The sequence below is a fragment of the Ursus americanus genome, chromosome 15 (genome assembly GCF_024610735.1).
Source record: "Ursus americanus isolate L20-20 chromosome 15, mUrsAme1.1.p, whole genome shotgun sequence".
NCBI classification, from domain to species: domain Eukaryota; kingdom Metazoa; phylum Chordata; class Mammalia; order Carnivora; family Ursidae; genus Ursus; species Ursus americanus.
In genome coordinates, this window is record NC_142141.1 from 16,294,909 (window position 1) to 16,415,427 (window position 120,519).

At 42.3% G+C, this 120,519-nt stretch overlaps 2 protein-coding genes and 1 pseudogene across 9 annotated transcripts; 2 read left to right on the forward strand and 1 right to left on the reverse strand.

Annotated features, from left to right (window-relative positions):
• Positions 1 to 11,871: 11,871 nt before the first annotated feature.
• PWWP2A (PWWP domain containing 2A) lies at positions 11,872 to 62,497 on the forward strand. 8 transcript variants are annotated; one of them, XR_006778539.2, is made up of 4 exons: positions 11,874 to 12,549; positions 31,340 to 32,304; positions 56,553 to 58,294; positions 60,970 to 62,497. XR_006778539.2 is itself a non-coding variant. In XM_045792024.2 (4 exons), exons 1-4 carry the CDS (start codon positions 11,966 to 11,968, stop codon positions 45,860 to 45,862), a joined length of 1,683 nt encoding a protein of 560 aa, XP_045647980.2. In that variant the 5' UTR covers positions 11,874 to 11,965; the 3' UTR covers positions 45,863 to 48,044. The 8 variants fall into 8 exon arrangements, 7 of the variants coding, with proteins under 7 accessions (XP_045647976.2, XP_045647977.2, XP_045647980.2 ...); XM_045792024.2 differs by lacking the exons at positions 56,553 to 58,294; positions 60,970 to 62,497 and adding exons at positions 43,365 to 43,484; positions 45,849 to 48,044; XM_045792026.2 differs by lacking the exons at positions 56,553 to 58,294; positions 60,970 to 62,497 and adding exons at positions 13,392 to 14,564; positions 18,799 to 18,868 and having other exon boundaries at positions 12,427 to 12,549; positions 31,340 to 43,358.
• Positions 55,059 to 101,486, reverse strand: TTC1 (tetratricopeptide repeat domain 1). Its single transcript, XM_045792029.2, has 8 exons — positions 101,388 to 101,486; positions 99,645 to 100,009; positions 79,158 to 79,218; positions 76,955 to 77,067; positions 72,012 to 72,048; positions 67,443 to 67,591; positions 64,972 to 65,026; positions 55,059 to 55,671 (listed from the first exon to the last, which is right to left on the reverse strand). Exons 2-8 carry the CDS (start codon positions 99,975 to 99,977, stop codon positions 55,538 to 55,540), a joined length of 882 nt encoding a protein of 293 aa, XP_045647985.1. The 5' UTR covers positions 99,978 to 100,009; positions 101,388 to 101,486; the 3' UTR covers positions 55,059 to 55,537.
• Positions 81,980 to 82,524, forward strand: LOC123788515 (transcription factor BTF3 pseudogene; annotated as a pseudogene).
• Positions 101,487 to 120,519: the final 19,033 nt, after the last annotated feature.

Consider the following 120,519-nt stretch of genomic DNA (forward strand, 5'->3'; position numbering starts at 1 on the left):
TAAAGTTTTCAAAAAATTACTTCCCTAGAAATGGAACTGAAAAATTAAGGTCCTTGTATAATTATCAAATTGTTTTTTTTTAAGTTTTTTTTTTCTTCAAGATTTTATTTATTTATTTATTAGAGAGAGACAGCATGGGCACACAAGCAGGGAGAGGGGCAGAGGGAGAAGTGGGGCTCCATCCCAGGACCCTGAGATCATGACCTGAGCTGAAGGTAGACACTTAACTGACTGAGTCACCCAGGTACCTCTCAAATTGCTTTTCAAAAGGCAACTATCAAATCGCGGAGGTGTGAGTGCTTGAAGAATGCTCATCTCACCTCACCTTGACTCATTTTTGGTATTACCATTTTTAAATCTCTACAACATTGCTGGGAAGGCATGTTCTCTCATTTTTGTTTTAACTGGAATTTTGGCTTTATCATTTACTAGCTATGATGTGACCTTGAGCAAAGTAGGTCACAGTTCTAAGCTTTGGAGTCTGACAGTCTAGGTTTGGGGTCTTGGCTCAGCCATTAGCAGCTGTGAGCAAATCACTTCACTTCCCTTAGCCTCAGTTTTCTCCTTCGTGTGATGAATGAGACCGACATCATAGGTTGCTACGAGGACTAAGTGATACCATGTTTGCAAAGCTCCTAGCAAGTACTAGTCATTATCCCAACATGACTGGAAGACATGATTATTATGGCCTCCTCCTATCCTGTAGCTTTAAAGTGCCAGCTTCCCTGCTTCCCTAATCCCCCACCCTGCAAATCTGCAACTTCAGGATTTGAATTTGGACTTGGAGAAGGTTAATGCTGAGCAGGTTTCCGCTTGGCTTTAGAAGTCAGGCGTGATCTCCATAAGGGCTGTGCTCTGGAAGCTGAAAGCTGGGAGGTGGCCAAGTCAGACATGAATTGGAACTCAGGCAAGGGAAACCTGGTTCTAAATCCCGTCAGGTGGAAAAGGGTGTGTAGAGTGCTGACCCCCTCGCAGCACCTGGTCTCCCACTGTGTGGATGAGGCCGACCTCGCTGTGGATGCAAGAGACAAGGAGCCCAACTACAGCCTGGTCCTCGCTGGACCTGGGGCACCAGGGCCTTCCCAGTGGGCTCAGTTTGGTCTCCAGAGCTTCCTGGCATTTCCCATTGGAAGGGAAATGGAGAAGGGGCTGGTTAGCTAGAAATCCCTCTTCCATATTCATGCAGATGTGTTGATTTCCTTTTAAATATGTGTGTCACTTTGACTGTAATTATATTTTCTTAAATGCAAGTACAGACTGGAGTGGGGTTGAGAGGGAACGGGTAGGAACCTATAATAGAATTCTAAAAAAACCAAAAACTAAAAACAACACCTCATCAAATTTTTAGCCAAATACAAACTGCAGTCACTTCCTGGGACTATTACAGGGAGACACAATTGATGGAGAACAAGCGTTTAGAGTTTACCAGATGTGGCTTCGAATCCTACAGCCCCCACTTATTAGCCGTGGGTCTCAGAGCCTCAGTCTCCTTATCTTGTAAATGGGGATAATAAGGGTACTGACCTCATGGCTTTCACAGAACTGAGAGAGCTAAAGCATATATTAGCCTAGTGCCTTTAAAATAATAAGGTCTTGAGAAATGCCAGCTGCTTTTATTATGAAACCGTTGTGAGGGACAATGTACTCTTTTACGCCGTTGAAATGTTCAGTAATGTTGGTATTACAAAGTCTTTTATGAAATGATGATAGTACATAATAATAGTGGGTTTTGGTGACCTTACGTGGCAAAATGAAGGGTTGGCATCCTCACGTTTGCCCTTCAGGAGCAAAATGTAGATAACAATATCTTCCAGACAATATTGTCGTGAGAATTAAAGGAGAGAGCCCCACACAGGTGGGCTGAGCCGGAATTCCATGTTTCTGGCTACAGCAGCTCTGTCTTGTGGAAAGGTAATGTGAGCCACATACAGAACTGAAAATTTTCTGGTAGCCATATTAGAAACATCAAAAGAAATGGGTGAAATTAATTCTAAAAGCGTTTTTAAAATTTTTCCCACTAAGTCTTCAAGATCGGTATGTTTTATACTTAACAGCACATCTCAATTTGGAGGAGGTACATTTCACGTGTTCAGTAACCACAAGAGGCTGGAGGCCACCCTGTTGCGAAGCATAGTTCTGGAGAGTATTGGAAGCAAAGTTACAGGGAGACTTCAATTTCAACTCTTCCCTTCCCAAGTCTGAATCTTTTAAAAATGCAAAATCAAGCTATGAAAAACATCTTTCAAATTTACTTTCCTCTCTTTGGAACGTCTTTTTTTCAAGTACTCGTTTCCTTGGCTGACACAAAGGAAGGTGTTGGGCTCTGGGTGAGCCTGGATGCGGGATGTAGATTTTTTTCTGTTCATCTGTGACTACCAGTTCTAGCAGGAGAGTACTTTCTAATTTTGGAATAATAGAAACCACTTACTAAGTGTCCGGTACAGTGCTAAGTGATTTACGTGTATTGCTTTATTTAATCCTCACAATGACCCGGTGAAATAGGTTCTATTATGCTGTTTTTACAGATGGAAAATAGAAGCTCAGAGAAGCTAAGTAACTTGCCTAAAGTCACACAGCAGGGAAATGGCAGGGAAACTTGATCTCTCGTTGAATTTGAAGTCAGTGTCTATACTGATGAGCTTTTATGCCATTCTTCATCACTAGCAAATTGCAGAGTTTCAGATTCAAATTCACTTCTGACTCCCAAGTTGATCCATACAACCACCCTGAAGCCACAGGTTTCTCAATTTAAAAGGAAATAAAGTCATCACTTTGCAGGGTAATTCTGAAGATTAAATGAGCTAATTTACTTGCAAATCTGTCCTGGAAATGGAAGTGCTTTGTCTGTCTATGGGAGTTCTAGTTCTGGGCTTTCACTAGAGGCTCACAATCTGGTTACCATGATTTTTTTTGTTTTGGTTTTTTTTTTGTTTTTTGTGGGTTTTTTTTGTTACCATAAATCTTCGTATCCTTTAGTGACGGTCCCAGGAAGTGTGACCCCAGTGCTTTGGCACAAAAGGCCAAGAAGTTAGAAATCCTGGGATGAGATCATGGCCCTGCACGTCAGTGTGTGATGGAGTGCAGTGAGCACTAGACACAGGAGTCAGGGCACTCGTGTTCCAGTACCGGCGTCTCTCGGAAGGGCTGAGAAACTCTGGGCAAGTCACTTCTCTGTAAGCGACGGGAACAGGACCAGAGGGGATTTGAATTCTTTCCCAGCTCTGACCCGTCCCTCCGCAGAGCAGAGGACCAAGCCATGCGCGCGCGCATGCACACACACACACACACACACACACACACACACACACACACACACTTTTAAGGCCCAGCGCATCAGCCACGTGACTGCAAATGCGCGCGGAGCTCTGTTCCCCAGTGGGCGGAAAACTCAGGGGTGGCCTTATTATGAATGAATATCGAGCAAAAACCATAGGGTTGAGGCTTCAGAGAGAAGTCACTATGGTGACCAAAGCAGAGAAAACGAGTACGGGCTCCAAAAGCCCTCCAAGGTCTCTTGCCTTTCATTCCAGAACTCTGCCGGGCTCCCTGCACCGCGGGCTCTGCTGCGTTAAGTGCTTCAAGGTCAAGGGAACAAAGAGAGGACGACAACTAAATTGGCTTGTCTCTTCCCTTCTTCGTCAGCATCCACCGACCGGGCTGGAGTGGGCTAAACCTGGAAGGAATTCGGATTTGGCTACGGGAGCCAGCTAATTCAGAGGGGGATCACCTCTGAAGGTTCACTGACGGGTGGGGCGGGGTCGGGAACGGCACCACCTCCAATTCCGGGCACCCGACACCCAGGCCTCGGCTTCGGAGGAGAATTCCTTATGAATCATTTAGCTTAGTCCCTTAAAAAATTCTTCTGGGACTTGCTTCTCGCAAGTAAAATATGATGTGTTGTGACCCAAAGGAGAGTGGTAACTGCAGGCTGCTGAAGCCTCTGGGTTCTAGGATGTGCACTCTCTTATCCCTCACCCCGCCATTAGATCTGGGGCAACCCACTCAGGCCTGCGGTTCTGCACACCGTGTCCAGCGATTCCGTGTTTGGAATCCTCCCATTACAAGGCGACCTAAGCCCTATTTTATTCACTAAGTTATGTATTTATTTGTTGCAGTAAGAATTTAAACTTTTCTTAAATACATCATCTTTATAGAAAAATGAGAAAATTGGGGTAACTGGGACATGCAGATAAGTGAAAAGAAAACCCGCATTGGTTCTACCCCCTAGAAATAACTGTTCGTTTATTTAGTCATTTGCTGATGAATTGTACAAATATTTTTTGAAAGTCTGCTACATGCCAGGCATGTGCTCCATGAGAGAGGTGCAGTGATGAACATCACAAGGTTTTTTGCTTTGGTTTTTTTTTTTTTTCTATGTATAGCTCTACACACGTTCCTTCCTAAAAAATCTTGCCTGTTTTTAAAACAAACAAATACAAATAAAACAGAGAATAGGAATTCGGCATAAAAATGAACCAAAGCAATTTAGAACTGTATTTGCATATGTAGTCAGAGGAATGGCCAGGGGTAAACACTGGAATAGCTGCTTGGAAGTGAAGAGCCATGAGATAAACGCTAAGACTAGGGCCTGGCCCCAGCTTCTGGCTCCGAATTTACATCGGAAGCACCAAATGACTTCCATGCTCCCACCTGGGGCCTCTAGAGCTCTGGGAGGGGTAATAAGAACTGTTACCACCTCACGCACATGATCCGATGTAATGTAACCTTTACAGCAACTGTTTGAGGCAGAGATGATGATTATCATGCCAATGTTACAGATGAGCAAACTGAGACCGAGAGAAATTGTCATGACACGGGAGCAATTCTATCGAAATGATCGTGGGGTGGTGGCTTTTCAAGGTTGGCTCCCATATCGTATGTGCCTCTTTAGCTGAGGTTTTCACCTGTTTTTCAGAAAAGCTTCACTCCAGAGAAAACACAGGAGCTCTTTGTAATCAATGCGCAAATAGGTATTGCTCTCTGATACCTATTCTTTTTATTTGCTATTCTTTTTTATTTTTTTAGTAATCTCTACACCCAGTGTGGGACTCGAACTCACAATCCCGAGATCAAGAGTAGCATGGCTCCTCCGACTCAGCCAGCCAGGTGCCCCATCTGATACCTATTCTTACTAGCTGCAAGGCTTTGGGCAATTTACTTAACCTCTCTGTGCCTTAGTTTCCTAATCTGGAAGAGTGATACTTATGGAATGTGCCTCACAAGGATATAGTACAGTGTAGTTGATTTAATGCCTGATAGGAAGTGAGCACATGATAAAGATTAAGTATCATTATGTGGATAAGCACTATTCTAAGGAAGCTATAAAATGGAGTCTTTATAAGAGTATCATAGTCTAAGAGCTGCCATACTTGAAATGATAGAAAAACCCAACTGAGAGAAATGTCAAGTAAATAAATGGTCTAGAATTTTTTTGAGAGGGTGGGTATAATCAAGAGTGTTTAGAATCTAAGGTCAGGTTTAACCTGTGGGCTTGGAATTAGAAAACTGGACAAAAAAAATGCACACTGATATGCCATTTATCCAAGGATCCTGTCCCAGGGGATGGCAAAGGAAATAGAAGAAATAGCCAAGAGATCAAAGTTGCCAAGAGCACATTCTTTGGAGACTGACAGGCCCAGTTCCCATCCTAATCCCAGTTTCTAGTTTTGGAAGCTTTCTTTGACCTCTCTGAGGCTTTCTTTCCTTTTGGGTTGTTGGGAGGATCAGCGCTCATTTCTGCAAGACATGTAGCATGAATTCTGGTCAAACATCACAGCTTGCCCAGGACTGTACCACTTTGAATGCTAAATGCCCTACATTCCAGAAAACCCTTTAGCCCCTGGCAAACCAAGATGGTCAACCTAGAACCACTCCCTCCAATGGAGTGTCCTTTGAGGTCCATTTTTAAGGAACTCTGTTGACATGGCAGCTGTTTAAAGTATACAAAGAAGGGAGGGGGAGCATGTGAAAAAACACCTGACTATGGAGGAAGATGTCTCTGGACAGTGCCCACCTTTGATGTGCTTTGCTATAAGAAAAGTCGGAGAGAAATGGAGCAAACCTTTGATCCTCCCCTGGCTCATCTGGCCACGGTCTCTGCCTCGCACATAGTATGTACTCACTAAAGGGTTAGATCAATGATGGCTCTCCCTATAGGAACTGTTCCCAATATTAGGGTCGGCCTTTGTAATATGAGGGCCTCTTCCACCTGCCTGTCTGAGGTGTGGATCTGTTACTTCGGGGCAGGTGGTACAGGATGTAAAGCGCCTACATAGAACAAGAGGCTTTAACAGAGTCTGTGGATGAGTGTGTGGGAGTGGGGGAAGATTGAGGGAAACATCTCAAATATTTTTCCTTTTCATTTTTTTTAAACCTTTTAATTGTGTGGTAATCAGCTCCCAATGATCCCTCTTGGAACTCATGCCCTTTGTAATATTCTCTCCTTGTGTTTGGGCTGGACCTAGTGACTTACTTCTGAATAGAACATAGCACAGGTGATGAGATGCCTGTTCTGAGATTAGGATATAAAAGACTGTGACTTCTCTCTTGCTCTCTCCATTTCTCTCTGACTTTTCTTATATGCTTGCTCTGATGAAGCAAGCTAGAAATCATGAACTGTCCTATGGAGAGGCTCATGTGGCAAAGAGGTGAGGGCAGCCTCTGGCTAACAGCAACCGAGGAACTGAATCCTGCCAAGAATCATGTGCGTGAGCTTGGAAGTGGGTCCTTCCCTAGTCAAGCTTTCAGATGAGACTGCAGCCCCCGCTGGCATGTTGATTACAGTTTTGAGAGAGACCCTAAACTATGGATCCAGCTAAGCTATGCCTGAATTTCTGCCCATAGACACTGTGATAAATGTATGATGTTTCAGACACTTGCAGGAATAGGTAACTAATAAGTCTATATACAGAAAATCACATATAAGTGCATGGCTTGTTGAAATTTTATAAGCTGAACATACCTGTATAACCAATAGGTAGATGAAGAAACAGAAAATTATCAGAATCTTAGAAAACCCCACTCATATTCCCTTTTAGTCATTAGCTGAAATGTCCCTCTTCCCTAGTCAAGAATAACCTCTATCCTGACTTCTAACAGCATAAATTTGTTTTGCTTATTTTGGTATTTTATGTAAATGGGAACACACAATATGTAAAATACCTTCTAGCAGATTTTCAGAGAGATCCCTTCTTACGTTGAGAACCACTGAGACACATGGAGAGCCAATGATTGACATGTTTCTCAGTAGTTATCCATCACAGTCTTGATCTGAGAGTAGGCAATCTGATTTTAGAAGAGAACTATTGGTTACTGGACAGAAATAGTCCTAGAACAGGAGGAACAATTCATTTAGCCACCATGGCTCTGCAGCCATGTGCTGTGAGTAAGTAAGTTCCTATTGCCCTGAGTCTCTGCTCCCCATGCTGTTTTTTTTATCTATAATTTGATTTCCTGAGAGACTGGGTCCAGAAACACACACACACACACACACATACACAACACAATTAGCCATATTTAAACCTCTCCATGAACCAACACCCCAGTGTCTGGGGTTTTATTTAGTTTTTCACAAGGTTGGTTATTGGGAATCAGAGCCCCTGGAATATGATCAACACCAGATGTAATAAGACTGAATTTCTAGGGGCGCCTGGGTGGCACAGCGGTTGGGCGTCTGCCTTCGGCTCAGGGTGTGATCCCGGCGTTATGGGATCGAGCCCCACATCAGACTCCTCCGCTGGGAGCCTGCTTCTTCCTCTCCCACTCTCCCTGCTTGTGTTCCCTCTCTCGCTGGCTGTCTCTCTCTGTCTAATAAATAAATAAATCTTAAAAAAAAAAAAAAAGACTGAATTTCTAGGGGCGCCTGACTGGCTCAGTCAGAAAAGCACGTGACTCTTGATCTCAAGGTTGTGAGTTCGAACCCCACCTTGGGTGTAGAGATAACTAAAGAAAATAAATAAAACGTAAAAAAAAAAAAAGACTGAAATTCTAGATCGGGTTGCTAACAGTGATGGATATGTACTATGATTTAGGTTCTATGTTAAGCACTTTATATATGTTATATAACTTAAAAACAAACACTCCCTTACATAGTTATTATTAGGATAGTTTGTAAATGAGGAAGCAGAGATTAACCAACTAACCTAAGATCATGCCCAGATCATATATCTAGTCAGAGGTCAGCTGGGGAGTCACATACAGGTTCATTCACTTCCACTCTGAGTTTCTAGCCACGGAACTATCGTACCCACAGAGCTCGAGATCAAAGTCTGCTCATGACAGTGAGGATCCACTTGGGTAGTCAGTTGTATTCCTTAACACTGCCATTTATCTATCCACCCATCTGTCCATCTATTCAATGATCTGTCCAATCAACCAATTATCCATCTGCTACAGTCTGAGTGTTTGTGTACCTCCAAAATTCATACGTTGAAATCCTAAACCCTCAAAGTGATGATATTAAGAGATGGGGGTCTTTGGAGGGTGATTAGGTCATGAGGGTGGGGTTCTCTTGAATGAGACTAATGTCCTTCTACAAGAGGCCAAGGAGAGCTCCCTTGTCCTCTCCTGCCATGTGAGTATTCCAGAAGTCTGCAGCCTGGAAGAGGGCCATCACCCAGACCATGGTGGCACCCTGATCTTGTACTTCCAGCCCCCAGAACTGTAAGAAAAACATTTCAGTTGGTTTTAAGCCACTCTGTTGTTTATAATAGCCAGCCTGTGGTATTTTGTTCTAGCAGACTGACTGTACTAAGACACCACCCAACCTTCCAAACATCTATACAACCCTCCATCCATTCATCTAACCATCCATCTAGTCCCAAATACCAAGGGCTTATTCAATGCTGATTCTATGCCAGGAAGAGGCTGAATGCTGGCGTGACTAAGATACAACAGCACATGTAAAAGCGAGGTTCCCACTAGACTTGAAACTCCCTGAAGGTAGAATCCCTTGTTATTATATCTGCAGTACATAAAATATAATTTGGCTCCTGTCTTCCTTTCCAAACTTATTTCACCTACCTATCTTCTTGCTCATTCTTCTTCAACCACACTGGTCTCTTTCTGTTTCTTTTGCCTCAGGACTTTAGCAATTGCTGTTCCTTTTGACCCAAATGTTCATCTAACATTGTCAATAACTGGCTCCTTCTTATCCTTTGCATTTTATTATTTTATTTTACTTTTTAAAGATTTTATTTATTTATTTGACAGAGAGAGAAAACCAGAAAGCACAAATGGGGGGAGCAGCAGGCAGAGGGAGAGGGAGGAGCAGACTTACCACTGAGCAAGGAGCCCGATTTGGGGTTTGATCCCAGGCTCCTGGGATCATGACCTGAGCAGAAGACAGACACTTAACCGAAGTAGTGTAAGGAGCCACCCAGGTGCCCCTATCCTTTGCATTTTAGCTAAAATGTCCTATCCTCAGAGGGACCTTTTCTGACTACCTTATCTAAAGAAGACACTCTCCGCTCCTCTTCTAGCAATAACTGCTTATCACCTCATCCTGTTTATTTCCTTTATGGCATTTCTCACAATCTGTAATCATCTTATTTATTCATTGCTTGTTTTCTAACTCCCTAGTTAGAAAAATAAGCTCAAGGAGGCCAGCCACTAAGTTTCTCATGTTCTTTCTGCATGCCTTTGGCCTGGTTAGCCAGTAACTGACTGACACAGAGTAGGTCTTCAACATTTATTTGTGGAATAAATGGATGAAAGATGCATGACCAGATCTTCCCGATATTAGCAAACTTGAAGAATAGTAGAAAACAAACCTGAAAGATAGAGGAAGAACAGAAAGGGCCCTGAAAGACAAGTAGAAGGGGTTATCCTTGATGTGAACGTAGTGACCCAGTAGAGACTCTGCAGTTGCAGGATGAAAATGGTGATTTAGAAGCAGGTCTTGGTATGCCACAATCTGCCATAAATCCTTAATTTAAGTGATTCACTGCAGTGTCTTGCAATGAATTACTGCAAGAGTTAATCAGGTCCCAGGACCTGAACTATATATATATTTTTCTTCTGAGAGATTATACAGTGTGGGAACTCAGCATGGCTCTAGGAGTTTCATAGAACTATAGATGATATTTAATTAATTGACTATGGTGAATTATAGAGCAAGTGATCATGGTAAAAGCCCTGTAAAGTGAGATCTGTGTCTGTTTACTGCAGGCATCTGGCCTGCGGGAGATAAATTATTTGTTCAATGAATGAGTGAGTGGAATAGTCATACACTCGGCAGAGTTGGGTTAGATAGGATCTGCTGCTAGCTATGTGACCTCTGAGAAGATCTTTAACCTGCCTAAGGGTCAGTTTTCTCATCTGTAAAAGAAGGAGAAGACTTAACTCACAGGATTTTAAATGAGAGCTTATGGGAAAATCTCTGACAGAGTGGCTGGCCACTCAGTAATTTAATTTCCTTCTGCTACCTTGGAAATGCAAAACCCGCACTGACTAGGATTTCCTCTTGGCTTTTCTCAAAAGCCCCATGGCTTGAAGTAGTCAGGACATATGGTGGTACTTGGTTTTTGCCATATTCAGTCCTTTCAATGTAAACCTGAAATTTCGTCTCTGAAATTTACTAGCTGACTGACTGTGGGCACCCTCTTTGTGCTTCAGTTTCCTTACCTGTAAAATAGGTATAATAATATTACTGTCTCATAGGAGTAGTGTAAGGATTAAGTGAGATGGTATACTAAGGGTTTGTACTAGGCCCTTATACACAGAAGGCACTCAATAAATGTTAGCTACGATTATTAAGAATTTCATTTTTTACTCCCCTTAATGCTGTCAACTTTTCTCCCCTCCCTCCTGTGGGCATTCTCAGTGCTTACAATCTCTTTTGGAGAATAGGGTGATTCTGAAGTGCAATCTGAAATAAATAGGTTCAGTAGATTCTTCTGGGCATAACAAATCAAGAGACTTAAAAGTGGGAAGGGAAGAAGGAGCATTAGGACATTGAAGAGGCTTTTTGAACCTGTGGCATATAAGAGGCCAGAAAAGGAAAAGGCTTAAGCAAGGAGCCAGGTGCGTCCACTTTGCAGTGAATTTGGTGAGAGCAAACAATATTTACGTGCAAGTCCCTCAATGCCCCAGGACTGCTCTCTGGGACGTTCATCAGCTTAATACAGTATGCACGGTGTTCCTCCTCTTCTGATTAGCAGTTTCCTACTTTGAAATAAGTGCATTGTTCCTAGAAAGTGGAGAGAAGTCAAGGAAAACACTCGTTGTGTGGGGGCTGGAGCGTCTGTCACGAGGTTATGGAGAATGTCTTGCACATCATTCTATCCCTAGCTGCTAGCACGGTGCCTAGCCTCGTAGGAACTCAAAACATGTGTCTAGAATTATTTTCAAACTTTAGTTGGCCTCCTCAAAGAAGCTTGTCGTGCCCACACGCGGCCGCAAGCAGGTCCGCGCCTAGAAATAACATTTATTCTAAGGACCTCTGCGCAGGGGTTCTTGGGAAGCTGCTCCCCTCCCGCATTCCCTTGTTACTCCCCCACTCGGTCGCCTTTGAAAGAACGGGCACGGCACGTGATTCTCTCCTTTATCCCACCTCTGAAACCCTGACTGATGATGGGCAAGAACATAGGCCAACCATAAAACTTTATTTCCTCTTCCAGCCAATAGAAAGAGGCGATAAGTATACGGCTCAGCTTTTGTGACTTCCCCCGGCCCTTCACTCCTCCTCTAAGATTCAACATTTGACAATTCATGCGGCCAATGAGAAGTTCCTACTCTGTGTGGGAGGGAGGGACTGACTGGGTGATAGACGTCCCCTTCTGGCCAATGAAGTGTCACAAGTGCGGGAGGGGTGTAGGACGGAACCAATGGCGCGGTGCCAATAACGAGCATCAGGGAAAGGGCGGGACGAAACTGTTCAAGGGAGGGAGGGGAAGGCCCAGGGAACCAAGCAGCGCTGCCGCCGCCGCTGCACCCCGAGCTGGAGGAGGGAGAAGCCAGGAAGAAAATGGCGGCCGTGGCTGCAGAGGCGGCAGCGACTGCAGCGTCCCCCGGGGAGGGGGGCGCCGGCGAGGCCGAGCCGGAGATGGAGCCCATCCCCGGCAGTGAGGCCGGCACTGACCCCCTCCCGGTCACGGCGACGGAAGCATCTGTGCCGGACGGCGAGGCCGACGGGCAGCAGTCTTCTCCTCAGGCCGACGAGCCGCCGCTCCCGCCGCCACCGCCGCCGCCGGGGGAGCTCGCCCGCAGCCCGGAGGCGGCGGGGCCGGAGCTGGAGGCTGAGGAGAAGCTGCCCGCTCGGGTGGTGGAGCCGGCGGCAGCCGCGCCTCAGGAGAGACCCGACCTTCCACTTTCCCCTGCACCGCCGCCCGAACAGCCCCCTGCTCCCGAGGAGCGCCAGGAACAGCCGCTGCCCCAGCCTGCAGCCCCGGCGCTCGTGCCGCCGGCGGGCGGGGACTCCGCGGTGTCGCAGCTGATTCCCGGCTCGGAGGTGCGCGTCACGCTGGACCACATCATTGAGGACGCGCTCGTCGTGTCGTTCCGTCTAGGGGAGAAGCTCTTCTCCGGGGTCCTCATGGATCTGTCCAAAAGGTACCGCGCCCGCCCCCAGCACGCCCCCGGGCCCGCTTGGTCCCCAGGGAGGGAGCGAACCAGGGCGGCCCCTGCACCCCGGGCTCCCGCCGCCTGCACGCCCTCGGGTCCCGTGCGGCGCGGGGCGCGCGCTCCGAGTGGGGCAGGCGCGCGAGGCCGGGAGAGGGCGGTCCCCGCCCCAGGTGGGTGCCTGTGAGGGCAGGTGTGTTACCAGGTGGGGGGCGCGGGTGCCTGACGGGCTTGCGGAGCTCACCTCTCACCCTCGGGCTCTCTCCGGACCTGGCCCTGGCGCACCCACTCTGGGGGCTGGTGGGTTAATGAGAAATGCAGGAGTTTGCGGAGAACCTGGTGCTGGGCGGGGGACATTGCTCGTGAGGCACTTTCTTCAATTCACCTTTAACGAGGTTGGTGAAAGGGGTGTGTGCATTGGGGTTCCCAAAATGTTAACTGTCACACCTTATAGGGGGAAGCGTATTTGTTCGAAATAAACCACTTAACTGTTAACTCTTACTGTTAGAACTAATTACCCTTAGATAATTGTGCAGGAAGGAATATTTGGCTAATTAAAATGATAGTTTTAAGAAAAGCCTAAAGAAGAGATAGAATTTTTCTTACCCTTTAATATCAAGATGATGTGATAAGAAATGTTCAAATACTGACTTCTAATACTGTAGATACAGTTGATGTATTAAGGGCAAGAAGGTGGAATTCACCCACAAGCCTTTGGCTTAGCATATTTTCATCTTCGATTTAAAATGTTTGTGGAAAAATTGCTTTAAGCAGGTAAAGAAGGTATTTTAAGTCTAGAGTTAAGTTAACCTTTTTATTCTCTTCTTTTGCAGATATGAAGTGCAGAGACTCCCATTCACGGCTCTCCATTCTGTTTCCTGCAACAGCACACACTCTGATGGGTATCTCACCTGTTTGGAAATGGCTTACTTTAATATGTTTTATTTTTTTATTTTTAAAATGTATTTATTTATTTGAGAGAGAACTCGAGCATGAGCAGGGAGAGGGGCAGAGGGACAAGCAGACTCCCCACTGAGCAGGGAGCGCGGGAGGTGGGATGGATCCCTGCACCCTGCGATGGTGACCTGAGGTGAAGGCAGAGGCTTAAGAACTGAGCCAGCCAGACGCCCAGTATGTTGTATTTTTAACTCCTTGTCCTCCCATCAAGACACGAGAGTCTTTTTCCCATTTTGGGGGAAATGGAAGGCAGTTACAGGGCGGGAGAAACATGGAAAATAAAAAAAATATGTGTTGAAGTAGCGTTTTTGGGCAAGAGGGAAGATGGGAGCCTTTATAATTCTTTTTTTTTTTTTTTTTTAAGATTTTATTTATTTGAGAGAGAGTGGGAGTGGGTGAAGGGACAGAGGGAGAGAAGAATATCCAAGGAGACTTCTCCCTAATGGGGAGGGTGCCCCCCCGCCCCCTGGCTTGATCTCAGCACCCATGAGATCAGGACCTGAGCCTAAACCAAGAGCGGATGCTTAACCAACTGAGCCACCCAGGCGCCCCACTTCTTCTTCTTCTTTTTCTTTTTTTTTTTTTTTTTTAAGTTTTTATTTTAGAGCAAGCATGAAGGAGTGGGGGAGAGGGTCAGGGAGAGAATCTTAAGCAGACTCCCTGCTAAGCACGGAGCCCCACACTGTCTTCACCTCGTGACCCATGAGATCCTGAGCCAAAACCAAGAGAGTCCTTCCTTTAACTGACAGAGCCCCCCGGGCACCCCTATAATTACTTCTGTACATTGTCTAACCTCAAACAGTTTTTTAGCTTTTCTTTTTTTTCCTTGTTTTTTTTTTTTTTTTTTTTTGAGAATTTTGGATTAGGACCTTTCCACTTAGTTTCATATTTAGAAAGCAGAATAAGACCAGTGTGCTTTCTACTGAGGTATTTAATAGTGAAGGAGAGAGAGACTCAGTAGTGTGTATGCTATTGAATCAAACAGAAGTGAAGGCCAGTGATTGTGTGAGAATCTGGATTTCAAATCTGCAAAAGGAAGGTGCAAAAAGGTAAGTTGTTCCTGGAAATGGAATGGATAGTTCTTACCTCTGATGAGGTGCTCGTTGTGTTGGTGTTTTATTTTTTAAAACTTTGATAAGAAATTGCAGTTTATTTTTTGAGTTTTGTTCTTTGCTAACCATGCTTCTTATAGACAGCAATTTCTTTGGTGGAGGGAGCTATTTTTATTATGAACCTTTTCATTTGAATGTTTTGAAGTGAAGGGTCTCTGTCATTAAAGTCTTTTTTAAATGGTCGTTAAGGAAACCATATCACCTTTTCATTCAACAATATTTATAGAGCACATCTGTGTGTCAGGCACCTTCCTAGTATTTTGAATGCTATGAGTTACAGTCCCTTCTTCCTCTGGAAGCTTGTATTTGGGAGGTAACCATTGTGGAATTGGTGAAGAAATAACACACACAGTATTTTTAAAATTTAGCACTTGAAGGAATTATTATTGGACTAATGATCGACTAGTTGGGTATCTCTTTTTCATACTATATAATTTGGAAAAATGGATCTGCCCATGTATTTTGTAATCTGCCCTTTACCTTGATTGCATACTTGATGTGCAGTTTTGGGGTTAAATGATGATCCAGGAGATCCTCTTTGTAGATTCTACTATGACCATGACTGTAGTAGTCAGCTGCTTCAAAATAATTTTTATCCTATTTGAATTGGCCTTTTAATGAAACCTTTGGGTAAAAATAATAAGAGCTTCCTTTTACTATAATAATATATATAATACATAATAATAATATTAAGTGGTACCAGGCATTGTACCACTTGCTTTAGTCTTTATAACTGTGGTGGTATTTTTCATTTTATATAAAAAAAAATGGAAATTGAAGTTCATTTAATTTGGCCATTTTTTGAGCTTATAAATGGCAAAGTAAGGATTGAAAGGTAGGTTGATCTGATTCTAAAACTTATAGTTTTTCTACTTTCATATTAGAAAGTTGGGCTGGCAGATTTTCTTTTAAACAATAAAGAATTGCATCTTTCTGAAATTAGTGCCTATCCTGATTTCAGTAGCTGTATGGGATGATACAAAGGTGTGAGTGTTGGAGCCCAGTCAGGTAATAGCCGTGAGACCTTCTGCTCTGGAGATACCCCATTTCCTTAGCTGTATATTGCAGAACACATAGAAGCCTCTGGTTCTTGCCTGTTCAATGAGGTACCCAGAACAGAATTAACATTTGGGAGACTACTAAGTGCATGAGCGTATGTGCATGGTTTTCTTTAGTCTTGAAAAGGGCCAGTTACTGCTTTTTTTTTATTATTTTATTCTGACAGAAATGTCTTTTAAAGTTGGAAGAATTGTTTGCTGTGTAGAAAAAAGTGTTCAGTCCTAGTTTACAGCTTGTCATATATATATATGGGGGTATATATATATATATATATATATGGGGGTATATATATATATATATATATATATATATGGATTCATCTATATAAATGTATGCTTTTGTAAGCATTTGGCAATCTTCACCTTCTTGTCATTTTATTTTTTGCCTTATTTTTAGTTATTTGATTGAAGAACACATTTTTGAGGACAGTCTTTTCATGGAGAAAAGGAACAGGACGCATGTAATTAAAAAAAAAAAAGGTGGTAGTACCACTTATTAAATAGTAGATTGATCTGGAAAGAGTGTCAGGGTAGTTGGGATCCAACTTCTGGTGCAGGCTCTCCAGTTAACTGTGACTTTGGGCAAATATCCATACCTCTTTGGGCCCCAGTTTCTCTAGTTCTTATGAGGCTAATTGATTTTGACTTAAGGCGGTTCACAAACTCAAACAAGCAGACAAACTTCATGCCTCAGTTTATGTATATATAAAGTGAATAGGGTGACCAGGTGGTCTGGTTTTCCTGTACCATCCCAGTTTGATTGTTACTCCTCATGTCTTCAAAGTACCTTGCTTTGGCTACTATACAATACAAATGACATGGTCACCCTGAAAATGAAGATACTTGAATATATGATTAAAAACTAATTTTAGAGGATTTATTTGCAACTGAAAACCTTTTAAGGCATTCTTTATTTTTAAAATTCTGTTGTGTTTTTTAAAGATTTTATTTACTTGAGAGGGAGCTAGAGTGAGCACAGAGGGGGAGGGGGAGGGGGAGAGCACAGAGGGAGAGGGACAAGCAGACTCCCTGCTGAGCGGGGAGCCTCATGCTGGGCTGCATCCCAGGACCCTGAGATCATGACCTTAGCCGAAGGCAGACACTTAACTGACTGAGCCACTCAGGCACCCCCCATTTTTAAGTTTATTCTGGGTCCTCCATTGTTATTTTATACCCAGCTCTCTTCGGTGGTTTGAGTTTGAATTACCTGCCTACTTCACAATTCATTAGCAATATGTAATGACAATAATCTAATACTAGCAGATAAAAATAATCAACTAACCCACAAATTCAGTTTGGTTTTCTTACTCCCTTTTCTTCCTTAACCTTAGGCTTTTGAAATTTTGACTTAAGTACATTTGTTTCTTTTAGCATTCTATAATAAGCATTCCTTCAGGTTGCTAAACTGTTATAGTGATTATTTTAGAGAGAATAATAAATCAGTGGTTGTACCATAATTTTTTTTGTTTTATTTTTTATTATGGGAAATGAACCTCCATGTATATAATTGCCTTGCTTTGACATTGATCAACTATTAGTCAAACTTGTTTCATCATATGCCCACCTCCACTGGATTATTTTGAAGCAGATCCTAGACACATTTCTTCAACATAAGAATTTTGGTAAAGATCTCTGAAAAGATAAGGATTTTAAAGCCATAATTACTACTGTTACTGCAACTAAAATAACAGGAGCAGTTCCTTTTCTATCATCCTATGGCTGGCCATTTGGTGTTAAAACTTTGCAGTGTCTCAAAATTAACATCTCATCTAAGTTTTGTTTAAATTAGGATCCAAGTAAAGTTTATACATTGCAATTGGTTGATGAGTTTCATAAGTTTTTCATTTGTAGTTCTGTTGCCATTATATTTATTTCCTTGAAGTTTATTTTTTTAAATCATAGACTTTGTCAGAATTTTCCACATTTTAGATTTTTTTCCAATTGCATCCCATTGGATGAATTTCTATAAGTTTTTTTTTTTTTTAAGATTTTATTTATTTATTTGACAGAGCCAGCCAGAGAGAGAGGGAACACAAGCGGGGGGGGGGGGGGGGCGGGGAGTGGGAGAGGAAGAAGCAGGCTCCCCCCAGAGCAGGGAGCCCGATGCCGGGCTCTATCTCAGGACCCTGGGATCAGGCCCTGGGCCAAAGGCAGATGCTTAAACGACTGAGCCACCCAGGCACCCCAGAATTTCCATAAGTTTTAAAGACTAGTTCTTTTACTTCAGGAGCAAACTGAAGGGCAACAATCACAGCCCTCTGAGGGCTTCTTTTGAAAGCCTCTCATCCCTTATTTTGGGTCAGTAGAAATGATACAGATATCTCTTGCCTACTTGCACACCTTAGACCTATCCCTTAAGCACATCCAACTTTAATAATTCTGAATATAGAAAAATTTAACCAGTCAAGATTATCTGCAAAGGGTAAAAGTCTTCAGCCCTAGTTTCTGAAAAGGTAGTTTCAGCCTTCTCAGTCCATACCTGAAGGAACAGTATTTACTGGGACCTATGATTTCTTTCTTTCTTCTTTTTTTTTTTTAAAGATTTTATTTATTTGACAAAGACAGCGAGAGAGGGAACACAAGCAAGGGGAGTGTGAGAGGGAGAAGCAGGCTTCTCGCCGAGCAGGGAGCCCAATGTGGGGGCTCGATTCCAGGACTCTGGGATAATGGCTGAGCCACCCAGGCACCCCGGGACCTATGGTTTCTAACTACACAGAGGGATCATTTCAACTGTTCATTCCTGTTCTCCAACATCTTGAAAAGTAGTTCTAAAGCCACTTTGAAATCCTGAAAAAAATCTCTCTTGAATTCCATCTTTTTTTTTTTTTTTGGATCTGATATGGATTAAGGAGTCGTGAAGTAAATGTTTATGCATAAAAACCCTTGTGCATTTTAATTTTGTGGTACATGCTTATTAAAGGTTATAGCTAGTTCTGTTTCAGAATTGACCTTTTACAAATACTGTGTGTGTGTATGGGGTATGGTTGCATTAAAATTGAGGTGATTTCTTTAAAAAACATTAGGTTTCACTAAGTTCTTAAAACAATTTGTAGAAAAGTTACTTGTTTTTTTAAGGAAATATAAACCAAGACAATGATTTTTTTTCTTTACAGAGACCATGCAACGTATGGTGCAATAGCTCTACTTTTGGTGGGAAAAATATACAGCCATTCTGGTGAAGCAGTGAGTAGTGGTATTAGTAGCTTATACTAAGCATCCAGGTCAAGAATTTAGGTCCTCAAGTAGTATGCTTGAATGATTGTGTTGAGTTGTGCATATTTAAAACGGGTTTTTTGGTGATTATTCTGCTTATATCCCAAGGTGTTGATTAAGGGTTCCCACAGTAAGATAGCACAGAGGCAAGTGCCAGTCACTTTCTGACCCAGACAGTTTCAGCTCACCCACTACTAAAGCAGTGCATATGCTGTATTGAGAGTGCGCTCTTCCTTAGCATGTTGGACTGTGATTGATTTTTTTTTTTTTTTGAGGTGATGAATTGTTGGGCATTAAAAACCTAGTTTCGAGTGTGAAGAATCCTGTAGCAGACATGGTGTTAAAAACAGATTTTAAAACTTAAAACTAAATTTTATAAACTAGATAACTAGATGTTGTAAACACAAACTATGCCAGGCATATATTAATAGACTTGGGGCTTCTAAGAAGGTTAATTTTCAGCCTTTTATGTGTAAGACAGATCATACTTCACTGTTTACTATTTTAAAGCAAAGTTCTTGATGAAACTAGGTTTAAGCTTCCTGAGATCCGTTTTTCTGTGGGGGCTATTAAAGGGTTTGTGTAGTATGTGCTCATCTTCTCTGTTACGGCTAAGTTAATGTCCCATTGATTAAAAAATGAAGGATGTTCTTAGTACTTATTTGTGCCTATGAAGTGCATCCTTATTTCTTGATATTTATTGGCTCTGTTCTCCCTAAATTCCCAGATTAAGTCAGGCACGCATTACCAGCAGAACAGAGCTTGCTCTAATGGCAGAGCTTGTAGGAAAGTAAGTGGAGGTTAAGGTACACCTTGGGTTGATTTAATACAGAATGTTTTTGCTAAACACTTTGGGCAGTGGTCCTCTAAACAAATGTGCTTAAGATTTCTGAGCTCCACTGCAATTTGCAGTTTTAACCCAAGATGATTCTGATGCAGGGGATTCTTGTACCATATTTGGAGAGAAGTAATTTTTAGGGAGTAGTTTTGCCAAAATAGTAGGACCATAAATTTGTTGAACCTGTTTTAAAAGTTACTGGTTAATTTTGATTGGGATGTAATTACAAAGTAAGCAATACATGTGGGGATGGGCCACTTGGGTGGCAGATCCAGATCCTTATTATAGAACTGGTAATTAGACTTGCAAATAGGTTTCTTAAATCTGGTTGCCTACTAGGAGTTAGTAGTTCATAACTTGAATCCTTTTCCCTTGGACCCATTTTATACAGTCACCTTAAAATAGAATAGTGGTTTTTTAGCCTTTTAAAACTCAGACCTTCAATAATACTTGATTGTCACTCTCTGCATATTCCCCCCATCTAGGAAGGGTGCCAGTCTTTACTTTCTGTAATTAACAATAGCTACTATGTATTTTCCACTCTTAAACTAGGCACTGGGCCAAGCACTTGGTATACATTGTTTTCAGTTTACTCTCTGGAATCCAATAAAGTAAATTCAACTAATCCCTATTTCACAGATAAAGACACTGAGGCTCAGGGAGAGTAAGTAAATTGCCTAAAATTATAATAATTTATATTATATGTTAAAATACATATTAAAATATAAGATATTAGTAGCTAGTTTAAAGATGCCCTTTTTGAACAATATGCAATTGTCTAAGATTTGAAAACAGCTCTGTTCTACATCTGATATACTTCTGTATTTTTACCATTGCCATTAGCTTATGATTTTGGTGGGAAGTCACCTCGGCAAGTAGAACTGATAGGGCTCTTTGTTCCTCTCTCAACCAGGCAATAGCTGCTTGCTTTTAAAATATGAATTGCTCTTCAGTTTAATTAGTGAACACTTTGGGCGTTTTTGGAAATGGGGTTTCTTCCTCTTATATGGTCCTGGGGATATTTTGCCTTGGTTGGCCTGGCCCTGGCAACAGTGGAGGCGACTTGTTGAGAGAGGAATCACAGAATGTCAGATTCAAAGTTCACTGAGCACAGCATCAGTATTTGTTAAGTGCCGGATGGCTAAATTGGAAAATATTTTAAAGATGAAAGCTGTAAGTTGTCGAACAGCCTGTTTTTGGTAAAATAGGAATAGAGAAATAGATTGAATAAAAAAAAATTTTTTTTAAAAGTTAGTCTGTTGAGAAATCATTTAGGCCTCTGTGTGATGGGCCCCATTAGACATAGTACAAAAGAAATATTCTAAGTACTTAGAATTCATAATGGAAACATAGAAAATGTAAAACTGCTTATTGGTATCTTGGAGCCAGGACCAAGGGAATTCTGTTCAAGAATTTGCAAACTGAGGAGTTGTTTACATTAATAATTAAAAAGATCCTTTTATACCAGCGTTCATTTTTGGGGGAAAATGTCAACTGTATTGCTCTAAGTGATGCACAAAAGTGAGGTCAAGATTTGTCTGCTTTTAAGAATATTTTGTCACTTCGTGGCAATTACAATTTTCTGAATGGTTATTTTTAAAAAGAATTTACTATTAAGGAGTAATAATTTGAATACCATACAGGTGTTACTCCTGTTTGTACTTTTCAAAAGACTGAAGCATAAGTGTTTTCTCTGTCTATAATTGTCTCCATTTTTTATTTCCAAACCTAGTTATCCAGGTAAGTTTTTAGAGGATTGTTTGAACGTATGTCATTCAGAGCTTAAACCCTAAATTATTAGTGTTTAACCCCCTGCCCTCTCCAAAAGTTATCCATGATGTTGTAAGAGAGGATTGGGTAGACTTTTAAAAGATTGGTAAATTTTTATGGTTAGAGAGATGTCATTTTAAAACTTCTGTGCAGCCTCCCTCCCCATCAGTTACTTTTTAAAGATATTTTCTGGTATTCTAGTTCATAAATGGTGCGTATTTTGTTTTTATCTTGATAAAGTCATCCTTCGTCCTTGCCCATTTTGGGGACCCATAGTCCCTACAGATTGCTCTTGTAATACTTGGAATTTTTAATTAAAACATTATCTATATTCACTTAAAAACTGAATACATTTTAACTTTAAAAGTTACCATATATTGTGCCTATTTACTGTGTACTAGGCCCTAAGGTGAGCAATTACGCATGTTCTTTTTTTTTTTTTTAATTTTTTTAAGATTTAAAAATTTAGAGCTCTCAAGTGCCTATGAGCTGGGGAGGGGCAAAAGAGAGGGGGAGAGAGGCAGAGATTCTCAAGCAGACACTATCCTGAGTTGTGGTTGATCTTCAGACCCTGAGTGCATGACCTAAACTGAACCCAAGTCTTGGTGCTCAATAGACTGAGCCACCCAGGTGCCCCTGTTTATGCATATTCTTAATTAATCTAGATGACGATTCTCGGACATTACTTAACTGCGATTCCAATGTCCAAAAAGCTCTGAAAACTGAACGTTTTACTACTTTATTGGTGGGAAAACCTAACCTGACTGAATTTATGGAGACTGTAATATCTATATTGCCCATTTAGTGTGAATGTTTTTTCATTTCATTGTTGAAGCATTAATGTGCTTGATGATAGGCCGCTTATTATCTCAGAAACCAGAAAAATTCAAGTTCTGAAGCCTGTCTGTCTCCACAGGAGAAGAGAGCGTGTGGCAGTGTCAGATCCTGTGCTCCCTTTGTGGGGAAGTGGCGGTGGAGGAGAGGGGTTAAGTAACTTGAGGAAATGAAGGGAGGCTGTAGCAGCGGCAGCAGCAAAGAACCTGGCTTCTGGGTTGACTGCTTGGATTCATATCCTGGCTCTGCTGCTTACTGGCTGTGTGGTGTTGGGAAGGTCACTTACCCTCTCTCTAAAATGGGGATAGTACAAATACTTTACTAAAAGGGTTGTGGTAATTAAATGAATGAATGTGAATAAGTATGTACTAAAATAGTTCCTGGCACACAGTAAGTGCTGTATGTATTAACTATTACGACTTTAAAGAAGTAGCTCCTAAGTGGCAGAGTTAATTAACATGATGGGTTTGCTTGACCAGCCCCTCAACCGACATCCTGTTGTATTGCAGTATAATCTGTATCTTTAAAGTACCTTGAAATGATTTGGTAGAAGCTTCAGGTGTTATCTGTGAAGTATAACTTTACATTTTAATAAAGATGAAATTTATATTTTATTAGGGAATGAGATAACTTGGAAATTCTTGCATATTGTATGGTATAGAATGTTTCTTAATCTTTTCTACCCACTGACCCTTTGGGGCAGATGGCTTGTGAGGAAATTATGGGCTTTGTCATGAAGAAAAAGTCTCCGAGAAATTTAGTCCTTCGAGTGTCTCTGCCTCCTATATGCTTTTAAAACATTGAAAAGGGCTTACCTTTGAGAATGACATGTTTCAAATTAGCAAAAGGAAGATAACTTTGTGCTTTTCTTTGCACTTATTAAAAATGATAGGACCAGACTAGCCTAGCTGAGCTTGTTTTTAACAAAGTGCTTGAGACACCTACAATCCCATCACTGTATAATCAGAGGCCTTCGTTGGTCTCGTCTTACGAGAGTAGTGTTTTCCATTCACCACACTCTTCATAAATGCTCATTAGCAGGGCCCTCCCTCATACACTCCAGCTTGCCTTCCCTTTCTGCCAGATGGGTGATCTTTATTTTATTGCTTGTTTAAGCCTCTGAATTCTTACCTGTCTCCTGGAAGGGGGACTCGGGTTGCTGACTGGTGATTCCTTAATGCTGCATCTGGTCATCTGCTGGTTTTTACCACACCTGCTCAGTGTTTCACTTTTTTTTTTTTTTAAAGATTTTATTTATTTATTTGACAGAGAGAGACAGCCAGCGAGAGAGGGAACACAAGCAGGGGGAGTGGGAGAGGAAGAAGCAGGCTCCCAGCGGAGGAGCTCGATGTGGGGCTGGATGCCAGGATTCCGGGATCACGCCCTGAGCCGAAGGCAGACGCTTAAGGACTGAGCCACCCAGGCGCCCCAGTGTTTCACTTTTTTAAACCACTTTTTTAAGCCACGAAATTGATTACTAGCATTCAAAAATGTGGAACCACTCTTTACCACTCCCTGTTTCGCTTTTCAGTAAGTCTACCTGTTCTTCTAGGCCTTTTCTTGCAAAGCTCATTGCCTTATCACTAATCCACAGTGATTGCTGTCCCTCTCAAGTCGTAGTCTCTTGGCAGTGAGTATTACATTCTGGTCTTGCCTACTGAAGTTGGGTTCTAGGGCTGGGACTTAGTTTTATACCCTCTGAATAATTAACATAGTTGTATCTGAATATAAGATTTTGTGCTTAGTGGTACTTGAGATGTGTTTGCTGGCATTTCTGCTTAAGTAGAATTATTTTTTAATTTCTTGGGCTTGAACACATAACCCTGAGATTGAGGCCCATGCTCTACTGACTGAGCCAGCCAGGTGCCCCCAAGTTTTCTTTTTTATAAACTTTCTTTACTTAAATGTTTTGGTGGAGCTGAGGTGAATTAAATTTAGGATTATACTTTTTAAAACTAATACTGAAGACCTCTTTATTTTGAGATTTCATACAGCAGAGAACTCTTAAGCTTTATCTAGATTCACTAATTGTTAGCATTTTGCCATGTTCGCTTTATTGTTCTTTAAAGGTACTTTTTTTCTTAAACTATTTTGAGAGTAGCTTGCATATATCATTCTCCTTTACCCCTTAATATTTGTGCATTTATTTCTTAAGATCAGGATAGTTTTCAAATCCAAGAAACAGTACTTTTATCTAATTTGCAGCCCATATTTCATTGTTTTGTCAATTTTTCCAATAATGTCCTTTTAAAGCTTTTTCCCTCCTCCAGTAAATGATCATATATTGCATTCAGTTGCCATAGAATATGTGTACTAGGTACTGTTCCTCAATTTAGATTTCTCTGATAGTTGCTCAAAGAGGTTCAGGTTACATAGGCGATGCGGTGATCTCAGGGTTCCACGTCTGCCCTCATTGCTGATGTTCACGTAGATTCTCCCTTAGGTCAGGGTGTTGTCCTGTTACTCCTCAATTTCCCTTGTACTAGTCATTGCTTTACTATCATGAACATAAGCTGCTTCTCATCAAACTTTCCCCTCTATGTTAGGTAGATCTACAGTTAAGATTAAAAAAAAAAATATTGGGGGGCACCTGGGTAGCGCAGTCGTTAAAGCGTCTGCCTTCGGCTCAGGGCGTGATCCCGGCGTTGCGGGATCGAGTCCCACATCGGGCTCCTCTGCTGGGAGCCTGCTTCTTCCTCTCTCACTCGCCTGCTGTGTTCCCTCTCTCGCTGGCTGTCTCTCTGTCACATAAATAAATAAAATCTTTAAAAAAAAAAAATGTTGGTAAAAAACACATAATATGTGCCATCTTAACCATTTTTTAAAAAGATATATTTATTTTACAGAGAGAGCAGCGGGGAGGGGCAGAGGGAGGGAGAGAGTCTCAGCCGACTCCCTGCTGAGCCTAAAGCCTTGAGCCACAATCAACAGTTGGTGCTTAACTGACTGAACTACCCAGGAGCCTCCATCTTAACCATTTTTTAAAAGATTGATTTTAGAGAGTGAGAGCCTGTAGGGGGATGGGGCAGAGGGAGAGAAACCTAAGCAGACTCCATGCTGAGCTTGGAGCTTGACCGTGGGGCTCCATCTCGGGACACTGAGATCGTGACCTGAGCTGAAATCAAGAATTGGCTGCTGAACTGCCTGTGCCACCTAGGTGCCCCCCATCTTTTTGTTTGTTTGTTTTAAGATTTTATTTATTTGAGAGAGCATGAGTGGGGAGGAGCAGAGGAAGAAGCAGGCTCCCCGCAGAGTGCAGAGCCCGACAAGGGGCTTGATCCCGGAGCAACAATCGATGGTGACCCAAGCAGAGGCAGATGCTTAACCAACTGACCCACCCAGGTGCCCCAAGGCACCCCCCTACCTTAACCATTTTTAAGTGTATAGTTCAGTAAGTAGTGTTAGGTACATTCGCATTGTTGTGAAACAGATCTCCAGAACTTTTTAATCTTGTAAAACTAAAATTCTAGACCCATTAAACAACTCACTAGTCCCTGACAACTACCAATTCTACTCTGACTAGTTTAGATATCTTACATAAGTGGAATCACACAGTCTCTGTTTCTGGCTTATTGCAACTTAGCATAATGGTCTCAAGGTTCATCCATCTTGTAACATGTGACAGGATTTCCATTTTAAGGCCGAATAGTATTCCATTGTATGTACCTACCACATTTTATCCATTTGTAGATGGGTGCTTGGGTTTCCACTTTTTGGCTATTGTGTATGATATTGCTATAAGCATGGGTATGCAGATATCTATGGGAGACCCTGTTTTTGATTATTTTGGCTGTATACCCAGAATTGTGTGAACTGGCTTGAATTTTTAATTTTGGGAGGCCTAGATACACACTTATTTTTCTAAAATTTTCTTCTGTGTACAGCCTAATTGAATTAATTTCATTTGTTCTGAGATTAAATTTTGACATAATAACCGATCTCCAGAGATGAAATGTGAACCAAAATAAGGTTGCTTTGTAGTTTTCCCTCCTTTATGATTTAACCTGTTGCTAATTTAAGGAAGAAATAATGTCTTAAATACAACTGCTTGAATTGAAATGAATCTGGATTATTTTTTTCATGTGGTTAATTGCATATAAATTTTTCTTACTGTAGATTCTTTAAGAGAACATAATTTTGGGAAGGAAAGGTTTTTGTTTTCTGTTTATTAGAGGGAAGTCTGGTCCAGCCAGAACATTGGGGTGTATCTCAACTAACCCTCCTGAATTTTTTGAGTGTCAAATTATTCAGGACCTCTGTTTTCTTGCCTAAAATATAATACCTTAGTTTTTTGCTTTTTTGTTTTTATTGTACAGTACTTTTAGAAGAATTTCCTCTTAGAGTTGGAGCTTGGCAACCAGAATTTGAAAGAAGAAAATGAGAATCAGTTGTGCACTGTTAAACTATTGTAAACAGGAAGGAAGAGGATATCATCCTAGGTCAGAGATAAGGTGATTGAGGTTGCTGTGAGGTTAATGCTGATAAACAGTATATCAGCATTCATTCATTCATTCATTTAAATACATCAGCATTTGAAAAAACACTTTCAGTGTAATAGATTAAGAGTTGTTGGTAAACATTTTTTGTTTTGTTTGAAGTATTCCTGTGGAAAGGGAATTTTGATGATAGTTTCACTCCAAGAAGTGATACCTATTTTAGTATAGGATTGATTGGTAATGCGAGAAATCTTAAGCAAATACCATAATTTTGTCAGTGGGTGAATAAAAGCTTCATTTAGTCAGATCTAGAATCATCAGTAAAATTCAGGTCTCTGAAGTCTGAACTTAAATACTAGAAAATTCTCTTATCCTTACTATAATTGTAAATCACATTTTGAATTGTAGCTTATATAAATACTTTATATTACATTTGTTTAACCTTTACATTAGGTGAGGATCCTTTTTCTCTTCTCTTGCCTTGACACAAAATAACTGTCAAGCCCCAGTATTCTCCCTCCTCAAAATTTTGGCTATCGTTATTCCTCAATTATTTAGGTAGGTAGTTTTAAAACTTCATTTTATAGATTCACAGGAATCTGCAAAGATTGTTCAGAATGGTCTCTGGTACACTTCACCTGGTTTTCCTCAGAAGCTATTTATTTTTATTTTTTTAAGTTTTTTTTTTTTTAATTCATTGATTTTTTATTTTTTATTTTTTAATTTTTGAGAGAGAGCCCACAAGCGTGCGGATTGGGGGAGTAGGGGCAGAGGAAGAGGGAGAGAGAATCTCAAACAAACTCCCCATTGAGTGGGGAGCCCAACACAGGCTCAGTCCTACAACCATGAGATGACGACCTGAGCTGAAACCGTAGAGTCTGATGCTTAACTGACTGAGCCACCCACTTCCCCCAAAGATTTTTTTATTTTTAAGTAAACTCTACACCCAGCGTGGGTCTCAAACTCACAATGTCACAAGTCCCAGATCGGGTCACATGCTCCACTGACTGAGCCACACAGGTTCCCCAGAAATTATATTTAATTAAGCCATAATACCTGAATATTTTTCCTTTAGAATTTTTGGGTAGTGGTTAAAGAATACTGAAAATAGGTAAGGGTTAGGATGAGTCATTGATAAGGTTAATGAATACCTTCTTGTTGCATGAAGAAGGGGGGGGAAGAGGACAGATGCTTCTGCATCTTATTGCTCAAGTCTTAAAGAATTTGTGAAAAGTTCTAGAAGAAGCTCAAGCAAGGGATACTAGTTAGCCTTCTACCTCTGGAATGATTGAAATCCTCCTCTGCTGAGGTCACCCTTTGGTGAACGTTCACTTGAAACATAAATACCTTCTAAAGCAAAAGTGCTTGCTAAAAATGTAAGTCCTGTGTTCTTCCCTAGGAGAGGGTCTTACGATTCAGTCTTGGGGCAGGGCTTAGGAATCTTCATTTTCAAAGACCACAGAGTGTTGCAGATTTCTAGAGAACACACTTGTAAGTAGGCTCCATGCCCAACCTGGGGCTTGAATTCACCACTCTGAGATTGAGTCACATGCTCTAGTGACTGAATCAGCCATGTGCTGAAGAGGGTGTAGTTTCGTTGCTACTTTATATTCTTATTAAGGTTACAGTTTCGTAAATTGATGGTTTTCAAAATTTTGAGCATAGTTACAAATGTATTTTACATGTGGGTGTGTATATACATACATACATGAAAGTTTCATTGCAGTTACATATATTTAGACTCTGATTTTTAATACTTAAATCATAGTTGTGATCCTGGAAATTGATTTCACAACCAACGTTTCCACCATTAGTTTAAAAACACCGTCATAGGAGTGCCTGGGTGGCTTAGTCGTTAAGTGTCTGCCTTCGGCTCAGGGCGTGATCCTGGCGTTATGGGATCGAGCCCCACATCAGGCTCCTCTGCTGGAAGCCTGCCTCTTCCTCTCCCACTCCCCCTGCTTGTGCTCCCTCTCTCGCTGGCTGTCTCTCTCTCTGTCAGTCAAATAAATAAATAAAATCTTTAAAAAAAAAACCAAAACACTGTCATAATACTAAGTGTTGTCCATGTTAGGGAGGCAACATGATCACTGAGACGAAGTAGTACATTGATATCCCTTTTCTTCTTAAGGTGATTTAATCTTTCTGGGCCTTTGAGAAAGTTTTATTATTACTTAAAAATATTTTTCTACTTTTGCCGAACATCTACCACCTACAATTACCAGCGTGGCTGCTCCCCCCTCCCCTTTTCGTGCTTCATTATTACACAATGAAGTGCCTTCCTGTGTTACTTAAGAACCTTTAATGTTTGTATTTTATATGCTTTAGAGGGAAAGGCAAAGGAAAAACCCCAGAAATGAAATTAATGTTTTTATTAAACTCCCTGAGGGAAAACATAATAGATTCCACAGCTTATTTGGTATAAAGTTCTAAAGTCATTGGCTAGATCATCCTCACTTTGACATTATAAATTAAGATATAGAAATGATCCTAAAGTCTAGTAATTTAGTTGAAAATAAGATCACATGGGGTGTGTGGGTGGCGCAGTTGGTTGAGTGTCTGCCTTCGGCTCAGGTCGTCATGATCCAGCCTCCTGGGATGGAGGGAGGCCCCCCACCCTCCACTCAGCAGGAAGCCTGCTTCTCCCTCTGCCTTTTCCTGCCTCTCTGACTACTTGTGCAAGCTCTCTTTGTGTCAAATAAATAAAATCTTAAAAAAAAATAAAATTACAAAAAAAACCAAATTAATTAAATGAAGTAAGTTTTAGTCAAGAAAATGGCTGGCATTTTCCTGTTAGTCCTTACCTGAATCCTGTAAGGTAGGAAATAGCGTTAGCCCATTTTACACATATAAAAACTGCATCTAGAGACGTTCAGTAACACCGTGGATACAAAGTTCATAAGGACAGGTGTGAAACTTCACCTCAGACCTTAGGATGATTATAGTTACGCCTAATACGAGGATGAGCATTTTTTATTCAGCTGTGAAAACACCATGTGAAGGTGCAGTGGGGCAAAATGATCGCTTCTTAAGAGCTAGAAATTTGACTGCTTGTATCAGTAGTGGTCTCACCTCAGATAAGTTACATTGTTTTTTTTTTATGGAGCTGTATGTGAAAATCCAAAAATCACCTCTCGCGTTCATATCAGAAAAGACTGTTCAGATTGCCTTGGCAAGTAAATAGGAAGCAAACATTTAAGTACCAATGCTATGCTAGGCTGGAAAGCCACTTTGCAAACTCTGATATAGAGAGGAGGGTATCCTTTGTGGACTAGCCCAGATTCAAGTCTGTCCCACCCTAGGTAAAAGCTTTCCCCTTCCTTTGTGGTTTGTGGTCGCCAAACAGAAGACTTCAAGGAGAAAATAATTTAGGGGATCATAAACAGAAGTGGTAGTGGTGGCACTTGCTACATCCCTGTCTGAGGTTCAGTGTGTTTATAGCCCTAAGAACTTAATGTCAAGATTTCTTCCCAACAAAGATACTCTGAACCTTTTGGGGGACATAAGGACATGTTAGAGAACGAGAAATGAGACTCATTCTCAAGAGAAACAGACATGCAAGGCATTTGCATCTTCAGGAGTTCTGACTGTGAAGCCGATCCTTGCCTTGTTTTATTATAAACTGAGAATTGTAGATTTGTGTTCTATACCAGTGCTTTGCAAACTAGGTCTGGACCAGTTTTAAAATCCTTGTAATGTGTCTGACTAGCATTTAAACAAATGAAATAGACGAGATTAGGGGGAAAAATACCACTATGTATCACATAATACAAGGTTAAACATCTAGTGAAACTTTGGCCTAAGTGTGTGTTTATATATGTATATATGCATGCATGTATACATACATAAATGTTATTAGATTACAATGTGAAAATATTTCTTAATGTGTGATGCGTTTTTTAAAAAGTTAGCCACAGCTCTGTACCTGTCTGCTTGTGCGGTAATTTGGGCATCTGAATTTCTCATATTTTTGTGCTTTTGGGGGGCAGAAGGTAGATGAAGGGCTTAAAGAGTTCGGGTGCAAGAGTAGAGGAGCAGCTGGTCTTTGAATCTTCAGTGATTAAGTGAAGTTGACATGGGATTTTACTCAGTGTTTTTGGGTAGTTAACCTGAATTTGTTTTGTGAGGCTTTTGCAAGCTCTTACAACCAGAGGGAGATAACGTATGTTGCATATTCATAGTTGCATGTACTGGAGTTGTCCATAGTCCAGCGAATGTAACATCAAATGACATACAATGTTAAGCTGATAGAACGCCTTTCTGATCTAAGACTAAAAGGTCTGTTTTAAATAATGTCCGCTATTTTGGCGCTGGTTAGACCAGTCATTTGAGTTTATACCTAAATGTGTAATCTGTTTATACCTAAAATGTAGGAACAATAAAAAATGAAGGGCTTTGGGATTTTGGCAGGGAGGTGGTCAGTAGGTTTTTGTTTTTATTCTTTAATATGAAATAGAGTTCAGGAAAGGTCATACGAACAAACACTAGGTGTTGTTTCAGTATAAGAAACTGAATCATAGACATTGAGTTAATGGCTTCTTTTTTCTTTGATTTCTTTCCAAGGTTTGGGCCCCATGGGATCCCTGTGACAGTGTTTCCCAAAAGGGAATATAAGGAGAAACCTGAAGCCATGCAGCTCCAATGTAATACATTCCAAGAAGGGACAGAAGTGAAGCGTGAAGTGAATGGTGCTGTTCCCGATGACCCTTCTCCCATCTCGCCTCCCGAGCCGGGCTTGGCCGAAAGCCTGTGGACTTCCAAACCACCGCCTCTCTTCCATGAAGGAGCACCTTACCCTCCCCCTTTGTTTATCAGGGACACCTATAACCAGTCAATACCTCAGCCACCGCCTCGGAAAATTAAGCGACCCAAACGAAAAATGTACAGGGAAGAACCTACTTCAATAATGAATGCTATTAAACTGCGACCCAGGCAAGTCCTGTGTGACAAATGTAAAAACAGTGTTGTTGCGGAGAAAAAGGAAATTAGAAAAGGTAGTAGTGCAAGTGACTCTTCTAAATATGAAGATAAAAAACGGAAAAACGAAAGTGTAACTACTGTGAACAAAAAACTGAAAAGTGACCATAAAGTGGATGGGAAAAACCAAAACGAAAGCCAGAGAAGAAATGCTGTGGTGAAGGTTTCCAGTATTGCTCACAGCAGAGGCAGAGTAGTCAAAGTTTCTGCTCAGGCAAATACATCAAAAGCTCAGTTAAGTACTAAAAAAGTGCTCCAGAGTAAGAACATGGATCATGCAAAGGCTCGGGAAGTGCTGAAAATGGCCAAAGAGAAGGCGCAAAAGAAGCAAAGTGAAACCTCTACATCCAAAAATGCACATTCAAAAGTCCATTTCACACGTCGCTATCAGAGTCCTAGCTCAGGTTCCCTTCCACCCCGGGTTCGTTTAAAACCACAAAGGTACAGGAATGAAGAAAATGACTCTTCTTTGAAGACAGGACTTGAGAAAATGCGGAGTGGCAAGATGGCACCCAAGCCCCAGTCTCGCTGCACCTCTACCCGCTCAGCAGGTGAGGCCCCTTCAGAAAATCAGAGTCCCTCAAAAGGCCCGGAAGAGGCCAGCAGTGAGGTTCAGGACACAAATGAAGTGCTTGTGCCTGGTGAGCAGGATGAACCACAGACACTGGGCAAAAAGGGCAGCAAAAGCAATATCTCTGTTTACATGACCCTAAATCAAAAGAAATCTGACTCTTCCAGTGCTTCAGTGTGTAGCATTGATAGCACAGATGATTTGAAATCCTCCAACTCTGAGTGTAGTTCTTCTGAAAGCTTTGATTTTCCTCCAGGCAGTATGCATGCACCTTCCACCTCCTCCACTTCCTCCTCTTCAAAGGAAGAGAAAAAGCTCAGTAATTCCTTGAAAATGAAAGTCTTTTCCAAAAACGTCTCTAAATGCGTCACACCAGATGGCAGGACCATATGTGTAGGGGACATTGTTTGGGCCAAGATCTATGGCTTCCCTTGGTGGCCAGCCCGTATTCTTACTATAACTGTGAGCCGCAAAGATAACGGCCTTTTAGTCCGACAGGAGGCCCGTATTTCATGGTTTGGGTCTCCAACAACCTCTTTTCTTGCTCTTTCGCAACTCTCCCCCTTTTTAGAAAACTTCCAGTCACGCTTTAATAAGAAGAGAAAGGGCCTGTACCGCAAGGCTATCGCAGAGGCGGCTAAGGCTGCCAAGCAGCTGACCCCTGAAGTGCGGGCTCTGTTGACACAGTTTGAAACGTGAACATGGACAGTAAGGTAGGCAAGAACCATTGGAAGGCACCACAGATTTTCTAGTCTAGTTAGGAATAACTTCTACGAAATAGCTTGGCCAAATCGGAGAGAGGAATTGTACTCGGTGGCTGCTTTTTTATATTTATCTTATAGCCATTTTTAGACTGAGAAGCTTAAACTGAACAAGCAGTCAAATTTTGTCTTAAGGAAGTGAGATTTTAGCAGTATTTTTCAGTTTTGAAATCAAACCATCCCAAGGCATAGGAGCCATAGCCTCAACTGAAAATGAATTTTTGCAGGGACTGTTAATTGCCATTTGTACCTAGTACTGTGTGTATGTGTGTATATTTATTTATATATGCACATGTACGTATATGTGTGTATATGCATACATACATATATATAACATATAGCCTGTCACTGTGTGACACAGGTTGCGTATTTGGGATTGCAGTAAGGGCTGGTGAGCTGGGTTGGGGGTGGGGGTGGGGAATAGTGTGGATATTTAATGACTACTTGTTTTTTAATTAATGAATACGTAGCCTTTCTATGTGCACAATGGCACAGGAGTTTGATACTTAGGTGTTTGACAAATTGAAATGCTTGCTATTCAGTTGCAGGCTGGGGAAATAGCCCAGTATTTGGGGTTAAGACTTTTAAGGCTGACAAGGTTTGAATCATCACTCTTTCGTTCAGTGGGGATTTAACAAAAACTTTCAAATTTCTGGTTTGGGAGTTTAGGTAGGTTTGTCTTTGGATATGTAAATAGTTGATTGCTAAATTTGGTCAGATTTCTCCTGACTGGCTGTTCCTAAATTCTTAGGATACGTCCTGGTAAATTACACTTTGTGAATTAATTGTCATGTGTGTAATTGTTGCATTTTGGATGTACCTAATTTGATAATTTTTAAAAAAATATTTCCATTTAAGGTATCTGTTTGCAGGTCAGAAAATGAGAAAATGTAATTGTGTAATGCTCTGAAATGTAAAAAAAAAAAAAACAAAAAAAAACTGTAAATAAAATCGACTAAATCCAAATTATTTGTGTGTGTTTCTCAAAAAGCTTTGAAAAATTTCAAGATGGTAGAAAGTTATTCTTTGTAATAGTTTATAGAGGAGATGAAAAAAATCAAACCTTTATTTTCCTGTTTGTCCTATCAGAGAATATATTACCTGACCATAGATAAAATGAAGTAAGTGATTAATCCATATATTCTGAAAATGAGGTTTTACAGTGTAGAGGTCTGATATGCTTCTAGATTTGAAGCCTTCCTCCCGCCAATTTCTCATAAATGTGTAGGTTTAATTTTCCTCATTTTTAGCCTTAATATTTCATCACATGGCTCTTTGTTTTATATTTGGGTAGTAACAACCAGTCTGTCTTCTGCCTGGTCTGCCTCAGGTATCCTTGCTTTTGGGGCTAGTAACTTAGATCACTGTTTTTCTACATGGTCCATCTGTCCCTCAGATTTGACTTACTTTTCATTTTTAGCTTTTTATTGTTAGTGAAAAATAACATCTGATTGCCCATTCAGGCAAATTTATCCCAAGATTTTTCAAGTTGCTTTCACATTTTTTTGTGTCTAACTTTATCTTTTGAATTTGATAGAATATCAATTTGACACTTTTAGAAACTTGAAAATTTTAAAGAGCAACTTTCTGTGTACTTCCAAGTAATCCAGTTTGAAATGTCTTAGTTACCTATGGAATTGATAAAAAGATTAATGGAGATTAAAATCCATAATCTGACAGCTTCCTTAAAGTTACGGACTTTTATGATTTATATACTGATAACTGCAAAAGCAAGTAGAATTTCTTTTGGGGAACTCAGTCAATGCTTTTTGATTATAATAAACACACAATTGAAAATAACAGTGTTTCACTTAAGTACAACATATTCTTTCCTGCAAACAGAAACAACTATACTATTTTTTAAAAATTCTTTGATTATAACAGGTTGAAAGATGTTCACGGTGTGGTTGAGGGGTTTTAAAGAAGTACCTTAAAAGATTTTTGAGTATTCTTTCAGATTAATGAATTTGTTCAGATTATATTTGAAAGTTTGAAATCTAAGGTTCAGAAAGATTTAAGCAAGGCAGAGCAAAAAGTCACTTAATGCAATTCCAAGGCTTCATGTAATCCAAGTGAGTTAACATAGTGTGTTTGACAGTGGACATTGCTAATAAGTCAAGTGCTTTGGCAAATGTGCTCTGGTGGCATAAACCAAATTTGATTGTTTCAGAAGCCCTGGGTGGGGGCGGGGGGGGGCAGGAATAAAGTCATGATTGTTACGTACAAAAATAACATTCAGTTTTATGTAGTCCATACCACTGAGGGAAGGGTTGAAGCAAAATCACAAATGTGCATGATCTCCAATTATCATGCCAAATAATCCCTCCATTTTAAACTGGTGTATTTCATCTGGTGTTTCAGTAAGGAAAAATTGTAAAGAATTTCTTAGTCTTAAAACACGTATATTCTAAACACTAATCCTGTAGCTGCATGTTATTTTACTCAAATGGAAATTTAAAATTTTGAGTATAGTTGACGCACGATGTTAGATTAGTTTCAGGTGTACAACACGGTTCAACTGCTCTACACTATGCCAAATAGAAATTTCTTAAGCAGCTAAATTTATGGAGGAGATAGAGTTGAATTGGATAGTTCTAGCTATTTTGCTTTAAAGTGGTCAAAGGAGGCATTTACTCTTTGTATGGAGATAACCAAATGTGTGTTTTCCCCCTTGCAGAGAGAAAAGCAGGCTTAGGTCAAATAACCAGTGATCTTAAAAAAAAAAAAAAAAAAAAAAAGTTAAAACAAAGGATTAGCAAGGGGAGAAACCAAGTGAAAGCTGTAACAGCCAAAGATGTCTTTATTTCTAGAATGGCTCAGAAATTTAAAGCATCAGAGTATTTTTCTCTAGTTTCCCAGGATCTATTGAACAGAATGCTGACTGTTGATTTGAAAGGGATATCTTTTCAACTCAATTATAGATGTAGAACCAGACGTGAAAGAGATTAGTGAGATGGGGAAAGTACAATTCATTATAGTCTGGAGCCCATCTGCATGACTTGATGTATCCTATGGGGTTTTGATAGGAAAATCTATAAATAGTGACTTTAAATTAGTACTAAGTAAAATAGACAATATAGATGTGAAGACAGACTTAGGCAATATGAAAGTGTTAACTAAAATCAAATGTTACATCTTCATTAGTGGGTCCGAGTTTGTAATTTACAAAATACTGACTTGCACTGCTATTTTGACCAGGTTGTACTTAATATTGGTTATGTTGAAGGAACGATACATATTTGCATTCCTTTACGTACATATAGGATTCCTTTACATAGAATAACTGAATTGGGAATTGGAAATATAGGCGTACCTCAGAGATACTGTGGGTTTGGTTCCGGACCACCACAATAAAGTGAATATCCCAGTAAAGTGAGTCATGCATTTTTTGGTTTCCCAGTGCCTATAAAAGTTACTTATATTGCAGTCTCTGTGCAGTAGCATTGTGTCTAAAAAAACAATGTATATACCTTAATTAAAAAAGAATTTTACTGCTAAAAAATGCTAACCATCTGAGCTTTCAGTGGGTCGTAATCTTTTCCTGGTATGTTGACGGCTGCTGGTGGATCAGGGTGGTGGTTGCTGAAGGTTGGGGTGGCTGTGGCAGTGTCTTAAAATAAGACAGTGGTGAAGTTTGCTGCATCGATTGACTCTGCCTTTTGTGAACAATTTATTTCTTTGGCATGCAATGTTGTTGGATGGCATTTACCCACAGAGGACCTTCTTTCAGAACTGGTGTCAGTCCTCTCAAACTCTGCCCTTGCTTTTTATCAACTAAGTTGATGGAATGTTCTAAATCTTTGGTTGTCGTTTCAACAATCTTCACAGCTTCTTCGTCAGGAGTAGATTCCATCTCAAGAAATACTTTCTTTGCTGATCCATTAAGAAGCAGCTCCTCTTGTGTTAAAGCGTTATTGTGAGATTACGGCAATTCCGTCCCATCTTTGGGCTCCACTTCTAGTTCTCTTGCTATTTCCACCACGTCTGCAGTTACTTCCTCCACTGAAGTCTTGAACCTTTAATTTGTGTAAAAAAAGAAAAAAGGCAGTATCTGCGAAGTGTAGTAAAGTGAAGCACAATAAAACGAGATATTCCTGTACCTTAAGAAATCTAATTTGGATCCAAAATTAGATTTTTCCCTTTTACATTGTGAATTTTTCTATGGTTTGTGCTATATTGGTTCATTTTTGTTTAGTACTCCTAGCAGAGAAGGGACTAACAAAGGTTTAGAAAAGTTGACGGATATTTTGATTTGGGCAGAGTGAAGGCCTCTAATAGGGAATTTGCCAGAGAGAATGGAGACCCTATTTCTCAGTTGGGGCAAATTTAGCATTTGCCTTGAGATTGTATTAGTATGGTGGCTGCTAAGACCCATCTCTAATTGAAATGAGCTGGATACAGGCAGTTCAGAAAAGAAGAGGCTGGTATCATACCGGTTGCCAGGAGAAAATAAAACCGCTAAGCTGAATGAGTTACTTTTACCTGGTTCTGACTGAGTTAATAGGCTCTTCGTGTTCTGTATCTACTGTTTGCGTATACTTAGAGTATGCCTTCATTTAACAGAGTGCGTAGAATTAAAAAAATGAAAGCTTTAGCAGTTAATATGCTCCATTGAGCTATTTTGAATAAAGGAATAGAAAGTTTAAAATCCTAGTGATATAGATGCTCTCTGTATTTTTAGTTTTCCAGGATGTCTTGGTGTATCTACCATGGTAGTCGACACTAAGATCAGAAGAGAAACAGCTCAACTCTTTTTGTTTAATCTTCACTCAAGAGACTTAATATTTAAAGACTTGGATTTTTTTTCCCCTTTCCTTGTGACTTTAGGTGGAAATTAGTTTCTTCCTGTCATATTAATAGAACACTATTTTTTTTTTTTGTATTTTAAAAAGTGTTAAGTGCCTCTAACATAAAATTTAACCGTTTTTTACAAAGTGTACAGTTCTGTGTCACTAAGTACATTCACATGTTGTGTGCCTGTCCCCATCCTTCCATCTGTAATTTGGATTTTGAGAGAAATCTTTTAAATTTGGGCTGATACTGTTCTACAAGGTATTTGGAAATGAAGTCACAGGAGTGTTTTTCTTGATCAAGCAATGTGATGGGAACATGCACCTGGACCGCCTGGCTTCCAGGATTCCTTCGTAATCAACTTGCAGTCCTGTGTAGTGCTAATGGCGCCCCATTTTTAAGAACTGTTAACTGCCTCTTGGTAAAATTTTTAGGTGAGTTAGTGTGATTGTATTTGCCTATTAAAGTCTCTTACAAGTGGGTTTTAAGTTAAAACCAGCCACTCCCAGTGACAAAAACCGTTGTTTTAGACAACTTTATGAGTATGAAAACTACTTAAATTACTTTAGTAATGGAATTAATTAGCTTCCAAAACTTAAATTATTTTTATTATTTTTTTTAAAGATTTTATTTATCTGACAGGATAGAGACAGCCAGCGAGAGAGGGAACACAAGCAGGGGGAGTGGGAGAGGAAGAAGCAGGCTCATAGTGGAGGAGCCTGATGTGGGGCTCGATCCCGTAACACCGGGATCATGCCCTGAGCCGAAGGCAGACGCTTAACCGCTGTGCCACCCAGGCGCCCCCAAAACTTAAATTATTTACACACTATCATACTTTTTGCCATATTTTCAAATTTGTGTATTGTTACTCTTTTACTTTTTATGTCAGTATAGTTAGCGGAAAACAAATAGTCTTTGACATACATACTATTAAAATTCTAAGGTTATCTTGTGTACCACACTGTGGTAGGAAATACTAAATTAATTTTATTTTAAAGATTTTATTCATTTGAGAGCACACACAGTGAGAGGGAGAAGCCAACACCACCACCCCCCCCCACCCCCGCCCCGGGCAGAGAGCCGAATTTGGGGCTCGAGCCCAGGACCCTGAAACCGTGACCTGAGCCCAAGGCAGATGCCCAGCCAACCGAGCCACCCAGGCGTCCCTGAATTAATAAAACCCCAAATAAACAAAAACTTAGAGCACAAGTGGGAAGGGCAGAGAGAGAGGAGAGAGAATCTCAAGCAGACTCCGTGCTGAGTGCAGAGCCCAACTTGGGGCTTGATTTCATGACCCTGAGATCACAACCTGAGCTGAAACCAAGTCAGAACCTTAACCGACTGTGCCACATAGGCGCGCACCTTAAATCATTTTTATATCATGTCTTTAAATCCATCTTGGGGTGGATTGAGTCAAATTTTAATGCATCTAATCTCTGGGAAAAAAGTAATTGCTGAACTTGAATTTTTCTTACAGATTCCTGTTACTCTGGCACAAATTAAGATTGGTTGTGGGAAGGTGTAAAGGAAAAGAAACGTAGACTCAAAAACTTAAAGGATTTATCAAAATGTCGAATTTCTGAGTCAAATTCTGATTTTTCCACTGAATAAATTAGATGGCTTGTGATATATGTTGTCTAACTTATGGGCCTTTTCCTATTGGACACTTTTATTTGTGCAGCAATTTTTTAAAACTTTGATGTTGAAAAAGATGTTAAAAAAAAAAACCTGGTCTTAAAACTTGGTTTATTTATTTATTTTTTAAGATTTATTTATTTTTTTGTCGGAGCACATGTTTGCAAGCACAAGCAGGGGGAGCTGCAGGCAGAGGGAGGAGCAGACTCCCCACTGAGCACGGAGCCTTGATGCGGGGCTCCATCCCGGGACTTTGGGATCGTGACCTGAGCTGAAGGGAGACGCTTAACCGACTGAGCCACACAGGTGTCCCTTAAAACTTGGTTTAAATGTGAATTACAATTTTCTTCAAATTCCTGATAGTTTTATAAGGCCTCATTAAAAGTAAGTTGAAAACATAGCCATAATTTAAATATGGAATCTTCCTTGTATCGTAAGAATATGACAGGTAGCTTCTTTTTATTGACTTAGAAATCTAAGTCTTAACCAGAAATTATGATTTAAAGCAGGTAAGTTTTTCTATCCTAGTGCCTCTATCTAGAAGGAAAACCACATATGCTAAAGCTGTTACTGTCACGCTTTTCCCCTTTTCATTTAAACTAAAAACTTGTAATTATAAGGTACATGAAGTTTTAGCAAAGGCATTTTAAAAAGAAATTTGTAAGATAACTTTATAACTCTCAGTGTCCCTCATTAGTTCTTTCCAGCACAAAGATTCACTTAAAAGTTATTGAAAAAGGGGGCTCCTGGGTGGCTCAGTCAGTTAAGTGTCTGCCTTTAGCTCAGGTCATGATCTCAGGGTCCTGGGATCAAGCCCTGCCTTGGTCTCCCTGCTCAGCAGGGAGCCTGCTTCTCGCTCTCCCTCTGTCGCTCCCCCTGTTTGTACTCTCTGCTTGTCAAATAAATAAAATCTTTAAAAAGTTATCGAAAAAGCCTAGAAGGGATATAATTTTAACCCAGTAAAACAGTTTTTTTGCTTGCCTGGGGAGAATGTTTTTGGAGGAATGTCACGGTTCTCCTGTTGAGTGTAAAATAATAGAAATGGATACTTAAGGGTATATAAGTTGCAAGTGACCAGTAGTGCTCCATACCAGACTTTTGTTGAGCAAAGAATCATGTTTTTTTAAAGATTTTATTTTTAAGTAGTCTCCATACCCAGCATGGGGCTCAAACTCACAACCCTGAGATCAAGAGTTACACACTTCACCAACTGAGCCAGCTAGGCACCCTAAGCAAAGAATTCTTTCTCACTTTTCAGGCACATGGTTGAAAGTACAGGGTCTTGAGCCAGATTTCGTCCTAGATTCAAAGGAAGACTTGGATCTGCCTCTTACAAGCTAGCTGTGTGATCTTGGGTTACCTCAATGTCGTCCTCTGATAAAGGGAGAGTAATAGTACCTCATAAGGTAATTGTGAGAACTTAAATATTTAAAGCAGTACAGTGCCTAGCATAAGACGTAGAGAAATAACTTGCTACCGTTGCCACAACCACCACTTTCTGTGTATGGCATAGGAATTTCATCCTGGTAGCTTTTGAAATTATCTTTGTGCAGCATATACTCATTATGAATGAAAAGTGTTAAAATGTATTCTTATCTGAGATTACAATAATCATAGTATGGTTGTCCATAAATATCTAGAAAAAGGCATGAACTATATCCAGCAGGCATTTGTGGAGGGCACTGGGTTGAAGGTCATGGGGATTATAGTGAAGGGAGAACTGCATTCACCTTCTATTTCAACTCTTGCCTCATTCATTTATGTATTCATAAACTCCAGTCTATTCCTCTCCTGTTTCTACTCTCCCTTATGCCAAGCACAGGGCCTGACAAAGGAGAAATGATGTCTGCCTGTGAATGAATGAGGAAGAGTAACTCTGGTTCAGACAGTTATGTACTAACGACCAGTTGCCATCCCAGAAGCCTGGCACATCCCAGATCCTTTGAAAGAGGCGTGAGAAATAATTGTGCTGGTGGGGCTCGGTGGAGTAGCGTTCCTCTTAGGAGAGCTGTACAAAGGTATTAGACCACAAAGCTATGCCTGTCAGCATTTAAGTTGCATAAATGAGCTGATTTGCAGAAATGCTGCATTCCCTTGGGACGCTGGTGTTATGTAATATTTTTTGCCAAGTGGTGAAAAAAATGGGTATTAATTTGAACATTCCTTTTTATTTTTTATTGCTACTGGTATGATTGAGTAGATTGTTTCCACTTTTTAGGAGGGAAATACACATTCTAAGGCCTTGGTCTTTGTCATGGCCATATTTTCCAGAAGGTAGTCCTCTTTACCCTTTTGGTGCTGTTTACAACCTGTCAACACCTGCAGTTTAGCTTTAATCAAGAATCTGGCTGGGAGGGACATCTTGGGGTAGGCTGGGAAAAACTATTAAAACCTTATTAGAAAAATAGCACCAAGGCTAGAAAACCAGAATGAGAAACGAGGCACTGTGCTTTTCCCTGTTTGTTCATGTTGCATGATACTACAGTGTAATAAGGGAAAACTTAACTCTTTAGTTTTTAATGCTGAACTTTTCTCTTAAAAGCATAACCTCCTTTCTTTTTTATGATATTTATTTATAAAGATTTTTATTCATTTGAGAGCAAGAGCGAGCGAGCAGGCACAAGTGGGGTGAGGGAGGGAGAAGCAGACTCCCTGCTCAGCAGGGAGCCTGATGTGGGGGCTCGATCCCAGGACTCTGGGATCATGACCTGAGCTGAAGGCAGACACTTAACTGACTGAGCCCCCCAGGCGCCCCCCAAGAAGAGATTTAGAATGATTGTTGGAACTTAACAAGTTTTACTTACTGAGGGAGAGGTTCAAAGTTAACTTGGTCCGTGTACTCGGATTACTTTTTTCTTCTGTGATGGCTGTTGGATCACAGTTAATAGTACATTTAAGTACATAAGATATACTTACATAGTACGTGTGTTTTCCCATGAACAAAAGGGTGAATAAATAACCTTATTAAATCTCAGTTAAGAAAATTGTTCTCCTTTGAGTTAAAATTCAGAAGTAATTATTTTTATAGATAATGGGTATGAGATTTCTCCTCCTCAATGTCAGAAAAGCCTTTCTAAAAAGTTTTGACTATACGTTACTGTTTCTGATGTACCATAGTATTCTAAAAATAATTATTTTGTTATAAGGACTGAAAATCCTCTAAATCGATGATCCCAGAGTTTGATGTGATGAATTGTTAAAATAGAGGAATAAGAATACAAGCAAGTATGTTAAAAATAAGGCTTAAAACAGCAGTCCTTCATTTGAAATTATTCTTTGTATTTGAAGTCTCTGTTCTGAAAGCCCAAGTGAGAAAGCTATCTTGTCAGACTTATTTCAAGCAGGTACTAACTCACACAGGAAGGTCAGGTCCTGAGTAGTGTGCAAAGAAGAGAGGGACTCAGGTACCAGTTTTTGTCATTCTGCAAAATAGGGTCTTTGAGCTCCCTGATGAAGTAGCATGGACAAGGATGACAACTTCAGCCCTCGCCGTATACTGAGAGGACCAGGACTACTCCAACCCTAGCTTAGTGGTAGGCTACAAGAAATTTTTTAGCTGGAACCTCACGTGGGAGTTAGCATCTTTAGTGTGGGCGCCCCGAGGCGTGTTGCTGCTGAACTGACTTGTGCCGGAGAGTGCCCTCTCCTGGCCAACGCTGGTGTGTCCACACCTCAAGTCTGTTCTTTCCGTACCCAAACTTCACTTCCTGTGAAGTCAGCGAGTTATCTAGAATACATTCATTATGAAAATTCAACTGAATTTTGGTCTTATTTTAAAATTTTTTTGTAAAATGGATTTAAAAGAACTCAAATGACTGCTCTACTTTTGTTAACTTGGTTTTTTCTACCATAGGTCTCCACAAATGGCAGCTATTACATCAGACAGTGACGAGTCCTGCTGCTCCCTTACAGTGTCTGACAGACCACTGTGGATTCAGACTGGGAGCATTGAAGTTAACAGTGAGACGGGCAGGTCTGTCTGTGTTAAGCCCTGCCACAAAGTGAAGAGGGCATCATGTCATCACTTAATCATTCTGAAGTAGATTAGGCTAGACCTGAAAGAATTCATTAGTTCTTTTTCTGTAGTTTTCATTGACCTTGGTAGCTGGGTGTACCTCACGTAGGTGACAGTTTTAATGAGTGAAAATAACTTTCAATTGTGCTAAAAAAGTAGCGCTAGCCTCCTGTGAGCTTCTGTGAAATGAGAGTTTGTCCTAGGGTGTTAAAAGTTGGGTATCAGATTGTAGAATTATGTCAGATAGCGACTGAGTCTCTGTGGGAAGTCAAATAGTGGATTTATCTTTTCACTGTCTCAGTCTTTGTCACTTTTATATCCACTTCTTAGTCATTCTTAATGTGTATATATGAGTATATTTCCATATATCAGCACACACAGACACACACACACATTAGTGAATTAACCTCAGAACCATTGTCATTTACATAAGGAAAGTCAAAACCTCAGAGGGGCCGTGATCTTTTTCTTTAAGTACATTTATTGAGACCTCTTTGGATAGCACCTTAAAGGCTTATTTTGGGCTCTTACACAGCTGGAAAGGTTTAAGGATTTCTGTTGTGCTGCTTTTGAACTTACGATCTCTTTTTGCTTCCTTGAATTAAGGCTATTTAACCTTGTGGTGTTTGTGGCTAGTGAAGAGCCACGATTAGGCTGTGGCATTGCACAGGAGCTGTCATTTGCAAGCTGGGTCAGAATGGCACAGTTGGGATCAGAGATTGAGGCTGGGAGATCCTGGACTGAGCTGTACTGTAGGGATGGTAGCTACCCTTATGGCGATTTCTTGAGGGAATGGTGTTTGTTTTCTGCACCTCTCAGGAATGAGTACTAAGACCTGCTTCAACCCTGGGCTTTCTTGTCCACTTGAATGGGCCTCACTAAGGTTGAAGGCAAATACTGAGTCATAAATAGAAGGAAATGGAATTGTGCATGGGAGTGGATATTTACCTTTTTATTTCCTCTTTCAGTTTACTTCCAAAGTTGTGTGTGGGTTTAAAGAGTATTACTAGTTTTAAAAAATAAACATTTCTTAGCTCAATGTCAAATTTAAAGGTTTTAATCATTCTATTTCTTTAGAAGCAAAGACTGTTCATCTTCTATTCTGACGTGTGTGGTATTTATGGCTAGAAGCCACTGTTCATTGCTAGAGAAAAACATGATAGAATGCCCTGTTACTGTGTTTCGTAGGCCTCGATCCAGTAAGTCAGGGAGGCAACCCAGGAAGCTAACAGAAGATCAAGAGTTCCAGCAAGAATGGCAAAGGCTCCTACTTTGAAATGTTCGGAAGCTGAATATTGGGAAGGATGGGGGTGGTTTTTCTTTTCCCTTTTTGCATTCTGTGTTTGTTCTGTCAGTTATTATTCTGCTAAACACACCACAGATCTTTGGTTTAAAAATACATTTGACAAATAAAAAAATCATTATTCTCTCCACGATCACTTCCTTTGGAATTTAAGCTCTCACTGGTAGTCTACCGGGTCTGAGAGGCATTGACGAAGGATGATAAAGGATTGCAGTGGGGTTCTTACCACTTGGTATTGAAAGGAAGTCGATAATGTTGGGCAGAAATTCTGGTCATGCTATTTGGAAGTAATTTTTATAAGCCTCGACCTCTCTCAATGTTTTGCTCAGTCTTGCTTCTTCTTGGAGGTATGGTAAAGAGAGCCTCTGCTCATGATCCGGTGTGCTGGTGTAATATGGGACACTGGTCAGTTTAGTGTACAGAAGTTGTCTTCGAGTAGCAGCATGGTGCTCTGGATGCCTTCTGATGTGCTGTCCCCCCACCCCCCTTGTTTGCGTGTGCACATGCGCAGACAGTACGGTCTGCAGCTGACCCGCACTGAGCTTGGTGTCGTCTAGGAATCTGCCTCAGTCCGTAGGCTGCCCGTGCTAGGAAGGCCGCGGGCGCTTCAGAGCCGTCCAGGGCAGTCGTGCCGACTTCCGAAGGCTAACGTGATACCGGTGAAGTGGCAGCATAGAGAACGAAGCTAAACGCCCTCCACCCCCCGCCCCCCCATCAGGCAGATCTTCATCAAGTGTTTTTAAAAATCTGCTCAAGTGCAGACCGACTCTGTGAAGGTGACAACAGTTTTGTGTGGGAAGTTGGCCAGACGTACTTCGGAAATCACACGAACGCTTCTGCTGGTTTAGAGTGGAAGTAAATTGTTTTTTCAAATATCGGTTTTAAGTTTAGCTGATTAAAAAGAGACAAGTGTGATCCCATACTCTATGTAGGGCTGACTTTAAACAACGAGGACATCATTTTTCTCCTGTTTACTTGTGCTTAACTACATTTTCTTCCTTTTCTTTACTGTATTTCAGCACAAAGACATTAGCAGGCTGCTGGTTTCATGGACCCGTCCCACAGTGACACCACACCAGAGCATCAGGACTGAATGACATTGGAGACTCAGATTTTTAAAGCTGCACTAAGAAGTAAATGTTAAGGCAGTGGTTAAAACCGACAGGGCACTTGCAAATTGTGCTATATTAAACTGAAGAAAAGGTATTAGGGGAATGTTTTATAAAAAATAAACTATTGCAATAAGTTATGCATGAGAGGAGGAAAAAAGTGATACGAAACACGCAAAGAACTCACTTGAATTTTATGTATGAAGAATCACTGACCGTAACTTTTTCTGAATGTGAAGTTCTTTTCAGTACAGTTTGGACAGGCCTAAAAGGCATGGGATGATGACAGAGATGCTGAATTATTTTTTAAACTAAAACTTTGTGCTTTCTCCAAGGTTTTGTTCATCAGTTCAGATATGAGCAAAGGCATTTCTAAGATGGCTCTCCTGTGACACAGCAAGAGTCACAGCTGCCCAGGCGAGGCCAAGGTCTCCTTCAGGCTTCCAGTGGAAACAAGAGAAAAGGTTCTCTAACATCCTCTAAAAAGGATGGTAAAGTGCCCCGCCCCACCCCGAAAAGAGAATTTGGATCTTTTCTTTCTTCAATAAAACAGGGCTGTATTATCTTGAATATACATTTGCTTGTTAGAACATATTAAGATGTATTTATTTGCCACCAGTATTTAACATTTTGTGCACATTTTCATAACTGCATTCTTACCTTTTAAATTCTGACTCAAAGTGGATAGGCTAGTGTTGACCTTAGAGTGAAAATGTATACTCTAAGAGCTAGTTCTTAATTCTCCTGAGGTGGAAAGGCTTTTTCCCTGAATTTTGGTGTGGACCTCTCTCACGGAGAGCCCCTCCTTCTAAGTGCAGGATATTCTCCCAGGTGTCAGGTGGGACTTGACCCTGGGAACAAGCAGTAGGAACAGACCCATAAAGAGCTCTCATGCATGGAACATGAATTCTTATTAATGGATACCATTATGTCTTTCTTGTCTTTGGAAAATACATATTATGAAAAACCTTAATTTTTCTTTTTAATGAATGGAGAAAACTTTCATGAGAAAACCAGATGGACCTATTAGTACTACATTTTTAAGGCATTTTATATTTGATGGTGCCGTACTTTTAATAATAAAACTGAAGTTTTTTAGTGGCAATACGGATTTATTTTTTAAACCAGAAAGATAATCCATATTGATTACTTAATACAAAAAAGGGGAAAAAATGCCAAAAAATTAAACACAAAATTCATTTGAAGCAACATAACAGATAACTGAGCATTTGGCTCAGGTGTTCAAACTTTCCATAATCTTACTGTATGGGTTTGGGATTTCTTAATAACCCCACGTTCAGGATTAAGAAAAGGTTCTGAGTGAGAGCTGGAGAACATTTGATGTACCTGACTAGGACTTGTTTTACAACTCAAGAAGAAAAGGAAGACAGTCTTCTAGTGAGCTTAATACAAATTCTAATTACAAGGCAAGTAATGAAAAGTTTGGAGCACATTCTAAAGTCTTTGGAAATCTTCAGGAAGTCATACACATTTGATCAACTCTGAAAAAGTCAGCTCAGGAACTGGAGCAGCAGGGAGCTCTAAAGATTATGTGTACCTCCATGGCCCCCTCGTCTTCACGGCCCTAGGGCTTAGGCTGGGGTCCATCTTGTTCTTTCTGAGATTGAACACCAGCAGTACCTTCAGGCTCACTTCAGGAACCAGATAACTCCATCCCATGGCGGACTTTACAATAATGAAGCTTTAGAATTCTTTGCGCAGAGTGATGGAAATGACCAAGAAATAATACAAAGGCAAAACCTGATCTCTCCCAATTCTTTTAAGTATCTGAATATTTCTCCTCATGACAAAATTCTCAAAGGTGTTTTGTTATAAACCACGTTTTCATTTTTTAATAAATGAAATTTGGTGGTATTTACAATCTAGACATACCATGTTGCTATTTCACTTTTCATTGCTTTAGTTGCTTAATATTTAAGCTTTGCTTCATGCTACCTTTGTCTGTATTTCGAATCTTCACAAGCCTATTTCATTTTGTAGACTTGAATGACAAAAGTTGTTTCTCATCTAAAGTATGCTAAGACTTAAATGTTAAAGAATGTTGTGTAACATTTATCCAATAAAGTCTTGATTTTTTAAAATTTAGTTATTTAAAAACTTCTGTTTACTTTTTAGGAGTTAGGTTTTAAAGGTTATTATTTTTTAACTATTAAGATTCAACCACCAGTTCTTTAGGGAGCTGTTTTAAGTAACACTGCTTCCTTAGGAGAACAGCGTGTTTTTATTTAATCATTGGGAGGTTTTTATGGAACCCTCTACGATCAAGGAACAGAGGATTCTATCCACAAACATGACTGTTCTTTTCCGATGGAAACAGATATGCTACCCTTCAGAGCTGGATGTAATTGAGCAAACATCTGCTTGTAGGTTTTTTGTTTTGTTTTTTAAGATTTTATTTATTATTTATGTGACAGAGAGACAGCCAGCAAGAGAGGGAACAGAGCAGGGAAGTGGGAGAGGAAGAAGCAGGCTCCCAGCAGAGAGGCCCAGTGTGGGGCTCGATCCCAGAACGCTGGGATCACGCCCTGAGCCGAACGCAGACGCTTAACGACTGCGCCACCCAGGCGCCCCTGCTTGTAGGTTTGTTTTAATTTTAAGAAGTCCTGCCCTTATGGATGCATGGTTGCTGCTTTAAAAGCCCAGCATGTCTGATGTGTTTGACCAGAAACACTCCGTTGTCAGGAAAAATACACTCCCGATCATGTTACATACATGTGTCGCTATGTTTATAGGCACACCTAACAGGAGAGGGGCTGACTGATGAGACGCAGGGCTACAACTTAGGATCTTTCTGGTGCTGTATTTGTGTAAGGAAATCTGAGTTTGGATTCATGCCCTGAAATCATGTACGGAATGTACCAGTACCTTCCTGGGCAGGCTGCGTATGTCACTGCAAATATGCACTGTGGTAAAAAGTAAGCTGTTTTCCTGCTTTTACACCTGACAACTCATTTCTCTTCTCTCAAGTAATGATTCTGATTCTTCCCTCAGTGCTTTGAATAGAGCGCACTGTGTATCTTCAAGCGCACCCTTCTCTAGTGATGAACACCACAATGAAATTTCATGGCCAACAACTCCTTTGCTCTGATACCAAGAAGGTAATGAACCTGGAATGAAAGAATACACCTCAGGAGTACTGTGCCAGAGGAAGAAAGAGCTGGCCAAACCCAGTGGCTAGGTCACCACACTTCTACGATTAGCCCTTTCCTGATTTCCCTGTGAGACACATTTATGGAAGCAACCTTCTAACAAAAGGAGGCCAAGTGAGCTGGTGATAGTAAGAGGAGGATGCTTCTATACAAATGACCCCCTTTAATCTACATAGATTATAATCTAAATTCTATCAGTTACCTTCCCGACACAGTCATACAGTCGCCGTGGCCCAAGACAGGGAAGGCACGGAAGTTTTTCCCTTGAGTGAAACAGTCTATAATCTTACGTATCTGAATGCTGTCTAAGCTCGCTCAGTGCCTAATTCCCGTGGATCCTGAGTGGACAGCTCAGACCTGTGATCCAAAGAAGGTGGACTGTATCAGCAGTGTGAAGTACCTCGAGGTAAAGGAGTGCCTGCGGTGTGACTGTTCAGAGAAGCACAGCCAGGGGCTTCAGGAAGACACAGAGCAGCCCTGGAGAAGACAGGGCTGGAGGGGGTCCTTCACACGTTTAAATGCAGCTTCTCTGACACCGGTAGAAAAGAAGGCAGGCTGGAAATGCTTTGGCAGCACAAGCTGAAGCTCTCTTGGTCTCTGATGCCAACCCTGCCAATGGCAGGATCTAATCCGTGTCAGAGCCCCGGGAAATTATCCGACCGTTCCTCCCAGTGAACTTCATGAAGCAAAGTGGCAAACGGCGTGTTCTATTTGGGGTAGTCAAACTATCCCTACAAAACTGTGTACTCGAGACCAACTACCAGAGACCATCCACCAAAGCCAACATTCTTTGAAATGTAAACTGTTCTCCCCATTTCACTCCATTCCCTGGCTTCCCATCCCTGGCCTCTGTCTTGTCTGTTTGAAGACTTGACCATTTGTGGATTTCAGACTTGCCACATTTGGGGAGTCGGAAGGCACTTGGGTGTTCAGGGTTATCAGACGGTGTGAGGCGGCTGCCTGCCAAGTCCAGTGGAGTGCCTGAGGTAGAATTCCTACCTGGGTGAGCTGTATTCTCGGCAAGCTAGAGTTCCAGGAGCTGGGACTGAATCATGGCCCTAAATTATTAGCTGTGGGCTTCCCTGGCAGTGGGAGAGCAGGCCACGCCATGCTTTAGCTAAGTGGGAAATGTGAGCTTCCAAATTTCCCCTTGAGTGAAAGGAAAAAGGTAAAGCATATTTCTAGTTCTGGCTGATAGAACTTAACTCCTGCATGATGGAGCTTATTCCTGGTTTGCAGACCTCAGAAGGTCGGAAAATTAGAAGATGGCAATATTCTTATTACAGAGTATTCCAAACGTGTAAAGGCAGACTGGTCACTAACAAACCCCGTGTGTCCACCCCTAGCTTCACCAATTACCAGCTTGCAGCCAGGAGGACTGAAATGTTTAGTGCTTTGAAATCCGAGGCCATCCTCATAAATTCATGTTACTGGTTTCTCTGATTGCTCCTTGAAGGGTTTGAAGCAACTATTCTGAGGCTCTAGGGTGATTTGAGCCCCACCTCTTGGGCTGGCTGGTAGCAAGTAATCCATTTCTCATTATCAGGAGCATGAATAGGCTTGGTCTAGTATGGACTCAGGGCAGCTCTTCACAGACAGAAGGAAGCAACTGCAAATTATCACCTCATTTTTCTGCGCCGTTCCCTGAAGGCACAGATTTCCTAGCCACTTCTGACACACTGTGCATCTACTTCCTCCTCTAAAGGAATGAAGGTGCTAGAAGGACTAGGCTTGTTACTACCACAGTCAGAGAGGGCAGGCTGAAGAGGGGAGGACGCATCTCACTGAAATTGCTCCAGGATTTTACTAGGGTTTAGGGGTATGTATCAAGCACACAGTGCACACCGATAGAAGTATTAGAGGAAGAGTTCAAGGCCTGAAGAAATAAGGGAGGGATGAGGTGAAAGGCTCCTGTGATCACAGCAACAGGAACAGAACAGCAGGGCTGGCAGTGACCCCTGGGCTGCAGGCCCACAGGCTGCACCCAGAACACTGAGCTCCGGTGGCTCAATGCTGCCTTTTAGGCCAAGAGTGAGCTTAAGGAAAAGCTCAGATAACAGAGGAAGAGGGACAGAGGCTTAAGTCACGGATTTTTCCTGTCCTAGGCAGTTTCTCAGATTGGCACTCTGGTCTTAGACGGTTAGTGGACCCTTCCCTTTAAAGATCTTTCTTAAGGAGATTAAAGCAGCCATGCACTTGCACAGCTGTTCCCTTCCTCCTCGATTTCCTATCAATGCCTTCCCCTTTGACATTCCAACTTCGGCTAAACCAGTTGTAAAAGATAGGATTTGCAGGTCTGGTTAGCTCTTAGGATCAGACAGACAACCCTTGCAAATACATCTTCCAATCAGGTTTGCATTTAATACCTGCTGCCAGTTTCCCATCCCACGAGAGTCTATTCAGACAGTAAAATGCCTCCAAAAGTCCTCTGTCTGGTCTTCCTAAATCAGTCTGAATTCCAGCATGAGAGCCGTGTGAAACGTAATTCAGCAATAGTCTTAGAGGCCAGCTCAGGGACTCACAGAGCAGCAGAAACAATCACCAAGCCCAATAATATTTCCAAAAGCAGTTCCCTACCCTCAACGACACAAAATGTTGCAGGAAATAGGACTTTTGTCACTTATAGACCAAACATGCATGCCTTTGACTATACCTGAGTAACTCTGAAGCTCCAATGTGTGAGATCTTGTCATTTTACTGAAGCTCGAATGTAGGCCCAGTGCCACGAAGTTCAGGTCATTAGCCAGTAGGCTCGGCCACTCCCCAGCCGCCACATCTCAGCATGGTGTGGCGAGCACAATATTCCTACGAGGACAATAACTGGTAGTAAGATATGGCATTCTGGGGGGGCGGGACAAGGAGCAAAAGGATACGGAAGAACCCAGGCGCAGCGCTTATGATGGAAGGCAAACCTATTTGGAAGGTAGATTTCTTAGAAAAAGAAGGGGATCTTCAGAGTAGAATTTAACCAGAATTCAGATCCATGATGTGAGGAAAAGGACCTAATCCGCGGTGTACTCCCCATAAAGAAAAGCACCGGATGAGCAGAACTTTGTTGCAGAAATATTCCCAGTTTCCCGGGCGAACCTTCTGCAGGAGGCTCCAGTGAATGGAAGTCACTCATGTGAAAGTTGGCGGGGTGCTTAAGACACAGTGTGCAGCTACAGAGAACCCAAGATTCAGTGGAAATGCGATCTGGGAGAAGGCAGAGAGGCAGAAACAAGAGGACAAGGTGGGGACTTCTGAAAGTCTAAGACAAATCCTTGCAGGTATCTTAAGATGCAGAAATGAGAGAATTTAAAGACCCGGAGGCATAGGCTTACGAGCCAGGCTGAGCTCTGCGTCTGGGGGCATTCTACATGGCGGCACATGATGGGCTCGACTGGTTTGCAGTGATTCTCTTTACAAAGTGTCCAAGCTTCATGTGTACCAGTCCTGCATTCACTGTTGAGAGATCCTAGCTGAGCCCTCTATATAGTTAGCCAGAACTTCACACGACCCAAATAAAAACTACTGGAGAAACTTAACTGGGACCATAAACTGCAGGGTGTTGAGGCCATTCTGGGCAATACACAGGGAAGCCCAGATCAATCCACTGATCTTGACTAGGTGAAACCAAGCTGTTGTCTTTCACGGTCTCCCACGTTCTTTGGAAGGTGAAAAATAGCACATAAACCTTCTAAGCTGACATTTGAATCACTTGCTGGGTCTTAAATTTTTGAGGAAAATGACTAGTTTCTACTTACCTTGAGATAACAGGTAATGGTTAGCAAAGGAGACATTTTAAAAACCAGGGACTGATCAAAGGGTACCGAATCTGGAGAATTCTGGATAGAGATGGTTATTCACACTGAGAACACGTAGAATGCCTTGGATACCAATTTACTAGGTTTCTGGTAGAGGAGTAGGTGTTGGTGCTATTAAGAAAATAAATACGGCCCTTACCTTCTAGGAGCTCATGGAGGCAGACAGGGGACAGTAGATCATAGTAATTAAATAAAATGTGTCTTATAGTCTTCAAGGAAATTCTAGGAGGAGATCCAAAATTATTCTGATCCATTGCAATATTGTTGGAATAAGAACATATACAACATCAAACATTTCTATTCTATTCCATTCATTCTACTGTCAAACATTTTCAAAAGGTTTGACTATTTTTTCCAGATTTGTAAGTAGAAAAATAACTATGGTTGATTAAAAAAAAAAACAAAACTAAAACAACAGTCTGTGTGTTAAGAAAATTCACATCTAGTTGGATTCCCTTCCTTTCCTTGGCAGATGCATTACTTGGCCCACCATGAGATTTCAGTGTGGTGGAGATGGAGGTCGTGGTGGAGACGGAGGAGGAGGGAGAGGACAAGGGGGAAGGCCTGAGAAGCAACACCCGCAGAGCCCACAGCAAGGGTGGCGTGTTAAGGCGGGCTGTACGGAGGCAAACACGGATTTCCCCACTCCCTGGATGGTCAGAGAGGTGCTCAGGCATCTCAACCCTGGCCTTGGCCGAGTTTCAGTATTAAGCTCAAAAGTCAAAGTGTGACAAAGTGGCTCTCAAAATGTGGTCTGAGGGGCGCCTGGCTGGCTCAGTCGGTAGAGCGTGGCACTCTTGATCTTGAGGTCCAGAGTTCAAGGCCCACGTTGGTGTAGAGCTCACATGAAGAAAACGAACAAGTAGTGAGGCTTCTCAGGAGTTCCTGAGGCCCCTTCGGGTCTCCAGAGGGTCAACAATACTACGGAGCGGCGGCACAAGGAGCAAAAGATGTCCTGCTGTCACATATATGCACGGTGCAGGATTTTCCAGACTCCAGGACGTGATACTGTGACGACCTGAATGCAGGAGCAGATCTGAGAATCTTGCTCTATTCTATGAAGACACATGAAAGGGATTTGCAAAAATGTAGGATGATGTCTTGAGATGTTTTTGTTTCGGGAGATATTTTTCTAAAGATATTATTTATACTAACAGGAAATGTATTTGTTATTTTTAAAGGAATTACCTAAATATTTAAGAGAATTTTCTCAGTTTTAATTTCTCATGTGGTCGACATCAGTGGATATAATCCACGTAAACCAAAACACTCTCTAGACTTCCCTGAGCACGAGGGTCCCAAGGTGAGAAGAGCTGGGAGCCGCCGCCCCAGCACCGCCCGCTGCGCGGACACACTCACCACCGAGGCTCCGGTACAACTTCTGTGATGTCACACACACACTTTTTCGGGAATATCAGATGCCAGATTTACCATAAAGATAGCAAAGCAAAAGTAACCACACTCCTTCTCCCTCTCCTTTTCTCCTTGTTAATTCCATGAAGAATTTCATTTCACAATCTGGAAGACAGGCTCAGCGTATCAGTTTGGACTGCGCATCGTTCTGCTACCTACCGACACTCTTGAAGCGTCTTCGAGGAGCGGATCAAAGCAGCGGCGCATCCTTCCTACTGGGAGGGGGCCTACTGCAACGTTACTCACACAACGAGACGTGCGCCTCCTTTCTAAGATGAAACCTGCGTGTCACTGCCTTTGACACTCAAACCAGAGCAACCAGAAGCTTTTCACCAGCAATGGTCGATGACTAGGAAACAAATCCCTAAGCCTACCTTTGAAACTTCTGGGTTCATGTAGCCTAAAAGATGATGGTTTGTTCTGGGATTTACATCCCACCATATCTGAAGGAGGCTATTTTAAGTTGAAACTGTTAAGACTGATGCCTGGGCAAAAACACTCATTCCATAACGATCCGCACAAACCTGAAGAGGCCCCAGACAGTTTGTGAGGTGGAGCTCCTGGCTCCCAGCACGTGGCACAACGGTCGCTTCTGCAGGACCATCTTCCAGGCGGCGACTAAGACTTTGGGCAGATTCGTGGGCTCCAGTAACATTTGGCAACACTGCTCCCGAAGCCAGAGCCTTCTGCTTTAGCTGTCATTATGGGGACAAAATTCACAAGCCAGCTCAGACTGTTACAGAAGCGTTTATTTACCACAGAGGAAACCAGGAGACCCGCAGCCTGGGCAGTGTGAGTAATCAGGGAGAGGGGACAGCAGGCGGGAACCCCAGGAATCATGTTTGGGTAGTCTCTGACCGGCAGGTCCGCTCAGGCCGGGAGACACTGGCTGGGCTCGTGGGTATAGCTCAGGGAGGTCAGCTTTGACAAGCAGGCTTCGTCCCCGACAAAGCAAACGACAGCCAGAACCAAGGGCAACAGCTGCACGGACACCACCTTAAAATGGGAACCAAATTAGGCTTATGACATCAGAAGTGCATTTCACCCTGATCATAAAACAAGAGGGGAAGGGGAGCACTGGGCCCTAGTGGATAGCCTGTCTCTGAGATAAAATGCTTTTAAAAGTTAAATATTGGCAGGGCCTTCCCCCTTGCTAATAGCAAGCAGCACACAATCTCCAAGCCAGCTTTACAAGCTACTGTTAACTTTGTTATCTGTTATTATTTGGATTTTGAACAAAATTGATGGAGTAGGAACCAGTAGAGGAATCCTGTTTGATCTGGAAATTTTCAGTGGAGAGCCCAAAAGGTCGAAGAACCAAGTTCCCAAGATCTTTCAGTTTACCTGCAATGTAAAAGGGAAAATTCAGATAAATACGGGGAGTAAACAGAAGCAGGAAGACCCCCACTGATCCTGCCTTACTATCGGATTACAAAATATAAAGAGCATCTCTCTGCAGTTAAAGAAATTCCTGCTTTAAAAACTATGAAACCGTTAGTGCCCTCGGCAATGTGGTCACTTCAGGGCCACCCACCCCCACGCCTGTGCTTTTGGAGATGATTGTGAGGGAGCCCTGCTGGCACCCACTGGGAGAGCAAAGCTTCCTGGCCAGACTGGCCAGAGCTAACCAAGGACACAGGCCCTGGGATGAGTGATGGCCAAACTGCTGCTCCCGGGGGGGTGAAAGTATCCTGCCAAGCCCCAGGGCCTGGTGCGGAGGGCAGCGGACCCTCCGAGTCTGTTGTCGGCGGGAAGCAGCTGCCACCTACTGAGTCTGGTCCTACTCGGCAGCTTTCTACCGAGCCTGCGTTCAGACTCAAGGGCCTCCTGCTTCACTAAAGAAAGCCTTAGCTTCTACACCAAAATCATCATTTCTCGGGAAATGGGGGGCTCTTGTTCATTTGACAGCATCGCTCACCAAAACAGTCTAGTCTCTTCTCCCCAGGATCTAGGTTTTACGCATTAATTACAGATGAGTTCATGTCCAGTAGCCAAAACTGAGACACATGGTGTAACCAAGGATTTTTATGCTGATTCTACGTATATGAGTGCCACGGAGTTTGTATGTCTCAAGTTGGAGTTTTCAGGACTTTTGAGAGATTGACAGGGACTTATGGGGCAATGGGATGGAATATTTGGAACTAAGAGTGTTTTGGAAAATGTTGGCTGGGATAGGCGAACACACAGTTTTGACCTTTTCTAAACTGTTCTAATTTTCCTTGCAGGTCTGTTTCCAGTGGAGAGGAGAATGCGGGTCAAAGGGAAAGAAATCCCCGATCATCGATCATCGGAGCTCCAGGCTCCTTCCTGCCGTCCCACGTGCAGCAGCTTTATCCTTCTGAGGCCTCCCACCGTGGAGTAAAGCCCAGGCAAAGAGCTTAGAGACACATGGCGTTTAAATATCAAGGCCTTTGCTAATAATTCACGGAGAGAACTTTTGGTCCCAGCCTAAGATTGAGCCCCCAGAAGCTCACCATATTCTGAGGAAGCTCCCAGAACCTAGGCCCCCCAACCCTAACCTGAACACACGTGCTGCGCGCGCGTGTGCGGGGAGACGCGCCGGCACAGCCCATCCCTGCCCGCCGCTGCCAGCCGAGCGCGGTCTCGAGTGGACGCACGCGCAGGCAGGGGCCGCCACCAGCACAGCCAGGAGGGGGCGTCCTGGGCAAGCGGGAGCTCCCCAGAGCCTTGGCAGCGTGTCGTGGGGTTGAGGAAGGGGGGGGGGGGGACATTTAAAGAAGCCGACTAGAACGTCACTGCTGGCACGGTCCTTGGCTCTCCGGAGTGAGTGGAGTGAGACTGAATCTCGAGAGGTCTTCGCATCGCGCTGCCCACGAGCAGCAGCGCCACCTCGCACGCACGAGCCTCTGTTCCGGGGCCGCTGAGACTGGCGGCCGAGGCTGAGGTTGGGCGCCCCCCACCGCCGGGATGGAGGGCCTGCCGCAAGGCCCCCTCGCCGCAGGCGACCACGGAGAGCGCCGACTGTGAAGTATCTACTCTGTGACGCTCGCGGAGCTACAGACCAAAGCTGCCCCCCGCTTCTGGGACGCTCGCGGTCTAGCGGGGAGACACACGCAGGAGCCCCGCGGCCTGTGCAGGGCCGGCAAGGAAGGCGTCTCGGGGGACCACACGCCGCAGCGCTCGCAGGAACTGCGAGTTACAGGACGCTGCCATGCCACTGCGATCCACAGATGGCAAGGGGACAGACATTCAAGCTGCCGATGGAGAGAGACAGTGAGGGCCTTTTGCGGGTGTTCACTCTGCCTGACTAGCTGCAGACCGTGCCCCGCACCCTGAGCCTTGCACTTTCAGCTGAACTGATTGGGGGGAGTGGCACTCGTGAAAACGTGCTTCTTCCGCTGCAGGAGGCATCCCTGCCACGACCGAGCACAGCAGGGGTGGACCAGGGGCTCTGACAGGCAACTGTAGCTCCTCGGTGGCTTTGCTGGAACTTTCTTAGCACCGCACTGCTGTATGAGACTTTTCGTACCCAGCTTCTGTCTCTCCTCCACTGGCCCCTGGCGGGTCCCCGCCCCACACCCCCCTGCAGCTGCTTCCCCAGTCCGTCTCTTGGACTTCTAATCCAATCCTGGCTTCCGGTTCTCCCAGGACCGCACCACACGGAAGGCTGTCTTTTCTTCTGTTCTCAGCCTTTCTAACATTCCCCAATAGTTTTACTCTGTCATCTCCAGAACAGAACAGAACCGAACACAGAAGTTCTACTTGCTCAATGAGCCAATGGACACCACACGCCCGAGACACCTACTGAAGACACACGGCGAAAAAAAGGCTCCGTGTCGGGGAAGGCTCTGTGTCACCAGACTTGAATTCGACCAACAGTCCTAAGTTCGCGTGCGTGGCACCTTGCTGTGCGTGGTGGGGATGCGGGGAGCGGGGCCGGCCACTGCACCAGAAGCAGCTGAGCCGCGATGGGAGACAGGCCATCCGCACAGAGGCGGGTGCAGAGGTAAGCAGGCGCAGAGTGCGGGCAGAGCTGCTCCTGGGAGGGTGTGCGTCTGAATCCCCACCAGTGACGGCCAGGGCTGGAGCGGGCGGTGTAGGCGCGCAGGGTCTGACCGAACGCGCGGAGACCGGTGGGCAAGGGCGAGCCGGGGCGGCGGGCTCACAGGCAGGTGGAAGGGCACGTCCCGGCAGGTTCTTATGAGCCAGGCCACGGGTCCCTGGTTCTTGGGCCACAAGGGAAGGCCACTGATGATTTGAGAATGGAGCTTTAAGGGTTAATAACACTGTGGCAAAGGGAAGAATGAATCAGAAGAAAGCCTGGAGGTGGTTCTGACAGATTAGTGCAACGTCATGGGAAAGAAGCCATTTATTCACTGAACAAACATCGAATGTCTATAATGTTGGGTAAAGCAGCTCTGGGGGGTGCCTGGCTGGCTCAGCAGAGCATGTGACTCAATCTCAGGGTTCTCAGTTCAAGCCCTACAGTGGGTGTAGAGATCACTTAAAAATAAAATCTTAAGGGGCGCCTGGGTGACTCAGTCAGTTAAACATCTGACTCTTAATTTCGGATCAGGTCATGATCTCAGGGTTGTGAGATGGAGCCGCATATCTGGCTCGCACTAGGTGTGGAGCCTGCTTAAGATTCTCTCTGTCCCCCTCCCTCGGCCCCTCCCACCTCCCAAGTAATAATAATAATAATAATAATAATAATATCTTAAAAAAAAAGGCAACTCTGAAATCAGACTGAGGCCAGTGAGAACATAAGGGAAAAGAGCAAAATATTATGGTCGAACCAACAAATTTTTGGTTTCTGAAAAACTCATCTTTTGCTGTTTATGGTAACAGCAGAGAAGCGCTTCAGTCGAGGGTCATGCTCATAAATACACAATCACACCGCGTTGTCCCGCTGCTGTTTAGAGTCAGGATGGACGCTCAGGGACTAACACAGCCTCCTGGTCCCTAAGACAGGATCATTGGCCAAACCAGCCTGTCTGCCACCCTTTCCACTGGCTGCCAAATTTGACACCTTCCCTAACGGGGCAGTACTCAGGTTTCCTGATTTCCCCTTACGGCAGATCTGACACCATCACCCAGCCGGAACGTGTCAGCATGTCCCTAACGTAGGATCTCCTCTGCCAGACTAGACTGCAGGCAAAGAGAAGAGTCCAAAACTGCTTGTGCTCAGACAACGTTTAGGACGAGAGATCAACCCTGGTCACTGGATCCAGATCTGATGAATATTCGTTTCTAGGCCTCCAAGCAACACTGTACCTCAATAACCCAATGGACTCATTATGTGTAACTTCTCTTTGGAGATACTAGCTACGCAGTAGTCCATCTACCCCGAGGGGAGCCAGCAATGCCATTCGTTTTCACGTCCTTAAGACCCCTCGGGTTTGGGCCCAACGGGCTACAACTGAATCCTAACACTGCATTTCCTCTTATGAGGCAGGTCCTAAGCCACAAAAGCTGCCTCTTGCTTTCCTCTGAGTAAAAGCCTTATCAAAAGACAACACAATATGGAAGCTAAAATTCACAGCCAAACCAAATGCCTATGTGAGCTCTTGGGTGAACGTGGAGGCTGAAATAAGCCTTACCAAGAACCGTCAGAGAAGCGGGAGCAGTTCTCTTGAGAGGAGCTGAAGGAGTGACAACCAGGAAATAAGGCAGAAAGTAGGGCAGTGAGAACCTACAGGCTGATACTCCCTGATGGAATAACTGCAGCAAGGAAGTGATTCAGAGACGCTCCTGTGGCCAGAGTCCAAAACACTGCATGTCTCGTCTCTAATGAGTATTAGGCAGGGTGGCATGAAGAGAAATATGAAAACAAGACCCTGGATTTCCAGGGTATCCACATGTATGCCTTCAGCAGTTTTAAGAGTCAGTGACAATGTCAAGATTTCCTTGTGACCTTGGGTAAGGGAGCTGGTTCTAGAACGCTGTACCATGCAGAGCAGAAAAGTATGTAATGCACAGGAAGAGCCAAAAGAATGTGTCAAATCCTTGCCAAGCTAATGAACAAGTTACTCCTAAGTTCCCATATGTAGTTCTTGATCATGGCATCAGGCAAGATGGTGTTCTTAGATCAGTCCAGAAATGTGCGCTCATGAGGCTGCTAGTAGCCAGGAACGAATACCAGAGAAACGTCAGGAATCAGGAGAGCAGAAATATGTTCCAAGAGGGTGTAAGGAGGTGAGGGTACGGGAGGAAGGCCCAGGCTGGATGGTGAGCAAGGCCCAGGTGTGCGTTGGAGCGGCCAGGCAGGCAGCAGCGCGGGCGCCTGTGAGAGGAACGGCTTACTGGGCTATGCCCGGCCCCTGGTCTCTGGTTCCTTTGGGGGACTCAGTGAGCTTCAAGGGGTGGCTCTAGGTTTTCCGGGTCAGGACAGGAGCCCGGCAGCTCTTGGTTAAGGTAAGAAGAGCAGCATCTCATGGAGCGTTAGAACACAAGCTCTACCTGCTACTGGGACAACCCCAGCCCGGGACCTGGGTGGCAGCCGCTACCACTGGGTAAACGGTGACAACCTACAGTGAGCTGACTCGATTTCTCCAGTGACGGCTTGTCCAAATAAACACCAGCAACGGAACATGGCAAGAATGGCTGGCCACAGAGAGCCGTCTGAGATCTCAGGTCTAGTGCGTTCTGAAATGTCTGCTTTTTCTTTTTTCTCTGCTGCAGCTACCGCACAAGGAGGGAACGGCAAAACTCAGAGACACGCTGCTTCTGCTCGGGAGGGTCTCTCAGAGCAGAGCGGCTGACCACTCCTGGCCGCACCCCTGCAATGCGCCTCCACCCCCCCCTTCGGTCCTCTCCTCAGCTGCCTCACGCTGCCCCCACGTAGCAGTCACATGCCCACACGGTGCTGGGTAAACTCGAGTGTGCCCCAGAAGCAGCAGAGGGCTGTCAGAACTCAGAGTGCTGCGCTCCTGCCCGATCTCGGATCCACCAGGATGGGGGTGGAGCCCGAACACGTGCACTTTGAACTTGCTTCTGTAGCTGGCCAGTGGAATCTTGATCAGAAGCCTGGTACTGAAAACTGATGGTGGACACCTGTCTCTAGTGACTGGCGGGACTGACTGGCGGGACCGGCTGCCGGGCGGAGCGTCCCTCTTGCATGATGTGAAAATAGCCCACGCTACTTTTTGGAGAAAGCAAACAACTTTATCTTCTACCTCATAGTTCAATACGAGATGACAGGAGATCAAGGAAGAACCACAAACATACATGTACAGATCCTGAACAATTCTACTTGTTTGAGGTTTCATGGCTGGGCCAGGATACAGGACAAAACAATTTACAAACGATGATGACGAAAGGCTTCAGCCCATTCTTTTCTATTTGCAGCCCCGGCTTATTCAGAGATGTAGGTTAGCATCATCAGCCGGCCTCCCCTCGTCGCCCCCTGAAGACAGAACCCAACGCCAGGAAGGCCCCCGCCCGTCCCCCGCAAGGGTGAGCAGCCTTGCGGCTCGAGGTGCTCCTGAAGGCGGCAGTGCGCTAAGCACCGCCCGCAGTGTCTGCCCGCCAAGCCGGGGCCGCAGGGATTCTGAAAATGTCTCATCAGTTCTACCTTGGAAATGGTTTCTACTATTTACCTATGTGCACAAAAAATTTAATGCTGTGAAATCAAAACCAGAAATAAATTAGATATAGATACTCATAATAGGCTGTGCCTACTATCCAAATCTGATTTCAAATTTTTATGTTCCTCAAACTTGCCTGGTTATTCTGATTATAATAAATGCTATACATTTGGACTGATACAAATAAAATACCACTCTTTGTTCTCTATATGCCTTTTTTCAATTAGCTGTTCTGATTTGGTGTAATCACGTAAGATTTTCTTAAAAAGAAGTTCTCTGGAGCACCTGGGGGGCTCAGTTGGTTAAATGCCTGCCTTCGGCTCAGATCGTGATCCCGGGACGGAGCCCTGTGGCGGGCTCCCTGCTCAGCATGGAGCCTGCTTCTCCCTCTCCTTCCTGCTCCTGCTCTCTCTCGCTATCTCTGTCTCTGTATCTCTCTCCAAAAAATAAATAAGATCTTTTTAAAAAAATAAAAAATAAAAAGAAGTTCTCCTATTTAAAAAAAAAAAGGGAATCAGTAGATGTGAGCGAAGCCAAATAAACAGGGCGCTGACCACGAACCAGCGCTACCGGTCCCTTAAAAAGCCCTACGCCTCCTGGGGTGCTCCGTCTAGCACCACGGACCATACCCTGGGTCCTTCTAAAGCTTAAATTTCCTGGCTTATTATGGCCACAAGGCTGATCTTCCCAGAGAAAAGGACAACAGGAAACATGCCAGTTGCTGACTGATTTCCTCAAATCTGAAGCCAACGTGCTTGTTCTCTGTGATGAGCAAGGAAATAAATACCACTCTTTGTTCTCTATATGCCTATTTTTTTACTAGCTGTTCTGATTTGGTGTAATCACATAAGATTTTCTTAAAAAGAAGGTCTCTGGAGCACCTGGGGGGCCCCTCTGCGTCGCCCTATGGCTGACGGCCACTCTGGGTCGCCACGCTTGTTCGAACGATGTTTCTAAATGAGAAGCTAGAAAGGGAGGAGCAATATGTTTAAGTATGCTCTACCCTTTCATTATTCCAATTGGGATTTTTTTTTTCCCCAGGGAGGCAGCTACAGAGCTCTTCTTGCTTACGAAAAGGAAGTTGAGTTATTGAGAAAAGAAAAAGCAAGTCGAAGATTACCGGACAAAGTTCAATAAAAGCTCAGCTTGTTAAATGATTACCTAACTTCATAAACGCCAATGACAAATGGTGTTGAGCAGTTTTTCTCATCTTTAACTGCTAGTTTTTCAGCAGGAGCCAGCAATTTCCAGGGAAACCAGCACTAAAAATCGTGCACTCCGCTGCAAAACACTTGCTCTGAGCGTCTAAGGAGTGGCATTATTTTGCACAGTAAGGAGCCTCCCAGGACCTCGCAGCACATGAAGCTCAATTATGGCATCTGTACCAGGGAGGGAGAACTCCAGAGAGCTTTTGTGGGGCTAAGATCCCATACAGAGAGCGCGTTCTCCCTTTTAGGCTCTCCGATGGTGGGGAACACCTGGAAGCAATATCTTACTTGTGATCCTTATACTCAGTAAGAAGATAAAGGAGTCTAGACATTCACATTATTTCTGTGTAGTAACAAACTGACATAATACTTACCAAACAACTTAAACTGTTTAAGTCTGATGAGAGGAGAATTTATTACAGAAGCAACTGAGAATGAATTCAACTTGAATATTTCAAACAAAGAGGACAATATAAGTAAAACCCAAAGCCCTGGAGACAGAAACTTCAGCTTATGAGAATTTAGAGTGACTGAGCCAGCCAGGCAAGGAGAAGTGTAGTTTTGATTCCATCTGGAATGGACAATGGCTGCAAGATTCAGTTTATATCCATCCCTTTAGGGTTTCATACTGGCTCAAAAAAATGGACCCAGAGAACAACGCCTAAGGGTTTTCTCCAAGTCCACCATGGCACCCTGACATCATCTCTTTCAGCATGAAATACAGCTCAGCTAAGGACACATACTATCTTTTTTCTAAAACAAAGGGTCATTGTTAGAATAGGTGGAACATGCTTTTTTCCCTCTTCTTTGAAGAAAGAGCACCTCCAAAATAATTTTTCTGCTCAAACATGGTGTCAAATTTAAATATGTAAATTAGGGAAAGAATGTCTTTTGGAAAAACTGGGGAAGGCTCCAGAAGTCTCCCCAACTCTAGAACAGTTCTCAGCAGGGGCCAGAGGGCTGTGGACTGTTTAGGTTTAACAGCTTCTTCTCAATCAGCTCTGCTAGCAGTGATCGTTTCGAAAATATGCTCTCCTTCTCTGGATATGATGCCTAAAGGTCATGAATGGCCAAGCTCAATTTATTTTAAGAATTTTCCTTTAGGCCCATGTGATTGCAATATATTAAATTCAATTCACATGGTAGATTTAGAAAATATTCATAAGAAAGAACACAAAGCAGATCTTGAGCAGGGAAATATCAGACAGGTTATGATCAGAAGATGCTGGGCAGGTCTCTGTCCAAGAACCTTTACTCCCCTTAGTCAAACAGACTATTCGTGGGAGCGCTTCTCTGATTCCAACTATAAAATGCTTTGGCAGATACGAGAACTAAACCATTGGGTCCATCTGCCCTGCACTCCACTCACAGTTTTCTGTCCCCTCACTATTTACTCCTAACTGCTGCCCTCTCGTGTCTTCTCAAACGCTAATGGGACTCTCAATGCCAATTTCAAAACAAACATTCCTTTGGTTCTGACACGGTTTTGACTTGCAGTAGCTGTACTCTAATGAAATTAAAAACTTAAGTCGTTTACTCAACGAAGAAACTCAACTGTTTTCATGAAATTCATGATCTGAAAGAGAGGTTAGTAGGATCCCAGGTTGAATCATGTTTGCATTCTTGAAGGCAAGAAAATTTCTCAGGAAAAACAAAACACAAGTTTAGTTTTTCAAAAGCTGACATCCTCTCTAAGCCACTCTAACCCTTTTGGAGTCAAAGACAGCACAGACCTCGCTAGCACCATGGTATGGCTCACACCACAAATGACGGGCCCCAAAGCGACTTCTAACTGTTGCGTTCTCCTCCAGCGAGTACAAAACCCTGCTGTCCCTCATGCCCCCCTCCTAGCTACTAGGGTCATGAGAAAGTAAGGGAAGCAAACTTACCTAACATCTCTGCCTTTAGCCTTTCATTACGTTCTTCAATCTGTTTAGGTAATCTCTGAGGGGGAAAGAGAAACAAGGGTTGGTGAAAAATCTTTTGGCTTTATTTTGAATTTGAGAAACAAGCTTAATGTGAAAGTCAGGATGGATGATGAACGTATATAAGATGCTATTAAATACGGAAAAACCAAGCATTTCTGGGTGAGCTACAGACACAGCACTTTTGTCTGGCTCACTGCTACATGCCCAGTTCTTGGCACAGTGGCCCAGGGAGGACCTCAATAAAAATCTGGTAAACATATAGACAAAAAGATTTCTGAAAAAATACACTCCAGATGTTTACAGTGGTATATTTAGGTGGTAGGATTATGGGTTATATATTTTTAATTTTTTTGGCTGACTTGTATTTTTTAACTTGAAGTCCTTTCTTAATATAATCTAATTTGTTGAGAAGGGGTCAGATCAATATTGAATGTTCCTAAATGAATCACCTACTCAGGGTTTTTCAGTCTTGGCACTACTGATAATCTGGACCAGGTAGTTCTTTGTTGTGAGGGCTGTCTTGTGCATTATAGGAGGTTTAAAGCATCTCTGGCCACTAGATGCCAAGAGTACCATTCCGGTCATGCCAATCAAAGTGTCTCCAGACATTGCCAAATGTCCCTGGAAACCAAAACATCTCACCTGAAAACCAGGGATCTAGATTAGAGTCTTGTAGGGCTGCCTTAGCCCTGTAATTGGCCCTAAGCACTTGTAATTTTAGTAACAACCCAGTTATAATAATTCAAAATAAAATAAATTCTTTATGCATATAACAACTAATATAAAAGGCTCCCTTTTACAGAAGGTTTAAAACCAATGTGACAAGAATAAAGGCTCCCAAGAGTTTGGCTAAAATTTTAAGAACTCTATTCCCTTTCCTTGTGTCACATTTAAGTCAATCCTACCACCACTCAGAGATGTTAAAGGTCAGATAAAGGGTTAAAACCGGTTTCAAACTGCTTATGTTTTTAAATGATCCAAACCAGTCTGTCTCCCATTATTTCACTTCTAAATAAATAAAAGATCAGTTATTATTGAAGGAATTCATCTCAAGTGTGTGCAAAAAACAAAGCAAAACAAAACCCAAACCACCTAGGACATTAATGCAGGGAGATTAGTCAACATTTCTCACGTCTGAAGTGAAATCCTGCACAGCAGGGGCTCAGACGCTCTCGGCAGCCAGACAGGAAATGTAAGTAAGGAAAGGAATCCGTGTTCCGGCAGGCAATAGAGAGTGGTGGAGTCAGTGGCAAACTGGAGAGTGCCAGCTGGATGCCAACACACAGCCGTTCAAGAAGGACCCAGGATGTCCAAATCTCCCGAACTCGAAGAGGGGTCCAACTTAGATTTTCATCTAGTAAAATCTTCCCATGTTTAAATGCTGGTTTCAATTAAAAACCAACAACAAAAGTCTGGCTTAAATAAAACATGTCTGCAGCTTCCCTCCTCACTTGCCTGCTGGAGGCCTGCGATCTCCGCTGCGCGCTGGTGTCCACGACAGACCTCTCCATCCTAATGGCTCTCTGAAAAGTTTGGCAGTGAAGAAACCTGCTTCATGAAGCCAATGTTTCCCGAACTTATTTGAACATCCACTAGTTGGGGGGCAATAACGCTTATACGTCGGATTCTGTAGCATGTCTCTGCACGTTAGAGATAGAGTGTGCTAAAACTAGAGGCACGGATTTGGAGGGTTTTTAATTTTTTTAAGACTTATTTATTTTAGAGACGCAGAGCACAAGGGGAGGGGCAGAGACAGAGGGAGAGAGAATCTTAAGCAGACTCCCTGAGAAGCCCAGTGTGGGGCCTGATCTCGCGACCCTGAGATCATGACCCCAGCTGAAAACAAAGAGTCGGAGGCTCAGCCGACTGCACCATCCAAGGGCCCCTGGAGTTATTTTTTAAGGGGAGAAAACCAGTAACATTTAGCTAATTGATGACTGACATAAAAATATTATGATGTTTATTAGAACCAAGAGGATCTGTAGTACCATGGACAAGAGTAAGAGTAACTTTAAGAAAGATAAGACTAATCTAAAATATACTTAATTGGAAGTATGCTGGCCATATGATAGTAAACAGAAACTTGGGTGACTGAAAAGGATGGGGAAAACCCGAAGTTTATTACCTCTAATACTCAGACTCATTCTGGACTAAACTGTACAAGATTTCCCTAGTCCAACAATGAAGCTGAGTTCCCGTCAACCCTACGGATTAAAGGTTTACACAGGTAACACTTACAGAATGGAGAGTAAATGGGACACGGTCACAGAGGGTCTGTGACCACCACTTCAAAGTTAGATCTCCCATATATTTTGATAAGCCCTTAAAAATATATAAATGGAAGGTAGTTGGGTCCCAGAGGATTATTTAAGATTCACGGAGTAGCAACACAGGGAACAGAACAAAAAATATTTTTTAAAACTCAGGTTTACCATGCAAGCTTCTCTTGCTTGATGGATGGATGGATCTTTCTCTAATATGGATTTATAGTCCTCCAGGGCTTCGTCTAGTTTGTCCGTTTTCTCGTACAACTCTGCTCTCCTCAGTATTGCCCTGATATAGCTGGGGTTTAGCTGAATTGCTGTAAGAAGAGAAGAAATCATTGTCACCATGAAGAAAAAGGGCCTGCATGCGCCTAGCTATAGTGTGTTTACTAACCAGCCTCCAAGGGTCTAAAAGGAAGAGTCATTCGTCAAAGGCTACACCTGGCACTGGCACACTTGCTCTGGAAAGGTCAAGACAATACATAATTTCCACTTTGCAGGACAGACCATCTCTCTCACAACTACACAACCCTGCTACTGTAGCACAAAAGAAACCACAGACGGTGTAGAAGTAAATAAAGATGGCTGTACTCCAAGAAACCTTTCTTTATGGACACTGAACTTTGAATTTCATATAATTTTCCCATGCCACAAAATATTTCTCTTTTGATTTCCAACCATTTAAAATGTAAAATCCATATTCAGCTCGGGGGCTGTACCCGAGCAGGTGGCAGGCTGGATTTGGCTTGTTGGCTGTAGCTTATGAAACTCAGGTCTACACCCAAAGTCCTGTTTTCACATACTTGTCCTTTGTCTAGTTCAGAATGGGCCAGAACACAGAGCCCATGTGCACAGTGCAAAAGTGAGAGAGAATTTGAAGGTACAAATTAAAGAGTTGAGGGAAAATAGTTTGGTGGCAGACTCTGCTGTCATTCTCTTTCCAGGCTTCAACAACCAAGGTTATGCCTTGACTACCGAGGTCACATTTTTAGCTAAACCCTGATTGTTCCGTCAGACTTCTGTTCCAACACCTTTACGTCACCGATGCGTAATACCCAGCCCTTTATCCAGCAATGACTGCCCTTCTGCAAATCCTTTGCCCGTGTTTTGGATCAACTATACTGCATTTCCCCTACTCTTCTGAGTTGCTTCTTTTTCTGTTAGACAGCAAGGTCACAGCTCTAGAACTTTTCTTCTTCAAGTAATATACTCAATTTTTATTCATTCGTGTTTTCAGTAACTCTTTCTCTAGTACCTATTACCCGCACCTCACGTAGTGGATCTCTGGAGTAGAGTGGTGAACAAGACAGACAAGACCTCCTCCTCGCAAAGCGTTAAGCTACTCTAGTAGCAAGAGGAGACAGCATCGAGTATATAATTTCAGACAGTCACAGTGCTACACAGAAAAATGAAACAAGGTAAGTAAATACAAGCGAAAGGGGAAATAAGGTAACTTCAGACGGTGGTCAAAGACTACGAAAAGGGAGTATATGAGGGAGGCCGGCCATCTGAAAGGAGAAGTGTACCAGGAAAAGGGACCAACAAGAGTAAAGGCGCCAAAACAATAACCACCTTGGCATGTTAGGGACTAGGTTTGGGGCTGGGGAAGAGGTAAGGCTGAAGATACAGGCAAGGACCAGATCATGGAGGCCTTGTTGGCCAGGGAAAGGCGCTTACACTTTTTCCTAAGTGTGATGAGAAGCCACTGGAATGGTTTCAAGCACACTAAAGACATCATCTGATTTACAGTTTTAAAGGATTCCTCTGGCTGCAGCATGGAGGGTAAGAATGAAAGCAGTGAGACAGCTGGCAGCCTACTGCAGTGGTCCAGATGACAGAGAATGTTGGCTAAGCTGGTCATTGTGGAGAGGGAGAGAAAAGGCCAGACTAAGCATATGTCTTTGAATTAGAGCCCATAGGACTTGCTAATTAATTTAACCAGGTGGAATGAAAGAAAGAATAAGCAAGTGAATGGATGGAAATGCTGTTTATAAGAATGAAAAAAATCAAACTGCAAGTTGTTTGTGGGTATGTGGGTGAGTGGACTGGGGAGGCCCCAGCCTGTTCGGGCACCTTAAATCTTCACTGCTTACCAGACACCCAAGAATCTTGAGATGTCAAGTTTGCAATGGGATACTGGGGTCCAGACCACAGGGAAGAGCTGAAGATATAAACTGCAGCATACAGATGGCGTTTAATGTTTCAGAACTGGATGACATCATACAAGGAAAATTTAGAGAGGAAAAAAAATAAGAGAGCTCTATGTGGGACTAAGATCTAGTGACTTTAAAAATGTCGAGGCTAACACAGAAGCCAGCAAAACAGAGTAGGAATAGCCAACGAAACAAAAAACCTGACGAATGACACACCGTACTAATGCTTTGGGGAGGTAAAGAGAGGACAGAGAGGCAACTACTGAATTAAGCAAGATAAAGTGGTGGGTGACGTTTACAAGATGAGTTTCCAGCGGCATGGATGGAACAGAAGCCCAGTGGATGTGGAATGAGGAGAGAATGGGAGAAGACAAAATAGACATAGCAAGTATAGATTATTATAGTGACGAAGAGGATCAGAGAAATGGTACAGTAGTTAGGGGGCGATACTGGTTCAGAGGTTTTCTGAAAGAACCCAAATCCCATAACATTTCAACTTTACATGTAGTCAACCTCCCCTTACTCTGGTACATCGTCTTCTCTTAAAATATCCCCAAATGCAATATCATAATATCCATAGGAAAAGTTCTCCAGTGGCCTCTACTACATCTTTTAAAAAACCCAACCCCCTAATTTACATTTTAACCCAGATACTGCCTCCTATTCTAGCAATGCAAATATATATTGAAGAGAAAGAACTTGTCCCAAGAGTACTTTATAAAAACCTCTAAAATCAACATAGCATCCTAAACATGTGATTTTCTTTCCTGATCCATATAAAGAGAATGAACTTTAACTTTATGCCAAAGCTGAAAACTCTAAGGTGAGTGGCATGTGATTAGTGCTAACGAGCTCCAATATGACCTCAGGAAGACGCTGTTAAGTCCTCTGCCAAGGTTTATGAACTGTGTCTGGAGTACTGAGGTGGGGGCGGAAGGGACCTTGATACAAATGAACCATACTACTGTCAGTGATTTTGCCTTTGGATACAATGCATGCAGTCCACAGACTATGGATAAGCACATGAGTACTGGTTCAAGCAAATCCCCAAAACAACCTTGAAAACACTTTCCTCCACTTCCTCATTTTCTTGGCAAGGCTCCTACACTTAGGGGTACAGCTGGAAATGAACTCTGCTTCCTACTGTATGCCCTGCTAACCAGGTTTACAAGGAATTTTCTAATGATCTGGTTACAGAAAGAGGGTCTGAACATCAGTAACACGTTCCTAATTTAAACTCTTCTCAGCCACATGTCTCACATAAATTAAAGTTCAACACCTTCCTCCAAACAAAACAGCACATTCAGCATTAGCTCCAGCCTACATATGACAGACCGGAAGTACTTTGCTAGATTCAAAGGTACTAACCATTTCGTTCGGACACCAAGAAATACCAAGTAGTAAAGAAAGGAAGCCAAAAGAGAAGGTGATTAATTACTGTCAAGAAGAAAAAAAAAGGAGAGAAATTCATGCCGAGCATGAGTAGGACCAGATAACATATAAGGTTCTTTTTAACTTTTCAATTCTCTAAGAAAGTATTATCCAAAGATGGAAAACCGAAAAAAAAATTTCCAAAAACTAGTAATTTTCTAGAACTCATGAGTAGTAAGATGCAAGGAAAAGTGATTATGTGTGTTTTCCAAACCAAGCTGGTCAGAAAGGCAAGACAAGAAAAAACCCAAACCAACCACCCACCAACCACCAAATGAGATCCTATGGCTGGGAGTGTCTCTATAAGTTGGTGGGATGAAAAGACCGTATCGGAACTCAGGTATCAGACAGCGAAGTCTCGGTTCACTGTGTGGAACCTGAAAAGTAATTAAAATGACAGCAAGTGGGTCTGGAAGAATTCTGCATGTGAAGAGACTACCAGTTCCCTAACAGAAGCCGCCCCTCACCGCAGCTGTCCCCTTCCCCACAAACACAAAGATCCATATGCCCTAGCAGCAGCTAAGATCTTCAATTTCAATCCCCCGAGGAAAGTAATTTAGACACTACAGGAAGTAAATTCTGTTCCGCAAGTTTCTGTTGCCAAGGTAGCTTTGAATTTTTCTTCACATATTTACTAATACAGGATAAACTGACAGAACTATCCATTCAAACGTGTGTTTATGCTAAGATGACTATAGCACCTCTAAGAAGGCTGAACTATAAAGCTTCTTCTTCAAAGGTCCCCGAGTAAGAGTATACACATATAAAGTACGGGAGACCCTTGAACGATGCGGGGGTTAGGGGCGCTGGCCCCCAACCCCCATGCAGCCCAAAATCCCAAAACTTAACTACTAATAGCCTACTGTTGACTTGAAGCCTTACCAGTAACAAACAGTTGATTAACATGTACTATTCCTATGTATTACAGATTCTTACAGGAATGGAAACTAGAGAAAAGAAAATGTTAATACGAAAATCATAAGAGAAAATACATTTAGAGTTCTTTACTGTATTTATTGAAAAAAAATCCATGTATAAGTAGACCCATGCAGTTCAAACCCATGTTGCTAAAGGTCAACTACACACATGACTATTTGTCCAGCTGCGGTAATGCTCTTATATGTTAACATATAATAAGACTAAAAAGTTGTACCTTTGTTGCAGTCACTGATGGCCATCTCCTTCTTGTCCTAAAAGGAAATATAACATTAATAACTGCTTATGGAGATGCACAATGGTCTTCAAAGAAGTCACATGAAACATGCATGTTACTTCCAAGCTAAAATTCAAAACACGGTGACAGCTCTGACGTGAAAGCCTCCTAGCAACAAATTATTCAAGTAGTTTCTTCCTAACATCTTTACAGACTGTTGCAATTGACCTATTCTATTTGCAAGGCACCTCACACTACAATGCTGATACTGAGAGACAGTTATGATCAATAAGCAGGGCAAATGACTGAATACCGTTCATAACGCTCCTCTTTGGCTAGCTGGTATATTATCACACCCCAAGTGGTATATTCCAGAAAGTATACAGATGTCCATTATAGACACACAGTGTGGCCTGTCATTAGTCTCGGTTACAAATCTTTTTTTTTTTTTAATATTTTATTTATTTATTTGAGAGAAAAAAGAGAGCAAGCAGGGGCAGGAGCAGAGGGAGAGGGAGATAATCTCCAGCAGACTCCATGCTCAGCTCAGAACCCAAGACAGGGCTTAATCCCAGGACCCTGAGATTATGACCTGAGCTGAAACCAAAAGACGGATGCTTAACTGACTGAGCCACTTATGCATCCCTCAGTTATAAATCTTAATTTATCCATTGATGAAACAAAAATACAAAACAATTCATGAAAGAAGGTATCTAACTAATTTACCTTGCTGAATCTAGATGTATGGCACAGTGAAAAGAACGCTAGATGTCTAAAGAACTAGACTGTAATTCCAGCTCTGACACTAACCTGCTATTTAGCCCCTTGAGCTCTAAAATGTCTTCTTCCCCCAAATTAGATGTTTTCTACAATACCACAGAAATGTTAATTCAAATAAATGTTCAATAGGGGCGCCTGGGTGGTTCAGTCAGTTGAGCCTCTAACTCCCGACTTCGGCTCAGGTCATGATCGCAGGGTCATGAGATTGAGCCCTGCACTGGGCTTTGCGCTCAGGAGGAAATCTGCTCCGATTCTCTCTTTCCCCTTCTGCCCCTCCCCCTTCTCACATGCGTGCACACACACTCTCTAATAAATAAATCTTAAAAAAAAAAAAAGAAGAAGAAGAAATGTTCAATACTTCCCATAATGGCTACCGTAGAAAATACTAGATACTTTGCACATTATTTTAGAGCAATGTCTATCAAACTGAGTTTCAGAATTCAATCAAAATTCCAGGATGGGGAGTGACTATCTAAGGGGTACAAGGTTTCCTTTTGGGGTTATGAAAAAGTTCTGGAACCAGACAGTGGTGATGACTGCATAATCTTGGGACCGTATTTAATGATACTGAATTGTATAGTTTAAAATGGTTAAAATGGTGAATTTTAGGTCTTTCGCATTTTGCCCGTTAACAAACAAAAAAGGTTCCAGAGTCATCTGGGAGTCACTAACTATACTGTATTCCATCCAATGTTCATCATTAACAATTCACATATTAAAAGCTCTATGAAGTCCTGTAGTAAAGAAATCTGTGTAGCTCTGGGTAAGTCACTATTTTCCCAATTTACCATATTTCTATAAATCTAAGACATACAACTTCATATTTTAAAGTTTCTGAAACAGGAGTAAATCTTTATATGTACACTGGTGGTGGTATTCTCTGTGCCCCTCAGAGACCACGACATTGCAGTGCATCTTACCAATAATCGGCCTTTGCAGATCAAGGAATTATGGTATTTTACTGCGGAGTCCTTTGTTACAGGTCACAGTCCACTAACCCCTCAGGCACTATCTGCTGCTAAGAGTGGCAGTCTCCAAAGTGCAGTATATAAAAAAAATCAGAACCGATTTGCCATCCTTTCATAACTCGTATAAGATACACACACCACAACGTATATAATATATAAGGACAGTTTTAAAAACTCAGGGCCTATACTTTTAGGGCTTCGTCTGCTCTTGTGTAGCCAGGCTTAGAGCGGAAACTCTGCCCAAACTCCAGTTTGCCTTTTTCTCTCCAGACGTGAAATGTAAAGCTTGGTCAGTGTCACTCAGTCAGGGATCCTGGGCCTGCAAATGTGCCTTCCAGAAATTCTTCTTAAAGCAGTTAACCCACCACTTCTTGAAAAACTCAGAATATGCTCCTTAAATCACTTCAGTGCATTAATCCTGGAAGTTTTCATGTCTCTAATTATAGAATCTTCTTAAAATATTAGGAGTACAACTTAAAAGAATAAAACAAAACAAAACATGCACCAACAAACCTATCCTTTGTATAGGAAACAGTCACAGAACAACTCTCTTCTGAGTTCTCCTCAGATGTGGCAGACAACAGACCGGCAAGACCATACACATTCCCCTAACTGAAGAAACGGTCGACTGTGCGAGCTCAACCCAGGCAGTGCCAATAACCTGGCAACTGTGGACACAAAGATTCCAAATCTCAGGAGCCAAATGGGCCTTTTCTTGAAATTGAAGATATACCTGAGCTCATTTCACAAGGAGTTTCCAGTTGGAGAATGTGACGAGATGTCTCCAAGAAGCAAAAGCAAAAGATAAGATTTTTTCCAGCTAAGTGTGAATTCAGATCAGTGGCAGAATATATTAAGGAATATTGTTCTATGTAAACTTAAAACAATTGTTTTATTTCTTTCTTTTCTTTTCTTTTAAAGATTGTATTTATTTGACAGAGAGAGTGAGCCAGAGAGCGCAAGCGGGGGGAAATGGCACAGGGAGGGAGAAGCTGAGCGGGGAGCCTGATGCGATATGAGGCTCAATCCCAGGACCCTGGGATCATGACCTGAACCGAAGGCAGACGCTTAACTGAGTCATCCAGGCGCGCCCCTTTTATTTCTTCTACCACAAAATGTCTGTTGTTATACTCTAGAATTATTTCTTCTCCCATCCCACACGAATCACTCTAAAAACACTTCACCTGAGGGGCACCTGGGTGACTCAGTCTTTAAGCGTTAAGCGATCCCAGGAGTCTGGGATGGAGCCCCACTTCGGGCTCCTCTGCTGGGAGCCTGCTTCTTCCTCTCCCACTCCCCCGCCTGTGTTCCCTCTCTCGCTGGCTGTCTCTCTCTCTGTCAAATAAATAAATAAAATCTCAAAAAAATAAAAAAAAATAAAAACACTTCACCTGAGAAACTGAATCCAATAATAATACATACAAGTTTCAATGTACAAAAAAACCCCCTTTCCTCATGTCCAGTTATTCAAGTATTCCCCCATCCCACCCCCTTTTAGAAAAAAAAAACCCTAGTCATCAAAAGTGACTTTGGTAGAGGCACCAGAGAATTCAGGCAATAAGAGAAAGTAACAAAAATACCTGATGTAAACAAAAAAACCACTTAACCCAATCTTGACCTTGCGTTGTGGCTGCTTAAAGGTATGCTAATTAACCTACTCTTTGTGCTTTGGATATAAATAGCCATATTTAAACGAGTGGTATTTTTTTACCCCAAAACTTTCACATCATTTCAATCCATTGAAATTGACTATGTTGACTAAATAGGAATAGCATACAATCAACAAATCTTTTATTTTCATTTATTTTAAAAAGTATTTTATTTATTTGAGAGAGAGAGAGCGCCCACTGGGCAAGCACAGGAAGGCGGGAGGGTGGACGCAGCAGAGGGAGAAGCAGGCTCCCCACTGAGCTGGGAGCCCAATGTGGCGCTCAATCCCAGTAAATAAGGAAAGGGTTAAGGCACAGGCGGGAGAAGCAGGGGGCCCCTGGCTGGGCTCTGAAACTATTCCTGGCAGGCAGAAGTGCTACACCAGAGTGAACAAGAGATAGGGAAACAGACCACCCGGCCTCGGATGTTAGGGAGTGCTTTTCTTTGGCGGCTATACTATATCATAGAAATTGGCCAAACCTCAAAGAATTAAGTCATTAAGGGTGTTGTCAATAGTCCATGCTCAAACCAAGATGGCACAAGAAACTCAAGGCCACTTTCCCAGTCAGTTCTCCAGAAAAGACTGCCACTAAAAGCCCTAGTGGCAACCCATTCGGGACCCCTCCCCCTCTAGAAAGAGCTTCCTCTTTGCTTTCTGCTCTCACCTTCACTTAATAACTTTCAATTCACTTCACCCCTTTGCATCCACGAGATTCATTCTGTGACTCCATGAGACAAGAACCCTGTGATCCTGTAACACCAGGACCCTGGGATCATATCCTGAGCCCAAGGCAGACACTTAACCAAATGAGCCACCCAGGTGCCCCCAAACCTAACTTTTAGTACCAATATGGTACAAAACCAATACAACTGCACGTTAGCCTACATTAACTCTGTTACACTTGGTTCTCAATCCTTTGGAAATACAAAATGCTCTTGAACTTTCCCTGACACCTATTTTACAGTTAGGGGCACCTCTCATCCCAAATGTTGGACATTTCTCCCAGTGTCCGCACTTTCGACAGAGAATCAGAATCCCAGCAATAAACATTTTCAAGTCGAGAGTTTTAATCGGTGTTTCCCTCTCCCTTTGAGTCTTCATCGAGAATTCCAGAGATCTAAAATAAGCAGCTGCAGCTATTCCAGGACATGCACTACTAGGCTTTTTACTTCATTAACCTGCCCTAGTTTGGTGGAGACTTTGTCAGCCTTCCTCCCAAGGAAGTGTTTAATCGGCCACTCTAATAAGGAATGTTAGCAGTAATCTGACTCAGGTTTTGCAAAATACTTTACTATCTTCCCGATGCCCTTTACAGTGGGGAAATACATGTGCAGGAAAAGGGAGGCAGCAACTTCAAGCCCCTTTTTTCTTTTCTTTTTTTAAAGGTTTTATTTTTAAGTAATCTCTATAACCAACATGGGGCTCAAACTCACAACCCCAAGATCAAGAGTCGCAACCCCTCTGCTAGTTTGAAACAGAAGCTACCCTATGAAAACACTGCAAGTTCATGTGCTTCTTAAAAAGAAAAGGTCACACATACATACCTGTTTCATCCTTGCAGCAGCTCTATTTGAAAACAGAATAGACCTGTCTTTCTGGAAGCAGGATGGGCACATCTGAAGGGCTTGACTATAAGAACTCTCAGCTTCTATATAATCTGAGGGTAAGGTAAAAGATGAGAGGTCATTATGATTTTATTCCCAGTTTTACTGTATTCCACAGTATCTGAGAGTGCACAGCTTTACATTCACAGAACAAAGGTCTCAAGCAGAATGTTCTGTATGTTTAAACTTTCATTTGGCTTATCAATTTAGTAAGGAATATTGAAAGGGGATTAGAGAACTGGACAGATGAGGGGCACCTGGGTGGCTCAGTCGGTTGGGAGGCTACCTTCGGCTCCGGTCACGGTCCCGGAGTCCGGGAATCGAGCCCCCATCAGGCTCCCTGCTCAGCGGGGAGCCTGCTTCTCCCTCACCCTCTGCCACTCCCCCTGCTTGTGCTCTCTCTCTCTCTCTGTCAAATAAATGAACAAAATCTTTTTTTTTTTTTTTTAAGATTTTATTTATTTGGCAGAGAGAGACAGCGAGAGAGGGAACACAAGCAGGGAAGCTGGAGAGGGAGAAGCAGACTCCCTGCCGAGCAGAAAGCCCGACATGGGGCTCGATCCCAGGACCCTCGGATCATGACCTGAGCCAAAGGCAGATGCTTACCAACCAAGCCACTCAGGCGCACCATGAACAAAATCTTGGGGCGCCTGGTGGCACAGAGGTTAAGCGTCTGCCTTTGGCTCAGGGTATGATCCCGGCATTCTGGGATCGAGCCCCACATCAGGCCCCTCCACTGGGAGGCTGCTTCTTCCTCTCCCAATCCCCCTGCTTGTGTTCCCTCTCTCGCTGGCTGTCTCTATCTCTGTTAAATAAATAAATAAAATCTTTAAAAAAAATTCTTAAAAAAAAGAATCCTTTAGCGAACTGGACAGATGAAAGAGACTAAAGTCTGGGATTAACAGTTTGGAATAAAGACAAAAGTTCTATGTATGTATTTTCATTAAAGATATCATGCTTTCATGGAGTCAACTTGGCCAAAACTGCTTCCCCGAAATGTCTGCAGAGACATTTTATGGAGCTAAGAGCAACAATGTAAAAATCAGTGGTTGACTAAAGATCTTAAAGGAGAAAATGGTGATAAATTTATTTACTCATTGCCACACACAGAATTATGGTCAAGGTACTAAGGGAAAATTGCCTGTTCACTCTTTTCTCAGGTTTGAAATGTTTAACACTAAAATACGAAGAGATATGCTTTCAAAATCAGAACCATTAGTACTTAGAAAAAAAAAGTAATGATTGCTAATCCAGATATAAGAAAAAAGTTTTAAATCTGAGAAATAACTAGGGGAAAATGTTACTACCTCTAGTTTTCTAAAGCACATATGTTTTGGTATGTTTCTTTTTTTTTTTTTTTTTTTGATTTTATTTATTTATTTGTCAGAGACAGAGAGCACAAGCAGTGGGAGTGGCAGGCAGAGTGAGAAGCAGGCTCCCCGCTGAGCAAGGATTCTGATGTAGGACTCTGGGATCATGCCCTGAGCTGAAGGCAGATGCCTAACCGACTGAGCCATCCAGATGTCCCAATTTTGATATGTTTCTAAAGCACATACACTTCACATATGTTATAGAAGGCTATTAGAAGATCAAATAGTTCCCCAAATTAATTGAATGAACCCAAATTATTCCTAAGCAAATGTTAAGAAGCACAGGAGGACACGGAGAACATCTCTCTACTTAAGGCAGCCAAAGAAAAAGACACATGAAAGACCAAAGTACAAGGAAAACACTTCCCTAGGCCATTATGGAACTACTGGGCCAGTTTTTACAGTGCTGTTGCAAGTGAGGAAGGGGGACCCTGTTTTTTACATCAATGAAGCAAACAGCCTTTTAACATTCTAGGTTAGTTTTCCAAAGCCATCAGCTAAAAAGTCTGCCCTCCTACCTTCTGGTTCTATAGTGGAATACAGAAAAAAAAAAAAGTATGCCTGTGCAAAAGACACATGGTAATTGGTCACTGTCAGCTGTGAATGATCTGGACCTGGGGAAAAGTGAAATTCCAAGGTATTGGTAAGCAACAAGTACTGCCAGCAGTTTAGGTTTGCTAGTTGTTTCCAAATGTTTTTGGTGTTTCTTCACACTCCAACACAGGATGAGGAATCAAGAAGACCAGACATCAGTGCCGAGACAGGTGCCTTACCTCCTCTCTTAAACTGCGCATTTCCCTCCTCCTTTAGTCTAGTGCTCTCTTCTCTTCTTTTCTGCAAGAAATCCAACAATTACATCACTTCCCACAGTATGTTATATGTGAACAAAAAGGTTAGTTTGATTTTCGTTTTTTTCAACTTGACCTTTGAGAACTTGGTCAGTTTTATCTAAATATCAAACAAATACAGAGAAACACATGGTCATCTGGCTAAGCATCAATTGCATTCTTGGGGTTTAAAACACAAAACCTAGGTTTCCTATGTTTATATTTTTTGCACGGAATAGCAATTCAGGTATCACTTAATTTCTGTTTACTCAAAATGAAACTAAACAACATGCCCACTGGCATGTACACCACCATAAATTCAAATTCTGAATCTGCTACTTATTAAATGAATGATCTTGGACCCAAGTTCCAGATCTTCCTAAGCCTTAGTTTCTTTATCTAAAATACGGGGTTTTATAGTTTTATGGATTAATGTGATAATACATGTAAAGCTCCTAATACAGTGCCTGGCAAATAAGGGCTCTATAAATATGAGCTATTACTTTTCTGTAAAATAATTTTTAAAAATCCAAATAAGTGGTTTATGAGGTTTCCGTCATGCAGAAGACAGCAAGCACTCTGCAGAGTGCACTACAGGGAGCAAACTTCCCCTGCAGGGTCAGGGCAGTAATTCCGTTAGCAGGCTACTACCAGGAAGTTTGAAGAAACCCAGATACATCTCTCGTTCCTGAGCTTCTTCTAACAACTCAGACATTCACACAGATGGCCAAACACCCATCACACTCAAAGGCAGGCAGAATGCATGTTATTCTGCAGAGCAAAGATGCATGCTGAGTCCCTGTGTGTTTCAGCCCTGAGCATCTTAGCAATGTGGCTGGCACGAGCAGAACTGGCAGAAGTGACTGCCTGCCTTCTTTTGAAAGAGCTTTAAAGAGGGGGGGGGGGATCCAAAAATCTCTACCTTCATTCTTGAAGCTTCTGACTAAATAAAAACTTCAAAGGAAGGAAATATAGTTAGCAGGGTATTTCAGACACAAGAGAAACCTGGAGCCTAAACAATTGGTACTCTTAAGATTAGGAACCAAAGTAAAGATATTATGTCTCTGCAGATTTGTAAACAAGCTGTTGAGATAAGGGTGTTTCCCAAATGCCTTATTACTATGCTCTAGATGATGGATCTTGGTAAAGAAACTAAAAGATAGGTATAAAATGCATCTCACTTTTATGGTATCTACTATGGGCCTGATGCACAGCAGATACAGTAAGTCATTTTTATTTACTTTATATTTTTTTCATTTTTAGATACAGCATATATGGAGCAGAGTTATTCTAAAGGAATACAAAAAAATAATATGGGTGGTGGTGATGGGCATCAAAATGTAAGAATGTAGCCATATTTACTTAGTACTACTAGGACAGACGTGCTTAGATCATGATGTTCTCTATGCCAACAGGATTTCTGGGTGCAAGCAAAAAGAGTGTATCTTAGGTAAAAAAAAAAATTAGAGGGAAGATTCACTGGAAAGATACTGGGGCTCACAGAATCACTGGGAGGTCTAAAACACAGGCTAAGAAAAAGGGCAGGACTCAAGGCAAATCTGTTAAGTCAAGAAGCAAGAAAGCATTAATTACCTTTTAGTGGAAGAATCTGGCTAAAACAGGGCTGTGATAGTAGCAAATAAATCCTATCTCCTTTTCTTTGCCCCAGTCAAGATTCAAAGTCTTGGTTAGAAGCACCCAATGAGGGGGCCTGGTCGGCTCAGTCAGTTAAGTGTCTGCCTTGGCTCGGGTCATGATCCCAGGGTCCTGGGATGGAGCCATGCATTGGGCTCCCTGCTCAGCGGGGATTCTGCTTCACCCTCCCCCTCTGTCCCTACTCTCGCTTGGGCGCATACACTCTCTCTCAAATAAATAAAAATCTTAAAAAAAAAAAAAAAAAAGTATCCAACGAGCCAAGCGTAGCTCACAGGCCTTGGCTGTCAGAGAATGGAATGAGGAACATGGGTACATGTCCCCAAACAAGATTACAACGCAGGAAATTTCCTCCAGATAGGTAAGAGAGTTGGATGCTAGAAGCCAAGAAAACCTCACAACAAATCCAGTTACAAGTTACTTCTAGAAGTCATCCAGATGGCCAACAGACACATGGAAAGATGTTCAGTATCACTAATCATCACGGAAATGCAAGTCAAAACCACGATGAAATACCACCTCACACTTGTCAGAACGGTTATTATAAAAAAGACAAGAAATAGTAAGTGTTGATGAGGATGTGGAGAAAAGGAAACCCCTGCTCACTGTTGGTGGGAATGTAAATTGGCACAGTGACTATGGAAAACTGTAAGGAGGTTCCTTAAAAAATTAAATAGGGGTTCCTGGGTGGCTCAGTTGGTTAAACACCAGACTCGATCTCAGCTCAGGTCTTGTTCTTAAGGTCACTGAGTTCAAGCCCCACACTGGGCTTCATGCTGGGCATGGAGCCTACTGAAAAAATAAAAATAGAACTACCATACGACCCAGCTTCTGGGTATTTAGTTGGAGAAAATGAAAATATTAACTCGACAAGATACATGTACCCTTATGCTCACTGCAGCATTATTTACAACAGCCGAGATACGGAAACAACCTAAGTGTCTGTCACTGGATGAAGGGATAAAGAAATGGTGGCGTAGCCATCACTTCCACCTTCCTCTAGCTGCCATCTTGCATCCCCATGTCTATGCGCCCAAATCTCAGCTGGTCTGCCTGAGACCCCTGAACACTAACCCTAGTCCCCTGCTCGGTCCCATTTCCAGTCCCACAGGATCAAAGAAACTATCATGAATCAGGAGAAACCCACCAAACTGTAAGTGCAAGTGTGCAATGGTGCGAAAGGAACAGCTTGATGAAAGAAGGTGGCTCCGAAAACAGCTACGGCAGATGATAAAAACCTTCAGTTCTCCTTAAAGAAGTTAGGGGTAAACGACATCTCTGGTATTGAAGAAATGAGTATGTTCACAAACCAAGGAACACCGATGCACTTTAACAACCCTCAAGTTCAGACAACTGGAAAGGGAACACTTTCACCGTTCCAGGCCATGCGGAAAGAGCAACTGACAGAAATCCTACTGTCTTACACCAATTTGGTGAAGACAGGCTGACTAGGTTAAGAAGACCGGCTGAAGCTCTGCCCAAACAATCTATGGATGGAAAAGCAGCACTTTCTATGGGGGAGGATAAGGATGAGGCAGTTCCAGATCTTGTGGAGAATTTTGATGAAGCTGCCAAGAATGAAACAAACTGAACTGAGTCAACTTCTGAAGATAAAACCTGAAGAAATTATTGGGAGCTATTTTATTTCTAAATATTTTATTTATTTGACAGGGAGAGAGTGCGCGCACGAGCAGGGGGAGCAGCAGAGGGAGAGGGAGAAGCAGACTCCCCGCTGAGCAGGGCTCCATCCCAGGACCCTGGGATCACGACCTGAGCTGAAGGCAGAGGCTTAACCAACTGAGCCACCCAGGTACCCTGAGAGGTGCTATTTTATATTATGACTGCTCTTTAAAATGTTGTTCATGGATCTGATAAATCTAAATCTCTAATATTTTTAAGCCCAACTCCCTTGGACACTGCAGCTCTTTTCAATTTTTGCTTCTATACGATTCATTCTTTCCAGCTAATTAAGGTGAAGAAGCCTGGAAATAAACTTTGAAACAAGGTTAATAAAGTTCTTTGCCTAGTTAAGAAAAAAAGATTGTGCTGTATATATACATATAATGAATATTATTCAGCCACAAAAAGATGAAATCCTGTCATTAGTAATAACATGGATGGATCTTGAAGCCATTACTCTAAGTGAAATAAGTCAATAAAAGAAAGACAAATATCTTATTATTTCTCTTGTATGTAGAATCTAAACAACGAAACACACAGAAAATCCCAAGCACATAGATACAGAGAACAGACTGGCAGTTGCCAGAGGCAGGGTTAGGGAGTGGGAGACATGGGTGAAAGGAGTATGAAAAAAATAATAAATATTAAAAAATTGGAAAATGATTTCAATTAAGGCAAACTTAAAACCCTTTAAGTAGTAGCAAATTCACTGCCAATTTTAAATTCACACACACATAATGCATAATTGACCAATAATGTTCTAACAGTGAAATGAAAAGTTAGCTTGATGTTAGAACATATATTAATGCCAGGTAGCATATTAAGAAGTTAAAAGAGAAAATTACATAATCATATGAATAAATGCAACACAGGTCCTAAAGGTCTTTAAAATACTTTAGAAAGGTTATTTCAAAAACAGAAATTCTTTAAAGAACAACAACTCGTCAAGTTCAAGAAGAACAACTAGAATTTAATATCTGCATTTTAAGAACTTTTAGTCTCCTCTATTTTAACTCCAATTTCAAGCTACTTTCTGATCTATAGTCTGTTCTCCATTGCAAACTCATCAGGAATGTTTTATGAACACAGATGAAGCACTCAGACTGCCAGAGAAGACTCGTGTGTGTGTGTGTGTGTGTGTGTGTGTGTGTGTGTGTGTGTGTGTAAAGAGTTTAATCACATTCTTTGGAAAATTTAGAACATTAAGATACCAGTAAGCAAAGCTAAAAATCCAACGTACACCCAGAAGGAATTACTGATAATGGCCAGCCTGAGCAGGTGGATTGGGAAAAGTTCAGTGTCTACTTTTCCCTATTTTTAAAAAATTAAGTGTAGTTGACATACAATGTTACATTAGTTTCAGGTGTATGACGTAGTGATTTGTCAAGTTTAAACATTATGCTATGCTCAGTGTCTTTATAACTAGGACTAAAAGTTGAACTGGTGAAGGGAATAGATCGGAAACGTATTTCTGAAGTCAATTATTTGAAGGAAGGCATTTTATTTTTTCGGCTGACAAATCACAACTCAGTGGCCCATTAAGCAGTAAACACTAGAAAAGAGCTGCTGCTTCCAGATTGTATAAATTGAGGATTAATAGAATTATCAATATCATGCTGAACATCTCCTTGGAAACAGCTAAAAATAGCACTTTTAGGAGAAAGCGCACTCTCTCCCAGCTGTGCCAAGAGACTAACTTGATCCCAGTACAAAGACTAGGGTTTATGCTGCTGCCGGAACTTTCTCTGTCTCCAAAAGATGGCATGCATACTGAGTAAGGTTACTGGAATCCAAACAGATTTTGTAGCAAGCGTTACTTCATGCTAAATGCCAAGAGCATACACACATAAATGAGCTGGTAGTGCTGACATTCAGCAGCATTATCAGGTTCAGAATGTTCCAGGTTCTGGTCTAATGTGGTTAGGAGCCCTCCTGCATCTCCACAATGTTTTAAGTAATCGCTATGCCCAATGTGGGGCCTGCACTCACAACCCCAGAGATCAAGAGTCGCATGGTCTACTGACTAAGCCAGCCAGGTGCCCCTCCAACAATGTCTTTTAACACATTCCAGAGGCCTCACAGAGAAACATCTGCTCTAGAATTGTATTTCTGTAACAATGGAAACCAAAGAAATTTTACAGGGCTCTTTACTCAGTACTCCTCCCCATCACTGAAAACTCAGGCAGAAAGAGTGGCATAATTCTGCATTATAAATCATCACACGAGCTGACAAGGAAAACCCCAAAGAGACAATGCTCTTGATGAATAGAGTTTATTTCAACAGTTACTACCACAACTGCAAACTTTTCACCCTTAAGTTCAAAATTTAATATAACCTATTATCACTATAGCATTCTACTTCTTAAAATCTATAGTCACATATATTAATTAGCTCATCTGCTTTGCAAGGCAATTCTGAGATGTAAGCATCAAAGAATTAAACTACCCATTTTACAGGCAAGAAAATCAAGATTCAGAAATCTCTTGGATTCCTTTTTCTTTCTTTTTTTAACACCACATCAAACCTCTATTCCAATCTACTTAGCCTCCTCTCTCATCACCACCCAACACAAGTCCCTCCTCTAGATAGTCTAATCCCTTTATGGTCTCTTTATGGTCACCCACCACCTTATCCTTCATCCCATCCCTTTGTTTATGCATCCCCACATTGGAATGTCCTTGTTTCTCTTCCAGAACAACTTCTTCCCAACTGCCTAAACCAAATTTTCCTTTTTCAAAGTCTAGCACAGGGATGCCTGGGTGGCTCAGTTGGTTAAGCGTCTGTCTTCAGCTCAGGTCATGATGCCAGGGCTCTGGGATCAAGTCCCTCATTGGGCTCCCTGCTCCACTGGGAGCCTGCTTCTCCCTCTGCCTCTCTCTCATGAATAAATAAAATCTTAAAAAAAAAACAAAGTCCAGCACAAAGCATATCTCCTCCCCAGAGCCATCTTTCACTTCCTTCCTTGCATGATCTTTCTTTGAACATACTGTACATTAGTACCTCTAATTTGGAGATTCAATTCTGTCTCACGTTATATATATACTAAAAAAATGTGTGTATATACACGCACATGATAAAAACATTGCAGAACGTTTTTAATATTACTTAATGCTTCAATAGTTTCATGAGTATAAAACACTGTGCAGCCCTTAGACCTAAGCAAGAGGGGCCCCTGCCCAGGCCCTCGACTAACTGTACCTTTTCTTCCACGGAGCCCTTTTAGACCATGCTCCAGGGTTTCCTGCATAAATCTCCCTAGCTCACTTCCAGGAGCTGCATGGGCCTTTACCTGGGTCTGTCCTCCTAAGGGGGGCCTTTGCTGCAAGCATATATTGTGTGCCAGGTGCAATACTTTGTACTATGCCTGCTCCAGCCTTGGAAACAGCCATTTCTCCAAGGAGTACTGGAACTTTTTGGTGGGGAATGGTATTTAGAAACCAAGATCTGGATGCTAGTATGTTCCCTGTTACTGGCAAGTCACTGCTTTTAGGCCCTCTCCATAAAAAATGCAGGAAATACATCTTTAAAAAAGAAAAACCAAAAATCGCACGAGTCAAAGAATACATACACATGAAATCTTGTATGCAGCCATACAAGTGAACACCAGCGGATTCTTCCTCACCTTTTCCCACACTGAAAACCCTGGTTCCAATAGCAATATATTTACTCATGTGCTCTATCCTAAAATCAACAAACAAGTTCTGGAACTACTACATGAATATCAGTACCTATAACGAACCTATTATGTGAAATTCAAGATTTCACTGCAGTTCTAACTTTAGAATATATACTACTAAGGGTGAACAGTCAGAGTACTGTGTCCAAAGTTATTGGAATTGTCTTCTCTATGTAATCAATTTGATATAGTTATATTAATTTGTTTCTATGTGTAATCCATTTTAAGGCTTAATTTTTTCCTCATCCTTTCTGGCTTAATTTTAATATTTTAATGTGTAAAATACTTAAACAGATCAAAACTCAATACTGGGTGGGACCTCTGATGTGGCAAAGTGAGAAGGTTACCAAATCCTCTATCCTAAAAAGCAACTATAAATTGGACAAAATGATCAAAAACAACCATTTCGGTGTCCTAAAAATTGAATAAAAGCTTACAACAAAGTAACACTCATGAAAAATTATTGAACTTTAGGAAACAACCATGAAATCTGTGGCTTATTTGCAAGGGACTGCTCCCCTTTTCCCTCCGATCATGTGATATCCAGTGGTTCTAAAATAGCAAGGCAGGTCATGAATAACCAGCAGTTCCACTGAGGAGGCTGATTTGATTCAAAGCAGAAGGTGAAATAATCTGTGCCCTGTGGTGTTGTCAGTAATAAGGAGCCATCTAAGTGACAAGAAAAACAGGGAAGGTGAGAGGTTCTATTAGTCTGTGCTTGCAGCCCTGGCTGGGCAAATAAGGGACCCACAGGCCAGACAGAAATGTAAAAGGCAGATGTAAGAGGCAGTCACAGAGATACTTGATAAGCTCTTCAAATACCCCTGATGGACTGGAGATGGTGTGCAGGCTTGGGAAGAATGAAGAGGGCCAAAGCTATTCACACACCCTTGTTCTATCAGGAGGCTGTATACATGTGCTGAGGAGACACAAGAGAGTCCAGCTAGGGCAGACTTGAAAATTCCCTAAAATTGTAATACATTTTTAAATCCACACACAAATCAGTAGGTGGAAGCCTTATGGTTTGAGGTGTTTGAACATAATCTCTGACCAGTTACTAGCTGACCACTAAGCTGCGTAAAAATAGAAGCAATCCCAAGAAGGCCCGATTTAAAAATAAAAGCAAGGACAAAACCAAAACCCACCTGAGCAGAGCTGTCAGTGGCTATATACCCCAGGGGAAATAGATTATATAGCTTAAGTCCAGGTAAATTACTAAACAAACAAGTGGACAAAAAAGCAAAAACAAAAATAATGCAAATGGGGGGTGGTGGTGGGAAGGGGCCAGAATCCAGAGTTGCTACAGTATTACTTAAAATGTCCAGTTTTAATAAAAAAATTGTAAGACATACAAAGAGACAGAAAAGTTTGACGTACAATCAGAAAAAAAGTCAACAAACATCTGAACATCCACAGATTTTAGATCTAGCAAAGACTTGAAATCACCTATAAATAAATAAATTCAAAGAACTAAAGGAAATTGTGTTTAAAGAATTGAATGAGAGCATGATGACAATGATTTAAAAAAAAGAGAACCATGATAAAGGGACAAAAATTATTTAAAATGAAGAAGAAGTTGAAAAGTCCAAAAGCTGAAATGAAAAATTCATACAAAGGAAATTTGAATCGGCATAAAAAATAAGTAAACTTAGAAGTGAGAGCAACAGACATCCAATCTGAAGAACTGAAGGCAAAAGAAGAATGGGAAAAAACAGTCTTCACGACATATGTGATGGAAGTCCCAGAAGAGAAGAGAAAAAGGGACAGAATATTTGAAGAAATAATGGCTGAAAATTTCAAAATTTTGATGAAAAATGTTAACCTAAAGATCCAAGAAGCTGAGTGAACCGCAGGTACATAGATCCATTATCTAGAGACACCAGAGGCAAACTGCTGAAAGACAAAGAGAAAATCTGAAAGCAACAGGAGGAAAACAACTTATCAGGTATAGGGGAATGGCAGAACTATTACTATTACCTGATTTCTCACCAGGAAAAACTGAGGCCAGAGGCAGTATGATGACATACTCAAAATGTTGAAAGAAAAATACCATCAACCAAAAATTAGATATGCAGCAAAACCATACCTCAAAATGAAGGCAAAATAAAGACATTCACAGATAAACACAGAACGTGCTTCCACCAAAGCTGCCTTACAAGACATATTAAAGGAAATCCTTTGGACTGAGAGGAAATGACACCAGATGGTAACTCAGATCTACAAAGAGAAATGAAGAGCATTAGAAATGGAAAATACATAAAAGGCTCTATAAATACATTATTTTCTCTTTTTTTAAAGATTTACTTATTTATCTGAGAGAGTGAGTAAGCACGCATGCACGAATGGGAAGGGCTGAGGGAGACGGAGAGGGTCTCAAGCAGACCCCACGATGCGCATGGAGCCCAATGAGGGGCTTTATCTCATGACCCTGAGATCACGACCTGAGCTGACACCAAGATAGTTAGACACTTAACCAACTGCAATGCCCAGGCACCCCTTCTTTTCTTTCTTGATTTCCTTAAAAGACAAACAGATTATATAATAATTATGATACTATATGGTTGGGTTTACAACATCTATTGATAAACTGGATGTGACAATGGTAGCACAAATGAGGGGGAGGAAATGGAGTCACACTGAAGCAAACTCTCTATATTTTACTGGAATTACATAGTATTAAACTAGACTATAATAAGATGCATAATGTAATCCATATAGCAACCACTAAAAAATTTTAGCTAAGAAACAGTTTAAAAATGAGAAATATTGGGGCGCCTGGGTGGCACAACGGTTGGGCGTCTGCCTTTGGCTCAGGGCGTGATCCCAGCGTTATGGGATCGAGCCCCACATCAGGCTCCTCTGCTATGAGCCTGCTTCTTCCTCTCCCACTCCCCCTGCTTGTTTCCCTCACTCGCTGGCTGTCTCTGTCTCTGTCGAATAAATAAAATAAAATCTTAAAAAAAAAAAGAGAGAAATATTAAAACAGTACACTAAAAAATTATCTAATATAAAATAAAAGCACAAAATTAAAAAAAATTAAATTTAAATTATAAAATATTTTTAATCCCCCTTGCTATCAAGAACTAAGGCACTTGAAAAGACACTGCTCTAGAAAATGATATCCAGGCCCACAGATCTCATCTTTAGTTATTTCGAGACCTATGTTAAAATAAACCTCTACGTTTATAGCAGCAACGTCCACAATAGCTAAACTATGGGAAGAGCCCGGATGTCCAACAGATGAATGGATAAAGAAGATGTGGTATATATATATACAGTGGAATACTACTCAGCTATCAAAAAATTGAAATCTTGCCATTTTCAACAATGTGAATGGACGAGAGGGTATTGTGCTAAGCAAAATAAGTCAACTGGAGAAAGATAATTGTCATATGATCTCACTCCAATGTGGAATTTAAGAAACAAAACAGAGGATCATGGGGGATGGAGGGAAAAATAAGACAAGACAAAATCAGAGAGGGAGACAAATCATAAGAGACTCTTAATCATAGGAAACAAACTGAGGGTTACTGGAGGGGAGGGTAGTGGGGGGATGGGGTAACTGGGTGATGGACATTAAGAAGGGCACGGGATGTAATGAGCACTGGGTGTTATATACAACTGATGAATCACTGAACTCTACTTTGAAACTAATAATACATTATATGTTATTTGAATTTAAATAAAAATAAAAAATTTAAATTAAAAAAAAATAAACCTCTACCTCACTGAATCAGGCACGTACACTACAGATCTTCAGTTGTTTTTCTATAGTTAATCCAAGGCCATTTTCCACTGAATTAGTAAAATGGGTTATTTGTAGATGAACAAATTCAATTTGCAAATGTTTAAAATCTATTCTTTTCCTTCACAAATATAGGTATTATGCTCAGGATCTTTAATTTTGTTCTGTTTTCCAGGGAATGATTTTCTTGGATCACAGGGCAAAAGAATTTCACAAGATATGGAGAATTGTACTTTCTTAAAGATAAAATAACTGTGAAATATTAAATTGCAAAACACCATCAATATAACACATTTCTATACTTTGAAACTAATCAATTCTTGTTATTTTTAAATTTCATCGCCACTGAGACCTTCCAATGGTGATCCAACCTGAGTGTAAATGTTTTTGTTTTTAAGTAGGCTCCATGCCCAGCATGGAGCCCAACACGGGGCTTGAACTCATGACCCTAGGATGCTTAACCTAAGCCACCCAGGCGCCCCTAAATGTGGTTGTTTTGATTAATGATACCACTTTAAACTAAGTTAGTTTTTAACTGATAATCTGACAAACAGGTAGAAGGGAAGCATCTGGAAAAGCATACAAACTTAGTCTGAGTTGATACTAAAATTTAATTAAATCACTGAGACAAAGATGGACTTATAAGCATGATGCTAGGACAACCTGGTAGTCATTTGGAAAAAGATAAAATTAGAATAATATTTATACACCTTACACAAGAGTAAATTCTATGTAGACTGGAGATCTAAATGTAAAAAGTGAAACCATACAAGTACTGGAAGAAAATATAGACGAACTCCTCTTTAATCTCAGTGTGAGGAATGGCTTTCTGTGACTCAAAATCCTAGAGAATTTAAACTGATACAACTTTAATCTTGGGGTAAACTGGCAAAATGTCAGAAGGTGTTCTTCCATTCCCTTATTAATCACGAAACCACCACCTTCACAATGCTAGCTAGGAATATTCCCTATACTTAGGATTAGTGAATAGAACAGAAACAACTTAGAGCTTGTAAGTATACAACCCTTCTATCATTAAATGACAAAAACTGGCACTGAATACACTAAAAAAAGTTCTCTTAATGATCCTGCAGTGATCGTGTGTTTATTAGGCAACAGAGAGAAAACCAAGATGTTCACACCAGCAAGTTAATTTCCAGATCATGAATCTATCAGCAGCTCTCTGCTTCCCCCTGCAGTTTTGTAAAGTAATTGTTCCAAAATAAAACAAGTCAAGCACTGTGGCCAGAGATCGACCACATAAAGGATCAAAGAGAGTGTTAAAAAAAAAAAAATTAAAAAAAAAAAAAACCCACCACCAACAAAAAAAACTACATGCTTGCTAAAGGGCTGGAAAATGGAGGCACATGCAACAAAACTTTTCTGCTTTGCTCTTATCCAGGTGAGATGAAAAAACTACACACTGAAAGGGCTGGGGACACCAGTCTCTCTATCATTAAAAAGGAAAAAAAAAAGCTTCAGTTTTGTTTTCTTTGAAACCGGATGTGGAAGCCTTCCACATACAGATACTTCTGTTCTCTCCACAAGTCACTTTTCGAAACCCTCTAGGGAGTCTGGAGGGAGGATCTCTGGATTTAAGCTGTAGTTAGAACCTGACCTCTCATTAAGTCCTGTATTTCTCAGGAAAGATGACTGCTCTATGAGGAACTAACCTTGGAAATAGTTCCTTCTAAGCTCAGAAAATTCTATTTCCCAAAAGTCTACTTGATAGAACTAAGCTTCCTTACGTTAGCACTGTTTAAATTCTGCCCATCAAGTCTGTTTTAGGCCCCAACCACTGATGAAGGTAAAAGAAAAACATCCCATTGGTATTCTTCTGATGTTAGATGCAGTCAGTATACTGGTTACACTTGTGTTTTGGAAGCTTGGTGGTGTGTCAATCTGGCTTTCTCTCTCTCAAAGAGTGGCCACAGTCCCACCTTATCAAAATGACCTGGGGACGCTCATTAACAAAGCAGAGTCCTGGCTGCCACCTCAGAAGTCTGTGCTATCAGACACTTCTCAGGACTTACATTTCCTGTGACTCTTAGGTACAACCAAGTTTGAGAACCATTGATCTACATAAAGTGATCTTCCTTAATAAACACAAGGAACACCGAATGGCACTTTAATTGTTTCATCGGCAAACAATCTAAATGATCCCACTAAGGGATGCCTGGGTGGCTCAGTCACTTGAGTTCTGCTTCTTGATTTCAGCTCAGGTCACGATCTCAGGGTTGTGAGATCAAGGCCCAGGTTGGGCTCTGTGCTCAGCAAAGAGTCTACCAGTCCCTCTCCCTCTACTCCTCCCCCTGCTCTCTCTCTCTCAAATAAATAAATAAATAAAATCTTAAAAAACAAGCCCACTAACTTCCAAATGTTTTGGAGTAAACATTTTGGAAATATTATTTCCCCGATTTAAACTCGGATCAGAAATCTAAGGTCCCTTCCAATTCTTAAGTTCTAGGATTTCATTTAATCACTTGTCAATAGTGTTCATTAAACCCAATACTAGTAAACGCTAAGAAATTAATAAATGTGGCAACCTTAGTTCAAAAGGATGCCCATGAAAAATGAAATAAAAGTGTTTTCTCATAAGGTTAACAGAATATGCAGGTCACTACAGAAAAGTCACTGAAAACTCTCTGGAAGCAACCAAGAGAATGTTCCCTACAAACGTGCTCACTGTTAGAGCAACACTGGAAATGATTATGAAAATAATGCAAAAAAGTAGAAGAAACATGGAAATCAAAAGGATTAAGTACTGCGGGAGTTAGGAAAAATGAGAGGCAGGGAAAGAACTGATAGAGAACTTCTGCTCCAAACCAGTACTTCGATAATGGCTCCTGGTTAAACATACACAGTCTTGAAGGAAAGAACAATCCTTTATGTTTTCAGAGACTACGGAAAACGTCTTAAAATCCCAGAACCTTGTGCTCTGAGTACATGTGCACCAAGCAACAGACTTCTGTGTCCCTTACTTAGATGGATCTACAGGTGTACCTATTTGCGAATGAATACCACGCACAAACAACTGGCAGGAGGCAGCAAACCCATTAAAATGACTAAATCTGCATTTTGGCTCACAAATTAACTTTTTCATTTACAGCAAGAATTAAATCACTAGAGCCCTAATGAACTCAAAGTCCCTCCGTCTTCTCCATATTTATAAATGGTATCACCATCCACCCATAGTAGCTACAGCCAAGGAATCGTGCTATATACCACTTTCTCCTCTTCCGTGGAATATTTCCCTCTCACACTGGCACACACTTAACTCCTTGCCCCTTTCCAGTCTTTGCTGATATACAACCTCTCCAGAAAGGCCTTTCCTGACCAGCCAATCTAAAGTAGTCCTTCCCGTCCTTCGAATCCCACCCCTGTCACTTCATCTTATCATTTTCATAAATTTATTTTTTTCATTTTTTTTTTAAAGATTTTATTTACTCATTCGACAGAGAGAGAGAGACAGCCAGCGAGAGAGGGAACACAAGCAGGGGGAGTGGGAGAGGAAGAAGCAGGCTCCCAGCGGAGGAGCCTGATGTGGGGCTCGATCCCAGAACACCAGGATCACGCCCTGAGCCGAAGGCAGACGCTTAACGACTGAGCCACCCAGGCGCCCCATATTTTTTTCATTTAAAAAAAAAAAAACCTTCCAGCTATGAGAGAAGAGAAATCCTCTTGTCTCATTTACCACTGTATTCTTAAGTGCCTCAAACAATGCCTGACACGTGGAAGAAATGCAAATATTTCTGGAGTAAATAAATGAATGAGAGAAACTGTAACTTATAAGATCAATTACTGGCTCTTACGGCAGAAATAATCACACCATTTATTCAACAGCTATTTGATGAAGGAAGATGATGTGCAAGGCCCTAAGACAGAGGTCCTCAAACTTTAGTGAGCACCTAAGAACTACCCAGGGAGGGGCGCCTGGGTGGCTCACTTGGTTAAGTGTCCGTCTTCGGCTCACGTCATGATCCTGGAGTCCCTGGATTGAGCCCCACATTGGGCTCCCTGCTCAGTGGAGAGTCTGCTTCTCCCTCCGCTCCTCACCCTACTCATGCTCTCTCTCTCAAATAAATAAATAAAATCTTAGAAAAAAAAAATTACCTCAGGAATATAAACATGAGGACTAAACTCCACTGTGACAAGTAGCCCATAAAAGGTGATTCTACTAGTGTTCCCTCTCTCGCTGGCTGGCTGTCACATAAATAAAATCTTAAAAAAAAAAAAAAAAAAAAAAAGGTGATTCTACTACAGGGTCAATAGCACCGCAATGCAGTATGTTCCAGAGGTCCCCATACTACAAAGCATCTTTGCATCTAACATTATAGCAACAGTTCCCACGTGCTACCAGATTTGTCCTTTACTTCGACCGGACCTTTGAGAAGCACTTATTTGCTTCACAGATCTAGTACATTTCAAGTGTTTGCTGAAATCCCATTCCTCTGGGTAGTCATGTCGACATTTAAGCGTTTTCACAAAAGGTTAAGATACACACACACATATACACAGTGCTTTCCTTAAGAGATTTTGCCTGTTTTTAAAAATCTTTACTGCCTTCCTCCTCCATTACTTTTGTTTTTATTTTTGCCCCTTCCCCCCCTCCTCTCCATTACTCTTGATTTATGAGTTCTGCCGAGAACTGGAACTCCTCTTGAGCCCAGGTTATCTTCCTAAGTGCAGGGCGAGTCAAGTTATCTTGAAAAATAGGCTTTAGCTATTGATACGATTCTGCCTGAAGAGAAACAATTACCAATACACAGATCCTATAACAGCATTTCTTTCTAAATCCTCAAAGGTCAGCTTTATAAGCTGTTTGGTAAAAAGTCCATGCTGGTGGTAAAGAATCAATTTTTATTTATTCATATTCTTAAAACAGAGTAACTTGTGTTGCTGTTGATTTAATGTATGCTTACTATAAGAAAAAAGTGGGGAATAAGAAAAATAGGTGAAGGGGATTAAGAGATAAAACTTACAGTTATAAGTCATGGAATGAAAAGTACAGCATAGAGAACATAGTCAATATTAACTTTGTATGCTACTTCATGGTAAGAAATGAGTAATATATTGGGGTGCCTGGGTGGCTCAGATGGTTAAGCGTCTGCCTTCGGCTCAGGTCATGATCCCAGGGTCCTGGGATGGAGCCCCGCATCAGGCTCCCTGATCGGCGGGGATCATGCTTCTCCCTCTCCCTCTGCTGTTCCCCCTGGTTGTGCTCTCTCGCTCTATCAAATAAATAAATAAATAAATAAAATATTTTTAAAAAAAGAAAAGAAAAAGAAATGAGTAATATATAGAATTGTCAAATGACTATCTTGAACACCTGAAACTAATACAACATTGCATGTCAACTATACTTCAAAAAAGTGTATTATATATAAATAAAAATTCAATAATCACATCCCATATCAGTCCAAACTTTTCTGTATGAACATATTTTCACATAGGTTTTCAACTTAAAAGGAAACATCACTGACTACTCTATAACCTGCTGTTAAGGGAAAACACCTCTTGTGTGTCTCCTCTACTGTCAAAACTCACACGAACACTTCTGTGACCAGATGTGTGGGACTTTCCCCCACACCCAGCAACTCCCAACTCCACAGCAGACACCAGCTGCTGTCCTGCAACTTAACTCAATTTGGACACAATCCACCTGAAGATAGCGTCAGATCCTACAAATTAAAAGCTCGGTGCCACAAGACTGGCCCCAACCCCACCCCTGCTTCAGATGCCAACTGCAAGTCCAGGCAGTCACCTCTGCGTCTGACCCATGGGCTATAAATTAGAGGTTCCCATGACCTCTTCCTCAGGTGCAATTAAATTGCTAAAGAGGCTCACAAAACTCAGGAAAACAGTTTACTTACTAGATTACCAGTTTATTCTACAGACTAGAACTCTGGGAATAGGCAGCTAGAAGAGATGCATAGGACAAGGTACGTGGGAAGGGGCACTGAGCTTCCATGCCCTCTGGGTATGTCACCCTCCTTGCATCTCCACAGGTTCACCCAGTGTGGAAGCTCTCTGAACCCTTCTTTTGGGTTTTTAATGTCGGTTTCAGTACATAAGCACGATTGGTCAAATCACTGGTTACAAGTGATTAACTCAATCTCCAGCCCCCGTCACCTCACCAGAGGTGGGGTGGGGCAGGGTGGCACTGAAAGTTCCAAACTCTGACAACCAGACCTCATCCATAGGGGCTTTCCAAAAATCACCTCGTGTGTGGTTGAAAGGGGTTTACATAAATAACAAACTACACCCTTATCTCTTATTAGGCAATTCCAAGGGTTTTAGGATCTCTGCGCCAGGAACTGGACAAAAACCAAATACATATCTCTTATTATAAGCTGTATTATCACATCTGTTTAATTCATTTAATATTACAGACATTTTTCCATGTCAATATTAAGATTTATTTTTCTTTTTAATGACTGAATATGCTACCGCATAAAAATGGCAAAAATGTTTAAAGTAATACCCTCTGTTGAGCATTATTTCTAATGTTCAAAATTATGAATGATGCTGCAACACATCTTTATATATACATCTGTACACATGTCTAGTAACTTCCTTAAAATAAGTGACTAAAGAGAATCAGAGGTTTAGCTGTACTGTCCAAAATGATACACACTACCAGATGTGACTATTTAAATTAAGTGAAATAAAAATTTTAAAATTCAGTTCCTCAACTCTACTAGTCACATTTCAAATACTCCAGCTGATGACTATGAAAATGTGTTAGCTAATGGCCAGCAGCTACCGTATTGAACAGAGTAGATATAGAACATTCCCATCACTGCAGAAGGTTCTATTGATAGCCCTGGTCTAAAGAAACATCCATATAAAAATTGATACCTGTATCCCACAGAAATGACATAGCACTTTAAACTCTCAAAATTAGTACTTGCACTCCTATGTCCTCTCATTGTTGACATCAGATAAATATATGAGACACAGTGTTTTAATTTGCATTTAAAGATTATTGTGGGGGGACTGGATGGCTCAGTCGGTTAAGCCTCGACTCTTGGTTTCAGCTCAGGTCACGATCTCAGCGTCATGAGATTGAGCCCCACATAGGGGTCCATCCTCAGCAGTCTGCTTGATGACTCTCTCCCTCTGCCCCTCCCCGTGCTTGCGCGCCCGTGTGTATTTGTGTGTGTACGTGTGCATGCACTCTCTCTCCCTCTCTCCCCAAGAAAAATAAATATTAAAAAAAATTAGTGAGGCTGAAAGTCTTCACACTTTTGGCCATTGTGTTTATTTTGTTGCTGCTGAATTATCTCAACTTTGTCTATTTTAAAAGAATCAAAGGTATCCTGTTTCAGATGACCTATAAAACCAAAACATTTGGGCAGTGAAGGGACACTTCTTCATCTGTTTTGCTGGTTTCCTAATAATTTCATGAAGATATTTATCAAAACAGCATAAAAACACCTAATAGAGTAGTACCACAATTAGGTGAAGGCAGTCTGTACTCTGAGGTTGTTTCCTTAGTGGAATTAACATAACAATGGCTACCACCACAGCACATTGTTTCTATGAGATAGTGTAACTGTTACAAATTTTTAAGCTATGAAAACATATAGGTTGATATACAAATATAAAATGTTTATATTTGAAAAGTGATTATATTTACACAAAAGTCTGGAACAGAAAAAAACCAACCTCTCAGGAATCAGAACAGTGGGTCCCTGGGTTGGTAGGGGTGGAAGGATAGAATGAATGATGAAGCACACAAAGGAAGTTTCTGGAATGATGGAGATGTTCTGGATTCTGATAAGGGTGAGTTACACATGTGCATATAGTAGTCAAGACTCCCTGTACTGTACACAGAAGTTAAACAGTTTCACTATATGTAAATTACATCTTAATTTTTAAAAGGAAGAAAAAAGTTTAAAAGGCATTGTACTATTTAGAATATTCAACTTAAAGGCAATACAATTATTTTAAATATTTATAGAGGTTAAAATGTGATTCCTGGCCAGGAGACACAAAGTTTTACTAAATTGGGGAATGGGAAGCAGAGCCAAACCACACAACTGTCAAACCAATGGCACTGTAGAAAATTCACTATCAGGGCAAAATATATTAAAAAATATAAAATATATTAAGTATCAGAAAAGCATTGCTAACCTTTTAACACAGACATTTAATCAACGTTTCTAAAAAGCCTGTACCAGTGAAATAAATGAAAGCTGAACCAAACACTCACTTCCGGAAAATCATCTCCCTAATTATCGAACAGTATGTGATTTAATTTTCTGAGCCATTTCTGCTGAGGTAGTTTATGATACCGGCTCATTTTTGCCTTTTATTCTTCTCTTCTGGTGGCACACATTAGCACAAAAGCTAATACATGCATGTTAAAACTAATAAACTTGAAAATGAAAAATGCCTAAGGAGAGACAAGTGCTCCTCTCCATGTCACATTACCTCTGCACTCCCACTGTTACAATGCACATTAGTATCCCAGCCCGTTACCCAAATAGCATAACCTGTTTAGTGAGTGAGTTCTTCAGAAGCCTAAGCTACAAATCTCATTCAAGTTCTTTGCAGAGAAGCTCAGATATTATGGTAACTCTTCAGATTTCCTTGCTTATGAGATGAGAAGGAAGGATATGTGGGGGGTACCAACACTTCTGTCTCCAAAAGTGAAGGCTTGCCCAGTTAAGGATGTGGTCCAGGGGCAAAGAAGCAGGAAAGCGTGTACATTTTATTAGTTATCTGCTTTGTAGAAAGACAGCTATTTTTGTTATTAAATTCTACATTGTATTTTAGAATCAAACAGATCTGGGTTTGAGAATCAGTTCCGCCATTTATCAGATGTGTGATCTTGGGCAAGTTACTAAGTTCTGTTCTCTTGTGGGGAATGCTAACAATATGTCTCACGCGTGTGTTGTGAAGATTAGAGGAAAACACAAATAAGTTTTTAAGCTCAGTGGCTGGCACATTACAGGCTTAAAAAATAGTAACTACTATCGCACACAATTCTGTTCCTCAAGAACGTTATGTAAATAATACAGGCCCCAGTCATTGTCTTCTGCAGCCAAACTACCACTAGGATATTCAGGCAGTCATTCATTGCTATCAAAGAATGAACACAAATAGGCAGCATACCATAATTCTAAAGTCTGACCAAAAAATTCCCTTACAGGAATTTCAGCAGTCAACCATCGATAAGGGCTTTTCTTTTCTTTTTTTTTTTTTTAGGGGTGGGGGTGCAGAGAGGGATGGAGAGAGAATTTTAAACAGGCTCCATGCCCAGTTCGGACCCTGATGAAGGCCTTGATCTCACAACGCTGAGATCATGACCTGAGCCGAAATCAAGAGTCGGACGCTTAACCACTGAGCCACCCAGACACCCTGATAGGTCATTTTAAAAAAAAAAAGCTAAAAGATATATATAGGTGTTAGAAAAAAAATTATATAAGACACACATAAGAACTCAAAGTTGACCCCCCAAAAAAACAAAAGGAAATCTGTTTGTTAAACAGGCTGAATGCTTCCCTGCCGTGCTGATTTATCTCAGCTCCATCACTACTGAAGCAATAAGGACACAGATGGGCACATAACTCTCTACCACAGATGACCCAATCTATGACACTGTAGCAGCCACATTTATTCAGCTTAGAAAGCAATTTATGTGGCAGATCGTGCATGATAAATATTTACCTGTTTCTCCTCATCTGGCATGTTTTTTTCCAGTTCTATTAAGTATTCTTCATCAAGTTCAGAGGAATTCACATTATCATCAGGTTTGTTCTCAACCTTGTCCGCTCCTGGCTCCTCCTTCTCAAATGAGGCACTAAGGTCATGAAAACACTCTTCTTCTCCCCGGTCTTCCTGGGAATGAGCCTCAACATCCTTGAGCAGCTTGCTCTGGAGATGGTGATCTTTGGGATTGGAAACCGGAGGGCTAGCACACTCTGCTTCCTGGGGATCTGTAACTTTCAAACCATTGAAAAGATCCTCTGGAGCCCTACTGTTTTCTGACTTCTCCCCCATGCTGTATCAGCGAGGGAGATGAAGCCGAAGCTCTGGGAACAGAGAAAATATGTTAGGTAATGGTGCTTATACAGATATCCACCACTTTCCAAAAGTCCACCTTACGACACTTAGCTTTTAACGGAGACCTACATTAGTATGGTAACAGTTTTCAGAAAAGTGCAAATCCCCTTCAGATTTCTTTCAATTAGTGAAAACAGGTAAATATTAATGTAGGTCTTTCATAAAAGCAAAGTTGTATAACTTTCCACCTTTCGGAAAGGGGGAGTGGGTGAGGTGGGGGGGCGTGGGTGGATAATATTTGCTTTAGGCCATTTCAGCTTAGGAAAGGCTTGACAGGAATGCTCAATTATCAGATAGAAGGGGACACCTGTGTGTATATATATATATATATATATATATATAATCCTACCTATTACACATAAACTTTTGCATCAAAACCCAAAACATACCCTAACTTCCTTTCACTGAAATTCATTATAAAAATTGGTTATTATAAGCCCATAAATAATGCCAAACCTTTTACTGACTCCCCTTTCAGAATTTCATATATGCAACGAGACCGGTTTTAATGTGGCTCTTCCTTTTTCCACTGCTCGAATTTTGTCGGGGTAGCAAAAAATAGGATAAGCCAAAACAATGGCAAGAAAAATGAAACGGCCCTAATCTTTACTCGGAATTAATTGCCAGGTCGTAAATAAAAAAATGCGGGCCTGCCTTTCCAGCACCACCATATGAAGCTCAAGGATAAGTTTCTGATGGAGCTCAAAACACAATTAGTGCCAAAACCGCTATCGTCAACTTCACCCAAATGTGTGCCGTAGAACCAACGCAGGTTACAGTGGGGAGGGGAATCCTGGCGCAGCTGGTCCTACTCAGGATTTCCGTGGGGGTCAGACTCAGGTACTAAATAGAGTGGTCCTCAACCCTGGCTAGACAACATAATACTTGGGACGCTTTAGCAAGTACTGCTGCCCAGATCTTATTCCCCACAGATTCTGATTTTTTGGTTTGGCCTAGGCCCAGAACACCTGTATTTTTAAAAGGCATCCCAGGTCATTTTAATGTACAGCCAATTGGGAACCACTGCTGTAGAAGCTGAGTCAGACCGTCAGCAGCCCCGCCCCCTTGCACCTCTGGTCGCAGCAAAATCACGCCAAAGACCCTTTGTGTCGCGACTAGGGCCCGAGTTCGTCCCAGCTCGTCCCAAGAAAACTTCCAACAGCAAGATCTTAATACTAAGACTTCGCCTCCACAGCAGTGTTTTGTTTCTCCCTGCCCCCAGGACTAGTGGAAGAACGCGAGATTGAGGCCCCAGGGTTAAGGAGGAGCCACCCTACGTTTCCCAACAGTTCGTCCTCTAGCTGAGTCCCTCACAGCCAAAGCAGACAGTCGCAAATAGCTACTCACAGCTCCCCGGCTCCTCTCGTCTTCACCTTCCCAGTCTCCGGAATCTTCTATTTCCGCTCAGTCAAGCGCACTTCCCTCGGCACCAACCAATGGCATCGCCGTTGGCAAGGCATCCTGGGAAATGTAGTGGAACTCTCCGGGAGAGAGCGCGTCGCTGTCGCGTTGTGTGACGCCATTGTACGGACTAAAATGCAAGTGACGGTTGCCATCTTGGGTTACGGGAAGACTCCGCGCATTACTCAGCACGGTAGAAAAAGAGGCTGTCTCCATGCTGTTACTTTTACTCTTCCACTCTGGCCTCTTACGCTAGCAATATATAGAGGAATCCTGAGAATAAACCTTGTCCAAAATAGTTTTCTCCCTGATGGTTCTCAAAGTGTGCCTTTCCGGGGACCCATTACTAGATCAAAGCAGTTTTCATAATAATACTAAATTGTTATTTGCCTTTTCCACACCCCTTTCATGAATATAGTGTTTTCCAAAGGCTGTCCCATGTGATCGCTCAATGGCTTCAAAGTAGAAGGAGCTCTGAGAATCCAGCTGTCTTCTATTAAGTCAGATATTTGCATAAACGTAAAACAATGACGCTCTTCTCACTACACGGATTTTTTGTTTGGAAAATATAGTAATTTATAAAAAGATTATGTTGGCATATAATAGGTGTATTGTTATCTTAAATTAATAAATATTAAATATTTTTCAGCTCTAACTTCTAATACAATGACTATTGATAAGTATAACCCACATTAAAAAAAGCTTTTTGTGGTCTTCACTAATATTAAGAGAGTTAAGGGGTCCTGGAACCAAAAGTGAACGATTGCCCAATGCATTCATCCAAGAAATGTTTATTGAATCTTTATTAGACTCCATTAGACTCCTGATGAGGGAACAGAAGGCAAGCTGAGGACAAAGCAGAAACTGACACCCTGCAACCCCCCCACCCCCCACTTTGGGATGTCTGTGACATTCTTCCAGGAAGTTCCCAACTATCTTCATGTTAAAGCCTTGCTAGAGGGGTAAACAACCTTAACTTGACAATGGCAAGGCCTCTGGTATCCTGTGAGTCTTTAACATACGAAAGTACTCTCTTGAAACCTCCCCTTTTCCTTATCTCCCCCAATCCCATAGTATATAATCAGCCACTCCTCACAACCCGGGGCAGCGGCTCTTTCTGCCCATGGGTACTGTCCCCGTGCTTTAATAAACCACCATTTTGCACCAAAGACATCTCAAGAATTCTTTCTTGGTCATCGGCTCCGGATTCCACCCCACTGAACCTCACCTATATCCCACAACTTCATCAGTCCCATGCTGGGAATACAGAACTGAAATATCCCTTAAGGTAGCCAGACAGGAAATACAAGGGATACAAACTTCCAGCTATAAAATAAGTCACAGAGATGAAAAGTACAGCATAGGGAATATAGCTAATAATATTGTAATAATTTTGTATAGTGACGGATAGTGACTACAGTCATGTGGTGAGCACCGGGTAATGTACAGAATTGTCAAATCACTATGTTGTACACCTGAAACTACTAGAACATTGTATGTCCACTATACTTCAATAATAATAAAAAATAAGTCCTGTTAATTAAATTCTGGTGCAATAGAAAGGCTATGAATTTTGGAACAAAATCAATAAGTAAATAAATAAAATAAATTTTAGTTACAATGTCAGCTTTTTTACTTTACTAGCTGTCCAACTTTGAATGATAATTCTAGTAACATTTATTGATTATGTGTTTATGAGGTGTCACATGCTGTGAAAAATGCTTTAGTGGATTATTTGATTATTTGAATTCTAATCCTGGCTCTGCAACTTGACTAGCTGTGTGACTTTGATGTAAATTACTTAATGCTTCGAAACTTAGATACATAAATTCGCTCCACATGTAAAAATTGGTTTGGTAACAACGGTATCTCCCCCGTAAGTTTGGGAGAAAGAAATGATACAATCTAGAAGTCAAGGTGCACAGGGCTTGACACATAGTATTTAATGAATGTTAGAGACAATAATAATATGTGATAGGTCTTGTGACAGTAGCTGGTTACAGGAAACCTAATAAGACACTGCCCCTTTCTCCCCATTCCGGGGAGCTCACTGCCTATTGGGGGAAGGGGAGATTGGGGATAAGATAAAAACACTACTGAAACTGAAGGAAGAAGCAATCCACTCTCTCTCTTTTCTCTCTCTCTCTTTTTTTAAAACATGAAGAGCCAACATCCAATTGGCCCAGTTTGGTAAGTCTTCACTAATAAGATATTTGAGTTATGCTGTGGAAAGAGTAATAGTTCATTAAGAGGGAAAAAAAAACCAGGGAAGGCTGAGGGACATGGTAAAAATCTCAGGAAGATTTCTGGGAACGATACGTAGTTGGATCTTGCTGAAGTATAGGAGCACAAAGCAAGGAACAGATTTTTACAGATGGGAGTCCACCCATCAGATCCTGGAAACATGGAAATTTTGTCTTAGTGCTCATAGCCACTATGTAAAAGGGAAAGAAACATTTTTCATCTAGAGGGCTGCTCTGTTGTTATTTTCCCAGGGCAGAGACCATGTCTGTCTTGTTTACGGTTGTAAGAGGTCAGTGAACATCCTGTTATCACAGGGGTGAATGATTCTCTTTCAGGAATTTATGGCCAAAACACTGGGTAACTCGGGGCTCTGATAAGTTGTATAAAAAGATTTCAAGACTTCTGGAATCACCTTATAGGATTGTTGTGAGAATTAAATGCTGTCATGTCTTATCTAAAACACAAGTGAAGTGCTCAAGATAGAAAAAAAATACTTTAATATTAACAGCCCTTAGTATGGATGGTAAGTTCTCCATAAACATTTGCAGTTATGGTATTACTATTATTAATGAAGTTCTCACAGTATTACCAATGTTATGATCAATTACTGATAGTACTGGTAATTTGATTAATAGCATTACTTATGATAATCAATATTAATAGTGGTAATATTTGTGAAGTTTTCATTTATCCCCCCCCCAGAGGTATAAATATACCCCCCAGAGGACTGAGCCCCTAACTATGTTGAAAGAATGGAAGCTGCACATGAATGAATGAATGATGAGTGAATGCTAGGCATCATGCAAGACCCTGTGGTGGGTACATCAATGAATCAGGAAAATAGCAAAGGAAGCATTTTCTCTTTGGTTTTCTTTCTGGAGCAACTGGGTGATTTCTTAGTGGCATGGGATGATACAAGAGAAGGAGTCTTATACTCAAGATGGTCCTTTGGGTGACTGGCATGACGATAGGATTACTGCCCGGTATGGCGGTTAAGGGAATAGGCTCTGGAGTTAGACCTCTTGGTCTGAATCCCTGTTCTGCCTCTTAGCAGCTGTGTGATCTGAACTTGGTCAAGTCACTGAACCTTGATATCCACCTCATAACATTCCATGAAGCTTTTTTTTTTTTTATTTTAAAGAGTTTATTTACTTATTTGAGAGAGAGCGAGCGATCGGAGGGGCAAAAGGAGAGGGAGAAGCAGACTCCTTGTTGAGCAGGAAACCCAACGCAGGGCTCCATTCGGGGATCTCGAGATCATCACCCAAGCTGAAGACAGACGCTTAACCACCTGAGCCACCCAGGCGCCCCGGTTTCATGTAGCTTAAATGAAATAACGAACCTAAAGCACTTCCTACAGACACGTGCACAAACTTTAACATAAAATAAATTGCTTTGTGGAGAATCTGCAGGCGGAGATGGAAATCACTCCTGCCTCCCCTGGTGACTTATGCACACATTGTGCTAAACTTTTGGAAGGCTCTGTGCATCTACCCTCTCTGGAGCTAGAGATTTAAATCTATGCTAGACTGACTCAGTCGTTTCTGTGCCCAAAGTGGGTATATTCATACCATGGGGCTTACTGAGTCTAGCTTTAAAGATAAAGCTTTATGCTCTGGGATCCTCTAAGCCCTGAACTCTATTCTCCACATTCTCCCAGAGTTGGAGTGCATGAACTTGCCAAAGCAAGGTCCAGCATCCAGGAATGGCCCGGGATGCCAAAAGAATTCCTCGAGGACGAGAGGTATGACATGAAATACATAATTAAGATGCAGATCCTGTATTCTTATAGTGTTTCCAAAAGATGTTAGTGGTTTTTATTTTGTCCCAGTTCCAATCATCAGATTGAGATTTTTGATAGGAGACATGATCAAGAGCTAACATTCTATGCATTTAAGTTCCTAGGTTTCTGTTTTCCCTTAGACGAGCATGTCTGATAGCAATACAATGTGAGCCACATATGTAACTTTTAATTTTCCGGTAGCAGCATTAAAAACAATAAAAGAGGGGAAATTAATTTAAACAATATTTTCTTTAACCCAATGTGTCTAAAATATTCTTATTTCAACATGTAATCAATATAAAAATTAAGAGAATACATTCCATTTTCATACTAAGCCTTTGGGATCATGTGAATATTTTACTGTCACAGCACATCTCAATTTGGACATTAGGCTTCCATTGAACATACTTGAATCTGTACTCAGATTTCATAAAATTTACAGTTATGTAGATTCACAAATTCAAGGTTTTTCAAAATACTTCCCAAAGACTGAATCACATATTAATTTTTAAATTTTATTAAAATTAAATAAAATTAGAAATTTAAGTCCATGGTTGCACTAGTCACATTTCAAATGTTCAATAGCCACGCAAAGCTGTGTCTACCGTATTAGGCTTAGACCTTCCAGAACATCAGCTAACTAACATTCATAGAGAACTTATATGTGTCAGAGGTTGCATTCATTATTTTACATTTGTAATTATAGGTAATCCTTACAATGACCCTGGCATCCTTTGCCGTTGTTTCTTATAATCCCTTCACCACGTAGTAACCAGACTGATCTTCAAAAACATGAATCCTGGGGTGTTTGTGCGGCTCGGTCAGTTAAGAGTCAAACTCTTGATTTTGGCTGAGGTCATGATCTCAGAGTCGTGAGATCCAGCCTGGCATCAGGCTCTGTGCCGGGCCTGGAGCCTGCTTGAGAGTCTCTCTCTCCCTATGCCCCTCCCCTCCTGCTCACGCACTCTCTCTCTCTTTAAATAAACAAACAAACAAACATGAATTCCGTACAAGTCTAAACTCTTTGCATTGACTTCACACTCTGGATTAGAATAAAATCCAGGGGCGCCTGGGTGGCACAGCGGTTAAGTGTCTGCCTTTGGCTCAGGGCGTGATCCCCGCGTTATGGGATCAAGCCCCACGTCAGGCTCCTCCGCTATGAGCCTGCTTCTTCCTCTCCCACTCCCCCTGCTTGTGTTCCCTCTCTCGCTGGCTGTCTCTCTCTCTGTCAAATAAATAAATAAAATCTTTAAAAAAAAAAAAAAGAATAAAATCCAAAATTCCTTATCATGATTCATAAGGCCCATGAAATCTGGTCTCCACCCACCTCTCTGACCTCATCTTGTGCCACTTTCCCTTTTGGATACTATACTACTTTCTGTTCCTAAAACACAACAGTATTTGTCCCATCTCCAAACCTTTGTACTCAATATCCCCTCCGCCTGAAGACAGTAAGAGCCCTTCCCGTGGTTTGCTCATCTTCATTCTTCAGGTCTTGCCTTAATAACACTTAAGTAGCTCACTCTATCACATCACCCTGTACATCTCCTTTATATCATGTATCATGTCTGTAACAATCTTGAGTATTTACTTACTCCAGTAGTATAACTCCCTTGACTAGACTGTCAGAACTATGAGAGATTTGCTGCCTTTTTTGCTGTGAAATTCCTAGAGCTTAGCACAGCGGCAATCGAATTTTGGATGACATTTGGTAGGTATTATTATTACACAAATAAGACTGAGGCTCAGAGAGGTTAAAAGTTTTCCTCAAGGTCACCCAGCTAATGGAACTGAACAAGAACATAAAGCTGGGTCTGATCACAAAATCTGTGTTTTTCTAAAGAACAAAAGGGGTGGGCAGAGAGAATAAACCTAACTGCAAAAAGGAGTGATTTTGAAGGTGATTTATATCTATAAAAATATACGTGGCTATATACTTGGCAGGAAAATTCAGTAGTTTTTTAGTGCCAAGCAAATGGCTCAGCGCTTGGTTCAAGACGAGGCCTTTAATACTGGTGATGGATGGATGAAGTTCCCGTATAAAATGGAGACCGATTGTCTTGGAGTGAGTCATCCAGAAAACTGCCAAGGCAAGCATCCTGCACCCACTTGCCTCACTGCCCACCCCCCCTTTGCCCTCAACCTTGGTCATTTGGACCAAGAGAGGGAATCTGTGCCCCAACCACAAATGGAATGAATGACCTCACACATTTTTTCTCTTGGGACTCATTCGCTGGATCAAGTAGTTTTTTCTGAGTTAGGAACCATACTTCCCAACCCCATTGTGCTATATTAAATGTCAATGTCCACTTTAAAGCATAAGCCACTGTATTTATGATGTACAAAACTTTCCAAGTTCAGAGGGCCAGTTTTGGTCCAGCAGGTGGCGAGGACAGGAGCCTGAAGGAAGAAGGGGACGTTTGTTGAGTGCCATCTGAGTGTCAGCCCTGTGCTGAACATTCCCACCTGTCATTCCCCTCACTGAATCCTCCCAGGCTCCCTTTGAAGGGGAAAGAAACCTTTTCACTCCAGAAAGGAGACTGGTCCCTTTGTCATCCTCTGTTCAGGTCAAGGCAGAGACATGCATATTTGGACAGCTAAGTCAAGTATAAATTCTTCAGCAAATCTCAATCCCAGGATTCAGATCTAAGCTTGGAGGCCAGGTTCTGGGGGCTTGCATTTTAAGGAGGCTGCCTCTAACCTTACCCTACCACTCCAGTTACTCTCTGATGGCACTCCATTTCACAAATCATGGCACGTTAAAAAAATTATTGTCAATTATTTTACATACCTCTTATGTTTTGGTTTTTTTTTTTTTTCTAGGGAGAAAGTACCGCAGAGTTTTAGAGCAGGAGTTCACAAGCTTTTTCTGTAAATGGCCAGGTAGTAAATATTTTAGACTCTCTGGGCCATACAGTCTCTGTTGTAACTGCTAGTCTGCTGTTGTCACATGAAAGCAGCCATAGACACCAAGTAAATGAATGAGAATGTCTGTGTTCCAATAAAACTTTATTTACAAAAGCAGACCTTGGGCTGGACTTGGCTGGAGGGCTCTAGTTTGCCAACCTGTGTTTTAGAACACAGACCGTAGCATCACACTGGGCAAGACTGAAGAGCACCTCAGCCCCTGACTAGTCCTGTAAACTTGGACAAGCTCCTTAACCTCAATAAGGTTCTGATTCCCTATCTGCAACATGGGAATAATAATAGTATTTTCCTCCTAGGGTGATTGGAAAGCATACATAAATTAACATATGTAAAGTACTTAGAACGGAGCTGGCCTTTAAGAATGTTTAAAGTTATCAACATTAGCCTCTACAATTCACAAGGACAAGGGCCAAAAAGTAGGCAGCCAACACTTGTTAAGAAGTGAATGAATGGGGTGCCTGGGTGGCTCAGTTCGTTAAGCGTCTGCCTTCGGCTCAGGTCATGATCTCAGGGTCCTGGGATCGAGTCTCGCATCGGGCTCCCTGCTTAGCGGGGGAGTCTGCTTCTCCCTCTGCCTCTGCCTGCCACTTGCCCTGCTTATGCTGTCTCTCTTTGTCAAATAAATGAATAAAATCTAAAAAAAAAAAAAAAAAGAAGTGAATGAAGGAGTGATCTCCTACTAGCCTCAAGAAAAAAAGCAGGGTTTACTCTCTGTTGATTTTTTTAAATAGGAAGTAGGTTTTTCTTTTTCTTCTTTAGTAGCATAAAAATTTTCCCCAAGTCTAACTTTTAGCTAGGTTCTCTACATGGCTCAGACCCCCGCATCAGAGTAAAATTCTCTCAAAGCCAGAAGAAAAGACAGCTTCCCTTGTGCAAACCAAATATTCTCCCAAACAAAAACATCCCAGAGTATGTATTTCCATACATCCTAGGGGAAATTGATCAAAATACCAGCTTGTTTAGGAAGCATCTTTCTTGGCTAAGCTACCCACCTCACAGTACCCTGTGTTTTTGAATTCAAGACTGTGAAAGCACTCAGTACTACCCCAAACATAATTTGAGGTCCTTTCTAAAATATAATTTAACAAATAATATATTTGTAGATCTTTAATTTGCTATTTAAAACATTAATTATGGCCACCTTGGCCTGGCCTGATTTCAAGTGCACAGAAAGAGGCAGCTGTTATTTCCATTATGGTTCCAGGGCCCCACCAGATTCAGTGTGCTTTCTACCAGATTGGCTCCGAGCTTCCAAACCACACACAGCCTCACCAGCCCACCCCACCCTCCTGCCACGGCTCCGCTACACAGGCCTCCAAGTCAGCCTTGATTTAATGCTTATCATGTCTCACAGAAAGGGACGCTTGATGAAAAATGCTGACAGAGACAAAACACCTAATAATTAGTGGCTGACAAACACAGACATGGAGGCAATTAGGTGGTTTGTATAAATTCAGGGACTAAGGCAACTTCTATTCGTCGGGTTTCTTGCATCAGCCCCTGAGAGTGATTTCTGCCAGCAGTGCTGACTTTCCAGGAAGAATGTGGCATGAGAAGTGATTGGAGAGGTTGTGGGAAGGTTGAGATGGACCCTTCAACACCAAACGCCTCACCCGCCCTGCTCCAGTGGCCACTCTGCTGTGCCTTCTGCTCCCAAAGCTGGGGGACTGGGGGCGGTCAGGGCACACGGAAGCCCATGGGCTTTAGGAGGGGCCCATGGGTAAAGGTGCAGTTGGGGCTCCCAGAGATGCGCTTGGCCTAGAGACTTGTCACAGGATGCTGCTGTTTCCCCACTGGGTCCTCTCCCTTCCCTTTGCATGGATGGACTGGGGACCGAGTGGGATCCTAATGCCTGCCAAAGCAGGCTTCCCTCTCCGTGGGGCCAGAAGTGAGGCACGTGGCTCTCCACACTCTGGGCTGGTAGGGCCTCTGTAGATGTCCTGGGCAGGCTAAAACTTGGCACCCCTTCCAATTAATATCCTTTTATCATCATTGTCTTTTAACATAACACCATTTAGCAGTGCCTGGGTGGCTCAGTCAGTTAAGCATCCGATTCTGGATTTAGGCTCAGGTCGTGATCTCAGGGTTGTGAGATCGAGCCCCATGTCGGGTTTCATGCTGGGCATGGAGCTTGCTTAAGAGTCTCTCTCCCCGGACACCCGGGTGGCTCAGCCGTTAAGAGTCTGCCTTCGGCTCAGGTCATGATCCCAGAGTTCTCTCTATAAGAGCCCCACATCAGGCTCCTCCGCTGGGAGCCTGCTTCTTCCTCTCCCACTCCCCCTGCTTGTGTTCCCTCTCTCGCTGTCTCTGTCAAATAAATAAATAAAATCTTAAAAAAAAAAAAGATTCTCTCTCCCTCCCTCTCTACGCTCCCCCCTTCTCTCTCCCTCTCTTGAAAAAGAAATTAAAATTTAAAAATTTAAAAAATAGCACCATTTAAAAAATTCAGTAGAAGAACAGGCCTCACTTGAAATCCCAGTACCATTCCCCAGAAGTGACAATTAACAACAGTGTGCTGTGTATCCTTCCAGAAGATTTCAATACACTGTTACGGACCGAAATGCATCCTCCCCAAATTCATATGCCAAAACTACCACCCAGTGTGACTGTATTTGGAGACAGGACCTATAAGGAAGTAATAAAACTTAAATGAGACTGCAAGGGTGTGGCCTCACTCCAATAGGACTGATGGCCTTAATAAGAAGAGGAAGGGACGCCAGGGATGCATACTCGCTGAGAAAAGGCCATGCGAGGACACAGCAAAAAGGCAGGCATCTGCAAGGCAAAGAGAGAGGCTTTGTAGAAACCATGCAGATGTCTTGATCTTGAACTTTGAGCCTCCAGAACTGTGAGGAAATAAATTTCTCTGATATTTTGTATGGAAGCATGAGCTGACTAATAAACTGACTTAATTATATAAATACATGAGCAGGACATTTCATCAAAATATGAAATACGTGCTTCATCTCTATATTTTCCCCTTCCTCCTCTTACCAAGTAGGCAATCAGCTTTTGCAATTCCTTGGCTCAGGGGTGGCTAACGTGTACCTTCTCTTAAGTTTTGTTTCCATTCCCATGAGTAGTGCATGAAAATATTTGTTTGCCCACATTTGCCCCAAAAGCAAATTGTCAAACTTTGCCCTGGAGATTTTATTCAGTGAGGATGAGGAAAAACTGATTTTCTGTAAGTAAAAATTCATAGAATCAGATAAATCACCCAGTAGTGCCCCCTTGCACTGGTAAAGCAAAATTAATGCACCAAGAAAAAAAATTCAGGAGAGCATCTCTCATTGATCCATGTACTTATTTTCTTTTTCAAACTCTTTTGTGGTTGTTCTGAACTGGATAACTTTTGGGGACGCAGGTTAAAGAGTGCAAAATTAAGATAATGAAACAAATCACCCACTCCTCAGAAACAGGCCCACACTATGCATTGTTTGGTTTCAGAATTTCAGCTACGGTGAGGTACCCATTGACTCTGTGAGCCTAACATCCATTATTTGCAGCATACTCCTGTTCTAGCCCACCCACATGGTTCAAGCAAATCAATTACTCTTTACCAGCAGGCACTTAGGAAGAAAAGAAATTCATTATTTTCTGGTGTGGACAAAAAGGAACAGCAAAAAATGGCATCAACTGTCTATCATTCTCCTGTCTCCTGACTTCAGAGCAGAAGATACCCATGGATTGGGTCCTATTTATGGGGGGGAGGGGCTATTTTTTGGATGGAGTTTTCTTACCCAGAATTAGTGGCTTCTGCTGGATCAGTGTTCAGAACTTGGATCTCCCCTCTCCCATGTCTGGGAGAGCCAAGGACAGGGTTGATTGTGAGGAATGGTGCGGATGACCATGATGACACAGAGGAGGACCCCCCCCCCCATGCCTGAACTCCTCGTCTTGTCCCTCAGACTGGAGCCAGCTTCTAACTGCCCATCTCTTCCACAGTTGGAAACAGGACTATTCTATCCTAGGAGCTGAGTTCAATTAGCAAGGGCTTTCTTTCAGCTGGGGTCCGCTAGGGGGTTGCACAAAGTTATATATTGATTTGTGACATGTTTTGAGCCAAAATACAATCACTATTTGAACCCCTATTTTTTAACTTTATTTTTAAAAGGAGCAGAAGCATTTGTGTGGGGATGTTCCCAAACACAGGCAGAACTAGAACTTTAAGAAATACGCTCTATGCTGCGATTACCAACATTTTGTTGACTCTGACCAAACAGGTACAGAGTTGGGTCTGTGTTAGGAAAGAGGGGATTTTTTTTTTTTTTTTTAATCTCCAAGAACTATCTTCTGGAACAGGAATGAGACCAATTAGCTTTTCTAGTAATTCATCCCAGTGATGTTTTAGCATTTCTTCTAGAGTCCCCCTTTCCCCAGGAAGCTACACAGCTGGTTGCCTACTGAACTCTAAAATCCCAGGGATTTCAAGGCATCAGTCTGAAGGACATCGGGAACCCCTCATAATGTTTTATTACGAAGATTTCTCTAAAGAGCTAAAGCACAGACAGTTGTTTTTGTTATAACTTAAAAAAAAATAGCCCTTTAGATCTTAGATTTAGAGATGGTGTTCATTTGGGGGCTTCTCAGTAATCACTGCCCTGAGGGTTCTTGGAATAGGATGGATGTCGAGAAAAAAATTGAGAGCTTGGAGAGTTATCTTGACCTCCCTTTTCATGGGGACCAATTCTGCCAGTGGCATCCTCTTGGGAAGATAACCAGGACTAGTAGTGTGAGTGCAACTCATGAAGACCTCTTTCTAGAAGATTCTTTCACATCTGGAGGATGAGGTAGGTTTTGGAGGCAGTGAGATTGACCAGGCATTCATTTTGCTGACTACCATTCCTTCTCCTGCTGAGAACTTCTGTGATGCAGTCACCCCAGAGTTCCCCATTACCTTCAGGGTCAGCTCAAAAAGGCTTGGACCAGAAGCCAGCTCCTGTCTACTCAGCTTTAATTTCCAAACCACAGGCCTCCCTGGCTCACTCTCCTTGTTCCATTCCAGTGACACAGTGACAGGGTGGGGGTGAATAGGGGCTGGTACAATCTGAGTCTAAACCAGAGCTTTGTCCACAGCCTATAATTTCTCAAGGTCTGATGGGCTACAGTTCCTGAGAATTAACAGCAGTAATTGAACAGTGCACTAACCATCTCCCAAACTGCAGTCATTAGCATACCCACATCATGATTTTTGCTATTTCTGAGGTCCTCTATTATCTACGTAAATTGAAAAATGATTTCATCACTTAATAAAATTTGTTTTAAAAGGAAAACTTTATGTCATCTGCATAGCTGAAACACTAGTGCCACTTGCTCTAAAGAGACGTTTTCAGTAAAACTGAATACAGTGAAAACAAAACAGTATTATTAAATCGGAGTTCTGAGGTTGCTTGCCGAAAGCTCTGCTATCTCTTCACTTTAAAAAAAAAAATAAGGGTTGTGGGGAGAGATTGGCAAGTGTGAGAGGGTGTTAAGGATTTATGAGCACCGAAGAGAGCCTTTCAGTTTGATGTAATCAGAAGTAAAAGAGGCTAAAAAGAGTATTATCTCATGCTATGGTTTAGTATTATGGCCCATTCAGGGTTTTGCTTAAATCGTCACGAAGTAGGCCCCGTGCAAAGTACACCACCTCAGCGGTCACGGCATCTTAACAGGTTGGGACCAGAAGGGCATAATAATTCCTTCTTGCCTAGCTGAGGGGAGATGAGGATAGACAGTTTATCTCTTGCGTTTTTCTCTACTGCGCACAATGTTGCAGTACACACCCCGGTACATCTTTGTGCGCCGGTAGGACTATCTCTGTGGGTCACAGGCCTACACGTGCTCTGCTGAAAGGGTGTTCACCTAAAATGTTTTCGCCGTTGCCAAGTGTCCCTCCAAAATATCTGCACCACCTCACGCCCCCCCCTGCCCCCGACACCGTATGCAGTTGCCTCTGTCTCCACATGCTCAAGAGATGATCAATGGAGAAAAATACTTCCTGCGGTGCTTTCAGAGGCCTCGAGAACCCAGGCTACTGTGCACATGTTCTTTTCTAATGACACAGCAGCCAGCCAGCGCGGTGGTGTCCTGGGAAACTCTCCAAGAACGCCTTTCCTTCCCCCGCGTTTGACTTTTCAAATCCTTCGAGGTGGGCCGCAGTTCCCCTCCTCAGACGCTCCTGCCTCAGCCTCTGCCTGGAGGCCTCTGTGCGCTCAAGGTTTATCCAACTGCACCTTCCACCCTTTGTTCAGCGCCACTGAGTCTGGAGCTCTTAGAATTTTCCCTCCAAAATTCCCTAACGGCAGGGTGAATGTATACCTGGGAGAGGGGAAGGACCAGTCACACGGAGACCCCAGCGTTGTCAAGGGCAGTGCGTATAGAGTCTCTAATCACTTTTAGGGTGTGATGCCTGCTAAGATGTGAATTAGTTTCCTATCCCTGCTGTAACAAATCACTACACACTTAGCGGCATAAAACAGTAAAAACGTGATTTACATTTCTGGAGGCTGGGAGTCTGAAATCAGTTTCACTGGGCTAAAGTCAAGGGTCAGCAGTTCCTTCGGAAGCTCTAGAGGAGACTGTTTCCTTTTCCTTTCCAGCTTCCAGAGGCCGCCAATGTCTTCCGGCTCCCCTTCTCTCATCTTCCAATGTCTTTCTGTCCTCACTCAGAGTTCCAGAATGTCTGGCTAGCTGAAACACCAGTGGCAGGGTTCAGAGGAAGCGGGCAGAACAGTGCAAGCTGAATTGCAAAGCAACTTTGTTCTTTGACACTCCATCGCTTAGGCGCGGGGGACAGCAGGTGGCGCCGGGGTCCGCTTCAAGGCCCAACTTGTCCCATTCGGAGCACCTGCTCAGGGAAGGGAGCGTGGAGCGGTCTCGGTCACTGCAGTGTCTAAAGAACTGTTTCCCAGTCTCTGCACGTAGGGACGAAGGACGCCTGACTCCGGGCGGCGAGGAGCGGCCCCAGGAGGCTTCGTCCTCTGCTGTGCGCTGCTGGAGACGCCAGGACGGCCTCGCGCTGCGCCCGCAGGAGAGACCCGCGCCCTGGTGCGCCCTCGCCCGGCCGGCGATCCGAGCTCCAGGCGTGGCAGAAAACGCCGAAACCTAATGCCAAATACTATTGTGAGCCTGCAAAAGAGGAAATTGAAATCTCTTGGCGTGATTTAAACTAAAGCATGAAAACAACTGCTGTTTGATTTCTGGAAATGGGCTCCTGGAGCTTCTTACAACACTGCCCTTTTGCCTCCAGGCCTGGCTCCTTCCTCCCTGGAGGCAGGGGTGGGGAGGTCAACAGTCTTGGGCTTCTGGGTCAGGTGAGAGACTTACTTTCTCTGAAGCCATCCTGGGTTTAAGGCAGATGGCAGGCATGTCACATCTGGAAACCACCCCATCAGGGCTTGGGGAGAGAGGAATCAGCTTGTTCAACTTGGTGTTTACCAAAGTGGGTCCCAGAAGACAGTAGACCATATAGGCGATCTTGAGGGAGTAAAACCTAGTCCTCTTCCTGTCGGGGTGGTATTGAAGTACAGTGCTTCTCAAAATGAACACCTGAAACATTTGCTAAAAATGCAGAGTGCTGGGCTTTACCCTCACCTAGTGAGCGCTTCTACTCTGAGTTTGAGAACCACAGCCCCAGCTCCTGATACCCAACGCAGGAAGTTTGCTTATAAGAGCCAGCCTTTGGGCGCCCGTCCCCTTCCAAAATGACTAGCTCTAGTCCTGCTTGTGGCAGGGTACAAACTAGGTCATGTGGGTATGAATAAGCAATGTTTCTGTCTAGTCATCCCCACCTATCACACTTCAGATCCTCTTAAGTCTTCCCAAGTATTTCTGGGGGACTCTTGTGAATCCCTTTTCTCCTACCACCTCCTTAGTAATGGCTTCCTGTAAGCTGTGTGGAGGACTAACCGGAAGTGAACTACCCAGCTCGGTCTCATTGGTTCTCGCCCCTGGGGCTATGGCCCAGCCCTCTCAAAAATGCAAACCCTCAAGGGCCAGCTGGGAGTGTCTTCCCTTCAGGTCTCACAGGGCCTCAGCCCTGCTTTGTTCCAGGCAGAATGCCCCCCCCCCCCATTTCTAGCTCAGGGTCAGATTTTTTGTCACCAGGGCCCAGTGGGCTCCCAGGTGACCCAAAGCCCTTTGAGGAAAGAGCTTCTTCAGAAATTAGAAGTGGGGTGCTGGGAAACTACCTTCCCCAAAAGAAAACCAAAGCCCTGGTTTGTAGTGTTTGCCGATTTCTGTGGCGTAAATATTCCCAGGGCTGCAGGCTTTAAGCCACCAGTGTGATGTCACTGAGGGCGACGCTAGGAAGACATGCTGATAATCGGCCTCATCGCTGGTAAGAGCAACGTCAGCACACCACTGCCTGAGGCCAAGCCAGGGACTGGATACCAAGACATCAGTCACTCACTGAACACATTTTTAATGAGTGCCTGCTGTGTGCTAATTACTACTCTCTGATCTGGGGAATCCAGAAGTAAAGACAATGGGTCAAGTTCTTGCCTGGGTGGAGTTCACATTCTAATGGAGGAAACACCCAATAAACAAGCCCATAAATAAATAAATACTCAGTTCAAGACAAGAGCTATAGAACAGGGCAAGCCAGGTAAGGAGCCGCGGTGCCAAGCGATCTATCTTAGAACAAGTGATCGGGGAAGCCCTCACTGAGGTGATGACATCTGATCACCAAACGGAATTGGGGGAGAGGCCGTTGTGGGAGAGAGACAAGAGGTCAGCTGGGGACTTGTTAAGTTTGGGATGCCTGTGAAAGGCCTGGGCTGGTGACACAATTTGGGAGTGGTCACCGTGTGGATAGAGTTTCATGCCACAGGAGTGGAGGCAGGCACCGGGGAGTAAAGAGAAGGACCCAAGGACTGGGATGTGGGGGGCTTCAGCACTGAAGGGATGGGAGGAGAAGGTTCTCTGCCGAGAAGGAGCGTCGTCAGCCGGGTTGGAAGTTGTGTGAAGGAAACGCTTAAAAACAGAGAAAAGCAGGATCAGTTGTGCCGAATGCTGCCAAGAGATGGTAAGATGAGACCAAGAAGAGACTTGGTTTTAGCAGCTTCAGGGTCCTTCATGCCCTTGACCAGCTCGGTTCGCAGGGGGTGATGGGGTTGACATCTGTTGCAATGGATGAGAGAGGGAATGGGGGGCAGAGTGGAGACATGGATGGAAACAAAAGAGGGGATTTGTCAAGGGTCATAAAGAGGTAGGTTGGTGGCTGGAGGTCATGGGATGGGGGTCAACAGAGAAAGAAAGGTAGAGACTGGAGAAAAAGGGATTATTGTCCCTCTGCCCCCAGATGCCCACCTACAAAATTGCCCTTCTTGCACACTTCTTTGATTTTGTGCATGTCAATTTATGCAACTAGATGCTTGGGAGGGCCACTGGACCCCCAGTGCAGCAGGCCCAGTCAGACCAGGAATCCCAGATTCGGTTTGCCTGGCATTCCAGCCACATTCCCATCACCAAGGCTGAGAAGCTAGGTGGTTCTGTCTAGTTCATCACCATACCCTAAGCATGCCTGGCTTGGAGGAGACCCTCAGCAATATATGGGGAATGGTGCTGAAAAAACACCTGTCCCTCAGGGACCTTCGGAATGACCATGAAGTTCCAGCACAACTGCGTGGAATATCTGGAGCTTGAACCTTGCAGTGGGGAAGATCCTGAAAGAATCTCCCTGCTGGCGATTCCCAGTGGTGGGGGCAGAGAGAAGACCGGCCCAAGGTGTTCCCTTGGATGGATCCCAGAGGGGGCTGGCCCACTCCTGGGGCTCTCTGGGGGCAGCAGAGTGGTCCGGCTGGGGAAGCCCTGCTGAGTCGCTGTGTCAGAGAAGCCACCAGCTTCTGCCTTTGGAGCCGCTTCCTGAGAAATATGCTGAGCTTGTCCTGGGATCAGGGAAGGAGGGAAGGAGGGAGACTGCTTCAGCCCCGACTGCTGCAGTTGATGCTTCCTTATGAAACCCGGCTCTGCAGAAGCTCGGGAGCAGTGGCCTTGAGCTGGATGAGTTGTGGGGGCTGGGCCCCTCCGCACCTGGCTGAGTCAGTGCGCTCCATCCTTCATCCATGTGCACGTACCCATGCAGAACGTCTTCGCGGCTGGATTTGCCCTTTGGATGGGGATTGACTGGACATGTGGGTAGTGAATGACTGGATGACAATTTGTCATGTTCGTCCACATTTCTGCCGCCCACGCCCCTTTCTTTACATTCAAGCAGGCAGCAGGTTTTGTGGAGTGTGGACGGGGGAAGCAGGAGAAGCATACGAGGTTTCCCGGCTTTCTTTAAAAAAAGCCCAAGACCAGAGAGAGGGCTGAGGTGGGGAGAAGGAGAAGGGAGCTTAGAGAGGCAGGGGGGTGAGAGGCACTTCTTCCCACATACAAAGGAGGTTTCTGGAAGCTGGGCATGTGCAGAGCCAGATTGGTGGGGTGCTGGATTCAAAGCCTGGCTTGGCCTCCTGGAAGCCACATCCTTTCAGATTAGTTAAACTTCTCTAAACCTAAAAATGAGACAATTATGATGCCTGACACATGTTCTTGTAACATTATGGCTTTAGTCCCAAGGTTCTGGATTGTTTGTGCTTGTTATGGGCTGACTTGTATCCCCCCACCCCAATTCATATGTTGAAGGCTAACCTCCAGTACTTCAGAATGTGACTGTATTTGGACACAGGGTCTTTAAAGAGGTTAAATGATGTAAAATGAGGTTCCTAGGATGGTCCCTAACCCAGTATGACTGGTGTCCTCATAAGAAGAGGACATTTGGACACAGATATGCATGGAGGAAGGACCGTGTGAGGACACAGGAGGTCATAAATGTATTTCTCACAATTCTGGAGGCTGGAAGTCCAAGATCAAGGTGTCAGCAGGGTTGATTTTCTCTGAGGCCCCTCTCCTTGGCTGGTAGAGGGACGTCCTGTGCCTGTGGGACTTTGTTACGGCAGGCCTAGCAGACTAATACAATTCTAAATAAACTGTGGAGGTCCTGGAGATTGGGGAGCGCAAATTTGCCTCCCCTAATTTGGATGGGGGAAAAATAAAGCCATGTAAATGTATACAAAACAATCTTATTCAGCCTTAAAAAAGAGAGAAATCCTGCCATCTGAGACGACATGGGTGAACCTGGAGGACAGTGTGCTAAGTGGATTAAGCCAGACGCAGGAAGACAAATACTGTATGATCTCACTTATATGCGGAATCTAACAAGTTGAAGTTATTAAAACGAAGAGCAGAATGGTGGTTGCCTGAGGGGGGGAGAGGAAAGGGAGATGGTGAAAGGATAGAAAGTTCCAGATATACAAATTCTGGAGATCCAATCTACAGCATGGTAACTATAGTTAAAAAGACTGCTTTGTATACTTGGAATTTGCTGAAAGTCGACCTTAAGTGTTCTTGACACATACACCTAAAGGTAGCTGTGTGAGGTGATGGATATGTTAATTAAGCTGGAGTTTGGTAATCCCATTTCTCAGTATATACATGTATCGAAACATCAATTTGTACACTTTAAATATATATAATTTTTATTTGTTAATTATAGCTCAATAAAGCTGGGGAAAAATAATCAAACCACAAAACACATCCCTTCCTGGCCCAATTTCCTTTTTTTTCCTAATCCTCTGTCTCCTTGGCAAGTCAAGATCAGAAGGTGCCAGACCTCAAATCTTGCCCAGCATTTCATTAGCTCTGTCAAGAGAGAATGAACACAGTTTGGGCACCAGTTAGGTACTAAGGGTAATGGTTATGAGCAGGGGTTCCAGGATCACACTGCCTAAGTAGAAACCTTCTTTTCTTTCTAGTCATCCGTTGCTGTGTAAGAAGCTCATGGTGGGAAATAGCAGCAGTGATTTCTTGTTATCTGTCATGATCCTGGGGGTTGACGGGGCTCAGCCGAGCAGTTCTTGCTCAAGAATCACTTACAGGTCTGATGGTGGAGGCTGGCTGGGCCCTCAGTTGACAGAGACAGCTACACGTGGTCTCAGCTTCCTCACAGAACAGCAGATGGGTTCCTCTGCTCCTGCTTCTTGCTCATCTCTACTTAGCTCGTCTTCAGATCCAGTTCAGCCACTTCCTCCATGAAGCCCTTCTGATTCCGTGCAGATGGACGGTGAGCCCTTTCTCCCTTTATTGATATGGCTCCAATGG

Excerpts from the sequence above, each read along its gene's own strand:
- PWWP2A (XM_045792020.2), top strand. The coding sequence starts at position 11,966 with ATGGCGGCCGTGGCTGCAGAGGCGGCAGCGACTGCAGCGTCCCCCGGG. Across the intron at positions 12,550-31,339 it reads CTCATGGATCTGTCCAAAAG|GTTTGGGCCCCATGGGATCC; the intron begins GTACCGCGCCCG and ends TTTCTTTCCAAG.
- TTC1 (XM_045792029.2), bottom strand. The coding sequence starts at position 99,977 with ATGGGGGAGAAGTCAGAAAACAGTAGGGCTCCAGAGGATCTTTTCAAT. Across the intron at positions 79,219-99,644 it reads TGCCAGATGAGGAGAAACAG|AAAAGAAGAGAAGAGAGCAC; the intron begins GTAAATATTTAT and ends GATTTCTTGCAG. Across the intron at positions 72,049-76,954 it reads CTGCTGCAAGGATGAAACAG|GACAAGAAGGAGATGGCCAT; the intron begins GTATGTATGTGT and ends ATTTCCTTTTAG.